Source organism: Peromyscus leucopus, chromosome 23 (genome assembly GCF_004664715.2).
Source record: "Peromyscus leucopus breed LL Stock chromosome 23, UCI_PerLeu_2.1, whole genome shotgun sequence".
Lineage (NCBI taxonomy): Eukaryota > Metazoa > Chordata > Mammalia > Rodentia > Cricetidae > Peromyscus > Peromyscus leucopus.
In genome coordinates, this window is record NC_051082.1 from 19,934,585 (window position 1) to 20,078,155 (window position 143,571).

General features: G+C 49.9%; 2 protein-coding genes across 5 annotated transcripts; one reads left to right on the plus strand and one right to left on the minus strand.

Moving 5' to 3' along the window:
* The first annotated feature begins 2,915 nt into the window (after positions 1-2,915).
* Piwil1 (piwi like RNA-mediated gene silencing 1) lies at positions 2,916-23,790 on the plus strand. 2 transcript variants are annotated; one of them, XM_037198267.1, is made up of 22 exons: positions 2,916-3,018; positions 4,224-4,301; positions 5,863-5,943; positions 6,287-6,401; positions 7,527-7,652; positions 8,117-8,331; positions 8,643-8,764; positions 9,876-9,956; positions 10,390-10,587; positions 10,854-10,965; positions 12,019-12,145; positions 12,245-12,362; positions 12,809-12,923; positions 14,061-14,248; positions 14,575-14,647; positions 17,321-17,521; positions 17,634-17,737; positions 18,729-18,799; positions 18,919-19,072; positions 20,320-20,445; positions 22,278-22,425; positions 22,547-23,790. In XM_037198267.1, exons 3-22 carry the CDS (start codon positions 5,866-5,868, stop codon positions 22,661-22,663), a joined length of 2,589 nt encoding a protein of 862 aa, XP_037054162.1. In that variant the 5' UTR covers positions 2,916-3,018; positions 4,224-4,301; positions 5,863-5,865; the 3' UTR covers positions 22,664-23,790. The 2 variants fall into 2 exon arrangements, with proteins under 2 accessions (XP_037054162.1, XP_028726058.1); XM_028870225.2 differs by having other exon boundaries at positions 2,919-3,157.
* Positions 23,791-29,445: 5,655 nt separating this feature from the next.
* On the minus strand, positions 29,446-119,762 carry Rimbp2 (RIMS binding protein 2). Of its 3 annotated transcripts, none has more exons than XM_028870200.2 (19): positions 119,531-119,762; positions 100,683-100,787; positions 93,945-93,995; positions 86,634-86,838; positions 84,013-84,149; positions 74,854-74,930; positions 73,125-73,234; positions 69,304-70,116; positions 62,156-62,307; positions 59,989-60,444; positions 58,472-58,618; positions 56,667-56,825; positions 52,014-52,131; positions 45,415-45,599; positions 44,622-44,790; positions 42,904-43,007; positions 41,417-41,488; positions 32,202-32,336; positions 29,446-30,118 (listed from the first exon to the last, which is right to left on the minus strand). In XM_028870200.2, the coding sequence occupies exons 2-19, from the start codon at positions 100,782-100,784 to the stop codon at positions 29,930-29,932; spliced, it is 3,381 nt and encodes a 1,126-aa protein (XP_028726033.1). In that variant the 5' UTR covers positions 100,785-100,787; positions 119,531-119,762; the 3' UTR covers positions 29,446-29,929. The 3 variants fall into 3 exon arrangements, with proteins under 3 accessions (XP_028726033.1, XP_028726037.1, XP_028726036.1); XM_028870204.2 differs by having other exon boundaries at positions 30,026-31,725; XM_028870203.2 differs by having other exon boundaries at positions 30,026-31,728.
* Between the last annotated feature and the right edge of the window lie 23,809 nt (positions 119,763-143,571).

Below are 143,571 nucleotides of genomic sequence, written 5' to 3' on the forward strand. Positions count from 1 at the left end.
GAGAATCTCAGACAGATCCTGAAACATGATATATATGCCTACTCCAACTTTGGAGCTTGGTCTATGCAGGACACCTGCAGGTGGCCTGCAGAATCCCAGCATCCCCCAGGACTTGGACATTGTGGTATCATGCCACCCTCCTACCCCCCAGCTAGCCAACTTTTTACACTTACAGGTTGAGCAGCAGCCTTCTGCTTGCCAGCTTCCAGAACAAGAATCCATTTTGTTATCATTACTGTTTTGGACCTGGAACTCACTATGTAGACCAAGGTTGGCCTTGAACTCACAGAGATCCACTTGCCTCTGCCTCCCAAGGGCTGGGATTAAAGGCGTGCGCCACCATACCAGGCTTGTTTCCTGTTTTGTTTTGTTTGCCAAGTTCTTGCTAGGTAGCCCCTGGCTTGCCTGGAACCGCCAATCCTCTTGCCTTAACTTCCCAAGTGCTGAGGTGCTACCATACACGCGAAGGAATAGTTGTACCTAATAACTGATGCGTTTAGGGCTCTGGTCAGCTGTTGACATAGAAAAAGATTTAAAATTACAGTGCTTTCCTAGTTCCTCTCTGGGTATTTTTAAAACTTGAGCTTTGTGGCATCAGACGCATGCGTCATTGGGAGAACTAAGGCATTGCCCGGCCGCTTGTGGTAACACTTGCCAGGTATTTAGAAGTGGCCGTTTGGTGCTCTGTGTACCAAGGTGTTCCACCCTCCACACGGGTGCTGGCATTACTTACTTCCTTCTGCTGCTGTCCATTCAGGACCAGATTGTTCCTGGAGGCGCTGGAAGTATCAGTTCCTTGCTTTATTGCACCATCTACTGGCACCCTTGTGGAACAGCTTGTCACCCGTGGAAAGTTGTCCGAGCTGTTATTTTCAAATTATGACTTCTAGTGTTAAAAAACGTGAAAGTGCTGGGCGCACTGGCACAGGTCTATCATCCCAGTATTTGGGGGGCAGAGGCTGGAGGATCATTGCAGGTTCGAGGCCAACCTGGCCTTCATAGTGAGGTCAAAGCCAACCAGAGCTACATAGGGAGACCCTATTTCAAAAAAAAAAAAAAAAAAAAAAAAAAAAAGGAAAGAAAGAAAGGAAGCCATTATGAAACTATTCTTTCTTCAAACTGCTCTTTGCTCCAAGTGTCTTGGCATCTCTTACTAACTTTCTAAGAGTGAGTGAGATTGCCTTCCCCCCCCCCTTTCCCTACACACACCAGGTTAGTTTTGCACCCCCCTGGTCCTCCAGCCTCAGCATCCAGAATGATGTTATAACTGGAATGCTCCCTCATACCCCGAATATGCCAATACTTTTAAAAAGTGCCGAGACTTTTAAAAACTCCTTTCTCCCTTACCACATTTACTGAATCTGGGATGTATGGAAATCTCTGGTTTTTAGAAGTTCCTCCAATGGCTCTTTGCACTCCGGCTAGTATGGGACACCCTGAATCTAGCCTGTCCCCTTCACTCAATAGGAGACTGCAGAACCATCACCCCGCCCCCGCCCCCCCCCCCCAGCTCCTGGCAAGTCTACGCTCTCAATAATAAATGTAAGATGGCAATCTGCTTTGTAAGTGGGACTTTTAAGTAAACCCGAGAGAAAGAACCCTGTATGTCTACAGGTTGAATATTCCTACTCTGAAAACCCCGAGTCTAAAGTGCTCCAAAAATTAAAAAACAAAAAACAAAAAAACTCAGGACACTGACCTGATGCTACTGGTTGGGAATCCCACAGTTGATCTCCCGAGATGGCCCAGAGTGCAGGGGCGCTAAAAACCTGGCACAAAATCACCTCCAGGCTGTGTCTAAAGTGAGCCTGAAACATGAGTGAATTTCATGGCTTGGCTTTGTTCCCACCTCCAAGATAACCAGCCTTGGTTTGTGTATGCAAGTATTTTGATACTAAAAATTTATCCAAAACCCCAAACAGATGCCAAGCACACTGGAGAAGAAACGTCCAAGCCCCTTCTTTATTTAGCTAATTCAACACAACATGTCAGGCGCCATCTTGATTCTCGGGTTGGCAGGTTCCTGCTGGAGCTAGCTTGCCATTGTGGGGAGGTCAGTCGTTATTGTATATTGCAAATCATGTTGCTTGAATGATTGTATATCCCAAATCATGTTGCTTGAATGACACTGCTATATTTTATTTATTTTTTATAATTTATTGATTTTATATGCATTGGCATTTTGCCTGCATGTCTGTGTGAGGGTGTCAGGTCCCCTAGAACTATAGACCGTTGTGAGCTGCCATGTGGGTATGGGAAATTGAACCCAGGTCCTTCTGGAAGAGCAGTCAGTGCTCTTAACCACTGACCCATCTCTCCAGCCCGGTATTTTATAATGCTCCCATTAGTTTTAACTGGAATGGGCGTTGACTCCCTGAGGTAACAGACTGGTAACGAGAGCACCTAGCCCAGGCTGGACCCAGAACAGCTGCTTATGGATCACGTGCAAATGCTTAGAACAGAGGGTCCCACCTGATCGTGCCAACTCAATTGCATCTGTAGGGGGGTGGGGCACAGGGTGACTCTTAACCTGTCCTGTGGTGATACTGCAATCAAGTGGCGAACCTGCCCCCTCTTAGCGGGCACGCACCAGCCACCTACTTCGAGAATTTGGAAGATTAAGCTGTCGACTTATCCTTTAGGCTTTAATTCAAATCTCACATTTCTAAGGGGGTGAGATGACTTGTGATTTTTTTTTTTTTTTAAGGCTCAGCTAAAGCTGGTAGTCCATCTCTTTGCAGGACGCTGGAAGGCCACCTGGGTCCAATCTCATCCATTGAGTGAGGGAGGATTCTCACCTGGAGCCAAGGACCAGAGTGGGGCGGGGCTTGGGTGGGATCTCGAGGCCCCGCCCCATGCAAAACCGCCACCTGTGTGGCAGCCAATCAGGGCGCAGCACGTGTCTGCCTCGCCCGTTAACCCAGAAGTCTCAGGCGGCAGCTCGCCGAGGCCTGTGCCGAGGGGCGGAAGGATCTGGCAGTTGGGGCTGTTGGCTGGTGCTGCGGCTGGGTGCATCAAGTGCATCAGCAGTGCGAGGTGGTGGCAGTCGGGAGCCCGCGAGAAGCCTGCGGGGTCAGGGGCTCAGGGGCTGGGGACCAAGGTGTGCTGAGCACGGGGGCAGGAGAGGACCGGACGCCGCTGGACCACGCCTCTCAGGGTCTGGAACTGAGCCGTATCCACCTGTGCCTTGGCCTCGACAGACCTGTGCCCAGGCCTGACCCCCCCTGGTTCCTGGGCTTGGTCCCCATGTTGCTCTGTGTCTGTGTCTCTGGTTCCTTCCTCTCTCTCTGCCTGGGTCTTGTCCTCTCCTCTCGCTGTTCTGGGTCTATTTCCCAGGCCTTATTTCCTGCTCTCCCACTGCCCAAGCCTGGCGCATATCCCTCCTCCTGCTTGTCTTTAGCTCTCCTTGTTCCTGGACCTCCTCCCACATGTCTCCCCGTGTCTGTATCTGAGCCTGGTCTCTACCTCTCCATGACCAAGCACATAATAGCATTTCTGCCTGTATCCCTACCTGCTGCGGTCTCCAACCCTCTCTATCACTGGTTTTCCCAGCTGCTTACCGGTCCTTACTCTAGTAGTTACGCTGCTGGTGTTAGCACATCCAGAGAGAGCTGGCTAGCTTACATGGTGGGCTCTGGTTCATAGGGTGCCTTTGAGACCAGGTTACGGGGTCTTTTCTTACCCACATATCCAAGTCCATGTGGGATCCAGACCTCTGGGGGTAAAAGAATCCACTCTAGGAAAGGTGTGATACCTCTTGGAGTTAGCACTATGGGGATAAGAGCCGGGGGGCCACGAAATAAGTGAGCAGATGGCTTAGCATCATAAAGCTAGCAGTTTGGGAACACAGTCCTCTAGGCAGGAATTTGAGGGCCCCAATATGGGAGGGGGCTGGCGGGGAAGTGGGGGGAGGTCTTTGGGATGGAAGGAAATTGGCGCCTTGAATTATTGCCATCCTCCGTGGGTCCTCTGGTGGTGGGGTCTGATGCCAGGCAGAACAGTGTGCAGCCACCTCTCTGTTTTCTCTTGCTGCAAACTTACCCACATACCACGAAGTTAGCATTTTTTGTTGTTGTTGTTGTTGTTTTGTTTTTTGCTAGCTGGAGCTGGTTTTGTCTCTAGCTAGTGTCAGAGTTGCATTGCTGGGTATAGCGAAGCTGTGTGTTTGAAGCTGTGTTTTTAGCCGATCTAACTTGGCTAGGCCTGTGGCTCTTTTCCTGCAGGAGTGACCACACCAGCATCCAGACTTGGGACACTTGGGGGACTGGAAGAAGGCCAAGCTGAAGACCCGAGTTGACTAGGTGAGCCCAGGGCAGAGTTCTTACGGGAACGACTTCTGCATGCTGCTCAGACAGCTGCAGAGTCAGCGGCCCTGACTCTGACAGGGGTCTGGGGCAGTGGAGGAGGAGACAGAAGTCTCCATAGAGCATGCATCACCAGCATGCAGTAGACACTGCCAGTCCGAGGCAGCTCTGAGAACATCCCCTGTGGGTGGCCGCTGTCGATCCCCTTGCTGGCGCACTTTGGGACCCTTTAACTGTCACATCAGGTAGTCATTGCCAGCATACCCAGCACTGGACCCAGTGCAAAGGAACAAACGGATGAGAGCCGGGGTGGAGTTTAATGTGCCAGGTAGGAGCAGCTGTGGGGAAGAGGATGAGGAGAGACAGTCGTTGGCCTGGCCCTTAAAGGATGAGGTCGATTTCTTCTGGTTCACAGAGTGGGAGGCACCCCAGCTGAGGCATCGTGACAGCCCCCAAGTCACGAGGTTGGCAGGAAGGGAGTTATTTTTGCTAGACTCTTCCTCCTCCTACCAAGAAAAAGGTATGGCCCAGGACTTGACACAGACATGTTGTAGGTACCTGTGCTTAGCATGATGCTTGACACTGGCTATAGCATGCTGCACCTGACAGATAACCATGTATGATGATGCGCTTTGAAAATGGCTGGCCCGTGTGGCGCTTGCTCACGGTTCAGGCCCTGGAGCCCAAATGACCCCACCTTCATCTTCTTCCCTGTGGTGGGCGATGGGCTGCTGCTTACAGCAGAATAATGGAGAGACATGGGAGCAGTTTAGAGAGAGACAGCTCCGTGGCTTCTCCTCACAGACCATGGCTAGGCATGCACGTGTGGGAACGGGAATCTGAGAGACACAGGAGGTGGGGTGGCTTGGGTTTGGGTATGTTCCTTTCAAGCTGCGGTTGGAACTGAGGAAGTGTTTGGAGGGCACCATGAGTCTGAGGAAGGGCTCTCTGAGGCCACCTGGAGATAGGCTACAAATGGCCCTTTTCATTGTTGTGTGACACATAGACCCACCTGGGAAGCAACCCATCCCAAAACTGTAATCCTCTACACACTGGCTCCCTAAGTCTTATCATAATCAAAATCTTTAAAAAATTATTTTTATTATTATGTAGGTATTATGTTTCATTATGATTTATATGTATGTGTAAGGTGCCTGCCTACCTGCACGCATGTATGTGTGCCATGTGTGTGCCTGGTGCCTGTGGAAGTCAGAAGAGGCCATCAGATCCCTTGGAACTGGTGGTTGTGAGCCATGCTGGTAACCAAGCCCGTATCCACCGCAAGAGCAGAGCCACCTCTGGCCCCCTTGAAAACAAAGTGTTTTATTACAGTACATTTATACTTAAGCCCTGCCATCTAGCACAGTGGACAGTCCCCAGTGAATATCAGGTTTCCCTAAGAAAGCTGTGTTGGGGTGCACGAGACAAGTCCTCAGTAGGAAAGATTCAAGCATACATAAATTGGGTCTTATTTTAGCGCCTTCAAATGCTGGTGACAGAGTGATTGAATACACATGGGCCCATTGAGTGCTAGCCACAGTTTTTTCCTCTCTGGCAGAAAATGACGGGCCGAGCCCGAGCCAGGGCCCGTGGCAGGGCCCGTGGTCAGGAGACGGTGCAGCATGTTGGGGCTGCTGCGGTGAGTACCCACCTTTTCCAGATCATCACTGGGACCTGTGGCAGGGAATTAAAAGATTTGTCTCAGTGGTAGAGCACTTGCCCAACATGCCGGAGGCTCTGGGGTCCATCCCAGAGTACCTCAACCCAGCAGGTGTAACCTGGGTGCTGGGAGGAGCTGAAACCTAGTGTGGTGTGAGGAGCTGAGTCGGCCTTTTGGTGGCTCTCACTTCAGATCCCTTCTTAACGATCACATGCTTAATGACTACGTTTCTGAATGCTGGGAACCAGTTTAGGACTAATTAGTTCTCTATGGTGCCCACCCTGTGGCATAAGGGAATTCAGTTGTATTTGTGCCTGAGCAGAGCCAGCAGCCTGGGTACGTCTCTCCGAGACCTCAGCAGTCACCCGCAGAGGGGGAACTGGTTGGCCGAGGACGACAGAGAGGGATGGTAGTTGGAGCCACAGCCAAGTCACAAGGTAAGCAGTCAGGATGGTGGGGAGGGGGAGGGGGAGGGGACGACACAGGACACAAAAGTGAAGGGCTGCCATGTGCAGGGTGCTGGGTGCTTCTGTGAGGGCCCGGCACACGCTGCAGAGTAATGGCATGTGTGCCACCCCATGCAGCCTGGAAATGAGAGAGTGCAGCTTACTAGGGCCATCTCAGCAACATGCAATTAAACCTCAAATGTGGCCTCAGTTTGCCTGCTCTGTGTTAATAAGACATTTTTAGAATCTTGTCTTGGCATCTGTAGTGATTTCCTTACAGCCTTACTATGGGTTTGACTTAGTGTGTCTTCACTTGTACAGGGCTGGGCAGAGAATCGGCACAGACAACTGCCAGCTCTCAGGCACTTTGCCAAAGTGTGCCCGGCTGCCTGGAGCATGGGAAGTCTTGTCTTGGAGGGACATTGCTCCCCACATACATCTTTTTCCTCCGAAGGAGGGGAGACTGGTTTCTGGGAAGTCCACCAGTAGGGTGCTGCCATAAGAGCCACGCCCATAACTCCGGCTAGAATGCCACCACCAGAACACAAAGCCAAGGTTGTTCTGAGGCCTGTGCTTGCTGTTGCGCTCAGGTGCCTGGCTGTATACACACCGCACATGGAATGCCTTGGTAACTTCAGACTCCTAGGACTGTTTTCAGAATAGGCAAAAACTGATGGGTTAGTACTGTTCATGTGCAGTGTGACCCAGTACAGAAGTGTGCATGCTCCTGCGGCTGATGGTAAGCAGGACTGAGAAGTCAGGAGGCTACTACCACACTCATGTCACGTCCTCACCCAGGTTGTAGAGTTAAGACCCTACCCCTGGCTCCCTGCAGCCGTAATCATAGCATGCTACAGAGGACACAAAGGCCATTGAGACTTAAACCATGAAAACCTTATTTCCCAATCAACAAATTCATGCATCGGGTCCTGGCATCATAGCCCTGGCACCGGATTCATGTAAGGAGTGGCCAGAGACAGGGTGGAGATAGCTCTGCAAAGGATGAGGTCACGAGATGCACAAGAGTAGGCTGCATCTGTCACCTCGAGCCACCGTGGGGATGTGGCCGTCCTCCGACCCACTCACTGTAATGAGTTGCTTTCCTCTCTCCTCAAGAACTGCAGATCTCAGCTGGCTTTCAGGAGCTGTCGTTGGCAGAGAGAGGAGGGCGTCGCCGGGACTTCCATGACCTTGGTGTGAACACCAGACAGAACCTTGACCACGTCAAAGAGTCGAAGACAGGTGGGCTCACAGAAGCACCTCTTCATGGGGGCGCTTTTCATGGCACGGGGCTGTCGTGCTTCTCTGGCTCAGGGAGGGGAGCGCTCTGCTCAGCAGCTGCAGCCTCTCAGCCCCCACCCCTATGTCTGTCTGTCTCTGTCGTCTCTCTCTCTCTCTCTGTCACACACACACACACACACACACACACACACACACACACACACACACAGCTGTGGCCACCCGGCTGGTACACGTCTTAGCGGTGTTTTCTGGCAGATTTCGTTAAACATTTCAGAAACCCCTTCTAAAGAGTTCAGTTGTTTCTGCAGTGGGTCTGTCCTCTCCCCTGGAGCAGTAGGACAATAGTCCCCAGGGCCAGCTGTCTTGAAGGCCAGTGCTGACCACTGGCCTCAGCTCTGCTGTGTCTGAAGGAACGCTCCCATAGCCATAACCATCCCGGGGCTGACTGTGTGGCGGCCCCTCAGGCTCCTCGGGCATCATCGTGAAGCTAAGCACCAACCACTTCCGGCTGACCTCGCGCCCGCAGTGGGCCCTGTACCAGTACCACATCGACTACAATCCCCTGATGGAGGCCCGCAGGCTGCGGTCAGCACTGCTCTTCCAGCACGAAGACCTTATTGGAAGGTGTCATGCTTTCGATGGGACAATACTGTTTTTACCCAAGAGACTACAGCACAAGGTATTTCAGATGTCTCCACTGGCGGGGGGGGGGGGGGGGGGCGGGGGGGGGAGCTGTCCACCCCAGGCTCAGAAAGGGTCTCCTGGTAGGGGGCATGGGGCGCCCAGAGGCCCTTTGTGACTCGCTCTGTCCTTGGAGTCTGACAGAAGCGCTGTGGAGAGTTATAGGAGGGCTCTCAGCTACTCGGCCAACTTCTTAGTCTCAGTTCACTTGTCTGTCTCAGGGGGGCTTGTCTCAGTGCAGGGGCGCCGGGAGCCTGGGAGTGCTTTTCTACACAGGTGAGAGCTGGGTTCTCACCTCTCTGGCTTTAGGTCACAGAAGTTTTCAGTCAGACTCGGAATGGGGAGCACGTGAGGATCACCATCACCCTGACCAATGAGCTGCCGCCTACCTCACCCACCTGCCTGCAGTTCTACAACATCATATTCAGGAGGTGCATGCCATGGCTGGCGGCGGGGTGCATGCTGCAGCAGCGGGGTGCATGCCCTGTGGCTTGTGTCTGGGAACGGGAGGTTGTTAGCAGTACATGGGCATTTTTAAATGTGGTTTTCTGACAGGGAATTCATTTCTCTGCCTCCAGGATTCTGCCCCATCCCCCAGAGGTGTTGCCAGTATGCCTTTGAAATACTGTTTGAGCTTTTAGAAAGCATCTTGACGGCTCCTTCCCCAGGGTGGGTGGGAGGCTGCTGGGGCAAGTGGCACCCATATGGGGAGCACATAGTGCACTTTCCAAATACGGACATGCTCTAGGCATTGGGGAGATGGCTATGCAGGCATGAGGACCTGGGTTCAAATCCCCAGCACCCACAAGAAGCCAGGCATGGGGTGCCTGGGGTGGGGCAAGCCAGGAGAGTCACTGGGCCCCCTGGCTACCAGTCTAGCTCCAGGTTCCCTGAAGACCCTATCTCAAGGGAGTGAGTGAGGTGTGAAGAGTGATGTCATAGAATACCTGATGCCCTCCTCACTCGTGCGTGGGCACACGCACACCTGCACACACCCCACACATATAACACATACACACACACGTTCATAACACACACACACACACACACACACACACACACACACACACGTTCATAACACACACACACACACACACACACACGTTCTACAGAAGACCCCCCTCCCTGTGAAGAACCATTTAAATGAGGCAGCCCTTGGGTTCATGACTTCCTCCACTCATAGAGGGCTGGCTTACCGTGAGGAGGGACATTTGGCCTGAGGGAATGCATTTGCCTGGTGCATTTTTCTTCAAAGGAAAACTACCTGGGGAGCATTAGGCAGCTGGTCACCCCCGCTTTTGCAGCTAGACACAGCCACAGACAGCATGCAAGTGGCTTGTCCGGGTCTATCACACCAAAAAGGAATCGATGCAATTCAAATGTGACTTAAAACATTTTCCCCAACTTTTAGACATTTTAAGAATGCAGTGTAGAAATGCCTGGCCTGGCTGTGGTGACAGCCTGCCAGCCCAGCTGACTATATGTGGTTTCAGGTTGTCCCTATGATTTACCATACTTACTGTCCCGACTTTCAATTTGTAGGCTCTTGAAAATCATGAATTTGCAACAAATTGGACGGAATTATTACAACCCAAGTGACCCAATTGATATTCCGAATCACAGGTTTGTATGCCGTGGAATGTCTGCCATCCCATGGGCTGCACAGACTCTGCAATAATCTATAAACCAGAAACTGTCTGTTGGCACTAAAGGGTTAAGGGAGCGTGTAGCCTGGCTTACACGGTACAGAGCCATACCTGCCTACTTACGTTAAAAATCAGTCCCATCCTAGCCAGCCTCACAGACCGTGTGAGCTGCTGTTGGTCTTCACTGCCAGCAGCTGAGGGTGCTGAGACATGGTAGCTCATGCTAGATGGCCCAGAGTGAGGATGGGTTTAATCAGGTCAGTGTATGCTTAGCAAACGCTGCTGAAGCTGTGGGAAAGACAGGACTCTGTCTAGAATCTTGTACTAGGAAGTGAACTGGCTCAGCGCTTTCGGCTTCAGACACAGGGCACGGAGCATGAGGCTTCCCCTGACCCACCTTGCGTTGGCAGGTTGGTGATCTGGCCTGGCTTCACTACTTCCATCCTTCAGTATGAGAACAACATCATGCTCTGTACAGACGTCAGCCACAAGGTCCTCCGAAGCGAGACCGTTCTGGACTTCATGTTCAATCTGTACCAGCAGACGGAGGAGCACAAGTTCCAGGAGCAAGTGTCGAAGGAGCTTATAGGCCTCATTGTCCTCACCAAGTACGGTTTCATCTCAAGAGCCCAGGGCTAGAGAGCAGTGGGGCCCGGGGAGTCCGGCAGGGGTGAACCAAAGTGAACCGGATGTGTCGGATGTGTGGTGTGGTGTGTGTTGCCTTTCCTGTGGCCTCCTGCTCTCCACCCTTGTCCATTCCCTTGTTTCCAGCCATTGTTCAGTCCCTCCCCTCCCCTCCCCTCCCCTCCCCTCGCCACACATCTCCAGGGGACTGGGAATATGAGTTGGAGCCTCATGTCCCAGATGCCCACAGGTACAACAATAAGACCTACAGGGTGGATGACATTGACTGGGACCAGAATCCCAAGAGCACTTTCAAGAAGGCCGACGGCTCAGAGGTCAGCTTCCTGGAGTACTACAGGAAGGTAGGTTGTCCGTGGGTGCTGTGCAGGAGCACACGAGCCCTGCTCGGTCTCGCCTGCGTCACTGAGAAATCCCGCACCTGTCAGAAGCGCCCTGGTCCAGCAGCTCTCTCCACAGAGAACGGTTGCATTCGACAGTGAGTGCATCGTGGGGAGGACAGGTACTGGCAGTGGTGGCAAGCAGCTGGCGTGGCCCCTTGCTCTGTGGCTTTGCCTGGTCCCTGCCGGCCAGCTCTGCTGTGGCTGGGTCTGGTCTCTTTGTCCAGTTCTCAGAGGTCTCAGTAAGGCAGCACTTGCCCCTGGCAGATGATCGAGGCGAAGGATCATCCTAGCACCTGTGGACCCCAGCCCTATTCACCTGGATCCTGAGGCCAGGACTCTAATGAGATGGGGAGAGGGATACCCCAAATTCCTGCCATAGTAGTCATACATGTTCAGTGATGTGCGAGGACCATGTCTGAGGGAACATTAACTTTTTTTAAACTCTGATTGTTGGTTCCTTAAGGTACAAACTAAAAAAAAGACATGGATCATATTCTTTCATGCCATGGCCAGCTGGTGACATCTTGCCCTAAGGTGGGCATTAAGAGTAGACTGGTACAACTTGGCTTACTGATATGATGTCATTCCTTTTATGCTCAGTGGAAATTTTTAAAATCCAAATTAAAAATAGAAACGTTGTATAATGAGCAGCTTCTGGCTCTATAGAGGACAGGAAAGAGCCGTCACACCCTGGGCTTGGGAGCACCATGACAGTCACCTGAGGAGTCTGTTCTGTGTTGCCCTGGTCAGGTCTCCAGAGCTAAGTCCTGAGGACTTGGCTACATAGAGCTCATCCACCTAGGAGAGCTGGGTCAGACCCGTCCTTCTCCTGGACCCTCAGTGGATGGTAAAAATGCTCCCAGGGTATACACATCATCACCCCTCAGGACAGGTTGGCACTGTCTAGCCTAGCTTGGTACTCGGCTTCCGTTGTTAATTAGGTATCTACTGCACCCACCATTGGGCCACACTCCCTGGTTGGTGTGTAGCATGCCTTCCTTTCCTCTTGAGCAGCAGTACAACCAGGAGATCACAGACTTGAAGCAGCCGGTGCTGGTGAGCCAGCCCAAACGGAGGAGAGGCCCCGGAGGCACACTGCCTGGCCCGGCCATGCTCATCCCGGAGCTCTGCTACCTCACAGGTACATAATGCTCCTTTCCCTTCCCTCATCCCTATCCAACCCCACTGGGGGCCATGCAGCCTTGCTGACTGGCTCTCACCGGGACTGCTCCGGTTGCAGGTCTGACTGATAAAATGCGCAATGATTTCAATGTGATGAAGGACCTGGCGGTGCACACGCGACTGACCCCTGAGCAGCGGCAGCGGGAGGTGGGCCGCCTCATCGAATACATCCACAAGTAGGCCAGCTCAGCACTCTGAGCTTCTGTTTCGGGGTTCCCTGTGGATCTGGGAGGGATCTTGGAAGCAGGAAGTGTGGCCTCCTGTGTTGGTGGGGCTGTGTCCTGAGTTCCTGATACCAGTTCTTCTCAGGGAGTTAAGAAGTGAAACTTCATATGCAGATGTGTCCTTTCCTAGCCCGTCAGGAAAAGGCAGTGGGACAGGGAAGAGCAAGCAGTTCTCAGACACATACTTCCCTGTTTGTGTAGACTCTGGGTCACTCGTTGGGGTGGTGCTCTGGGCACTGGGACTCAAGAGTTGGAGAAAAGCTTATCCGTGTGTTCTAGGCCCAGGGTGGCCTTGAAGTGTGCCGCAAGCCACAGTGGCACTCTGTCCACCCGAATGTGGGTCACCAGCCTGGCTGCTGCCGCCTCAGCAGTGCGGGGTATATGTGTTAAATTCACAGGGATGACAATGTGCAGAGGGAGCTTCGTGACTGGGGCCTGAGCTTCGACTCGAACTTGCTGTCCTTCTCAGGAAGAATCTTACAATCCGAGAAGATCCACCAGGGCGGGAAGACGGTAAGGCTGGCGGGAGGGAGTCTGGGCTGACTCTCGATGGGGCAGGACACAGCCCACCTTGCACCAGGCTGTTCTTTCCCCATCCCCTGATCCTGCTCTCTGCCAACTCTGGAAAAGCAGCAGAGCCACCTGACAGGGTCATTCTGCAAGAGGCAGTCTGTGACTCGAGCACATGTAGGAGCCCTTGGAGCAAGTAAAGGTCTGCTTACGACAGACTGAAGAGCTGGGCAGTGGTGGTGCACTGGGAGGCAGAGGCAGGTGAATCTCCGTGAGTTCAAGGCCCGCCTGGTCTACAGAGCTATTCCAGAGCAGCCATGGCTACACAAAGAAACCCTGTCTCGAGAAAAAGAGAGAAACTGAAGTAAGCAACATAACTTGGGTGTAGAAAGTCCTGCCGAGGAGCCTCACTAGATTGGCTCTACCTGGGCCATGTGTCTCTCAGGAGTCGTGCTAAATATTAGAGTGCTTTTATGTTTCCTCTTCAGGAAAAGGAAAAACAGGATTTCTCAAAACTAGTTTAAGAAATCAAATGCCGAAAATACCTACTCTTTTCAACTGTTTCGAGTAAGCCATGCCTTCCTGCCCTAGGCAGGACTGGAAGATACAGTCCAGCCTGGTGAAGCGACAGAAGACTCACAGGGACCTTAGAAGCTCTGGGGATTTGCTGTGGTGGTGACCACATGTGGCTCATCCCTGAAACTTGCTATCTGCACAGGACACCACTGTCAAGGGGCTTAGCTGTCTTCACTGCCACGAGAGGATTTCACTGTGTAGACCAGGCTGGCCTCTACCGCATGGAGATCTGCCTGCCTCTTCCCTCCTGAGTGTTGGGATTAAAAACATGAGCCACCACCCCCAGCCTTATTTTTTACACTTTTATCATGAGGAAAAAGGTACTTGAGTTTCAATAAGTCTTTAGGAGGAAGGATGGAGAGTTTGTCCTGGGCCCTCAGAAGGGTATGGTATAGGGAGAGTCCTCCAGAGGCATCTGGTGTCTTCTCTCCACTGGGGACTTTTGATCTGTCACTGTGATTCAAACTTAAGTGTGGTAGTCTATGATTCCAGATGCACGATGGGATTGGGCAAGACCAGCGGCTTCATCACCGCTGACAGTAGCATCTCTGCCCTTTATTCTAGTTTGATTACAACCCGCAGTATGCAGACTGGTCCAAAGAAACAAGAGGCGCGCCGCTGATCAGCGTGAAGCCGCTGGATAACTGGCTGCTGATCTATACCCGCAGGAATTATGAAGCAGCCAACTCACTGATACAGAACCTGTTCAAAGTGACTCCGGCCATGGGCATCCAGATGAAAAAGGCTATCATGTGAGTGTCTGCAGAGTGATTGGCACTTGTCAGGAGGGTGTGCATGCTCCAAAGTGATGTACCAGTGGGCTCGTGGCAGCTTTGAGAGCTTCCAGGGCTCTGTGTAACACAGAGGGACCGGATGGGAGAAGAGAGCAGGCAGGGATGCTCTAGGGATAAGCTCTCAAACCAGGATGGTGGTGCTGCTTGTTAGCCACGCCCTTCGCGGAGTGGTGCTCCTGTATCTGTGCTTTGTACCATTTGGGATTGGTGCAGGGGTGCAGGGATGCAGGGTGCAGGTTAAGGCCTGAGGGTTGCGTACCGCCCATCTTTATTGTCGATGCTAGGATCGAGGTGGACGACAGAACAGAAGCTTACCTGAGAGCCTTGCAGCAGAAGGTGACGTCAGACACTCAGATAGTGAGTAGCTGCTGGGTGCAGGCCGTGCTGGGGCCTGGGGGTGTCTCAGAGGACAGGGGACTAGGGTTTTGAAGCCTCCTTTTCAGGTGGTTTGACCTCAGTAAGGCTGCTGAGCTGGTGCCTGTGCGGGTGTGTGCCTTGCACAAGGTGAGGAGAAGCCAGGGAGAGGAAGGCCACATTCTGCCTTGAGGCTCTGGTTCTAGAAGCTATGGAGATCACAGGGCCAGGTCAGCAGCCAAACTGCAGCCCCCAGGGTGAGGTCCGTATGCACAGGCTGCTGAGCACAGAGCATGCTGCCATGGGCATCTCTCCTGAGCTGGATGCCTTGGCATTGGTGAGCGCCATCTTTCTGTCGTGTGAGGCTTGGCATCCAGGAGAGGAATAGAGAGGACAAGGTAAACTGGTGACAGCCAGTCCCGTGTGTGCTTGTGGGAGTCCTCACAATGACAGTGTGAGGCATGTCTCCTGAGAACGTGGAGGCTGAGGTAACCACTGAGGAGAGCATCACCCCATTCTCACACTCCCTACTACCTCTGACGCCGCCACAGTTTTAAGCTGGCTCTTGGAAGTGCAGACAGCCACCTGGGCCACTTATTCTGGCCATGCTGCCTGTGGCATCAGTGTGCTGGGGGCCCATGATCCCATCACCTGGTGCCCCTCTTCACACCAGGCACACGTCTAAGTTTGTGTGTGTCCTGTAAAGGCTTCTGACTCTGCTCGAAGGCCGGTCCACCTTGAGCTGTGATCATGCTGCTGTTCATCCTGCTGCTGCTCCATTAGGCCGCTACAAACAGTAGGAGAGGGCCACCGGGCACCGCAGCAGTGTGGGGTCAGGGCTCGGGGCAGCAACCAGCCTGGTGTAACCCTGTTACTGCCCTCTGCCCACGAAGCCACACAGGCTAAAGATGGGAGACTGTCTGCAAGGGAACCACACTGGGAAATTCATTCCTTCCACTCTCCCCCAATTCTCACATCCTCAGCCATGTGAGGAAGGGGGCCCTGCATACTTGGACTCAGAAATTAGCCAGTTAGTTGATATCTCTTCAAGTTTCCCATGAACATGCCCCCCATTTTGATGTATCCTGCTGATCTCTGCCTCCTCAAATCCTGAGGCCAGCACCACAGACCTCATTGGCCTGGGAGTTGAGAGCAATCGCTTGTAAAGTCATTGGCCTCCAAGAATGAAACAAAGCCCCCAAGAGCAGATTCTGTGAGTCCAGTGACTGTTTAGGCTTAAAGCTGTGATGATGATGATGACATGGAACAAGTGGTGTGGATGCCACAGACCCCCATTGTCTCTGTGTCTTAGTGGGGACCTGTGAGTTGCACAGGAGAATGACCTCCAGTGAAGGCGAGACAGTCCTCTGTGGCATGGTAAAGAGAAGTTCATGAGTGAGGATGTACCGTGCTGGCTTCCAGCTGGCTGCTGATGGGAGTCTGCCGAGTCATTCTAGTCAGACTTTGACCAGAGGCTCATCTTAGTGGGGAAAGATTGATTGTAGCTCATGGCTCAGAGTTTCTGCCCAGGATCCCTTGGCTCGGTGGTCTCTGGACTGTGGTACAGCAGAGCATCTCAGTAGGGAGGATGGAGAGTCTCATGGCTGCTCGTACCACAGTGGCCCAAGAGCAGAGAGGAAGGGGACCAGAGAGGCATCCTTTAGTGGTGGCCTGACCTACTTCCACCCAGCCTCAGCTCTTTATCACTTCCACCTTCTCCCATTGTCACCAAGGCATGGCTCAGTAGGCAGAGTAACTACCAACAAGGCCAGAGCCCTGATGACCAGTCATGTGCCCAGAGCCTACCTCTGAACACTGATGCATCAGAGTCCAAATCTTCAGCAAGCCAAAGCAAGCAGCCTTTAAATCCAGTTAGAAGCTCACGTCTGGCTCATGCAGAAGCAGTGATGAGCGTAGGAAATGTCCCCATACCCTCAGTGTGCTCCCTCTAGCTCAGGAGGCCACATAACCATGAGGAGCAGGAGCAGGTTGCCCGTGTGGCTGGAGACCTGAACAGTGGGCCTGCCGTGCCCCATCCACTATTCTTCTCTGCCTTCATGTCCTTCTCCGAGGCCACAGGCAGATAGCGAGCTGCCAATCTATCTAGAGTAACAGAGACAGCAGGTGGAGCCTAATTTGTTGGGGACCAGAGAGAATTGAAAAAGAGTCTGGGTGCACATTGGGGGCTGGAATTGTGAGTCACAAGCTAGATTTGGTTTTAGGAACACTGATCAGGGACTCCATCTTGTCCTCAGAGCTGCCACCTTCTTCCTGGGACAGTTCACATTCTGACCAGATTCCCAAGCTAGAGCTTTGAGGGAAGTTTAAAAGCCGTGGTTCTCGGGGAGCTGTGAGTGAAGGCTCGGAGGGCTGCGTGTCTGTCCACCTATGAGGCAAAGCTGTGCTTGCATTCCCCGTGTCAGCCTGACCCACTCATGCTGGTTGTGTGCCGTGCTCGGGTCTCAGGCTGCAAACGGCTTTGTTTTGCTGCCCAGGCTTGTTATGTTCCGCTCCTCTCGTGTAAGCGCCTGCCGCTGAGACTAGACAGGCAGTACTGAAACATTACTCCTGCCCCACTGACTGGTGACATGAGTCCCACAGGGATCAGGTCTGTCCCCTGGCTCTTGGCCTTCCACACCCTGGTTCTCTGTAATGAGGTGCTTGGCTTGTTTTCAGGTTGTCTGTCTGTTGTCAAGCAATCGGAAGGACAAATACGACGCCATCAAAAAGTACCTGTGCACAGACTGCCCAACCCCAAGTCAGTGTGTGGTAGCACGGACCCTGGGCAAGCAGCAAACCGTCATGGCCATTGCCACCAAGATCGCCTTGCAGATGAACTGCAAGATGGGTGGTGAACTCTGGCGGGTGGACATGCCCGTGAGTCTGCTTCCATCAGCGACAGGGTGGTAATGTGGGAATTTAGGGAAAGGAGCCTTGCTCATGGCTGCCAGAACCCTGCCACAGCTAAATGACACTGTTTTCACTAAAGCTGAAGCTGGCGATGATCGTGGGCATCGACTGTTACCATGACACCACAGCTGGGCGGAGGTCCATCGCAGGATTCGTTGCCAGCATCAATGAAGGGATGACCCGGTGAGCCAGGGAGCAGCAGTGACACCATGAAGCCTGGGGCGGGCCCTCGTGTCCCTGTCCTGCCACACTCAGAGCCACCGTTCTGTTCTCTTCTGTGTTCCTTATGGCTTGTTCAATGGCCGCCTCAGAAAGTGCCTTGGTTTGATAGCTGTTCCCGCCCCTGAACGGTGACTCACGCTTTCAGTACAACAGCCCGGTTCACTCAGTTCTCTGCTGTTCTGTTAGTTTTCAGTGTGTGTATGGAACGAGGGACTAGCCCACAGCAGCAGAGCACTTGCTATTTGTAGGTGTCAAAGGCTGTGGCCTTGGTCTTGGGGAGCAAAGGGGAAGCGTGGAAGACATGATCTGTCAGGAACAGAGTGGAGAGCACTTGCTCTGGTGGGCAGGAGCTCCCTGGTGACCCCTCTGGTCACTCAGTTGTCCCCCTACTGAAGAAATTACATTGCTGATAGAAATTGGGAAACTCATGGGTAACTTGAGAACAGTTTCTTGTTCTTCTGCTTAGCTGAGGCCTCCTGGGGGTGCGGGGAAGGTGGCAAGAACCTTCATAGGAAGCTCAGAACAGCTGAGCTTTGTAGCTGGAGATTTCTCCAGTCCTGTTTAGGCCTGTAGCCACTCAGACCCAAGTAAACACAGAGACTTATATTACTTATAAACTGTATGGCCGTGGCAGGCTTCTTGCTATCCAGTTCTTATATCTTAAATTAACCCATTTCTCTATTAATTTATAAGTTGCCACGTGGCTTGTGGCTTACCAGGACTTTAATCTTACTTCTCATGGTGGCGGTGGCAGCGTCTCCTGACTCAGCCTTCCACTTCCCAGACTTCTCCTCTCTGCTTATCCTGCCTGTACTCTACTTCCTGCCTGGCTACTGGCCAATCAGCGTTTTATTTATCAGTCAAACAGAGCAACACATTCCCAGCACAGAGAGACACCCCCGGCAGAGCCGGGCGGACCCAAGTCCTCACCTCCCTGCTTTTTTCTGAACAGCTGGTTCTCCCGCTGCGTCTTTCAGGACCGTGGACAGGAACTGGTGGACGGGCTCAAGGTGTGCTTGCAAGGTGTGTCTGTGTGCCCTTGGGATCTGACTAGGGCCCTCGGGCTGCTCCTGAAGGTGGCTGGGAACTGGCAGAAATGGGTCTTGTGTCTAGGAACTCAAAACCTGCCCCACTTTCTGCAGCTGCTCTGAGGGCTTGGAGTGGCTGCAATGAATACATGCCCAGCCGTGTCATTGTGTACCGAGACGGCGTAGGGGATGGACAGCTGAAGACCCTGGTCAATTATGAGGTCCCACAGTTTCTGGACTGTCTCAAGTCAGTCGGGAGAGGGTACAAGTAAGTACATGGGTCTGACATGGCTGCCCATGCTGAAATAAGTGCCACTCATGGCAAGGAGAAGGGTGCTGAGGCTTCATAGGAATTGGGCTGAATGTAGTGATGGGTGAGGGAGGCAGGGCTGAGCAGGCAGCCAGGGCAGCCTTCCTGTTTTATGAAACTGGGTCGAGTTAAGTTATAGCTCAGCTTTCTGCTCATCTCCTGTGGTTCCCTCAAGGTAGGGCCCTCCCTGTGGTCCTCAGCAGCCGCTGCCAACACACCATCCCACGCCTCCCCATCTGAGCCCAGTCTAGGCAAGCAGAGACATTTGAAAACAGAGCCCTGCGGCTCACAGCACATGGACCCGGGACCCAGCTATGTTCTGTGTTCTTACCCAGAGCTGCAGCAGCTGGCAGACCTTGCAAACAGCAAAGCTTCCCGGGCAGCTGGTGACATTTCTAGCAGGACTCTGCTTCTCCCAGAAGTCTTTGCCTGCTCATGGCCACCACGTTGTAAAAGAAGTCCACAGTATGGGCCCCAAGGGCCTCACTCCCAAGGCCTCAGGAGCTGCTGATCACTGAAGAATGAGCAGTTACTGAGTAACTTGTTCTTAGGACCCCACTCTGCCTGAGAATGGGGGTCAGACGTGTCTGAGCTTGGGAGAAACTGGTATTATCTGGATCAGGACTGCCAATCATGTGGATTGGCTTCCATGTGGATTGTGTATGCACAAAGGACTTTCCCAAGGAATTTAAGAGGAGCTTTTCAAGAGGTTGGAGGGTGAGGTGGTGAGTCTCCTGGAAGACTACTTACTGCCCTTAGGGTGAAGAACTGTCTACAGGCCACACGTTCTGGCTGGGCATCCCTTTAGTGTGAGCAATGCTGAGGGAGCTGTGGGGATGTGTATATGCCTTTGAGCCAGCTCTCTAGACAGATTTCAGAGTAGAAAACGTCCCTTGTAGGACTGACACCAAGTGCTTTGGAAGCCTGCCGAAGGCAGTGTTCCGATGTGACAGGTGTAGCAGATTTGGTCTATGCCCACACTTGAGGAGCTTGTCATGGGGCCCACAGGAGACCCATGGTTGTCCACCTTCAGGTCACTCCTGGTCTTTGGTCTGTCCTGGAGGAAGGTGCTGACCCTCCTCCAGCGGGCAGTGAGATGATGTATCAGGGGCTTGGGGGCTCTTCCCTGAGGGATGCATGAGCCCGTGACTTCTTAACTAGACAGGGCACCAACTCAGCATGGCTGTGTTCCTCTGTGTCCTTAGCCCGAGACTGACTGTGATTGTGGTGAAGAAGCGGGTCAATGCCAGGTTTTTTGCTCAGTCGGGGGGAAGACTCCAGAACCCTCTTCCGGGGACAGTCATCGATGTGGAAGTCACTAGGCCAGAGTGGTGAGTTCTGGGGCCTCGTGACTATATATGTTAGCTTGTTTGTTTTCCAGTTCCTAACACTGTGGGTTTTTTTTTTTTAGAAGTCCCAATTCTCCAGCTAAGCTGGTCTGATATGCTCCCTAGGGAGGGCCAGGATTCTAGGGTGGCATTTGTGACTCTAGGAACAACTTCAGCAGGCTGCAGCTATACTTTGACATATATAACCCATCCATAGATTGTTTCTACCAGATCTTTAGATCTGTGGTGCTTCGCGCAGTCCTCCAGGGGTCAAGGTGATGAGAGGGTCTGTGTGTCAGCAGATCTATCTGTAGCTTGTAGCTGACTCCAAAGTAAGAAAGCAAGAGGGAGCTAGGCGGTCACAGCACGCAGGTTCAACCGCATAGGTAGACAGAGACACATCCCTGGTGACCTCCTCACCAGCTGTCTTCTGGGGTTGAGTTGGGTGTCTGAGGAGGTAAGCTTTGTCCCTGGGGGCAGCAGTTCACCACCTAGTCCGAAGGCTGGAGTGTAGGGCTAGAGAGGGCTTCCAGAGTTGCAAGTGAGGACTGGGAACCTCCATAATGCCCCCACATTCCCTGACTTGAGTGGGTGAGCTGCCGCTAACAGCAGAGGATCATGGATCTGAAAACGTAAATTGAGTGCTTAACTGACCAGGGTTAGGCACATGCTCCAGACCCTGAAGTGTTTGTGGGCCCTGGTGCCTCAGAGACAGAAATGGCTACAAAATGTTTTGCTGCTGTCTTTCAGCTATGTGATTGAATAGGAAGTTTATTCTGAAATACTTCCTATTTTGTTTTGTTTTTGCTCAGAGGTTGCCTATGGAATTTGTTCTGGCAGAGAGTTCTGTCACTTAAGGATCAAAGGGGGTGGGGGGCAAACAGATGAGGCCAATACCCAGGAAGGGCCAGTCTTCGTCTGAGGCCTCTCTCACCCTTCACAGAACCTGGTACTGTCAGTGAGAGTTCGGGGCACTAGACAAGAAGAGGGTTGGTAGCCTGTGAGCTCAGGGACAACACCCCCGTGAACTGAAGGGTAGAAGGCGAGTGTTCTCACCAGATGCCATTCAAGCTCTGGAGCTGTGAGAGCCGCTCAGACCCTGGGAGCCAACAGCAGGGACCTTGGAAGGTGGCAGTCTGGATGTTACACACATAGATCTCCCTCTCTTGGTCAGAGCTCGTCTGATCCTGGGGCACCTCACTGAACGTCTCTGACTCATTCTTAGACTCCAGTGTAGAGCACTTCTGATTTCTGGGTTGCTAGTTAGGTTACATTGGATTGCAGGGTTAGTTTCCTTTGGCTGATAGGGTCCGATCACAGGACCTCCTGACTGGCATTCATTGGTGTGTGCCGGGGAACAAAGAACTCCGATGGATGTCCAGTTATTTCCTGGTGTGCCGTTTAGCCTTAGCTAGAGTTCTCTACTAGCCCTGTACAGTTGCCCTACCTCTGGCTCTCGTATGTTTGTTCTGAGTCCTTAGCGATGAAATTTGTTGCATTGCTGTTACAAAAATGGGGGCAGCCGGGAGGTAACCGGTTTTACCCAACTCTGTGCCACTGCTGTGTGCCCATGTGTTCGAGTCTCCTCCCTCCCTCCAGCATGCAGGGGACACGAGGCCCAGGGGTCCGGCCAGCACGTTCTGTGGCATTGGCATGGTGACGAGTATGGAGACGTATGTCCCATGCATGCCGCCACAGTAGCTCATGAAGAGCCTGCTCTGAACATCGCAGACAATCCTGGGGCTGGAGGGGAAACGAGCTTGTTTAGAACACAAGGTTTTTCCTCATAAAAAAGTGTGTGTGTTTGCCTTGCCTGGCTCTTCCTGCCTTTCCAGGTATGACTTTTTCATCGTGAGCCAGGCAGTGAGGAGTGGGAGCGTGTCCCCAACACACTACAATGTCATCTATGACAGCAGCGGCCTCAAGCCCGACCACATCCAGCGGCTGACCTACAAGCTCTGCCATGTGTACTACAATTGGCCTGTGAGTGTGCCACTGTTCGTGGCCCCATTCAGAACCACCCGCCCTGCTGAGGCTGCTGTGGTAGGGACCCTGGGCGTCTCACCCAGCTCAACCCAGTGACTGGCCCTCTTTCCCCCCACAGGGAGTCATCCGAGTTCCTGCCCCCTGCCAGTATGCCCATAAGTTGGCCTTCCTTGTGGGCCAGAGCATCCACAGAGAGCCAAACCTCTCCCTGTCCAATCGCCTCTACTACCTCTAACCAAAGTGAGGGCCCGCGTGCTGGCTTGCTTCCCGAACTCTGCCAATCCTTCCATTTCTACTTTTCACGTGATTGTCCTTCTATTGGGATGTTGGGGGGGGGGTGTCAGGGAGCCACAGTTTGGTTTTTCGTGTGGGTATGTAGCAGCTAGAGATTTCGCTAAGTTTTGACGTTTGCTTTGTTTCTCACCGTGGTTGTGACAGTTTGCTGGGCAGAGCCAGGGCAAGGCCCTGGCACCACAGATAGACTTTCCTAAAGCAGCCGTGTCGGCAGGTTCTCGGGGTGCTCCAGGGAGCGCGTCTGCTGTACACTGCTAACTTTGTTTTTTTGCATGTTTGAGTTTAAAGGAGGAAAAGGCATAAGGCAAGAATGCCCGCAGCGTCGTAGGCAGGTGCTGTGTGGGTCTCTGACACCCCAGGTTTGAAAGATAAAGGCTGGGGTGCATTTTGGTATTTCTTTTAGGCCGTAAGGATTGAAAAGAATTGTTGAAAAGCTTTACACTTTTCTCCATGGAAGTGTTTTAGGACTGACGAGGCTGATGGTAAAGTAGTGAATGTTGCTATTTGTTTTGTTTTGTGATTTTCTTATCGAGTAAAATTAGTGACCATCACTTAGTAAAGTGGGTAGTAAAAAGGGTAGTTTTGAGTTTTTGAAAGCCTGTGTTTTTTTTGTTTTTAAACAACTGGAGACCACTCAGGGATGAAATTCTGCCCCTGAAAGTAAGTGTGTCAGGTGTGGTGGCACATGCCTGTGATCTCAGCACTCGGGAGGTGAAGCCGGGATATAACCCCGAGTTCACGGTCAGCCTAGGCTACATAGTGAGACCTTGTCTTAACAAAAAGAAGAAAAGGAAAAGAGAGTGAGTTATGGGGGCCAGTGTCTGCATGAACCTTTGGGAGTATGAGCTGCCTCTGTCCCTAAGGTCTGGAGGGCTGTGGCTGGTGGGGCAGTGCGGGTACCCCATGAGGTGGGACCACATCCATTTGTCTGGCTCTTTTGCAAAGAGGAGGCTTGGAGTTCTGTATGTCATGAGAGCAGCCTGAAGTGGGGCTACGGTGTGATGAGTTCCACTCATTGGTGATGTGTGTGCCTCCGGCACGGCTCAATAAAGTTTCCGTCTCACTGGACTGTTGTGGGCTTCTCTGCGATGCCTCTCGGGTCTGGTCTTGTTGATGCACTGTAAATGAAAAGCGTTTCGATTCCCTGAGCTCTCAAAGCTCCTGAGCCACCATCTGGGCTCATGGCATGTGACCCTTAACCCACCCTGTGCCTGACGTCAGAGGGAGACACCCCGGCTGTCAGGCCCTGAGAAGGGAAGACAGCATTAGAGTTTCAGACTCAGATCTGGGTCCTGACAGGCCAGCACAGCTTCATTCTGGAAGGCTCCAGTGTCCTGAAAGCTACAACATACCTCTGATTGCCGTTTCCAGAAACTTCGTACCCACGGCTGTGGGTGCTCTGGTGGTTCTTAGAGAGGCCTGGCTCTCTTCCCTCTCTGGTGCCCCTACCCAGTGTCACCTGCTTGTTGTCCCTTGACTACTGGCCGTGACACAGGCTCTGGGCTCTGGGTTACACTAGGAATTCAGGACTTGGACAGGCACAGCTGATTTGTCCAGAGGTAACGGGGCAGGTGCTGTTTGGCCTTTGCCTTTGGTGTGGGTGGAGCCCTCACGCAAGGTGCAAGGTAGTCAGCCTTACCCCAACAGAACACCCCTTCAGTAGGGTGGCAGAGCCATCAGACGAGGGTCACCCTTCTCCAGGGCCCCCACCCAGAGTGGGTCTTCATGTTAACAGAAGACCCTGCCCCCCCTTACTACAGTTGTCAGGGTTAGAGGTTAGACCTTTACCAGCCCTGACAAGCTGTGCTGGCTCAGTCACATCCCCAAAAGGCCAATGAAACCGGCAAATTACAGTGAAAACCACAAAACTGGAGAATTACTCAGTGTGGCCACCCTGGAAAGGAAAGAGAGCCAGTGACCGAAAGCCATCCTCAGGATCTGGAAGTAAGGTTTGTGTCCAAGGAGAGGGCAAGAGGTTGGCAGAGCTAAGCGGGTGTGGTCAGGGTGTGTCGCCCCCTCCCTTGCCTGGGCTTCATTCTTCCTGCAAGGTGGTCAGAACTTCATGAAATATCTTTCCGGGACACAAGCTCCCCCCTGGCTGGCACCCGAGTCCTTTTCCTTCTCCTACCGTGAGCCTCCCTAGACAAATTCCCATTTCTGGGGTTCCATTGTTTTCTCTATAGTCAGTTTTTGTTTGTTTTTACTTTTAACCAGAGATGAGTCTTATATCTGAAATGCCAGCCTTGGGGAAGCTGAGGCTATGAAGATTGCCATGAGTCTGAGGCTAGCCCAGGCTATAGCCCAGACCTGTCCCCCAAACAAAAAACAAGTCCTTGACTTTTTGTATGGTCTTAAGTAGGGATTGCTGCATGTCTTGTCTTGGGCCAACACTCTGTTCATTCCCAAATGAACAGGCAACACCTGTTCATTCCCAAATGAACAGGCAACACTCTGTTCATTCCCAAATGAGCAGGCAACACTCTGTTCATTCCCAAAAGGCCACTAACAGACCAAAGAAGCCATTCCGTCTGGGTCGACTTGGGTGAGCCAGTGTTTATTGGGGTTACTTAGAGGTGCATGGGTGACTCAAAGGCAGCTGCGTCACCTGAAGCTCTCCCCAGCCTGGTGATGGCATCCCAGCCCCTGTCAACCATCTGCCTTCTCTGTACTAGATGGAGCAGCCTAGTACTAGATTCTGTACTAGAATCTCACGCAAGGTTCTGTTGACACATCCCAGCCAACCCACAGAAACAAGCACACAGGGATGCAGCTTCACACTGTTCCCGTCAGCACCCCCTTCCCCCCAGCGGGTCGGTTCCACTGACCCGTGATTCTGCCTTCGCTTCACACCAGTCTCCCGTGGCCAGACAGTACGCCCTGGTAGAGGGGCATCTAGCTTGAACTATTAGTGCTGCCTAGCCCTCTGATAGGAAAGGGTTCTTTATGACCGCATGTGTTTAGGGCTGATCACTTGGGGTTGGACGGTCGGGATTGGCTTGTCCCTGGAGAGGCCTGATCTCTCTGAGCTTTGTCTTCTGTGGGCTGACTGGAGTCATCTTACCTGGTGTGTACAGATGACCCCAACACTCTCCTTTCCCTGTTAGCTCTTGTGCCCTGCAGGGACAGGTACAGAGGGGAAATATGTCCCCACGGGCCCAGCCTAGCTCTCCTTATAGTGATCATTCCCTCAGACAACCCATCTCCCCACCCCCCCACCCCCCACCCCCCACCCCACCCCCCCCACCCCACCCCCTGCTCCAGGCTGTACCTGGAAGCGGTGGGTATGACAGAGTCCAACGCTGATAAAAACAGCTCTGGCCAGAGGTGGAGTGGCTGCTGCATATGTGGCCAGGACTAGTACCTTCTCTCTGAGGGAACTGTCACCAAGGGGAGCAGAGTGTCACCAGAGCCTGCCAGGCTCTTGAGGCAGATGGAACTTGTTACCCAGATCCAACATGAATTCGGCAATCAGTGGCAGGACTCCCTGGGAGGCCCAGACCTGAACACAAAGGCAGGAACACCCTGGGACTCTGCCCTTCTTGGTCCTCTCCATACTGCAAGAAACCAATTATTATGGTCCACTTCCAGGATCAGATACATTCAGAACTCATCAGAGCATCATAGATGAGCAGGAGGCACTGGACTCCTACCTTTCCTAGCAGGCAGCTGCTACCTGCTTGTTTGGGCCTCTGAGTTCATCCTAGGGTTGACAAGTCACAGGCAGAGCACACTATCTGAAAAGGGGGGACTCTCAAGCCCCAGGGTATAAGATAAGGCTTTGCATCCCCAACCAATGGGACACAGAACACAGGGAGAGGGTGATAGTAGATACACAGGGGATTTCACCTCTACAAAGAACTCAGCCAGTGAGGAACTCAGGGGTCAGGAAATACTAGTAGGAATATATAACCATCCCTTTGTGTCTAGGTGAAGCCCTACTTTGCAAGGTAGAAAAATGAACAGCATCATTGTGGCTACTGAGCCTCTGAGGGACACAGGAGGAGGTGTCTGAGCAAGGGAGGGCTGTGCCACCACCCTTCATTTGCATATTTCCTAGGTAGTCTGATGAGTCAACTGTGGTGTGTTGGTGAGTAGCCTGGCTGGAATCGGACATCAGCTACTGTGAATGGCCAAGGAAGGCTGAGGGAAGAGGCAGGAGGAAAGGCAGAGATGATGTTCCCCCAGAGCTGGCATGGATTGTGGCCCTCCAATGGGCCCTGCCCCTCAGGATAGGACCACCACTTCTCCCAGGACTGTGTCTGAGAAAGTGAACACTCTGACCATGTCATGGGAATCCATACATGTCCTATGTATCCATTCTTGATCACATCTCTTCTTTCCTAAGAGGGCATGCACACTTGTCAGAAACAGATTAGGTCCAGTCAGCAGCTTGGCCATGCAGGGGCCTCTGTCCCTGTCTAAGTGACTCTAAGCTCAAGCTGCTGTACTAATTTGTGTTCCTTCAACTCGTAATGTGGGATTGTCTGTTGTCTGAGTTTTATGAACTCATTGATCATTTTTGATGAAGCTGAAAGCTGTAGAAAAGGCATTTCTGTCTATGGCGTCTTCCAAAAGGATACTGGCTTTAGACTTTCAGCCCAGTGAGGTTGTGGTAGAAGCCCCTTCCTTCTTGGCAGGGAGGAGCCTTGATCACAAGAAACGTATCATCACTTTCAAGTGAGAGGTTGGGGGAGAAAGTTCATTCTAGTTCATTATCACCTTTGAGCTGTCTCTGTTTATGGGGGCGGGGATTGTAAGTGTTATCAAATGGTTGAATAAGTATGATGGTTCCTCCTCCTTGTGGACCTGAAGGGATTCAGACTCTCCATGGAAACACGTCTGGACGTCTGGTGATGGTGTTGAAGTTGTTTAACTGAGAAGAAAAAGCCACACACCTCCACCACCACTAAGCTGGGCAGAACCATCTCGTGGGCTGAGGATGAGGAAGAGCATTGTCTCTCTGCAGCCCAACTGGGTGTAGTGTGGTGTGGCCAGCTGCCTCCCGGCGGATGCACCCCCTACTGTGGCCAGAGGAAACCCCTTTAGAGCAGCAGGAAAAGTCACCGGGGCGGAGAGCACTGATCCTAGTGATCTTGGCTGGTTGTCCCCGCTTTTGACAAGTCTGTTTCAATGCAGGGTGTAAAGGTGTAATTCTACATGAATAACATGGCGGCAGTGGCTGTAATTACGTAATTGTGCGGTCAGATCTGAAGTGGTAGATTTGAACTGTTATTTTCACCTTACCATAAACAGCATGAGTTTCTCTCCTACTCTTAATTCCTGTCATTAAGGATCAAACCTGAACCTGTCTCATGTGCTCAAGGCTTGGCTGCCATTTGAGGGGCTCTTGGGAAGTGACTGGATATGGGGGGGGGGACGCACCCGGGGGTGTGTGTGACACTTTCATCAGTTAATCTATTGATGAAGTCCATAGCTGAACAGGCTCTTAGGAGCTGGTGCCTCGCTGGGGAAAGTGAATCCGAGGGAACATGGCTTTGTGGGGGAGTGTCTGTCCCCTGGTTCCCTGTGCTTTCTGGCCACACTGAGGAGAGCGGCCTTTCTCTACCCACCTTTCCATCTCCCGGCATCCCAGGAAAAATGTGTCCAACCTCTGCAGAGCTAGCTGGTGAGTCAGGCTGCATTTCACAGTGGTGAGTCAGAGAGCCGCTTTATTAACATTCCTAGAAAGGTTGAGGGGGGCGGGGTGCTGCTAAGAGGTTTGGCTGGAATCCAAAGTTCAACGGATTCTTGTGGTCTCTGCATGTCTCTAGCAGCACATAGACTAATTGCTGCCGTCTATGTTCCCATGAATATCACCCCAGGAGTGTCATAGAAATGACTCCCAGAACATGGTTCAAGGTCATATTTTTAATTAGTCCCAGGAAACCCAAACCCATTGAGTTCTTTATGGCCATGTAGCAGAAAGGAATTCGGTCCCCCTGCCAGGATAAGAGAATTTAAAAGAAAGATGCAGACTACATGACATTGTACAAAATAACAAAGTTTATTTCTAGAAAATAAGTCACCCTAACTGTACACATGCACACATCCACACAGCACTTCACACACTGAGGAACAGCCTTTTAATCAGTCTACCACATACAATTATTTTACAATTTACAATATAGTTTTTGAAGACACAATGGGGAAAGCGTTGTCGTTCATTTATAAACCTTCCAGAAATTACAAAAGAAAGGCAGTCTGAAAAGTGTGTATAAAGAGTAGAAACAGTTTACAGTGGACAGGAATTACAAAGTAGTGACCGACACACACCTCTGCCAGCATGTCGGGAGGTCTGCTGTTCAAGGCTAATGTTAAAGATGAGTGTGGGGCCGGGGCTGTGAGATTTCAATGTAGGCTCCTTCTGATCTGGCTAATGAAACATACGGTGGCTTTGCTGTGTGTGCTGTTGGTGGTGTATCGGGGCAAGGCGTTTGAATAAATACTGAAAGTAACAGAAATCTAAAAGCCGCAGGATGGGACACTGAACACAAAGGTCATTTTTTAGCAGCTCCCTGGCTGGCCAGAGGGACGTGCATGCTGCCGGTCTCCCTCTCCTTTGCTCTTGTGTGTGTGTGTGGGGGATAAGTAAACATCTCCTGTATGTTTGCTGGCTGGCTTTGAAAGACCAAGGCAGGCATCAGAAAATGTAGGGCCTGGGCCACTGTGATGTGAAGCCACTGTGTCAGGGAGGATGAAGCCCAGGAATGCACAACACATGAGAAGTATACACGGTGTTTTTATTCGACAGTACAAACCACTGTGCAGTTATAAGGCAAAACATCAAGGCGAATTAAACTAGGAATTTCAAGACCAGAGTGGAAATGACAGTAATGCATGATGAGGCAAGCATCTTGAGAAGTGGGGGGGAGGTCAGAAATCCTGTAAGGGCTGATGTCAAGTGTGTGCAGGCTGGAACTGCAGGTAGGGGGCGCTGCAGAGAGCCCTCCCTCCCTGCTGCTCAGCCAGCTGCCCCTCCCACCTCCCACCCCAGGCTTTGGATAGAACTTTGGGAGTGGAGGAGGAGGGGACCACAAAGCAGCCCTCCCTGATCTCTCCAATAGTATTATGTGGATGGTAGTGTAAGAACGCATCTCTCTACTGCTGAGCGGGACGGGGGTCAAGGTTGGGTTTTGGGAGTCATGAAAGCCCTAGTTTGGAATTAAAGCAAGTGACATGGATTTGGAACTGTCCGAAGGCTCCCAGGTCACTTCACCGCACCCAGCCTTTTCAGCAGTTTCTTGCCTCTGGAGAGCAGCCCTTTTTTCTTTTTCGAGGACATTTCCCTGCCTCTCCCAGGACTACCAGAACCCATAGATGACGTAGGTGACCCCGAATGGAGATGGGCTGTGGGGGATGGAGCTCTCCTTGCTGTCCCTGAACCCTCGGGAGGAACCTAGTAGGTACATTGCGACAGTTTGAGTGCGTCAGCGCCAACAACAATTCACTCGGTAACGCGTACTGCCCCATCTCCCGCCAGCCAGGGGAAAGGGTGGGTGGTTCGTTTCTTCTTTCAATTTTTAAAGTATGCCATGAGAAGCACACGCCCGCTCCCAAGGCCCCTCTGAGAGAGAGGCTGGCCTCGATGGGCTTTCGCTGTCTTTGTCTTGGGAGACGGGGTGGCCATCGCTTTGGCAAAGAGAGCCAGGCCATAATTTACTCTGAAAATTCAGACTAAAAGCAGGGGAAGGTATTGTCAATCAGATGGGTAGGCAAGGTGGCCGCGTACCCATCAATCATTGTAAAGCAAAAGGTCTCAATGGGAATTTGGATGGATCGTGAACTAGGTGGGTAGCTAAGACCCTGCCATGGTGGAGTGAGCCCTTGGGTCAGTTAGAATCCTACAGAAACTTTGGGGATGGCACACTGTTTGAAAGAAAAAAAAACTGGAATGAACCTTAATTGCAATCTAAGGAAGCTCAAAGGCCCTTCTTGGACACTCTTACCATTTCCAAATAGAGGAGTGTATGTTTTTTTCCCCAGCACATGGTAGGTTTTGAGAGACTTTCAGGTGGGAAAAAAAAAAAAAGCCAACCATCAGTGCTTCGAAGGGGTAGAATTTGATTCAGGGACTGAGAGTGCCAATTTTACTTCATTCTGCAGCTAGGCACACCGGAGCATGGCCAGTGATCGCCAGGCCTCTGGCTCTCTAAACTCCCCAGAGCAAAACCTGGCAAGTTGAGAGCCAGGCCCGCGGCGGGCATACCGTTACAAGGCAAGGGGGCCCCAAGCTTGCTTGGATTTAAAATCAAGGTCTACCTCTAATGGAGAACACCTAGGGCGCACCCCAAAGCACACCTGAAGATACCACGGGGGGCCAGCTAGTGCAATCGCGGGAGCTGCCGAGTCGGGAGACAGTGTTGCATTGGTATGCCCACACCTCTCTCTCACCTCCATGAGCTCGGAACAATTGTGCTTTGAGGAGAGGGAACACCTGCTCCTAAGGCCAAGGTGCTGCAGCTGGGTGTTCCGGCCAGCTTTGGCATGCCCAGAGCCAAGGCCACCCCTCAGGGCTTGATCTGGGATGAAAAGTTTGAAAGTCTTGGCTATTGGTATGATTCAAACGTGCTTACAGTAAACACGTGGATCATGTTGTGCTTTTACTGAGGGTGGCTAACAATGCAACAGGCAGCGTCCCCTGTGAGTACACGCTGGCGCACTCTGTGTAAACAAACAGCTTTAAGAAATATGTTCCCAAGGTTGGCCTTTCCCGTATTCTCAATGGACATATTTAAAAATGATTGTTCGAGATGATTCGTTTCACTATGCATCCAGTTGCCGGGCAACTGAGACCAGGTGAGACAGCCTATAATACTTTAGGTCCAATGGGTTTTTTGAGACATATTTCTTTTCTCTCTCTCTTTCTTTAAGCCCACATTGAAGTCTTAAGACTACCGCGCTGTCCGCTTAGGGTAGCTTAAGTCGGTATCTCTCTAAGGTGTCTTCGGTTGCTCACTTACGTGAAGGCTACATGCCTGATTAGGGTGTGAAATGAACACTCTTCTTCTATGTCCAAGCAGATGAGCGAAGAGATAAAAACATATACGTAAAATACAACAGATAAGAACTCGCAGTGATGGCGAAACGTGAAGATGAGACACTCAAGAGAATGCAGTCTCAGGCAGGCGTGCTAAGCTACAGAAGCCCTGCCATCTAGAACTCTAAAGGGGGCGCCAGTGGCATCCGGGTCCCCGAACCTCACTCTCTGTCAGCTGAACTGTGCACCTATTGTGGAGGCCAGGGAAAGCCTGGGAGTTGGGCAGATTGACCGAAAACAAAGGGTCCTCCTGTGGGACACCAACTTAAAGTTGGAGCTAAGCATTTGCGGGCACAATGCCCAAAGGAGGACAGAGGAAGAAAAAAAAAATCAGGGCAGATGCTGGTGGGGCCCAAGTCATGAAAGCAGCAATGCAAGATTGCGCCAGACCACAGAGAGGGGAAGAGGGAGGCAGGCAGGCAGGCTAAGGGGGCTGGCTTACCCTTTTGGCCTTGGAGCGCATGGGTGGCTCCTGGGAGTAGTGGGGCGGAGCATCAGAAAGGTGGACCTCCACATCATCAGGCACTTCTTCCAGGAAGTTGGAAGGCACCAGGCCCTTCTGCCCATTCAGCTCTCCCTGTAAACAAAGGGCAGGGGAAGGGTCAAGGGAACCTCTTCTGTTTCCAGAGCCTATTACCCCCACAATGACACCCTGCCTAGGAAAACAAAGCGGCAGGGCTTGAAGGAATGCTGGGTAAGCACTCCCCAAAGGGTCTGCATCACATGAATAAGCCCAGCCATGCACATTGCCAGGCAAGCACTCTTCTGAGTCACATCCCCAGCCCTCTTCTCACTAAGTTGCCCAGGCCAACTTTGAACTCACAACCCTCCCACTCAGCCTCCTGGGAAGTGGGAACTTCAGTCTTCTACGGGTCTTGTTCTGGCCTGTCAAGTGCAGCTCTTGTTTTAGGATTATGGAGTAGATCCTAAAGATTCAACTCTACTTGGAGCCGCTCCTTGGTTCTTAAGCCCAATGCCCTCTAGGGCGGGAGTGTGGCTCAGTGGTGAAGCACTTGCCTGGTGTCTGCATTCAACTGAGCCAGTCTGGGAAGTTCAAGGCTAGCCTTGGTGACTTGGCAAGATCCTATATCCAAATCAGAATGGCTGAGGGTGTTAAGACAGCGACAGCGGTGACCCCAGCCAATGCCACTGTTTGTAGAATTTGGGAGCCAAGGATCCAAAAAGGGCAAAGAAGGTCAGAGGTGCTCATGTCACCAACCCTGTGGTTTCCCTTCTTATCTATGAACTTGTCATTACTGTAAAAGTTGAACCAACAAGGCGGAGATGAGCGTTCACTCCCGCAAACCCCCTGCTTCAGGGTGGTAGAACCCCTTACAGCTGGGTTCACACACCGGCTCACACACCAGGTTAAGGTGGAGTTCCATGAGTGCAGTCCCCCAGCAGTCACAGCCCTCCATCCCCAGGGCTTCCAACACTAACCTGCCTGCAAGTACTCAAACCAAGTTCAAACTGGGCTGAAATGGCGCCTCCTGCCTGTAATCCCAGCCACTGGGGAAGCCGCAGCCAGAGGACTGCTTGAGACGAACCTGGGCAGAACAGCAGAGTCCTGGCTCCAAAACAAACAAACGAAAACAACCTGCCTGGTCCTGATGACACAGGGTTGTGTTTCTTCAGTGGTGGTCTAGGACACCAGTCAGCCTACCCCATCGAACAACGAACTTGCAGGCATTATGGTGTACAACCAAAGCATAGGGATGAACCCAAGGAAGAGATATGTGGTAAGAAATGGTCTTTCTGCTGAAGGTTATTAACCAGAATGTGTAAAGAACAGCGCCAAACAAAAGACATTTAAAATGGGCATTTCTTCAAAGGACTAGACAAACGGCAAAATAAAATAAAAACTGAGAAGATCCCACCACCACTAGTCACAGGGCAAACACAGATTTCACTTCAGGGTGGATCAGCAGGTAAGGTGCCTGTTATCACCTTGACAACCAGAGTTCAGTCCCTGGACCCACCAGGTGGAAGGCGAGAACCAACTCCATCACGTTGTTCCTGACCTCCACATGGCCCCTGCCTACCGCCCACCCCACCCCTTGCCAATACAAAAAGCAAAAAATAAATACATGCGTGAATCTTACACCATCAGGCTGAATATGGTAAAGGACTTCCCGGGAGCTCCCCAAACCAGAAAACAAATAACGGTGAAGATGTGGAGAGACTAGAACCTCGTGACACATTGGTGGGAATGCAGAGGTGCAGCTGCTGTGGAGCACAGTGCAGTGGGTCCTCCAGAAACCACAAAGCGACCGTGTGATCCACAGCTCCACCTCAGGGTGCGCACCTCAGAAACTGGAGAGCCAGGTCTCCCAGAGCCACATGCACAAACGTTAATGCCTACAAGGCCCGCAACAGTCAAAAGCCAAATGCAACTAACATGCTCACCGCTGGATGAGTGGATCAACAAGAGACATGCGCGTGCCACGGCAGAGTCAGACTTAAGAGGAAAACCCCATTCTGACACATCCGTGGCGTGGCAAATTGAACCTGTAAAAATTATCTTTCAAGGATTTCTGGGTAAGCTGCAAGGCTGGAAGTCTTAGCACCAAAACCCGACAATAGAAAAGAGCTAGTGCTCAGTGTTCTCTCTTGGAAGAGACAGGTCTGTGGAAGAGCTTGTTAAGCCAGGGAGATCCCTGCTGGGTAAGCAGAGCTCAGCTGGAAGCCCTCTTTACACCAGCCTGCCTGCCAATCAAGCTGTCCTGGAGAGAGCAGTACTAACTTGCAAGGGGAACACTGCTCCTTGAATACACCGCATCTGCAGAGACAGCAGAGGCCTCGGTGGGCCCCAGGGTCCAAGAGAACTACCATGAGAGGACTTAGACCCTCCCCTTCCTCAACCGGAACACTGAGTCTACAGAGATCAATGGCTTCCACTGGTCCCTCCCGCACACAGCCACAGAAGCCTGCTAGAGCCAGAGGGATTTGAGAAGTTCACCTTTCAACTCAGCATAACTGTGCCAGAAAGTCAAACTGTAAATGTTCTGTTATTTTCTATTACATAATTGCTAACCATGTACATGTACAGATGCATGGCTTTGCTTTTGTTTGTATCCTGCTCATATTTGAAGAGGTTTGTTTTACATCTCCCCCCACCCAAGTTTACTAGTTTCACTGTATCCCTCAGCCATACCTCGTATGCGCCTCTTCCTACATCTTTCTTTCCTTCTCCCCTTTATACGTCTTAGATTTAACCCTATCTAAAATCGGTGAATCCTAACAGTATGTCAGCTTCTCCCTCTTGCCGCTTTTCCCATCTCATTTATTTTTTTTTTCAAAATTCAACCTAATACTTAATCATTTTCTTTCCCACCACACGGCCCTCCCACTCCCAATCTCATTAAATGAAGCCATGAGTACTCCGTACTGTCCTTGCTTGTCTTCCAACAGTTGACGTCTCAAGGGCCCCTGTTAACTGGAGAGTAACAGCTGGGTGGTAGCAACATCCAGCAGCCGTGATGGTTCCTCCAGTTAGCATGCCACCCCCGGGATAATGCAGAGCTTCCCCAAGCATTCAAAGCTCCTGAACTAAGGAGTTAGTTTACGAACTACACAATCCACTGTACCAATCTTGCGTGTTAGAAATGCAGCAAGTGAAAGAAAATGGCAAATTATAAAGAACCAAGCAGCAAAAATAAGGTGCATAAATCCCATCACGGTGACTGACATAAGAAACATGAAAACCGAAGACGCAGAACCCCTCCAAAGATTACTAACCCTGCAGCAATGGCATCCAGCGAGGGTGAGTTAAATGAAATCCCAGACACAGAACTCAATACAACAATCATAAGGAAGTTCAAAACCCCAACAGTCGGAGGAAATGAGGACGACGGACAGTGTGAAAGGGGAGTCAACAACGAGAAGTGAAGAAAACCTAGTCTGAAGTACCAGAAATGAAAAAAAAAAAAATGTAGAAAAACCAAGAACAACTCTATGGAAAGTCTCAAGGACAGAACAGATCAAGGAGAGAAGAGATATCTGAGCCTGAAGACAAGGTGGAAGAAACGAAATGATCCAGCAAAGAATCATAAAAGGTTGGGCTGCGCCATCTATTCTAAGTGGGAATTCTCAGACATAAATGGCACTCTAAAGAGACCAAACCCTTGAATTATAGGCATAGGCAGAAGAGAATCTGGTTCTAATGGCACAGAAAACATATTCAAGACTAACAGTTCTCCAGAGTTAGGAAGAGAGACCCATCCAGGCCACATAGACAGACCGGAGAAGAACCTCCCCTCATCATGGTTTAATCAAAACACTAAATATACAGAACAAAAAATGGGGAACACCACGTTACAAATTACAGCAGGCCCATCTGAGTAACAGCAGAATTGGCAACTGATGCTTTCAAATCAGGATGATCTAGAAAATGCATTTGAGGTTCTGAAAGACAACTCTGGCCAACCGGGACTCCTATCCACAGCAGGGGGGTCTGTCAGAATTAGAGAGCTGAAACTTTTCCCAAAAGAAACTGAAGGAATTTGGGACCACTAAGCCAACCCTACAGTTAATATTTGAAGGAGTCCTTCTGACTGAAGGGAAAAACAAGTCCAGCACAAGACTTCAAGGAAGAACAAACCACACTGCAATAATACTAAGGAAAGAAAAGCCAAGCATTACAAAAATCAACAAAATGGCATAAACAAATACATAACTTTCAATAATACCTCTGGGGAATTGAGACCATTAGAGTTCAGTCAAAAGACGCAGACTAGTAGGTTGGATTAAAACAACAACACAAATGAAGCATCTGTTTGTTGCCACACACACACACACACACACACACACACACACACACACACACACACACACACAAAAGAACCTCACCACAAAAGGCCAACACTGCCTTAGGAAAGGGTGGTCCAAGCAAACAGCTGCTCTCACATCCAACAAAGTAGATGTGAAGCCAAACCAGTGAGATAGTGATGGTGACTTCACAGTCAAGGAGCAATTCCTCAAGAGCAATCACCATCCACACATGCCCGAACACAGGAGTTCAGTTTCAGAAACACGTGCTGTTAAGATGTCACAGAATAACCCCAGCACAATAACAGTGGGTGATGACAGGTCATTCTGACAGAAAACTATCTGGTTTAAATGACATCGTAGATCAAATGGACTTGATTGACACCTATAGAACATTCCATCCAACCACTGTAGAAGGCACATTGTTCTTAGAAGCCCATGGAACTTTCTTTCAAACAGACCGTATATTACACAATGCAAGTCTCAACACATACAGGAAAACTGAAATAATTCCTTGTATCCTCTCTGATCACAATGGAATAAGACTATACAGATCAACAGGAAGATAAACTCTAAGAGCATATACAAACTCACGAGGATTAAACAACACACAATTGAATGATGAATGAAGAATCAAAATGGAAATAAAAACATCCCTAGTATCAAACGAAAATGAAAACATAACATACCAGCTCCTCTGGGATACAATAGAGCCAGGTCTAGCATGGTGGTTTAGAGCTACATTTATGCCTACGTCAAGAAATCAAATTTTGAAGCCGGGCGTGGTGGCGCATGCCTTTAATCCCAGCACTCGGGAGGCAGAGTCAGGCAGATCTCTGTGAGTTCGAGGCCAGCCTGGGCTACCAAGTGAGCTCCAGGAAAGGCGCAAAGCTACACAGAGAAACTCTGTCTCAAAAAAAAAAAAGAAAAAAAAAAATCAAATTTTGAGTAAATATCTTAAAGCACCTGAAAACTCCAGAAAAGGAGTATGCCAAATCAGCAAATGAAATAATTAGATCAGAGCAGCAATTAATGAAACAGAAAAAGATACAAAGAATCAATGGCCAGAGGGTTGGTTCTTTGAAGAGAGAAGGAGGATTCACAAACCCTTAGCCAATAGAAAGCAAGGAAAGACCCAAATCAGAGATGAAAAGGGAGCCATTACAACAGACACCAGCGAGCTTCAGAAAACCATTGAGTATTACCTTAAAAACCATATATCCCAAAAAGCTGGAAAATAAGAAAGAAATAGGTAATTTTCTAGACACATCATGACCCACCAAAATAAACCAAGATGAGATTAACAATTTAGTTAGATCTGTAATAGTCAGCGAGACTGAAGCAGTGATTAAAATCTCCCAACATAAAAAGAGTCCAGGCCCAGGTGGATTCACTGGTGAATGTTACCAGACTGTCAAAGAAGAGTAAGGCCAATGTTCCTCAGACTACTGCATAAAATAGAAAAAGAACATTACAAGGTTTTTTAATGAATCTAGTATGACAGATACCAAAAGCAGAACAAATATGCAATGTAAAGAAAAATTACAGACCAATTTCCCTGATGAACACAAATGCGAAAATTCTCAATAAAATTTGCAAACCAAATCCAAGAGTCTTCTCCTATGCTAATGAGTAGATGAAGAAAGAAATCAGAAAAACAAGACCATTTAGTATATGTATGCATGTATATATACACACATATATACATACATGCACATATATATTCCATAGTTAATCAGTTAATAAAAAAGATCATTGACCTTGACCAAGTTGGGTTTGCTCCAGAGATGCAGGGACTGACTGTTCAATATGTAAATCAATAAACATTGTAAGTTACATTAAGTAGGTGCTGTCAAGGAGAGAAACCACATGGTCATCTCAGTAGATGCAGAAAAAGCTTTTGACAAAGTATGACATCCTACATCCTGAAGACACTCAGAATAAAAGACAAATGTCTCAACATAATGATGAAAACTGTACATAGCAAACCTACAGTCAGCATTATATTAAATGAGAAAAACTTCAATGGGTTGTCACTAAACCCAGGAACGAGGCAAGGGTGTCCATTTCTCCATTGCATATGGTGTTGAAAGTCAGAGCAAGAGAAACCAGGATATTCGAGAGGAAGATGTCCAAGTGTCTCTGTTTGCAGATGTGAGAGACCCCGGGACTCCAACAGCAAACTCCCTACAGTTGATAATCACCACCAGAAGAGTGGCAGAATGCAAAATAAAATACAAAAATGAGCAGCCTTCCCGTACAGTAATGAGGAGTGTACTAAGAAAGAAATCAGGAAAACCAGCTCATTCAGTATATATCCATATATGTGCATATATATTCCATAGTCAATGGGTTAATGATAAAAAGAATTTAGTAAACTAAATCAGGACTCTCTGTCAGGAAGATGGATGTTGACTGTGTAGACACGTCTGCTGCTGAAGCGGTAGCGAGTCACAGGCCAGCTGCCCCAGACATGTTATTCAGCACTGTTAGGACAGTAAAGACAGAAAGTGGTCAGCTACAACCATCAGAGACTAAACTGTCCTCATCTGGAGCACTCGAGAGAATCAGCTGACGACAACAGACAGGCACTCATGACCGTAGTTCACGGGGAATACGCACGTCCCCAAGGGGGAGTCTGTACAGCCACAGTCACTGCAGCCTGGAGGCGCAGGCCGGTGACCCAGCCACTCCGGAGGCCAGCCTGAACAGCCCGGGGAGACCGTGTCTCAAAATGAAAAAGTAAACGCATTTTTGGGGCTGTGGCTCAAGGGTAGAGACTAGCAATAAGACGCATACATTCTTAAGAATGATTTAAAGATGCATTAAAAATAAAAGGAGTGAACATTTCTGAATCTTTTGCTAGATGACAGGAAGTGTATTCACTGTCAGACAGACATGACAGTTTCCCCCGAGCCTAACCTAAATGTGACATAGACTTTCTCTAGACAGGGGAATAAGAGTTTGCTCTAGGGCAAGGCTAACTACAATATTATTCCCCTGAATATATTATATGTTATGAAAATACAGAGATCGAAAAGGCAGAGCCAGCCAGGCGGTGGTGGCGCACGCCTTTAATCCCAGCACTTGGGAGGCAGAGCCAGGCAGATCTCTGTGAGTTCATGGCCAGCCTGGTCTACAGAGCGAGTTCCAGGGAAGGCACCAAAGCTACACAGAGAAACTCTCTCGAAGAAAGAAAAAAAAAAAAAAAAAAAAGACAGAGCCAAGAATCCTCCATACAAGTGGAATTTAGCATATACGATATGGATGAGATTTTTAAAAGGGCAGCTTTCTTAAAAAAAAAAAAAAAAAAAAAAAAAAAAAAAAAGATTTACTTCTATTTCCATTTGTGTACACGTGTGTGTGTTTGTGTGAGTATATGCAACATGTGTGCAATACCAATGGACGGGGGTAGAAAAAAGAGATGGGGTTATAGGCAGTTGTGAGCCACCAGGCAAGCGTGCTTGGAACCAAACTTAGGTCCTCTGCAAGAGAAGCAAGTTCTTCAACCTCTGAGGCAGCTCTCCTGCCACAGACGGGTCCCTTAGAAACGATCTTTATAATGCTCTAACTCAGAAAAAAAGGAAACATAGTCCCGAGTTAGCATGTGAGAAATTAGCACAGAACTGAAGAAGTGAGTAACTGAGATGAGCCCTCGGCACACCCTCCATGAAGACAACCAGGCTGTGACCTCATACAAATTCATAGAACAAAACCGCTCTCCAAATAAAGAGCTAACGAGTAGACCCGTGACCTACGGAAAGACATTGTCACTCTGTGCACGGAGGTGTGTCTATCCCACCAAAACCCACAGGGGAGCGTGGAAAGCTCACCCAAAGCTACATGGCAGTGTGCCTATCCCACCAAAACCCGCCGTGAAATCTTAGCAGCTGGGAGGAGCAGAGCCCTAAAACCCTGCCTGCCTGAGGCTGCCGAGGGGGATCTCTGGGATCATGCACCATGCACCTTGGAGAAGTAGGATTCCCAAGTATGTTCAGGAGGCCATAGAGGGGTGATGTGATGGAGCAACCACAGAGGGAGGCCACAGAGGGTGGCCACGGCGGAGGGGGGGCGGGAGCATTCAGAGGACATCCAGTTACAGAAGCAGGAAGTTAACCCCACCCTGTGTGTGGCCTCTCTTATTCATCAGCTAGTGACAGAACAGGAGGGAGGTGCCTGGGCTGACACAGACAATGAGCAGGTGTCTGGCTGTGTGTGAAGGGGGTGCTGTGAAGCCAGGGCTGGTCTACCTGAGGGTTTGGCTATGGGTGACGGGAGGTGTGGGGAGGTGGGTGAAGCTGGGGCTGGCCCGCCTGTTTGTTTTGTTTATCCATCCTATTCGCCATGAAAGAAAACCCCACCACCCAGGCCGTAAATAACCTAGAAAATCAAATTGTTCCGTAAATGTTTGGACGGTGGCAATTTTGTGTTTGCTTTGTCTATGGTTTGTAGACACAGAAAATACTATAATTAGTAGGAAGCAACGAGAGACCACAGCGCTAGCTCCCTTCCCTTCCTCCCCCCTCCTTTTCTTCTTTTACCCCTTATTCCTCCCCCCCCTCCTTCCGCCTTTTCTCTTACTGCTCCCTCCGCCTCTTCTCTGTTTTTGAAACAGGATCTAGCTCTATAGCCCAGCCTTGCCTTGAACTTACAATCCTCCTGCCTCAGCTCCCCAAGTCCCAGGATCGCAGCCATTTGTCGCTTTGGCCCCCCAGATTTCTATATTATATACAAAAGAGAACTCGGCTCAGGGAGGCGGCAAGCCGGGCAAATGCTTCAGAACAGGACATCAACGGATCACCGCTTATGTGTTAATGTAAGCGCAAACCAGGGGTTTCTTGATGTTCCCACCAGGGCCAAACAGCATTTCTTGATGTTCCAAAAACTTACATAATAAAATCCATCTTCATCGATTTCACCAAAAACAGTAATAATGTCTCCTGTGCAAAACGGAAGTTCAGCCTGCAAAGACGTAAGACAGAGTTAAGAGAACGTCGCAACACAGGAGGTGTTTTACTGCAAGGTCCTGGATTCCTCATACTCTTTGAGAATGAACCTGTCTTTCAGCTAAGTCAGGATGTAGGGTGCAGAGCTGAGGGACAGCGTGGGGGGGTGTCTCCTCAAAGCTGGGGGGACATCTGTTCTAAGTAAGCCTAAGAGAAACACAGTAGAGTAAAGGTCACTGCTCCCTGCTGGTAATGCACTGGGAATCTAGTCACATGGTAACTCTACACACCTGCAAGACTTGGGACCATTCCCTGGAGAGTGAGGACCATTGGGAAACACCCTCTCAGCACCAAGAAAATCACCCAACTCCACCATCAATGCAACACCCATCTGTTAAGTGTTAGGTCCCAGTCTGGGGAGAGCAGAGCTTGGTGAACACGAGCCCCTGTGTCCAGAAGTCAAACTGTCTTAGATCCTTAGAGCCCAGCAGAAGGGAGACATAGAAAGCTAGCCGGGGATAACTACATGTGCGGCTGTGTCCCTAATAAGAGTGAAGTGATCCGGTTCCTCAGCCAGCGGCTGATAAGCAAAGCTGTGGGCAGGAATCCGGATCAATCTGGTTTGGGGGGCGGGTGACTCTGGAGCCTTATTTCTGAGGTTTCTTCCTTATTTCTGATCATGTTCTGCCTTTGTGCCATGGGGTGCCCAGCTGCCCCAGGCACCCAGACCACCGGCCCTCTCATCTTTCATATGCATGGGAGGGGTCATCAGCCACAGTAACGTTTGTTTCTCTGCTAAAAGGGACTCCATATTGCCATGCCCTACAGGTGTGGGTCGTGGGTCGCTCTTCCAAAAGAGCTGGGAGACTCAGGCCATAGGGACAGGGATTTGCCACTAAAACTGTCCTCGTGACATCAAACACTTGAGCATACCCAGTGACTGCCACGCTGCAGTGGCGTACCTCTGCATGAGACAGTTTATAAACTAGACACCCTAATAGAGGAATAGGAACTTAGAACACAAGGGAGCAAGCATACTATACTCTGAGTGAGGCTGAGCATGAGCACTATGCTAGGTCAGGGGGACTCCCAGCTGGATGGAATGGGGCGGGACAATTTGTGGGTGTGGCTAAGAACGGCCATTTGCTCACTTCTCATTGATTTCTACAGTTCCCACGGGCATCCTTGGACCTTGGCTGACCACAGTTTAACTGAAAACATGGACCCGTGTTTCCGGTGGCCGGCTGTGAGCCCGAGAATGTGACTGCCATCTCTGATGAGGCTTGTCACTGGGCCTCCCTCTCTACCATGCTGAGAAGAGTGAGACCTACAGGCGCGTGGCCTCAGTATGGTGCCCAGGAGCAGCTTAGCCAGGAAGGCACTGGTAGCCGTTCCAGATCACTACAGCATGAAAGGACTCCGGGCTGGTACCTCGACGTCCACGTTGGGGGAGCTTTCCCTCGGGTCATAGTCGTAGAGTGCCACCATTCTTCGCGTGGGCACAGAGTGACCCCGGCCACTTCTTCTGCTTCTCTCTGCAAAACCGGAAGATCTAGTCACGAAGATCGCCAAATCAGTGGCGACTCCCCTCAGTGCCCCAAAGGGTATGCGTAACCTGCTAATGTCCCTCACTTGAGAAAAGTGTCTCAGCCTCTAGTGCTTAATGTTTTTTTCTAGACTGTTCACCTTCACAGTGACGTTCTCCCTTGCGTCTACCATGCCACGGGGGCTCTATGAGGCAGGGGACCTCCTCCCCAGACGAGTCCAAGTGGTCGGAGGCACCAGGTGACTACGGCTTGGGAAAGCCTAGTAGGCACCATGAGGTTCTGACCATTGCTCTGGGAAAAAAGCCACAGCTATCCCTTGAATTGAAACCTTCCTTCCTGGAGGGAAGATGGAAGCTCTTAAAACTCACAAAGCTAAGGAAACATACAAGGCTCAGAACACTCGGAAGTTTACAGGACTCACAAGGCCCCTGCCCAAGCTTCTAAAGCTGTGAAAAAGTGATAGAGAAGAAGACTCTTGGTGGAGCCACCTGCTAGGTGTGCAGGAGCTTCAGGGGTGCAGTTCTGGTGAGACATCACATATGTTGGGTGTGTGTGTGTGTGTGTGTGTGTGTGTGTGTGTGTGTGTCTTCGAGTCACCCAGAGTAGCATGGCCAGGTGGCAGCATGAATCACCAAAGACAAGGTGAGCACAGTTACCATAATGGACAGCACAGGCAAAAAAACAATGCCCACAATAGCCTGACTTTGGGGACAGGCTAATTAATCACGGTGTTTCTTGGAACGAAGTAGATAAGCCCGCCCAGTTTCTGTTTGGTCTGTATAAGCAGAGAAACTCAAATGAAAGAAAAGCTATATTGGGTCACACTAACAAAGCATCACAGCCCATCCACCGGTCTCCAGACTTGAGCTAATGACTGATCCAAAGCCCCTTAAAGGGAAGTGGGGTCCCATGAGGAACAGCCACGTTATGACCCTGACCAACTCTACAGTCAGCCCTCCTCCCAGCCTTCTCCAGAGAGACCTCTGGCCTTTTTTTAACGTAACTGTACACCGGGGAGAGGGAACCTCAGCTGAGGACTTGCCTCCGTCAGACTGGCCTGTGAGTAAGTCTGTGGGGGCATCTGTTTCGATTGATGATTAAAGTAGGGGTGGCGAACAGCCCCCTGCGGGCGGTGACACCCCTGGGTAGTAAGTTGTAAAGAAACCTGGCTGAGCCATCCAGTACGTGGCGGTCCGCTCTGCTCTGTGCCTCAGGTCCCGCCATAACTTCCCTCAATGCTGCACTGCGGACTGTAAGGTGAAATAAACCCTTTCCTCCCCAAAGCAAAGACTTTTAGCTGAACTTCTCCCATCAGACACACACACACACACACACACACACACACACACACACACACACACACACTAGGATGTGTGAATACTCCTAAAGCGTGCAGGGGCATTGCAGCACTGGCTTGCAGAGTGAGTTTTGCCCGTCAAGAAAGATCAGGAAATCCTCCCGAGAACTGGGCACTCAGAGGTGCTGTGTGGCCTGTGTTTCTGGGGGCTGCAACTCCCCGTCTCCCCCACCCCCACCCCACCCCCACGCCATGGACTGTTGCAAAAAGTGTAAGCACAGCAGAGCCTGAGGGACTGCACTCACCTATTTTCTCCACGGGTGTGTTCAGAGGGAGGAAGCCTTGTCTCAGCAGCTGGTCCATCATCTCTTCGTCATCCGCGTGGATCTCGGAGACCATGTTACAGGGAATGAGGCCAAGCCGGGCACAGGTCTCCCCACGGTAGAAGCCATCTGCGTCTTTGTCTCCATATACCTGGAGTCATGGCGGGGGGTGGGGGGGGCGGGGAGGAGTTGGGGGGATTGGTGTATGTATGGGGGTGTCAGGGTGGTGGTGGTGAGGGGGGTGGGGAAGTAAGTAAAGCATTTTGATAGGCTGGCTCAGCCATACATCAACTCCACCAATAGCCGAGTCACCTAAAGTCAAAACTGCTCAGAACACGCTTTTCAGAGCCCACCCTTCACCTACATCAGTCACAGGTCCACTGGCCCCGTGACCACGGCTCCTGTCTTCTCTCCCCTCCCCTTTGCTGGTCAGACACGGAAACCTGTGCTTTTCAAATTCAGGGTCTGTAAGCATAGGCTCTGATTGCACGCGTAGTACCCGGGACACACTCAGGCATGCAGGTATGTGTGCATAGGTATGTGCACAATCCCCTCAGGCGGACAGGTGAAGGCAGCGGCCCTTTCCCTAGGTGGAGTAGAGGCCTGTCCTATATTCAAGGCTTTCACAGCCCTGAGCTGTCTCCTCCAACAGCCCTTGAGGCTAAAGGGCTACTACTTCCCCTGCTTGTACAAGCACCGCCCCATCCCCCACCCCCCCACCCCCGCCAGGCTCTGCCCTCCACCCCCCCCCCCATGACATCGCAGCCATCCCTACCTTGATGATCTGTCCTTCTTTGAAGGGAAGCTCCTCTTCCGCAGCGTCAGGGTTCGGGGACATGGTGAGTGGGTCATAGTCAAACAGTGCCACAAAGATGCGGGCCGGGAGCTCCTCAGCACCAGGGTCAGTTTCTGACTCATCGTAGAAGTCCGGAGAAAGGCGGTCTCGCCCAGTGTATTCATCTAGAGCATGCAGGGGACAGAGCACAGGGGTCATGCGGCACCCTGTGGAACAGCTCAGGGGTGCATCTGTGGAAAGGACAGCCCTGGGTGCTCATCTTTGTCTGTTTGGGCTCACCATGGGGCCAGAGATCCCCCAGAGGTGGACTATTGAAATAGGTGATGGCTTCAGAACAGGGCCTCACTCCAAACTAAGCCACACTGTGAGCGGAAGCCGTGGTAGCAAGAAGCCTTGAGTCAGTGGCTCTGTCATAGGTGTTTGGTCCCCTCTGAGTGTGGATGTGATCCTCGGGAGATGCTAACTATACGTTTATTTACCGCTCACTCGCATCTCAGAGTTCAGTATGGCTAACAGGGATATTCTCCCAGCTCTGAATGTTTAACCAGAAGCAGAAACAACCTCCATGGAAGGGAACTAAAGCTTTTTCACTATCTAATGGTGATTTGTTTTTAATCCTAATGTGTGTGTGAGTGTGAGTATGTGTGTGTGTGTGTGTGTGTGTGTGTGTGACTTGATATCATGAGGTGTATGGTTGTCTAGCTATACCCACGCGATGCTCATTGTAGACTCCCCTCATGCAGACCCACCCCCTTAAAATGATGGCAAATAGCACCTTTTGCAATCCCCACTCAGACACTTTTTAAAGAGGATTTATTTTTAATTATGTATAGGTATGTGCATGTGAGTGCAGGTGCCTCAGAGGCTGGAGGAGCTGGGTCCTCCAGGAGCTGGAGCTACAGGTAGTTGTGAGTCTCCTGATGTGGTTTCTGGGGTCAGACGTCCACTGGAAGAGTAATACATGCTCTTAACTACTGAGCCACCTCTCTAGCCATCCCCCCAACCCTCACCCACCTTGGACACTTTAATTGGCTCCAGGACATTTCCAGTACAGTGTCAATGCTTGGCTGTTCCGTAGTTTAGGGAGTTGTGATAAAGAAAGAAAAGTCTGTGTATGCTTGGGACAGGTGAAAGTGTTCTTCAGATACTTTCTCTGTATAGCTGGTCAAATCTGAGAATGCAGAACCTGAAATCCAGAGGCCAATTGTGCACACTTGCACACACATGTACATGGGCGTGCATTTCATAGAGAGGGAGACAATAGAACAGTGGTTCTCAACCTTCCTAATGCTGTGACCCTTTAATACAGTTCCTCATGTTGTGGTGATCTCCAACCATGATATTATTTCATTGCTACTTCATAACTGTAATTTTGTTACTGTTATGAATCATAATGTAAATATCTGATATGCGACCCCGTGAAAGGGTCATTCGACACCCCCACAGGGAACTGAAGCTGAGAACTGCTGCAATCGTCTGAGGCCAGGTAACGTCCCGATCCTGTGAGTTGGCCAGAAACTGGAATTGTCAGGAGGAAGAGCGGCTTGGGAGATCAACCTGACCCGACTACTCTCTCTAGCCTGTGACTTGGGGGATGACATAGGTGGACAGAGAGCACCAAAGAGGTGGCTTCTTTACCCACCAAATAATGATGATTTAAAGATGCACACCTGCACTAGGAAGGGGTCCTCACACTTGGTCATCACCCCATGGTTCCACAGTGGCCATTTCCCAGACCCCAAATATACGTAATGTTTACCTGTCCTGTGTCAGAAAGTCTAAGGGGAAAAGAAGTAAAATATTCCAGGTTTTAAATGAGGTGAAATAGAGAAACCCCACACCATACTGTCTCTCTGAAACCATTTGTACCTTAGGGTACAAACCATTTGTACTGCCGCCTTCTTGTCCTGGCCTCTGTCCCTTTCTTGTTCATGTATTGTAAGCATGCCTCGAGGGCTGGGGAGTTGGCTCAGAGGTTAAGAACACTGGCTGCTTTTGCAGAAGACCTGGCTTCCCAACAGCCTGTTAACTCCAGTTCCAGGGGATCTGGCGCCCTCTTCTGGCCTCCATAGGCACCGCATGTACACCGAGCACAGACGTACATGCAGATGAACACTAATACACATAAAGACAAATCTTAATAAAAACATGATGTGTATGTATGTATGTATCTATAAATAATATTCAGTTAACTCTAAAAACATAAACTACAATAAAACAAAGTTCCCTTTAATTTGTGCTTGGACAAAATCCTCTACAGCCTGCCCTGTTAATTTCTTCATTGTGGTTTTGGCAGGCAGGCGTGAGAACTCCCACACTCACTCTCACAGGATGATGTGTGGAACCAGGGGCAGCTGTGAGGCCCCACTTGGGACCCAGCTGGGGTATGCAAGGGGAGCTTAGCTCCCATCATGCCGCCTGGTTGGAGAAGTTTCACCTATAGAAACAGCACAGGGATGGGAACTTCCGGATGTGGCCTAAACCAGCATTTGATGTGTGTCTGTTCTTTGTGCTTCCCTGGGTTGTGTTATGTGGTACTTCTGTGGCTAGCAAGCCTCTGTGTCCATGAGTTGAGTGTGATCCTAAGGATGGAGGCCTATGGCCAGTTTCCCCTGGACCACACCATTACATCCTCTGGGATACACAGGAGAGCCTTCGCTCAGGAACAGCTTATCCACATCATGTGTCATACATCTCACCTAAATGTCTGATACTATCTACAGTGTGCAACGTTTTCTTGGCAGGGATGAACTCTCTCTTTTGACAGACTAGACTTTGTCCAGCTAGTGTTCAATTTTCAACATGTCCTGTGGATGCAGGATATGCTGTTTCCCCCCAAACCACCAGGAGAATGGGAAACAATGAGAGAGAGTCCACGGTGATTAGTAAGACTGACTCTGTTACACTCAGACGGGTGACACCATTCATTTTCAAAAAGGTGACACCCTCCCCACCGGCCCAAGCCTTGCATTCAATGGGTCAGGTCAGTAAGATTAACCTAAAGCCCAAAAATTCCTGAGGAAAAAAAAATTAAGCACAATTAAATGTCTTTGGAAACAGAGAGTGAACTAAGGAACCTGGTGTCATTAGACAGGGGGCTTAGGAACCTAACTCATGCAGAACATGGCTTACTTAAAATTAGTTTTAGAAATTAGTTTTAGAAATCCGATTATTAATAGCCACCATATTTTACTCCACTGTCTATTAAAAATAGACCCAGGAAAATATGATATAAAGACTTCATTACCCCTAGGAAAGAAAAATAGATGCTTTTGGAATAGAGTAGGTTTCTAAAATACTAATTGCTAATGTTTTTTAAATTTTTATCTTTTATTTTATGCTGTGGGATGTTCTGTATGGCAAATATGTTAATAAATAAAACACTGATTGGCCAGTAGCCAGACAGGAAGTATAGGCGGGACTAACAGAGAGGAGAATTAAGGGAACAGGAAGGGAAGGAGGAGACTGCCTGGAGCCGCCGCCAGGACAAGGAAGATGTAAGGTACCAGTAAGCCACGAGCCACGTGGCAAAGTATAGATTCATAGAAATGGGCTAAATATAAGAGTAAGAGCTAGACTTTGATAGGCCTGAGCTAACGGCCAAGCAGTTTAAATAACATAAGCGTCTGTATGTGTATTTTATAAGTGGGTTAAGGGACTGCTGGAGCTTGGCGGGACCCGGAGAGAAAACTCCAGCTACAATTGTATATGCATGCATGTGCACCATGTATATGTGGAGACCTGAAGAGGGCGACAGACCATCTGGAACTGGAGTTACAGGTGGTGGTGAGCCACCATGTGGGTGCCGGAAAATGAACCCAGGTCTTCTGTAAGAACAACAACTGTTCTGAACCACTGAGCCCTCTCTCCAGACCCTAATTGCTGGTATTTTAACAAGAAAAGAGAATTAAGGGCCAGATGAACATGTCCTCTGACCCCTGACCCCTGACCCTTGACTGTTAGTCACTGACTCCTTAGCCTGTGTTCTTCTTGGTGAGTGACAGACCTATCCCATGGATGGTTTCTTCTGAGGTCTTCAACAGGCACTTAGGGCTGTGGTTCCACACATGCGTACACCATGCAAAGTGCTGGGTTTAAATTATGTTTTTTTCACATGGGTTCTTGGGTAGCTACAAGAACTAAGAAGAGGCAAGGCATGGCTCATGCTCTTTCAAGTGTTAGGGTGAAGGATGTGATCTTTGTTCCACAGCGTTACTCTCTTTGGGGCCAGCCACGTGCCTGCAGCCTCCTGTGTTCATCACCTTAAGAATCCAGAAAAATGGGTCAGGCGGTGGTGATGCACACCTTTAATCCTAGCACTCCGGAGGCAGAGCCAGGCAGACCTCTGTGAGTTCGAGGCCAGCCTGGTCTACAGAGAGAGTTCCAGGACAGGCACCAAAACTACACAGAGAAACTCTGTCTCCAAAAAAAAAAAAAAAAAAAAAAAAAAAAAAAAAAAAAAAAAAAAAAAAAAAAAAAAAAAGAAAGAAAGAATCCAGATAAACCTTGCAGAAGGTTCAATGACAAGGGTCCCAGCCAAGACAGTAAAGGCTGTCCCTGGTTGTTAATGACAAGGGTACCTGACAGGACAGTGCAGCCTGTCCCCAGTGACAAGGATGCCTGACATGTCTGTGAGCATGGAATATCCCTGTCTTTCCTTTTTTCCATCTCTGACTTGCTAGGTGATTAGAATAGAAATCCTACCCTAACTCCTTACATGACACATATCTCAGTGACCATAGAAATGTCCATTCCTGCTTATGATGTCTCTGCTTGGAGTGGTGGGGTGGTGATGGGAGTCACAAAGGCCTATCTATTTGGCCATGTGATATCTCCAGCAGAGCTATGCCCTTTATCTGTCAAACAATAACACTGAGATTGGACGGCCAACTTGGCTAGCAGGGGATGAGCTGAGCCTTGGGTGAGCCAGCCCTGGCTCTCAAGCCTCAGGACAGAAGTCCTACCGACTGGGACAGCCCAGACTCATTTCTGTTCACTTTGTCAAGGTCGGTTGGCCAGGCACTAGGACCAGAGCGCAGAGCCCTGCGCTGATCTGCTATCTTGGGGTCCGCGGTTTCTGGGTCTGGCCACACACCTCTTGCTATCTTCTGGATCACTGAAAACAGGTTTTGGGGGTGGTGGTTGGGAAGGGTTTAGGGAGGTGGTGGTGTGTGGGATCTTTTGGCAGTGTGGGTGTGGGGATGGAATCTGAGGCCTCACACTCCACCAGCTGCAAATACAACCAGCCGAGGATATCCAGCATCCTACGACATCTTTAAGGGTAAAACAGATGCCTCATGAAGATTGTAGGGCTGCAAAAGCAAACGCTTCCCTGCCACTGCTGAAGGATGAAACCCAGAAAGGATTCCTACGGCTGTGTGGCTTCCTCTTGGGGTTGGGGGAAGAACCGTGTTCCAACACTTCTTGCTCACTGTAATTTGAATCCTTTCCAACTTGGGCCACCTAAGCAGATTTTCTTCCTCTCTGACATGGCGAACCCGGTATTGTCCCTAACCATTTCTGCTTAGTGTCTCTGCTGTGGTGTGTGTGCATGCATGCGTGCAAGCCTGTGTGTGTGTGTGTGTGTGTGTGTGTGTGTGTGTGTGTGTGTATGTGTGTGTATGTGTGTGTGTGTGTGTGTGTGTGTGTGTGTGTGTGTGTTATATTCACAAAAGCCTGGTTTATTTGGCTCCTCCCCTTCCCTGGTGCCTCATGAACACCACTTCTTAGAACTCCTGTCCGCATGATTCCATGCCAGGGGCAGCTGTTGCCCCTGACCTGCAGCCACCCTTAGCATGAGTTGGTGACAATCACCAAATGACAGCTTTGGGCACCACTGGCCGAATCCCGAATCGTTTGTGAGAGAGGGAAGCCCAGCTGTCCTGCAGTGGGTGGAGGTAATGGAACTGGGATGGATGGGGCACTTATCTTGGGGACACTTCCAGCTTCCAAGTGTTCCCAAGACCTGCACCAATGTGGCCTATGCACGCAGATGACTCAACTTAGCTGGAGCTCGTGTGGAATATTTGGGGTATATAATCAACTCTCTCTCTCTCTCTCTCTCTCTCTCTCTCTCTCTCTCTCTCTCTCCCTCCCTCCCTCCCTTCAGAAAATCCCTAAAGCACATCTCTTGGGTATGTCTGAGTGTGGACCCAGACAGGATTTAGCAGGAAGGAAGAACTGTGTCCTCCATGTGGGAATCTGGGAGGCACCATCCCAGGGGCTGGGGTTGATGGAGTAGGAGCAGGAAGGCTAAAGCCAGGAAATGCAGTATTTTGTCCTCTGTCTCTCTCCTCCTCCTCCTCTCCCCACTCTCTCTGGGTCTCCAAAACACACACACACACACACACACACACACACACACACACACACACACACAATGGTGGCTATCACGAGGTAAGCCACTCTCCTCCGGCACTGTCCCTGCCATGATGGATCGAACCCTGACATGTGAGTCCCGTTGTCCTTTATCTCTTCAGACATTTGTCACAGGGACCAAAGTCCTCATTCATGACCCCTGCATTGTTTTTAATTTAGGTGGTGGACAGAAAGTGAATGATACCAATCAGGCCACTAACCAATGGATGGAGCCATCGTCGGCCGGTGCCTCTGAGGACCTCCGCCACCGTGAGGATACCTTCGGCTCACGTGATCCATCCGGTCTCCTCGCCCCATCAAAGCAGAGTTTCCTAAAATCTAGACCCAAAAGAAAACCGTGGTTAGGTCTGGCTGGCCTTGGAAAGGAAAGGAGGAATTAAAGCCAAATCAATCCGGATTGGAAGCAAAAGCACTAAAGGCAACTAAACGTAGCTTTTAACTGAAAGGTTAGCTGAGTGACCCTGGAGAGAAGCCAACTGTGCCCAGGACCCTGCCTTTTACATCAGGGTCCCTTCTGGACACACCGCAGTGGGGCTGGTAGTAAAAATGAGTCATAGGAGGAAACTTTTGGTAGATGCTATTGCTCCTGAAGGTAAATCTTCTGAAGCAAACTGACTATGATGTGCAGTTTAGGCGCCATTGCAGAGAAGTCTTCTGGTTTTGTTATCCCACCCCCAAATGTCACACTAGCGGAGATCCACTGCCATAGTTCCCAAAGTCCATCACAGACAGAAGGGGTGTGGTGGGTTCCGGACACTCAGAGGGCAGTGTCTGCACGCTATCAGCTTTGATCGTGGTTAACCTGGGCCTGAACAAGACCTCCTGTCTAGAGATGTCTACCTCTCATTTGGACTAGCAGTCAGAACTGACTGAAAGGAAGCAGATCACAAGGAACCAGGCTGGTGGAGGCCATTCCCAGGACACAGGAGCCAAGGTGTCTGAGCCGATAGCCATGGGGTGAGACTGGGCGGGCACCATGGGGTGCAGGCGCCGGGTGTGGACACATCACAGAGTGCACAGCTCAGAAGGAGGCTTGCCGCCGTGCTGGTGGCCCACCTGTGTGCCCAAGGACAGTCGAGCACAGCGGGGGGCAGACGTTGTAGAAAGGATACAATTATAGAGATGTATGAAGCTTTGGATGAACCCTTGCTGTGTGGTAGACACAGAGGGGAAAAAAAGACTGGGGGGTGAGTAAGACCTTGGAAACAATTTATAAAAAAATGAGTTTCTTCCCTGGTTATTCTCCATATTTTTAGACAGTTATAGATGAAAGCCAAAAGGAAAAAGAAAAACTTAAAAAGCCAAAACAACAAGGACAAAAAAAAAAAGCCTTTGATCATACCAGCGTCCTCCTTGAATGCCTAAGCATCATTTTGTGTGTGTGTGTAGAGAGGGTGGGGGGAGGGATGTGTGTTTCCCGAGTTCTAGATATTCAGCAGTTCAGCTAACCCTTAATTAAAACTTAGATTCAGTTGTCCTTTAAGTAAAGCAGCCGTAACCATCGCTGATTCTGTGGGGGCGATTGTTAACTCCAAAGCAAGAAAACCTTCAGGATGGTCAAGCAACTGGGAAGCAAATGGGGACTGAAGAAATCAAAAAAAAAATGCAGGGAGAACCAAAGAGAAGAGCGGCCCAGAGAGTCCCCGGATGCACTCCGCAACCCGAACCAAAGGCAAAACCAACAAAAGAATGAGCTCGGATTGGTTTGGCAAGCGCGCGCGCAGGGGAGGGTGGATACTTGACACACCAAAGGGCCGTCTGCCACTCGGGGAGGAGGCTGTGCGAGCCGCTCAGCTGCCCTACTGTCGGGCATGGCTGGGCTTTTCCTCCAGACACCCCGAAAATCTTCGTGGTCGCTGGCCTCGTCCCAGCCATCCCTCCTGGGCACGGGCCTCTCCGGGCTGAGCTGGGGGTCATCGCTCCTGATGACGTCACTGGGGTCCACCTGCTCCCCAAAGTCCTCTTCGATGCTGCTCTGTCGGGTCAGCGTCCGCCTCCGGGCCAGTAGGGGCCTCGGGCATCTCCTACAGGGACAGTGACCAGGGCCTGGACTGCATTTGGTGGAGGTGCTCCTGAAACTAAATCGAGACTCTTCCTCCTCACTGCCACAGTCCAAACCACTGTCCGGGCTCCTGGTGGCCGAGCGGCTGAACCGACAACCTCTGTCTTCCAGAAAGAGATCCTCCATATGGATGCCCGGGCCCCTGGGCTCTGCAGGGAGCCAGGATCCCTGCAGGACTGGATGTCCCCAACAGGACCGCGCTGGCCCCCGCTGCATGGCCAGCAAGGCCCTGGCTCTGGAGGACCCCATGCCCTGCCTGAGCAGCGGCTCGCCAAGCTCCGTGTCCTCCTCAGCTACCTCGGGGATACTGAACAGTCTCTTACTGCGGTGGGGCTGATGGGGGAACTCGGGCTGCTCCAGGAAAGCGCTTTCCAAGCTCCTAGCCTTATGGCATTCCTTGGGGACAGCATGTGTGAGAGAGCGGTGTATGACCAGACATGAGGCGGTGGAGGAAGAAGAGAAAACACACACAGAATTAGTCTCGGCAGGGAGGCAGGGGGGGCAGCATGAGGCAGCCTTTGCTCACGGGGGGGGGGGGGGGGGGGGGGGGGGGGGGCCTGCGCCGTGCCTGCTGGGGGCTCTGGGATGGAGCAAAGGGGCCACGTGGTGGGTGCCGAGCAGGAGGGGAGGGGCAGCACACAGAAGAGCCAGCCGGACGGACGGACGGACGGATGGACGTCAGGAGCAGACGCCATGCGGGTAAGCCAGAGGGACAAAGGGTGGCCCGGACGGGAGGGCACAATGCTCCCAGGCCCTTGGCTGCTCCTATGCTGATGAGTTACCCAGAGTAGTGGGGGAATTTGTCCGCCACTGTGGCTGATTCCCTGAAGCCTGGGGACAGCTGCCGCTGAATGCCCAGCGTAGCTGGAGGTGACCCCACCGTGTCCCTGTCCAGTCCTGTGGACTGCTTCCTTCCAAGCATTGGCACCCCAGCCATCCACTTTTCCCTTAGCTAAAGCAGTAGCCAGATTCCTTTAGAGTACACCTGTGTTCTGATGAATGTTGCCTAACAGACCCAGTGTCTACTTGGTACCTACAAGGGACCAAGATCCTCTGCCTCTGCACCTGAGATTTATTTATTTATTTATTTATCACATCTGGTCCATCTGGTCTCAGCACCTGGCCCAGAGCTGACCACTCTTGAGGTGACTACGCCAACCCTCCTGCGTTCCGGCTTTAGCCAACGTCTCCACGTGCACCGTTCCCTGCCAGCTCCAGCCATCAGCCTCTGTCTCTTTCCGAGAAGCCGTCTCTTGGTGCCACCCACTGCCTGCTCTATACTCTCCTTTGGGGAAGATCTGCCTGATTCGAGGAAAGCTGCTGTCATCCCCTGCTGAGATCTGGGGGGTACATCTTATGATGGGTGCTCGTGATGGCCTTGCCAGCTGCCCTCGCCAGTCTGTGGACACCTCGGACCACGTGGGAAGGTTGTTTCCTCCTAGTACCGTCTACTGTATGCATCTGACACTGCCCACGAGTGGGTGGGCACCGGATCTACTAACTCATGGATCTTTCTCCTTTATCGCGCCACATTCAAGGCTGTTTGGCTCAGGTGTGGTGAGCACTAGGAAAGTGAAGGACGATAGCTGAAAAAGAGGGTAATACAGGGTAGGCAGGTGAGCTGGGCCAGCTGGAGATGAAGAGTCATGTGCCCTGGTCCCTCCAGGAAAACCTGGCTTGGCGTAGCCAGTCACTGTAATATGGGACTATGGGTCTACTGTGGCCACAGCTCCCAAATGCCCCTGGCAGTTTATTAGGAGAATCTTGAAACCCACACTCATAAGAAGCCCGGTGGGTGAGCGGCATACACCTGTGGCTACCCTGATCCCACTTCCTCTAGGACACTGCTGGGCTGTTTGTAAGAGGGTGGGACCTACATGGGCTACCCCTCCTGCTTTGCAACACCCTCGCTGGCCCTTCCTTTGTTAAGCAGTTCCTGAGAGGCAGCTTCTAAATATCTTCCCCTGTCCAGAGAAGTGTCTGGAAAGGTGGAAGGCACAGGTGTATGCCTTTCCCTGACCCACCCGTGAACCCTTCCAAGGTGACTCTTGCTCTGGAACATGGCCTGGGGCAGGTAGGAGTCTCCGGTTCAGAAGAGGTCTGTGTGGGACCCACTGGGGGAGGGGCACAGGGAACGGAGTGAGCTACACCATGCAGGACCACATGGAGGTCCCCAAAGCCCCTGCAAGGACTTTTATGGGGAAAACATCCATATGATCCCCATAGAGGCTCTGAACAGACCTCAGTAATATACATTATCGTCTGCCCACCACAGTGCAAGATGATGCCCGCCTGCAGAAATAAGCCTTGCAGGCTTCACCCTATCCCCAACCACCTTCTCATGAAGTAGCCACCCTTTCATTGCAGACCTCCAGTGGTAGATGGTATGGACTCTCTCCTGGTATGGGGCTCCGGTGATGGACCCAGGAGTGTGCTGTCCTAGGCCTCTTCTGGCCTCCGCTGCATGGTTCTAGCCCACCATGGATTCCTCCTCTTACACAGGAATGTGTGGCCCAGCTCCGAACTGCTGGTTCAGTCCTAACCCAGAAGCTGCACCTTCTATATGAGCATGTAAGGCTGAGGCTAGTTTTGTTGCTTATAATTCTATTCCCACTGCAGTGCGGCTGTGTCCAGGGGTTCCAAGTGGATCCCCCCAAGTACCCAGCCCTCTTGACAAGGCAGACAGGAGCAGCATGTAACTCCTGAATGCCCTCGTGAAACAATCCCAGCAAAGGGCCGGAAGGGAGCATCCCCCAGATTCGGGGCACCCGGTCATGAGCTCAGGGCTCACCTTGAGGGCGTTGTGAGAGGTACCACTGGGCCGGCGCCGGCCCCCATCCTCCAGCTGCATCTCTGAGTACAGCTCCTCCTCATCCTCCTCCATGATGTCCGACAGGTCTGACCCCCGGCTGCTCTCTGTGTGGTAATCATCTCCATGGCAACAGTGCGGCTGTGGTCAAAGAGGAACATAGATGGGACTTCTTTTTTCGATGCATTTATTTTTATTTTTATGTGTAGTGGGTGCTTTTGCCTGCATGTATGTCTGGATGCTACATGTGTGCCTTCTGACCTGTGGAGGTCAGAAAAAGGCATTGGCTCCCCTGGAACTGGAGTTACGGACAATTGTGAGCCACCATGTAGGTGCTGGGAATCCAACCTGGGTCCTCTGAAAGAGCTATCCTTAACCACTGAGCTATCTCTCCAGCTCCTGATAGGACATCTTGCACATGCCACAGGCTCCCAGGCTACCCCTCCCTGAGTCCTGGACTCGTCGTATTTGCCAACTTGTAGAACCCATGTAACCAGCCCATGTGGGCACAGCGTATGCAAACAAAGCCAGATAGATACAATTTTGCCTAAGCAGCAGAGGGGGAACAGCACGGGTCACCCCACTCTGACAGACACGAGGATCCTGGACTCTGGATGAGACAGAGCAAGCAGTGTTGATATATCACATCATATGATGCCCAACTTCCAACCTGTCATGTCTGCACATCACCAGCTGAACAAAGGCTCAAGCCCAGCATCGCCAGTTCAGATGGCTGAGGTCTAAGGCACTCCTGTGTACATGTCTCTACAGTGTCACACAAGAGGACATGGCAGGGCAAGTGGTCACATGGGGTACACCGAGGCTTTTAAAAGAACCGTCATAAAACAAGCAAATGTGCATATGTATGTACAGGCACACACAGATACATGCTCATGTGCATATATATGTCCACATATAAGAACACACATAGGGCCGGTGGTGGTAGTGCACGCCTTTAATCCCAGCACTTAGGAGGCAGAGCCAGGTGGATCTCTGTGAGTTTGAGGCCAGCCTGAGCTACAGAGTGAGTTCTAGGACAGGCACCAAAACTACACATAGGAACATGCTTACATGCACACTCATCACAATACACATACTCATACAGAGACACATAGATGCATAGAAACACATGCTGACATCCATATACATGTCCATTCACACATGCACACACATCTCTATACACAAGTGCACATAAACATGTACACAATGATCATAGGAATTCAGTCACATGTACTCACATATGAGCACATGTGCCCAGATACCATATATGAGCACATGAATAAACATACTTAGGCACATTCATATCAGACAAGTAGACACACATACATAGACATGCATAAAACACATGCACACACACGTGCACCCACATAGACACAAAGGAACACATTTTCACATGTCCGCACATGGAGAACACATACATGTACATATTCATGTACACAGGTACACACAGAGGCATGCACACACACAGGAACACATACATATACATATTCATGTACACAGGTACACACAGAGGCATGCACATACACAAACAGGAACACATACACACACCATACACACTTATATACAGGCACACACATACACACACGCACATATCAAATAGACACAAGGGCATACACAAATTCATGTGCGTACATAAACACTCTGGCGTGTGGGCACACACATGCATATATGAACACATGGCACACACCCAAGGCAGGTTAGGGCAATGTCTTCATAACTCCAAACTCCTATGCATCCAGCTAAAGCTCCTGGCAGCCGAGGGCTGATGCAGGGGTACACGCGCTCACCTGCTTGCCCAGCTCCGACCCTTTCAGGAAGTCATCCACAGAGGTGCCCCTCCTCTTGACCTCAGGGGAGGCGTAGCCATCCTCCTCGTCTGAGTTGGTATATTGCCCAGCACTGCTCCGCTCCAGAAAGAGGCTCCTTTTCTCTAACTTGGGAAGAGAAAAGGACCAAGATGAGCAGGCATGTAGGGAAGGGCTGGAGAGGACCCCAGAAGCACACACTGTTGTTATTCCCAGCTTCAAGTACTGAGAAGGGCAAGGAGATTCCCAGGGGTACCCTGGAGAGGCCTCTCACACACGGAGCCCTGCAACCTCCCCCAGGGCAGATGCATGAAATATGCTGGGCCGTGACCCCTTAAGACCGTGACTCTAGGCTGCTGCTGGAAGGTGGCTCCCTTGAGGTCCAGGTTCCCTTGAGGTCCAGGCTCCCAGGACCAGCTCTTCCCCTCACCTCTCCCTCTCTATGAGGTCTGAATCACCCTGAGCTTCACTGGAGGGAACCACGGACCTCAGTGGGAAACTTCTTCCTCCATTGCTTGCCTCACCTGGCTTTAATTTGCTCAGTGATCATGACATTGAAGCAGGAACCCAGGTAGGGTCTCTGGCCCAGCCTAACCTAACAGCCACTGGGCTCTCCAGAATCCACTCTGAAGCTGTGCCGGGATCCTCTGCCCCCAAAGCATCTCTCAACCATAAGCATCCCTCAGTGATCCCAACACAGGCCTGGCTCCAGCCTCTCTGAGCCTCAGCGCACCCTTCAAGCAGAGGCCTCAAGTTCATGAGTATGTGTTGTAAGTATCAGTGGCCACTGTTGAACAAACCAGATGTCATGGACAATCTGATGTTCTAGTTTCCTAAAAGGTTCTGGGGCCCTAGGGTCAGGGGTGCTCTCTCGTGGAGCCACACGGGGCTGAACATATGGTAGAAACATCCTCCCAGGCACCTGCAACTCCAGTGCTGACCCTTGGCCACGTATCCTCACTCTCCTGACCTGGACCCCAGGAGGAGGGTGCCCCCAGCCTTGGCAGACATTCCCAGGGGTCACTATCCTGGTGAGACCCACAGAGCTACCTGACACGAAGAGGGTCCTGCCAGTGCGTCCCTCTGCCTCCTTGGTGGAGAAACTCGAGCTTGCCCCAAACATCTGGGCATCTGGTAGGTGGACATGTGGGAGAGATGGGAAGGTCCTAGGCCAGTTCAGTCCTGGGTCTTACTTCCCAGCCTGGTGGGGAGGGGTACCCCAATAGGCAACTTTAGTAGTGCATATCTCATTGCTCACTTTGAGAGTGTGTCCTAACCTGACTTAATCTCCATAGTAACAAAAACCCCTATCCCCAACATATATACTCAGACTGGGATGTTGTAATGAAAGAACAGGTCTTGTCCAGTTCAGAATAACAGTCCTAGGCTGGGGTCTGGAGTACTCTCTGGTAGATCTGCCTCTATTGGCCAGGCACAGGGACAGGTCATACCCCATCCCAAGAGTACAGGGACCAACCTGCTAGGAAGACACAACGTACCCTGCTACTTTCGGCCACCCTCTGTGCAGCCTCCCGGGCCATGGCCTTGGCGACGGTGGTGGACACGGGGGCTCCCTGTGGCTGAGGGAGGATCCGGCTGGGCGAGGGTGACCTTCTGCCGGGGCCAGAGCTGTGCATGTCAGGTGGTTCCAACATGTGGCCATGTGCAGGGCCGGGTGGCCGACTCTGCTCCCAGGACTCGTCCACTTTGACGTGGGGACCCAGGTGTTGGTCTTTGGTATCCAGGTCACTTGCTAATGGCTTTGGTGGGGGAGCAGTCCTCGGGTGGGGGGCTGGAGGCACCAGGAGGTCGGGGGGGATGGCAGCGAGGGCAGAATCCATGGACTCTCCCTGTGCAGACAGGGTGCGCACACTCACGGCCTTGGCCTCCAGGCTTCGCAGCCGGACCAGCTCCACCGCCGTGCCGTCTGCTGTGGGAGCGATGACCTCAGCCACCTGCACACAGAGAAAGACAAGTCATAGGCTGTCAGCACGTGGTGACCCAGCAGTGGCCTCTGCTGGAGCCAGATGCCTGGCAGGAAAAGCCTTCTGTCTTGAGCCCAGCATCTGGCTCAAGTCACTCACAGAGCTAGCCAAGCCAGAGTCTCCAGGAGCCCAGGACTCAGGTAGCTGTGAGAGCAACAAAGCATGGCCTTCTTCCTCCATCTCTAGATCAGATTCAGGGTTCCACAGGAATCTGAAGGTGAGCTGGCTTCGGGCCACAGCTGGAGGGAGGGGAGGAGGGGGTAGAGCAAGTAGGCTTCCTGGATGTGCGTGAAACCTGCCCTTAGAGACCATGGAGCCTGCGCTGGGAAAGCCCGCAGCCTGCGAGAGGTGAATCATGGGAGAAATGGCTGGGGACCTCACACCCAAGTCCAGCAGCCCAATCTGTCACCAGAGGGAAGAATGGGGTGGCAGCAGTTGTGGTGGCTTGAATAGGAATGACCCCACATAGGCTCATTTTTTGAATGCTTGGTCACCAGGGAGTGTCACTATTAGAAGGTGTGGCCCTATTAGAGGAAGTGTGTCACTAAGGGTGGGTTTTTGGGGTTTCAGATGCTCAAGTCTCTCTCTCTCTCTCTCTCTCTCTCCACCCCCCCCCCCCCCCCGCTTCTTGTTGATCCTGGTGTAGAACTCTCAGCTACCTCTCCAGCGCCATGTCTGCCTATGTGCCGCCATGCTTCCCAACATGATGGCGGGATAGTGGACCAAACCTCTGAACTGTAAGCCAGCCCCAGTGAGATGTTTTCCTTTATAAGAGTTGCTGTGGTCCTGGTGTCCCTTCACGGTGATAAAGAACCCTGACTAAGACAACAGTGAACAGCTAAACAGAAGCTTTCTAAAGGCTTCCTCGGGGTAGGATCTCTGCTTCATGTGCAGAAACGGCAGCAGGCTAAGATGGTGGATTTTCCACTCGGGGACACCAGAGAGACAGATATTTCTCAGAGTCCAGGTCTGGTCACCTGCAAATGGAAGATTGCCTAGGTGGGTCTTAACTTTCTAACAGGTAGTCTGTTAAAACTGGCAAGCCAGTCACTGCCTGGGAGCCCGATGCTGGTGAATTCAGAGGTGATGTGTCAATGCTGGGTGGAACAGGGCAGGGGTGAGGGAGGCAGAAAGGACACTGGTGTAGTGGGTAGCTGTTCCAGCTTTGACCTGGAAGTACTACCCCCATTGAGGCTTCCGGTAACTGTCACACCTACCTATGGCCTGCCCCTGAAGCAGGGTCGAGACAGGAGTCCTTAAGACCCGAGATCCGGATGTGCCTGCTCTCTTGGTTCCTGGTAATTTTGGATGTTGGATGTAGACCGAGCAGAGTTCTCTGGAGAACACTGCTGGACTGCACCTCACCTCTCCCGGACCCTGTAACCTATCCCTTGTCCTTGTTGTAAGTAAAACCCCCCAATAAACCTCCCTTTTAACTAAATGGAGTTGCCTCAATGATTCCACCAATACACTGGACCCAGCTAGGAACCAAAACAGAATGGAACCTCCTCACTCTGACTTGTGGCAGACAACCCTAGCATGAAGACCTAGCTGGGATCTCATGAAGGTGATGGAGACTTGGAGCTGGAAGATCCTCAAATCCTCCCCTGGGCATCTGTCCCTTCCTTCCTCCCTAAGCCTACCCCTGCAGGGTACAGCCTCACACCCCATGCTCACTCACCCTCTGCCCTTTGGCATACACGCCGTATCCTGTGACGTTGGCTCCGTTGGACAGCCCAGTGGGAGTCAGCGCAGGGGGCCTCCAGGAGACCTGAACCATGGCGGCTGTGGCCCCAGCTTGGACGATGACATCTTGTGGTGGGGCCGGGGGGCCTGGAAGGAGAGAAGGGACAGATGCAGTCAGAGCATGGTCCTTGGGCCGTTCTTCACTTGCTCTGTCACACCTGGGAATGAAGCCGTCCGTATGGTTGACAAGAAAGAGCAGAGAGGAAAGCAGGGGAGAGAAAGCTAAGAGGAAGCTGTAGATAGTGAAGGCAAGCATCCCGTTAGATGCCTAGGCACGCTGTGCTGCTCCCCAGACCTGGTGTTCATTATTCACCTGCATCCAGGAAGGGGCCCCCACTTTGTCTCTGAGACGCCTGCTCTTATGCTCCATTTAAATGGAGCTCCCTCTGCCAAGGGACTTGGAAGCCAAGCAGCCTTAGATGGCTCCAGAGGAAAGATACCTCTGACACACCTCTCTTACTCCTTGTCCTCCAGGCTGTTAACCAATCTCTCTTCATCCTCATCATCAAACTCTAGAGACAGCAACCTTTGACCTCATGCCACCCATCAGACCACTCTATGAAACTGGGGAAACTCACATCAGAAGAGCACAGTCTGACCCAGATATTGCAAGGGTCTAGACTGGTGACACCACATGAGCCATGCTCATTGGGTCTTAAGGGAAAAAAATGTGTCTACAGCCACTAACTCAGGTAATAGGTAAGTACTGGCCAAGTCTCCAAGCCATTCCAGTGGCTGTAAGGTATAGTCCATCTTCCCTCAGAACACCAGGGATATAACATATTTTACTCCAGACTTGGGGTAGAATTTCCCACCTCTTCTTGACTGAGAGTCCAGATGGCTCTATTTTGGAAGGAATGTACTTAGGAGCTCAAGAGGAAAGCCATACCTGTCACTGACCTGGCCAAGGCATCCCAGAAGAGGGTACCACTCATTGGGGAATGTCCACATGCCGGCCATCCTATGCACTTTGTATGCTTTGTATTACTTGGCCCTCGCCAGCGTCCTGGGACTTCTCCACATCATTTCATAATGATGTTATAAATGACGTCTCCAACATCATTTTGTAAATGAAGAAACTAAGGCTCAGAAGAGTCATTCTGCTGCCCAGTGTTAGAAGCTGGATCCTTCACTCCAGCATGTACCTGTGGCCTGCTGGCATAGGTCTGTATTGTTCTATTGTTACAAAGGTCTCAGATACTCAGCCTGGATCAGAGTCCATTTTTCCCTGGTGGTTCAGTATGACCTTTGTCTAAGGAAGATGTGTTCAGAATGAGCTTGAAAGGCCAAAGCCCTCCTCTGAGAAGCACTCTGAAGATGATGGTAGGAGGGACAGCTGACTCTCCACAGAGACAATGACAGGTCACCCGAAGGTGGAAGGGCATCCTCAGAGAAACAAACCATCCAGAACTCGATTCCATCAGAAAATATATTTGAACAAGGGAGCAAATAGTGAGCTATCTTAGATAAACAAAAGCCATAAAGAATCCTAAAGGAAACTCACCGGGGTTAAAAGGAGGTGAGAACAGGTGGAAACTCGGGCGGCAGAGAGGGAGACTGAAGTATAATGCCAGTGGCAGTTACATTAGGAAATAAAAAAAGGACATTTTCTAAAATCCTTCAAAGAAAGCATCATTTGGATGAAGAGAAAAAGCAATGTATTGGGGGACCGTGAAGTGTCACGAGCTGTCTGAGCGAAGAAATTGGTTCTGGAAGTGGGGTTGCCCCCCACGATCTCGGACCCCAGCATGTTTGGCTGAAGAACTCCTTAAAATCCCCCTGTGGATCAGGCTGGCCCTGGCTCTGTAACAGGAAGGAGAGAGAAAAACTGAAAATAGCCAAGGGATCATGGGTACTGTGCCTTGTGAACAGGTGGAAGATGAGCCATTTCCAGGACCATTTACTGTTTATCCTACAGCATAAAAATGTCTGAGGGGAGAGAGAGAGAGAGAGAGAGAGAGAGAGAGAGAGAGAGAGAGAGAGAGAGAGAGAGAGAGAGAGGCCAGGGGTGGGGCTCAAACACAGAGAGAAAACTCAACCTGGAACTCTAGCTAGCTGCCTCAGTTTCCCCAGTTGATTTCTGCTGGACGCTTGCAAGCCCTTGGTTTGAAGAACTTAACCTTTGTTCTTCCCTCAGTCCGGCTTCTCCAGGTTTCTTGGCTGGATATTCTAAGTGTCCAGTCTGATGGTGTATTTCTACCTGTCTGGGTTTCTCTCTATCTGCCGGCTATCTACTTAACAAACTCATTCAAAATCGAACGTGCAGCTCTGGTGATTATTCTGCAGACTGTATAGAATAGGAATTTAAACGCAGCATGTGTGAAAGGTAGAGCATACGGAAACAAAAATCAAAAGAGGACTAAAGGAATTATGCTGTAATTTAAGGCAATTTATAGTATGTTGTATATATGTATATAAAAATTAATCTCTAAAAAGTAATATCGTGTGTTATTCCCTCCCTCTAAAAGTCAATTGTAGAAAGAGAATAAAATATAAAAAATAGTCAACCTGTGTCTGGAAACACTGTGGTATGTGGGGGGGGGTGGCTGGGGTAGATTTGATCAGAACATATTGTGCATATTTATGAAGGACCAAATACTAAACATGTTTTAAAAAATAGTTAACTCAAAAGAAAGCAGGAAGAGGTTAGCAGCGATGTAAAGAGCAGACAGGACAGGTGCAGAAGAGCAGAAATGTGGACTTAAGTCTTATCAATGATGAAAAATAAAACAGAGAGACATTCTGGTTAAAAAGCAGAGTTTATCAGGCAATGGTAACTCAAAGATCCTATGGCATGTTACTCATAAGAGATAGGCTTAAAATATAAGGACTCAGAGAATTTGAAAGTAGATGTTGGAAAAGAGGATGTGTAGATTCTAGCTTAAGAAAGCTAATAACCACATGAACATCAGACAAAATAGACCTAAAGACAGTCAGAGACAGGAGGGGTTATTGAGAAAATGTCACTGGGGCGAGCTCACACTTTCAAATATGTATGCAACTAATAAATAAACCCCAAAATACCTAAAGCAAAAACCAAAGTGAAAAACAATTATTGTCTATAACTGATAGGTCAAACAAAACCCAGTGAGAACATGAAGCACTGAAAAAGGCCTTTTATGTGACCATGATCAGTGTTCTCCAGAAGCCCAGTGCACATATTGCTTTGAAATATACCAGGAATATTGACCAGGGCAGACAGTATCTATATAGCAGATTTCATTGCCACAGGACTCATACAAGAAACTGTGCCCAATCCTGAAACAATTAAATTGGAAACCAGTAATAGTAGCGTGCTTTCTCTTTTAACCATCAAATATTTGGAAACTAACTAGCCTATTCATAACTAGAGTTATGAAGATTCTACCTGGGTAACAGGTATGTTTCACTTAACAACAGCGAAAGAGAACATGTTGAGAGCTGTGGGTACATAACCAACAGGTTTGTGTGTCTAAATATTTATATTAGAAAACAACAGTTTCCAGTTATTTATCTCAATCTCATCTCAAAGACATGAGCCAAAACAGAAGAGCAAGGTAAAGCCCACAATCAACAGAAGGACCGTGTGATAGAAGGCCATGAAAAACAGAACTCAGCCAAGCCAAAAGCTTCAGCTTGGAATCCAGCGATAAAGTAACAAACACCTTGCAATTCCCATCACAAAAGTGAGACAGCATACATTTCCAACAGGAATTCAAGAGGAGACATGACTGTGGATCCAAAGGTTGAAGGACAATCTAGCTGAGCATGGTGTCGCCCACCTTTAATCCCAGCCCTGGAGAAGCAGAGGTGGGGGATCTCCTAAGAATTCCAGGCCAGCTGGTGCTATTGAGTGAGACTCTGGAGGGAAATTCCTTGAATGCCCACACTTAGCCCACCAGGCCTCAACTCTACACAAAGAACTACAGGTAACTCAGGAACACTGAGAGCGGGAGAAATAGTCTCCCCAGAGACGAGCACACCAATTGGTTATCCAATGCCAAATGGTTGGCCCTGAAAACATACATACAAGTAACATTATACAGACTGGGCAGGTCATATTTAGGATGTGTGTGTGTATGCACATATATATGCATATACATGTCTCTCTGTGTGTATAACATGTAACATGTAATAGCAATTAATGGAGAATAGAGACTACGGATTTGAAAAAGAGCAGGGAGGGATATGTGGGATGGTTTGAAGGCAGGAAAGGGAGGGGAGGGATGATGTAATTATATCATAAACTTAAAGAAAAAGATATGCTTAACCCCAACTGACATATGAGAAGATGCAAAAGCTAAATAATCCTGCATCTTTTAACTCCCTTAAACCTGAAACTTGCAACAGTTCTTTGAAGAAAACAATGGGTCTGTGTGGCTTCCACTGCATCTATCTAATGTTAGCGGGAGGTAATGGTGATGCCATAAAAAAAACTGCATAGGCACTTGCAGGTGACTCATGGTCACCACATGACCCCAGCAGAGGCCTGGTACCCAAACCAAAGGACATTACAAGAAAACTATACATGAATATCCTTTGTGAACATGGATGGGAAAATCCCCAATGAGGTTGGAGAGATGGCTCAGTGGTTAAGAGCACCTGCTGCTCTTCCAGAGGACCTGGGTCCAGTCCCCAGTATCGCATCAGGTGGTTCTCAATCACCTGAACTACCGGCTTCCTCAGATCTGATGCCCTCTTCTAGCATCCTTGGATAATTGCACACACATGGCTCACACACCTGTGGTGATATTTTATTCGTGCTCTAACAAATAAAGCCTGCCTGGGGATCGGAGGACAAAGCCAGCCACTATATTAAACATAGAGGTCAGGCAGTGGTAGCACACACCTATAATCCTGGCATTCGGGAGGCAGAGATCCATCTGGATCTCTGTGAGTTCAAGGCCACACTGGGAACAGAGCCATGTGTGGTGGCATACGCCTTTAATCCCAGCACTACTTAACCATAGAGGTCTGGAGGTCTGTACAGATAGACAGGAAGTGATAGAACTGGGCAGAAAGAAGAAGTGATGTATCTGTGTGGAATAAGGAAGTAAGATGGCAGGGCACAGAAAGGTATATAGGTGTGAGTGTACAGGAAGTAGCTCTGTCTTGGGCTGAGGATTTCCTAGTGGTAAGAACTTGTGGCTTGTTCTGTCTCTCTGATCTTACAGCTTTTGCCCCAATATTTGGCTCCAGGTTTTTTATTTATTAATAAAAGCTTTTAAGATTTGTGTTACACATACCCATACAAACACACATGTGTATACATGCACCCCACACACACATACTCATAATTGAAAATAAAACAAACCATTTAAAAACAGGGTTCACCCACCCATAAACACCAAGTGGAACCCTAGACGTGTGAAGTTATTTAATATTCAAAAGTAGCATAATCACCACATTAACTGAATAAAGAATAATCATGACTTGATAGATGGAGAGATTATCAAGATTAAAAATTTAATTCAATCTTGCTAAAACTCTGGGCACACTGGGAAGAGAAAGGAAGTATCTAACCCTGATGAAGAGCAGTGTTCTAGTTTCCTTTCTGTGGTTGTGATAAAACATTGACAATAAAAACAACTTGGGTTAGGAAAGGGTTTATTTGACTTATATTTCTAGGTCACATCTCATCACTGACGGAATTCATGGCAGGAACTCAAGCAGGAAGTTGATGCAGAAGCCATGGGGGAACATTGATGACTGGCTGGCTCTTTGGCTCACACTCGTCTAGTTCTCCTACACAGGCTATGGCTACCTGCCTAGGGAATGGTGCCTCCTACAGTGGGTGAGGCCCTCTTACATCAATTAACAACCAAGACAATCTCCCACAGACACGCCCATAGACCAGCCTGGTCTAAGCAATTCCTCAAGGCTCTCTTCCCACATGATTCTAGGCTGTGTCAAGTTGACAGTTAAAGGTGGCTAGAACACATAGTTACAGAGTTCCTGCAACCAATGGCCAACAATAAACAATTCTGCAGTTTTCATTCATCACAGCCAGAAGCCAGCAACAAGGCAATCAATGGTGATTGGCAGGCACCATGAACCAGTGGCAAGGCTTTTTTAGACCCGAACTCTGTTGCAAGTAAAGGACTCATAGCTGCATGGGAAGATAACTGGAACATTCTCCTCTCTTACCAAGCATTCCCTTTAATTGGTACTCATTTCACCCTTAATTCCAGAACATCCCTCCTAGGCAGGTCGCAAAAACGGTTCCAGGGTAACAGGGCCAATGGGCACTTCTTGACATCATCCCTTAACCAGGGACCTGTACATGGGTGCGACCAAGTTTTTATGACATATTTTGGTTTCTTTCTGGTCTTCCTTCTGAAGACAGTCACAACTAGTTGACAAGACACCATCTAGTCTTTTATTCTTCTCTTGGACATACGAACACCCTCAAGTGCATCTATGCACATGTGTGCCATGCACTTGTGTGGGCTGCCTTTGCCTCAGAAACCTACTAGGATGCACACAGCAGCCACCAATATCACAAACACTCCAGGAACCTGAGGCAGCAGCTCACTAACACAAGAGCGCATGGTCTTGTCTGGAGACCTCCAGAAGCCCGATATGCCCTGTCCCTAAGAGTATTGGAGACGGTGAAAGGCACACTCTCTCCCAGTTACAGCCAAGAAGGCAGAGGAGAGAGACAGGTTTGTCCTGTGGCCACTTCAACAGACTGCTTCATCTTTTGTACGGTCCATCAGCAAGGATTTATTTATAACCAAAACCAAGAAAGAAGGGACCGGATCAGAAGCATGGGCTCTTCAACTCATGATTCCCCTTGTGTTTGTTGCAGGAGGTATGAGGTGTAGGGTGTGGCTTTCCAGTCCCAGAGGTGGCCTCATTCCCCTCCTGTCTTTTACAGGACAGCTCCTGACAGATCAAGTGCCAAGGGCCCGTCCCCAAATGCTATCCAAGAGTCAACTCTAAACCCATGAACAGGCATCCATGCTCTGAATTTCCCAAGGGACTTGGGGGTCTTCAAGGATAACACAGACTCCTATGGTTGCCTCCTCTTACCTTTCCCTACCCATGCAGGGTGAGCCCTAGCATCCTTTCCTTATAGACTCCCATGAGAACATAGCTTACCTGCAGGCAGCGTGGAGAACTCCACACAGGCCTCCTTCTTCTCCCTCTGCTCCAGCGGTAGCTGCCAGGGCATCTGGTGGGGCTGGGCCAAGACCTTCACCTTGTAAGCCATATTAGGCCTGAGGTTGAAGAACTGGTACTTGTACCTGGCTGCCTTCACGATGTCCAGTTCCTCCTCATTGAGGAAGATGACATGGCTGTAGTTACTGTTGGTGGGCAGCCAGGAGAGCTGGGCAGAGATCTGTGTGATGTTGTCCACACGCAGCTGGGATGGGGCCACTACTACATCCTTGCCCACCAGCAGCGTGCACTGCAGTTCATCCGAGTTGCCCCGGCTCGTGATGCACTGCACGGAGATGCGGTAGGTGCAGGCGGCTGTGTTAAGTTTCTCGATTAGCGCCTTGGTTCTCCTCCCCAGGGGGAGGCTCATGCGTGTCTCCTTGTCGACCAGCACGTTGTAACTGCTCACGGTGCCCCAGCCAGGGGGCACAGCGGGGGGCTCCCAGCCCACGATGACACTTTTGGCAAGCTGTTTGATAAGGGTGATTTTCCTAGGGTAAGGCACAATGTCTTCTCCGATGTCGTCGATGTTCATGTCCAGAGTCCCCTCACCATTGTCAGTGATGCCTGAGTCCACATGAGTTGGGGAGGGAAGGTGAAGGATGCTGTCACGATCCAGGCTGATGCCAGAATGGTTGAGAAAGTTCTGGTCCTGCTCACTCCCCAGAGTACCAGCCAACCGGGACTCATTGTCCTGGATAAAATCCACAAAGTTGGAGGGCACTAAGCCCCTCTGCCCATCCAGCAGCTCCCCTGTTGGATACAAGAACAGAGGTTACTCACCATTCCCATGACCTGAGGTCCCATAGCACTGGCACATAGCAAGACATCTTAGGAGTTCACATACCAGTTCCCTCCATACCCTCTGTCTGCAATAACCCCATCCATCACCAAGTTTGATTTCCTCGATCAGCCCTATGAGAATCTGAATGTGCACACCAAATACACACTGATAACAATGGGGATTAAAAGCTCATGTTGACTGGATGCCCAGCACTGGAAACCCCCAGAACACAGTTGGTGCTCAATAAATGTCAAGATAAACAAAACTGTCAAGTCCATGGCTTTTGGAGATCAACAAATGTCTATCGTTTGTTGATCATATAATCATGTAGGGATTTAAAGATGGCTCCTTACTGGGTAAATCACCAGACCACTTACGTTCCTAACATCCACCTGATGGGAAATGAAAACACTGGATTGGTTGTCTAAGTGTCAGAGACAAGCAGAGTTGTCATTGAGTTGTGTGGTATAAGAAAATGCTATACAGGTTGCTTTTATTGCAGTGGGTGGCCTTTATTATTCTGGGAGGCAGATGAATTCTCTCTCTCTCTCTCTCTCTCTCTCTCTCTCTCTCTCTGTGTGTGTGTGTGTGTGTGTGTGTGTGTGTGTGTGTGTGTGCATACGAACATGCATGCTCTTGGATTAATGGGGCTCAAATGGATACTAGCAGCAGAACTTGCCAAAAGAGACCATGCATGTAGAGGTGCTGGGGACTACACACACACACACACACACACACACACACACACACACACATGACTCTTAGTCACAGCACATCTCCCAAGTGAAGCCAGGTGACCCCAGGAGGCTGGGACACCATGACCATTGGATTTTTTTCTTACCTGGATCCCCCTGCCTTGGAGGATCTGTGACATGGCATACAGAGGGCAAATTAGGATTTGTGTTCTGTTCCAAACCTCTACTTAGGGTATGGGTCCTGAGGCAGTCAATCCTTTGCACGGAATACAGTCTGGCACATGGAAGTGATGATGGCAATGGTGTTGGTAACAATAATGATGGAGGTGATGGTGGTGGTGGTAATAATGATAGTATGGTAGTGATGATGAGATGGTAATGTTGTTGATGATGATAATGGTGGTGTTGGTAATGATGATAATAATGATAGTGGTGGTAATGATAATGTAATCATCATGATGATGATGATGGTGGTGATTACAATGATGGTGATTGATAATGGTGATGATGGTGCTTATGATAGTGGTGATGGTGATGCTGATGGAAACCATGATGATGGTGGTACTGGAGATGGAGGTGATAAGGGTAATGATGGTGGTGATGGTAGGGTTGAGGATGACAGTATCTAACATTTCCTGAGCAATGGCTATGTACAAGGCTACGCTCCAAGCACTTCCTAGCACCCAATCCATCTTCCCAGACAGAGAAAAGTGAGAGTCATTGCGATCACCATCCCGCAATGGGAGAGCCTGGGGCACAGAGGAGAGAAGCAAGACCCACTGTCACACAGACCATAAAAGCCTGAGTTGGGAACCCCTTTGAGTGAGGCCCTTGGAGCCGTTAGGTGGGTACAGTGCAGGATGGGAAAGTTTCAGGGACGTCAACCAGGTCATCTGGCAGTGGAGCCGGGCACTCTGTTGGCCCTAAGGTGAGATCTGCTGGAGGTGTACATTCAGGGAAAGGGCTGCCCACTCACGTGGCCTCAGCTTATGATGTCACAGGAGCGGTGCAAACTCCCATAAGCAGACATCCAGAAAGTGAGCCCCAGAGCTCCATAAGCAGACATCCAGAAAGTGAGCCCCAGAGCTCCCATACACTCTGAGAAGCAACCCAAGCTCATGCAAGAGAAAACTAGCTCGACGAATGTCCCTCCTGCTCAGGAGACTAGGACAAGACCAGGCTTCCCCACAGTGCAGAAGGACCAGGGGATGGATAGCTCCCAGCTAGAATCAGAAAACAGGGTCTGGAGAGATGGCTCAGTGCTTAAGAGCATGGGCTGCTTGTCCAGGGGACCAGGGTTCAATTCCTAACACCCACACCATGACTCACAACCATCAGTAACTCTAGTTTTAGGGGATCTGATGCCCTCTTCAGGCCTCCACAGGTACTGCACACATGTGGTGCACAGACATATGTGCAGGCAAAATACCCATACGCATAAAATTAAAATAAAATAAAACGAGAAAGCTGATTGTGGGCAGTAGCACTGTTGTCAGGCTAAAAGACAACAAAACCGAGGCCTTCTGGGTCGACAGAGCCCCGTTCCTTTCTGTAAATTCTAGGGGTACATAGAATGGCAAGGTGATGTCAAGATCTAAGGCTGGACCCCTGAGCTAACAAGAGTCTTGAGGCCCCTGATAACAGGAAAGTCACACTCAGTGAGGTCACATGATGGCTCCACCATAGAGGACACAGATGGGCCCTTTGGGGACACAGTGGCCTTTAGTGTCCACCCGTCTCATCCTCAGACTATGGAAAAGATCTTTAAAAAAAAAATAAGTTCATCTGTATAGAGCATGCACTGAGTCTACAGTCTGATTGCCATAGGCAGGTATATTCGTTGTGTGTGTTAGAAGCCATCTAGGAAGAAGTCCCAGTGCACAGGAGGAGGCACCCAGGCTATGTGCAAACACCTCATGATTCTAAAAGGGACTCAAGCATCCTTGATATTGAGTGGGGACCTGTTCCCCATGGATAATGAGAGGTCACTGTAAGCATCCATCAGCATGTCAGCATGCAGCTGCCCAGGAACTCCGCCAAGATGAACACTCAAGGCTCCCAAGTGCCAGGCCATCTATTACCATTAACACTTGGAAAGCCGGCTCCACTGTCCTGGCAATCATCACAGAGGGAGACTGGGACCTCCGGGGATAGAGAGGGACAGAATAGAGAGCTAGCAGCCAGGGACATGTGGGAACCTGGCATATCTCCCAGGGCCCAGGGCAGGCTGGTCTTCTGCCTGGAACGAGCCAGTGCCCACCAACCGCAGTGCATCCACAGACCTTCATAGAACCCATCCTCATCCATGTCCCCATAGACGTAGAGGTACTTTCCCGCCGTGAGAGGCAGCTCAGCTTCCGGGTTCTCATTGGGCCCATCAAAGGGGTTGTAACTGCGGGAAGAAACAGTCTGCATGTTAGTGGCCCTGGCCATAGTCTGCCAACATGTGGCCCCTCACACCTGTTTCATCTCAAATGGCGCCACAACTCACGTTAGTGAGATCCTGTGTCTCCTTTCAAGCCGCCTCTGGCTAGCTCACACCAATGGTTAAAGGTAATTCTGAAGCCACTGAGAGCACTTTGAGTCCGAGGACATTTTGTCTAGACATCTCGTTCCCATGTATCTCTTTCACCAGAACTGTACATTTCCAAATTAATGAGTTACCATGAACAAAATGAATGTTGTTGCTTTTATTTTTGTGGGGTTTTTTTTGTTGTTGTTTGTTTTTGTTTTTGTTTTTATTTTTTGTTTTTTCGAGACAGGGTTTCTCTGTGTAGCTTTGCGTCTTACCTATAACTCACTCTGTAGCCCAGGTTGGCCTCGAACTCACAGAGATCCCCCTGGCTCTGCCTCCCGAGTGCTGGGATTAAAGGCCTACGCCACCACCACCCAGCTGCTTTTATTTTTTATGATTTATTTCTTTTGTGTGTCTATGTGCACGTGTGTGTGCAGTGTCTGTGGAAGCCAGAAGAGGGCACTGGATCCCTTTGAGCTGGAGTTACAGGCAATTGTGAGCTGCCTGATGTGGGTGCTTGGAATTGAACCTGCATCCTCTGGAAGGGTATCGAGTGCTCTTTACAGCTGAGCCATCTCTCCAGCCCAATTATGTTGCCTCTAAATAGGTTTTAACTAACTGAGGTAGAACAGCATTATACACACTACTTGCCTTTTTTTTTTTTCACCTTACAATATTTATACCTCATAAAGTCTGCCATTGCCTTTTTAGTTTAAGTATAGTATTCCACTGTTGAGGTCTCCAAACTTTATGGAACGGCTTTTCTAATGTCAGATGTAGACACTGCTTCTAACTCCTGACTAATAAATGTATTCAGCGTCCCATCAAGTGTCCTTATGGCATATCTTCCCACACTTTCACAAAGAAAAAAAATTCTAGAAACTGTATTTGTTTGATCAACGGCATGCTCCACTGAGTTCTTCTAAGATACGATGCCTGAGATTTCAGCAAGATAATGGAAGGTGGCGATTGGGAGGCGTCGGTGGAGGCTCTGGGTGTGGTCTCCCCTGTGATATTGTTTGCCACCTGTCGTGGGTTGAATGGTGTCCCCCCATAAAGATCTGTCACAAGTCTCAGCTTCACCCCTTCTGTGAATGTGGCCTCATTTGCCATGAGGTCCCTGTACATGGCACCCAGGTGAGGGGATATCACGTTGGCCAGGGTGGACATTAATGTATGAGACATGGGAACACATGTAGAAGAGAAGCCACAGGAAGTTGGGGATAGAGACTAGAGAGACATGGCAACAAGTCAAGGACAGTGGGGCCACTGGAACCTGAGAAGCACCCAAGACCCTCGCCCAGGCTATGGGGCACCTTAATTCAGCTGCTGACCTCTGGAGCTGTGAGGGAGCAAGCCCCTGGGTGCTCAGCTTGAGACACCGAATCACAGCAGCTCTGGGGAGCCAAGCGTGGTCTCATCCTGGGCACTCGCTGCCTCTCACCTGCCTCTCCTGCCCCAGCATTCAGGGTGGGGGTGGGGTGTTACATCCCTACCTGTATCGGGCGACACACAGGTGCACTTTCCCCGAGCTGCTTTGCTTGGAGTTGTTAGAGTTCCGGTCATTGTCCATCTGTGAGGGCAGTGATTGTGGTTTACAGTTAGTGAGACTAAAAGGCTGCATGTCCTCACCGCCCCCCCCCCCACACACACAGTGACACGACACCTTCCGTGGTGACATTCAGGAAATCTGCCTGCAGCCTCACTGGGGCTCATTGGGAAAGTAGCCCAGTGTATGAAACTTGCATGAAATGGGAACCACCTCCACAGACCTTTGCTGGAATCCTAGCCTGAACATCAGCAGACTTGGGTGAACCCCCCAGACTGTAGCCTAAGATACTTGAGTGTCATGCCAAGTAGCTTGTAGAAGACAGGTTGTGGGGGGCCCGCCCCACTTCCTCCCCAGGTTACTCTTGAGCAGAGAGAAGTGAGAAATATTTAGATAGAAATATAGAGGAGAGAGACAGATAGAAACCTAGGATAACTTCAGGAGAGCCTGGGTCAAAACCCACCAGCCCCTTTTGTCTCGTCTAAAGAGCTTTTACAGGAATGCTAAGGGATGGAGCAAAAGACCTCCCCCCAGCACAGCCAAGTGCAGACCCTTCCAAACACCTGGCAACCACACATGTGGTCAGTCCATCCCCATGTGCAGCCCTGCTGGGTAAAGCAAGCACCGATCTCACCAGGAAACCTTTGTGGGCTCCCACAAGAGGTGACCACACCCTCTGCTTCCAGAGGGCTCTTGCTATGGAGGACCCCATTTGCCATCTCCAATGGCATTCAGTAAACCAAGGAGACCCACAAGAAAGAAAAACACAGGAATCCTCTCATTTCCTCCCTCCACCCTACAGTCTCGGTGTCTGCAGAACTTAAGGACACTGCCACCAGAGTCCCTACTGCAATAATCCCAGGGACAGGTAGCCTTTTCTCAGAGGTCATATGCCCCTGCGATAAGGACACTATTACTCTGTCTCAGATAACAGGGAGACTGAGTAATAGTGTCCTAGGGAAGGCACGTTCCCCTCCCATCCTTTCTCTGTGTAGAAGGCAGAGTGGGAGAGGTAGACGGGCCCAGTGGCGGCCTGCTGAGGTAAACGGACCCGGCGGCAGCGGCCGACAGGGACATTCAGGCCCGGCGGCAGCCGGCAGAGACATTCAGGCCCAGCGACAGCCCACAGAGGTAGACAGGCCCGGCGGCAGAGACAAGCAGACGCAGGTAGGCCTGCGGCGGCCCGTGGAGGTAGACGGGCCAAGCAGCAGCCCGCTGAGGTAAACGGGCCCGGCGGCAGCGGCCGACAGAGACATTCAGGCCCGGCGGCAGCCGGCAGAGACATTCAGGCCCAGCGGCAGCCCACAGAGGTAGACAGGCCCGGCGGCAGAGACAAGCAGACGCAGGTAGGCCTGCGGCGGGGGCCCGTGGAGGTAGACGGGCCCAGCAGTGGCAGCCGACAGGGATAATCAGACCCGGCGGCAGCCGGCAGAGACATTCAGGCCCAGCGGCAGCCCACAGAGGTAGACGGGCCCAGCGGCAGCCTGCTGAGGCAAACGGACCCGGCGGCAGCAGCCGACAGGGACATTCAGGCCCGGCGGCAGCCGGCAGAGGCATTCAGGCCCAGCGGCGGCCCACAGAGGTACACAGGCCCGGCGGCAGAGACAAGCAGACGCAGGTAGGCCTGCGGCGGCCCGTGGAGGTAGACGGGCCCAGCAGCAGCCCTCTGAGGTAAACGGGCCCGGCGGCAGCGGCCGACAGGGATATTCAGGCCCGGCGGCAGCCGGCAGAGACATTCAGGCCCAGCGGCAGCCCACAGAGGTAGACAGGCCCGGCGGCAGAGACAAGCAGACGCAGGTAGGCCTGCGGCGGGGGCCCGTGGAGGTAGACGGGCCCAGCGGTGGCAGCCGACAGGGATACTCAGACCCGGCGACAGCCGGCAGAGACATTCAGGCCCAGCGGCAGCCCACAGAGGTAGACGGGCCCAGCGGCGGCCTGCTGAGGTAAACGGACCCGGCGGCAGCGGCCGACAGGGACATTCAGGCCCGGCGGCGGCCCACAGGGGTAGACAGGCCCAGCGGCAGAGACAAGCAGACGCAGGTAGGCCTGTGGCGGCGGCCTGTGGAGGTAGACGGGCCCAGCAGCGGCCCGCTGAGGTAAACGGGCCCGGCGGCAGCGGCCGACAGGGACATTCAGTCCCGGCGGCAGCGGCCGACAGGGACATCCAGTCCCGGCGGCAGCGGCCGACAGTGACATCCAGTCCCGGCGGCAGCCTGCAGAGACATTCAGGCCCGGTGGCGGCCTCCAGAGGCAGACAGGCCCAGCAGCAGCTGACAGGGACATACAGGCCCGGTGGCGGACTGCAGAGGTAAACAGGCCCAGGGACGGAGACAAGCAGACGCAGCTTGGAACAGGGACGCCCCTAACCCCAACATCTGGGGAAGAAGCTATCTCGGTGGGTCAGAACCAGAACGAATCTGAACACTCCGTCTGAGAACAACCCAGGGCCCAGCTGCTGATCCTGTGAAACCCAACAATTTGGAGGTGTTGGTGAGACTACCCTGCTCAGCTGAAACCCATCTGGGAGAGGATTCAGATGCCTACAGTTTAAAGTCTGAGGAATCAAGATCAGCTGAGGAGTTGACAAATGAACAAAACGTGACCTGGGAACACAGAAGAAGGCGCTACCCAGACACCAAACCAGATCACCAGAATCATAAGTATATAATTCACCGATCGAAATCAGCTGCCCCTGAAGAAATAGCCCAATAGCACCAATTTAACCAAGAACCACTACTAAACCAAGACTAAAAATTAGAACAAGAGAGGCACTCTCAGACACAGACACCACCTGCACCTCACAGAGGAAGAGATGAGTAGACGCCAGTGCAAAAATACAAGCAACAACATAAAGACCTATATGGCAACATCAGAACCTAGTGATTCTACACCTGCAAGACCTAAACATACCATGACAGAAGAAACAGAAGAAATCAACCCTAAAAATGACATTAAGAAGATGATAGAGGCCCTTAAAGAAGAAATAAAACATTCCCTCAATGAGGAAATAAAAACTTTCCTTAAAGAGGAATTGAAAAACTACCTTAAAGAGGAAATAAAAACTTTCCTTAAAGAGGAAATAAAAAACTCCCTTAAAGAGGAAATAAAAAACTCCCTTAAAGAGGAAATAAAAAACTCCCTTAAAGAGGAAATAAAAACTTCCCTTAAAGAGGAAATGAAAAACTCCATTAAAGAGGAAATAAAAAACTCCCTTAAAGAAATGGAAGAAAAAACGAACAAAAAATGGGAAGAAATCAAATCAAGCCAAGAAAAAGCAATTAAACAGATGAAAGAAACATTCCAAGATCTGAAAAATGAATTTGAGACAATAAAGAAAACACATGCTGAGGGAATGCTGGAAATAGAAACCCTGACAAAACGAACAGGAACTACAGAAACAAGCATAACCAACCGATTGCAAGAAATGGAACAGAGAATCTCTGACGCTGAAGACATGATAGAGAAAATAGATTCGTCAGTCAAAGAAAACAATAAAGACAAAAAAGTCCTAACACAAAACGTCCAGGAAATTTGGGACACCATGAAAAGACCAAACCTAAGAATAATAGGGATAGAAGAAGGAGAAGAATACCAACTCAAAGGCACAGAAAATATATTCAACAAAATCATAGAAGAAAACTTTCCTAACCTAAAGAAAGAAATACCTATGAAGATACAAGAAGCTTACAGAACACCGAATAGGCTGGATCCAAAAAAAAAGTCCCCTCGCCACATAATAATCAAAACACTAAACACACAGAATAAAGAAAAAATATTAAGAGCTGCAAAGGAAAAGGACCAAGTAACATATAAAGGCAAACCCATCAGAATAACACCAGACTACTCAATAGAGACTATGAAAGCTAGAAGATCATGGACAAACCTCATGCAGACACTAAGAGACCACGGATGCCAACCCAGACTATTATACCCAGCAAAACTCTCAATCACCATAGGCGGAGTAAACAAAATATTCCAGGATAAAACCAGATTTAATCAATACCTGTCCACAAACCCAGCCCTACAGAAAGCACTAGAAGGGAAAATTCAACCCAAAGAAGCTAAACACATCCATGAAAAATCAAGCAATAGATAATCCTACACCAACATACACCACAGAAGGACAACACAACACAACCAAAAAAATAACAGGAATTAACAATCACTGGTCATTAATATCCATCAATATCAATGGTCTCAACTCACCTATAAAAAGACACAGGCTAACAGAATGGATAAGAAAACAGGACCCATCCATATGCTGCATACAAGAAACACACCTTAACTCCAAAGACAGACACTACCTCCGAGTAAAGGGCTGGGAAAAGGTTTTCCAAGCAAATGGACCTAAGAAACAAGCTGGTGTAGCTATCCTAATATCTAATAAAATAGACTTCAAACTAAAATCAATCAAAAGAGACCAGGATGGACATTACATATTCATCACGGGAAAAATCCACCAAGATGAAGTCTCGATTCTAAACATTTATGCTCCAAATACAAAAGCACCCACATTCATAAAAGAAACACTACTAAAGTTTAAAACGCACATCAAACCCCACACATTAGTAGTGGGAGATTTTAACACACCACTCTCACCAAAAGATAGATCTACCAGACTGAAACTTAACAAAGAAATAAAGGACCTAACAGATGTTATGACTCAAATGGACCTAATAGATATCTACAGAATATTCCATCCTAACACAAAAGAATATACCTTCTTCTCAGCACCCCATGGAACCTTCTCAAAAATTGACCACATGCTTGGACACAAAACAAATCTCAACAGATACAAAAAAATTGAAATAACCTCCTGTATCTTATCAGACCACCATGCCTTAAAATTAGAACTCAATAACAACAAAAATTATAGAAAACCCACAAACTCATGGAAACTGAATAATGCCCACCTGAAACATCAATGGGTCAAGGAAGAAATAAAGACAGAAATTAAAGAGTTCCTAGAATTCAATGAAAATGAAAGTACAACATACCCAAACTTATGGGACACTATGAAAGCAGTGCTAAGAGGAAAATTCATAGCTCTAAATGCACACATAAAGAAGATGGAGCAATCCCATACCAAGGAATTAACAGCACAACTGAAAGCTCTAGAACAAAAAGAAACAAACTCACCCAGGAGAAATAGACGCCAGGAAATAATCAAATTGAGGGCTGAAATCAACGAAATAGAAAACAAGAGAACAATACAAAAAATCAATGAAACAAAGAGTTGGTTCTTTGAAAAAATCAACAAGATAGACAAACCACTAGCCAAATTAACCAAAAGGCAAAGAGACAGCACCCAAATTCACAAAATCAGAAATGAAAAGGGAGACATAACAACAGACAATGAGGAAATCCAGAGAATCATCAGATCATACTTCAAAAACCTGTACTCCACAAAAATGGAAAACCAGGAAGAAATGGACAATTTTCTGGATAAATACCAAATACCAAAATTAAATCAAGACCAGATAAACCATTTAAATAGACCAATAACCCCTAAAGAAATAGAAACAGTCATCAAAAGTCTCCCAACTAAAAAAAGCCCAGGACCAGATGGTTTCAGTGCAGAATTCTACCAGACTTTCAAAGTAGAACTAATACCAATCCTCTTCAAAGTGTTCCACACAATAGAAACAGAAGGAACACTACCAAACTCTTTTTATGAGGCTACAATTACCCTGATACCCAAACCACACAAAGATGCAACAAAGAAAGAGAACTACAGACCAATCTCCCTCATGAACATTGATGCAAAAATACTCAACAAAATATTGGCAAACCGAATCCAAGAATACATCAAAACAATCATCCATCACGACCAAGTAGGATTCATCCCAGGGATGCAAGGATGGTTCAACATACGGAAATCAGTCAATGTAATACACCATATAAACAAACTGAAAGAAAAAAACCACATGATCATCTCCCTAGATGCTGAAAAAGCCTTTGACAAAATCCAACACCCCTTCATGATAAAGGTCTTAGAAAGAATAGGAATACAAGGAACATTTCTAAACATAATAAAAGCAATTTATAGCAAGCCAACAGCAAACATCAAATTAAATGGAGAGAAACTCAAAGCGATACCACTAAATTCAGGAACAAGACAAGGCTGTCCACTCTCCCCATATTTATTCAATATAGTACTAGAAGTTCTAGCTAGAGCAATAAGACAACAAAAGGAGATCAAAGGGATACAAATTGGCAAGGAAGAAGTCAAACTTTCACTATTTGCAGATGATATGATAGTATACATAAGTGACCCCAAAAACTCTACCAGGGAACTTCTACAGCTGATAAACTCCTTCAGTAAAGTGGCAGGATACAAGATCAACTCAAAAAAATCAGTAGCCCTCCTATACACAAATGATAAAAGGGCTGAGAAAGAAGTCAGAGAAACATCACCCTTTACAATAGCCACAAATAATATAAAATACCTTGGGATAACACTAACTAAACAAGTGAAAGACCTTTTTGATAAGAACTTTAAATCTCTAAAGAAAGAAATTGAAGAAGATATCAGAAAATGGAAGGATCTCCCATGCTCATGGGTAGGTAGGATTAACATAGTAAAAATGGCAATCTTACCAAAAGCAATCTACAGATTCAATGCAATCCCCATCAAAATCCCAACACAATTCTTCACAGACTTGGAAAGAAAAATACTCAACTTTATATGGAAAAACAAAAGACCCAGGATAGCTAAAAGAATCCTATATGATAAAGCAACCCTTGGAGGCATCACCATCCCGGACCTCAAACTCTACTATAGAGCCATAGTAATAAAAACAGCTTGGTACTGGTATAAAAACAGACATACGGACCAATGGAATCGAATTGAAGACCCTGACATTAATCCATGCACATATGAACACCTGGTTTTTGACAAAGGAGCCAAAACTATACAATGGAACAAAGAAAGTATCTTCAACAAATGGTGCTGGCATAACTGGATGTCAATATGTAAAAGATTACAAATAGATCCATATCTGTCACCATGCACAAAACTCAAGTCCAAGTGGATCAAAGACCTAAACATAAATCCAGTTACACTAAACTTAATAGAAAAGAAAATAGGAAGCACTCTTGAACGCATTGGCACTGGAGACCATTTCCTAAATAAAACACCGACAGCACAGACCCTGAGCACAACCATTAATAAATGGGACCTCTCAAAACTGAGAAGCTTTTGCAGGGCAAAAGACACAGTCAATAAGACAAAAAGACAGCCAACAGATTGGGAAAAGATCTTCACCAATCCCACATCTGACAGAGGATTGATCTCCACAATATATAAAGAACTCAAGAAACTAGACATCAAAGCACTGAACAGTCCAATTAAAAAATGGGCTAAAGAGCTAAACAGAGAATTCACAAAACAAGAACTACAAATGGCTGAAAGACATTTAAAGAAATGCTCAACATCCTTAATCATCAGAGAAATGCAAATCAAAACGACTCTGAGATACCACCTTACACCTGTTAGAATGGCTAAGATCAAAAACACCAATGACAACCAATGTTGGAGAGGATGTGGAGCAAAGGGAACACTCCTCCACTGTTGGTGGGAATGTAAACTTGTACAACCACTGTGGAAATCAGTATGGCGGTTTCTCAGAAAATTAGGAATCGAACTACCTCAAGACCCAGCCATACCACTCTTGGGCATATACCCAAAGAATGCTGATACATACCATAAAGATACATGCTCATCTATGTTCATAGCAGCACTATTTGTAATAGCCAGAACCTGGAAACAGCCTAGATGCCCATCAACGGAAGAATGGATGAAAAAAATGTGGTACATATACACAATGGAGTACTACTCAGCAGAGAAAAACAATGAAAGCATGAAATTTGCAGGCAAATGGATGGAACTAGAAAAAATCATCCTGAGTGAGGTAACCCAAACCCAGAAAGACAGTTATGGTATGTACTCACTCATTGGTGGATTCTAGATATAAAATGAACAATCAGACCACAACCCATAGAACCATAAAGGCTATATATATATATAGCATGGAGGTCCCTAGGACGACTGTGGCTTATAATAAATTTCAGTTTTACTCAATTATTGAAAAAAAATAGCCAAATGAATAGAAACACATGAACTATGAACCAAAGGCTGAGGGGCTCCCAGCTGGATCAGGCCCTCTGAATAGGTGAGACAGTTGATTGGCTTGATCAGTTTGGGAGGCATCTAGGCAGTGGGACCAAGTCCTGTGCTCATTGCATGAATTGGCTGTTTGAAACCAGGAACTTATGCAGGGACACTTGGCTTAGTCTGGGCGGAAGGGACTGGACCTCCCTGGACTGAGTCTACCAAGTTGATCACAGTCCTCGGGGGAGGACTTGTCCTGGAGGAGGTGGGAATGGAGGGTGGGCTGGGGGTAAGGGGAGGGCGTGGGAGGGGGGAGAATAGGGGAACCCATGGCTGATATGTAGAATTGAATGGTATTGTAAAATAAAAAATATATATCACAAATAAAAAAATAAAAAAATTAAAAAAAAAAAAAAAAGAAGGCAGAGTGGTCCTTCATGACGCCAATCACATCACGCCACTCCTTCCTGGGAGCCCTCCAGCATCACCCTGTGTGACTTCCACAGAGGTTAGTGCTATTCAAGGGTCCATAAGCCACACCTATTCCCATCTCCATCACCTCCCGGCTCAGCCAACCAAATCCCTGACTTTTCAGCCGTACGGTGACACCAATGACCAACCCTCCCGGCGTCACAGCCCCTCCCTGTCCATTCACAAGTCCACACAGCCTGTTCCGCTGTCTCCAGAACCCTCACCAGGACTTAGCTGTCCAGATACTGATGGGGTGCTGTGTCCTCCCACTACCTGTATCCCCCATAATATCCAGGGTCTCCTCTGCCTGTAAACAGTAGATCCCTACCTCCTGACACATGGTGATTCACTAAGGATGGGTGTAGAAAAATTAATGGAAATGAAGGAGGACCTGGGTGAGTAGGGAGGAAGGAGGAGGGCATGGGAGGATGTCTATGCCCCACCCCTCCATGGAAGGAAGGATGGAGGGGCGGGGCACAGACATCCTCCCAGATACTCTGGAGCTGGCTAGGTGGGACTCACCTCGGACTCAAATCTGCATCTTGGGCTGCTGGATCGTAACAGGAAGGAGGGCTTCACACACGGAGGCTCCAGCTTGTCCCCAGACAATGGGATATAGTCACCAATCACAGAGTAGTGTCCGGTGGGGCCCTCGTGACCTGGCAAGGACACAGGAGTGGATAGGGGAAGGAGATAGGCCATCAGATCAGCATGCTAGCTATTTGCCTTCCCTGCACTTTCCTCTCTCTGCTGTCCATGTGGGGTCCACTAATGTCCTCGTCACCTCAGGCTGGCTCACTGCAGCCTTGGACTGGATCATCATGGGTAGCTGTCTTGAAGGCTTGGCAGTGACATGTAAGGGACAGCATAGCTGTGCTGAGGGCTCAGTGATGACATGTCACATGAGACATAAGAAGGTTTAATCGGAGAGGGTTAGAGCATCCTGAGCACGAAGTCTTTCCCATCTGTTGGCTTGAAATTGAAAGACTGTGAGGCCTGGGGACCCCACAGCCTTTCTGACACTGGGAATAAGAAAGAACACAAAAGAACAGAGTGTGCCCATAGAACTGGGCACTATACTATGGAGAGGTAGAGTCTGGACCTTCTGTGACGTCATCAAAGGTACCTGAGTGAAGCTATACCTGAAGCTACACTCTAGCTCTTCCCCTCTTGGATGATAATTACCTTCCTTCTCATACAGGTTTACGTTGAAGTCTATTGTCACTTTAACAACAACAATAACAACAAAGTTCCAACTTGTCCAATTAACAAGTTTCTAGCTAGAAATTACTTGATAGGAGTCTTCTCAGTACCAAAGCAGGTCCCTGAACCCTATCCTCACAGTGTGTTACTAAGGCCAGGCCTGGAGCACACTGGCCCAGGATGGCTTGATCTGAACTCTGAAGCCATACTCCTGAAAATCCAAACATGAAGTATGGTGTGACATTCCCTGGTACCCTCTGCCGCCTTGCCAGCATGTCTCTTGCCTGGGGCATTCAGCCTCTTCCTGAACTGTCCATCAAGAGGTTGCCTTCCTGAGGGTCAGGAGACCTCCATGACCAAGTCGGGAATAAAAGTGACCGAAATTAATGCAATTAGTGACCCAGCAAATGCCTTAAAGAAAGAGGAAAATCCCTCCACTCCCACCAGCATGGAGTACCTTATTCAAAATAAAATAATCTAGGCACTGGAAGATGCGGACCACAGTGGCCCAGTTACATGTTGACTCTGATGATGCCAGAATCCTAGAAGCAGAGAGGAGAATGTGGTGGCTAGCTGGGCAAGGGAGTGGGAAGTTGCTGAAGCATTAGTAGCAAAGTCCTGGGCTTCAAAGTGAATAGGATTAGGTCCAGGTATTCAATACTGCATCTACAGTGCATCATGCTAGATTGTTCCCAAGCACAGTCAGGAAGCATATGCTCTGGGTCCCGTGGCACATAAGAACACTTCTAAGGGACTATCTAGGTTGGTAAACCAACAAGTTTAAATAGAGCTAATTAGACAGGCAGGGGGTATTCACAAGCAGATACGCCACAGAAGAAAATGTATTTCCCAGCAATACATAACTGCCTACATAACCCTTACAGGGAGGGGGCCTCATAACCCCCTCCCACAGCAGGCCTCAGGAGCTCATTCATGACAAGAAGTTAATGGACCCAATCTTGTACAGCTCTCCTATAGATAGTCACAGTGATGAAAGTTCAAGAGGTCACCAGCCACTTCATGCCTGAGAAGAGCAGTGACTGGTGCCAAACGCTTGCATTCCTTCCGAGTCAGAACTGGACACATGCCATGTAGAGGTACCTGTGTAACCAGCTCCCCTCTAAGAAACCTTCAGCTCTACCTCAGGTGGCCTCCTAGGATTTTGTGATGCTGAAGGGGTGATCTGTGTGACTCCCTTGCAGCTAGGATGTAAAACAGGAAGTCACAAGTTCTCCTGGGAGAACAGAAGCTGTCTTGTGCCTTCAAGGCTTGATTGGAAATTGTCTTAACACCATTACAAAAGGAAGCCTAGCAGTCAGCTCCCTAATTGTTCCCCTAATTAAAATAAATCGACAACGTGGGGGTTTGTTTTTGTTTTTAAGACAACGTCTTGCACTATAGCCAAGGCTGTTCAGGAAGTAGCTGTAATTCTCTGGCATCAGCTTCTCAAATGCTGGATTACAGGTATGAGCCTGTAATCTGGAGGGAGGGGCTGGGGGGTCGTTTAGTTGACCGTGCTTGCCAAACCAGCATGAGGAATGCTGTCCCATCCCCAGCAGTCATGCAAAAAACCTACACATGGCAGCGCGTCCCATAATCACAGCGCTGGGGCCGTGGAGACAAGCAGATCCCTGGAGCTCACTTGCCAGTCCTCCTGGACTAATCTGCAAACCCCAGGCCAAGGAGAGACCCTGTCTCACAAAAGCAAGGTGGACAGTTCCTGGGGAACACCACCAAAGACTGACCTCTGCCCTCCACACGCATGCACTCCTACATGCACGTGCACCTGTACCCACGCAAACATGCTTCCCCCCCAACACCAGAGTATCCATGAATGAATAAGGACACAGCTGCCTGGGCTGTCCTCAGTCCTGCTCTGGTCGGTCTTCATACTCTCAACTGGCACCCTCCCCCAACAGCTGCCAACGTCTGCCACTTACCTTTGCGTATCGAGGCGGCTAGTCCATTCATGTACTGCGGGAAAGGCTTGCCAGGGGCCAAGGGGACATCCAACAAGGCCACTGAGCTGCTGCCCAGCAAGTCAATGCTCCCAGTGTGCTGCCGGAACTTCTCCAGGTCCCGGGACAAAAGGTTAAACTGCTCACTCTGCACGCGACATTTCTCTTCCAGCTCTCGGACCTTGGACTGCACAGCAGAGGCAGGACAGTGATCAGAGAGGGGTATTCAGTGGTGCAGATGTGCACGGGGGGCGTGTGTGTCTCTTAAGAATGTGTGTGTGTGTGTGTGTGTGTGTGTGTGTGTGTGTGTGTGTGTGTGCCTGTGTATGGCAGGGGCTGCTTCCACCTCCACAGAACAGCAGTGTCTGGTAGCCCAGCCTCACAGGCAGCCTGGCTGCTGGCCACCATGGGAAACAACAGGTGCCAACAAATCTTGCCATCGCTCAGCTCCCAGCCAAGCGCGGATTGTTCCAGGCTCTGCATGCAGCCTGGGCACTTGGTGGTTGGCACGCCTGCCTTGATATTTGGAGCGTGAGGCTGAAACAGCACTGACTAGGGAACAGCCCAGCTGCCAACCCATCATGCAATGCCATCTCAACGGGTGCCCATCCCACCACAGGCCTGCAGGACCCTCCCCCCCCCCCAAAGAACATGGCTGGCAGCAACACACGGGAAATTCTACTTGGTATCGGGTCACAAACACCACTGTCAATGACCAACACCACCGTGACACCTAGGGCAAGACAAGAACCTCACAGGGAAACACATGGAAGAAAAGGGCAGCCAGCAAGCTTCCTCCTTGGGCAGGACAGATGTGGTAGGCTGCTCCTGAGTGCTGTGGGGCTCTTGACCACAATGTCAGCGTCAGTAGGCAAGGGTTTAATCTGTGCGCTTCCTGCTGCTCCCCCAAGAACTTGACCCTGACCTAAGTACCTAGTTGGTGCTCAATCAAGTCTTGTCTTATTACAGGCATGTGGAAATGTAGGAAAAAATGGCTGTGAGTCAGTCTGTCACCTGGCTGGATCAGGGCTCAGGGGTGGAGAGTCCTCCTCCACCTTCTATTCCTCCACCACCTCCCCCGTCTTCTCTGCCTCCTCCTCTGTCTCTTCCTCTCTCCCATCCTCTTCTTCATCTCTTTTTATTCTTTCTCCTACCCCCGTATCCTCTCCCTCCTCTTCCAGAACTTCCTATTCCTTCCTTCCTTTTTTTTTTTTTTTTTTTTTTTTTTTTGGTTTTTTGAAACAGGGTTTCTCTGTGTAGCTTTGGTACCTTTCCTAGATCTTGCTCTGTAGACCAGCCTGGCCTTGAACTCACGAAGATCTGCCTGACTCTGCCTCCCGAGTGCTGGGATTAAAGGCATGCGTCACCACCACCACCACCACCACCACCACTACCCCCGGCCTTTCTATTCCTTCTTTACCTCCTCTTCTTCCTCTCCCTCCTTCTCCCCACCCTCCTCCACCTCTTCTTCCACTAATTCTTCATACTGTACTTCCTTCTCTTTCCCCCCTTCTTTCTCCTCCCCCTCCCTTCTTCTCTCACCCTCCCTCCTCTTCCCCCTCCTCTCCCTCTTCCCCATGCCATAAGCATTAAGTATCTCCGCTCTTTCATCCAGAACAGCGTGCTATTTATGTCTGAGATCACGGGTTTCTAAAAATAACCGCAATGGATCCCAAGCCTATAATTAATTTCTTCAATTCATTAAAAAAAATCAGCAGGGTTCCTCTTTTTTAAAAGCTGAATGAGGTTGGCTGAGACAGCCGTCACCTCAAAGGAAGGCAAGGGACCAAACCTCTGGGCTCTGCAGCACAGGTGGAGAACATAGGAAGATTTATGAGCGAGGACAGGTGTGACCTCTCCACCACAAAGAACAAAATCTACGTGTGGGGTGGTAACATCAGGATCCTGGGGCCCTAGCAGCCCCACTCATCCTTAAGGCATCCAAGTATCCTACATGACCAGTAGGGTCACCAGAGGGACCAGCATCAAATGTCCTGATGAAGGGAAAGCTATCAGATCACCCGAGTTATCAAACCAGGCCATGAGTACCTACAGAGGCCAGTGAGATTCCTGGGTGGGAGGAAGAGCAGGAAACAGAATTTGAATAATCCTGTATTCTGAAAAGCATCTCCTGTGCATCATGCACAACAATCAGACCTAACTAAGGAGAGGCAGGAGGTCTCCCCATCCACAGCACAAAAGGTCAACGATATACATTACGGAACAGGTCAGTGCTTGTCAGTGGTGCGGGGGAGGGTGTGACTATTCAAAGACCATATGAGTCTGTGTCCTCAGGTGGCAGAAGACTCCATAATCTGGTTGTAGCTATGCAAGTCCAAAATTATTACTGAATAAAAAGGTTGACATAGTGTTGTATAGATATGACAGGAACTGTGACCTCACACGTGAACAACTGATTCACTAAACAAAAGTGAGGGGTGGCCAGTGAGCACTAACTGGGGTCCTGCATCCAAGGAGCATGACCAGCTCAGACCATCTCCAGGTTTATGTCCTACCTGGCCCCTAGAGGCCACCAGTAGCCAGCCTTGAGGGCCCAGAGTCAAGTGGACTAGTTTGTATGCCAGGGTTATAGCCATACTTACTTTTTCCTACATGTAAGGAATGGGTAAAGATGGCATTGGTTAGTGAAATTGAAAGTATATGGATGTGGGGCTGGAGAGATGGCTCAGTGGTTAAGAGCACTGGCTGCTCTTCCAGAGGATCCAGGTTCGATTCCCAGCACCTACATGGAAACTCATAACTGTTACTTGAGTTCCAGTCAGTTCAACGCCCTCTTCTGGACTCTGGGGTCATGGCATGCACATGGTGCACATATATACAGGTAAAATACCCATACACACATAAAATAAAATAAATAAAATAATCAAAGTGTTTAAACATGGAGTTGGCTCACATATCTAAGCACTATCCCATAGGTGAATAAATAAACAGGATAATGAAAGCTTACTGTCCTCGAGTCGGTGGCCCAGGCTGGGATTTTTAATATTTTTATGTCTAGACAACGCTCTGAGGACCCAGTTGCCTGGGGATATATTGGGCTTGTAGCTTTCTCTCCAGTAAGCATACAGGGAGCTGATGGTAGTAGGGATGTGCATGTTCAAGAGGCCCGGGTCGTCTTAGTGGAACCAACTGAGGCTTGGGCATGTGTCAGTAACGGTTTGCTTTGTAAAGTATGTCCACAAGGGGCGCCGCAGTGGACCTAGCTTTGAGGGTGGCTCCCAGTGAACTGAAAGGGAGAGGCAGGGCATGATCCTCAAGGTTACTACAGAGAATGAGTGCTGGGCCGGGCCACCCCCTGACCAACACTGTCTTTCTTCCCAGTCCCTTGGCTGGTCATCAGAGAAGACAGCTTGAAAAGGTGGGGTGCCAAGTCAGACCTCCGCAGCTTCCCACAGCAAAAAAGAAGAGCCCACGGAAGCCTCGGATGCCTAGGTGCTTCTGCTGGTCCTTCCTCAGGAGCCTCTGTGCACACAGCCCCCAGCCTTCCCCGGCTGCAGCTGCTGTCCATACGGGGCCAGGCCGCTCACTGGTTAGGCTCTGATAGCTTGCAATCACCCACTTCCAGGAGGCTTCCAGGAAGAGCAATGTCCTGTTCTGCTCCTGCTCCTGCTCGGATTCTGTGGTGTTTATATCGGTTTATCTGGAGCATTGTGGAGTCTCTGTTGCACGATGGGAACCTCACCTATATGTGTTCACTCAGCCCCATGGGCACACCCACCCACTCTTCTCTGCCGGCCCAGCCCAAGCCTCTCAGAGAACAACCACCTGCAGGCGGGGGATGGAGAGGTCTGCGCTGTGACCACAACCACGGCTGTGGCAGATGGCAAAGCGTTCTATAATTGGAATAAGTGCAGCAGCTTACAAAATGCAGGCGGAGCATTTAAAAGCCAGAGGCAGATATCCGAAGACGTGACTGCCGGCTTCCCTGCCACCTCCACAGGAGTTTCTCTGACTTTCATTCTCCGTGGTGTGGGGCTGCATGCTGGGCTTGTGTCCAAGCTAAGGTAGCTTTGAAGGTAAAGGACACTTCTCCAGTTAGAGACAATGGGGACGTGCCGAGATCACCTGCAGAAATATCCACAAGCCCATGGAGTCCCATGCATCCATCATGGTTGCCATGGGAACAGATCTCCATGGAAATAGCCCCATCCTCAAGGCCCAGACCCCTTGCCCCGCATCCCGACATCGCTCACAAGCATGGTGGTCTCCACCATACATCTCCCTGGCTGAGACTTTTCTCAGTGGCAGAGAGGTGATGTCCCCGGCACGCTCTTCCTTCTCTCAGGAACAAATGAGCACGTAGGCTAAGGGCCAACATTCCCTAAAGCTCCCTTGCAACTCAGCTAGACAGCTGTCCCCAACTCACCTGCTGTGGGGAGAGGGATGTGGCTGTGTGCTGGGGACTCTACCTTTTGCCCTTGGGGTCCTCACCTGAGAGTGGACTAAAGGATGCTCACTGTGTTTCTGATCAACTACTCCTGAAACTGACTCTCTTGGGCGTCTTGGGCAGCAGCCTCCCCCGCCCCACATACTGACCATGCACCCACTGGGAACTGCAAATATCTACAGAGCTGATGGGTAGACAGAGGGCTTTTCTGCAACACACGTCTCCATTCGGCCTCCTCTCGTGGCTGTACTGCTGCTACCGTGGGGATTCAGACTACTTTTCTTAGCAGTGTTTCTGCCTAAAGGTGACGTCTAGGAATATTCCACAGACCCCAGATACCCACCCGTAGAAGGGGTCCTGGCAACTAGTGTGTGGGATTTTGCCTCCCTGTCTCTCTGCAGTGCTAGGGTGGGGGGCCGGGCTGGATTGCAGGGGTCAGGAATTCTCAGTTATAATGATGTGCAGTGGTCAAGACTTCAGGTGTCCCTCTTTCGCATCAGCCAACCTGAGGCCACCTCTGACACGTGGCTCAGCCCCATCCACATGGGACCCTGCAGGGCTGCATAAGACAGAGCTTCATCTGGGCCTTTTCTGGGCCTGGGAATCAAGTCCCCAGAGATGCTGTGATGGTCTAAGGATCCCTCTTGAGAACCCCTCATTTCTCAGTGTGTGTGGTTTTTTGTTTGTTTGTTTGTTTGTTTGTTTGTTTTGGTTTTTCGAGACAGGGTTTCTCTGTGTAGTTTTGGTGCCTGTCCTGGATCTCACTCTGCAGACCAGGCTGGCCTCGAACTCACAGAGATCCTCCTGGCTCTGCCCCCCGAGTGCTTGGATTAAAGGCGTGCACCACCACCGCCCGGCATCTCAGTGTTTCTTAGTATTATTCGTCCTTGGTCTGAGCCAGGGACCACACTGGGGAAAGTCGGGAAGCAAGAGCAGAGTACCCTGTTCCCTGTGGAAGGAGCTTGCTGTCGGCTCTGGAAGGACGGGACAGGAGGGCGAGCATACAGGGGTCACACAGTGGATTCTGATGACCCATAATGGGATTCTAGGCATGCTGCCAGGCCCTCCCATGCATGCAACAGTCCCAAGGAACATCAGTCCCTGCCTCTTGCCCATGGTCATCTGAATTCACAGCGCTGGCAAGCAATAGGAAGCCGTGTACACAGGGCCAGCTCAGCACTCCAAGAAAGTGTTTGTGTATCCCTCTGCCCACTCCTCAGCTGCCACCAGGCTGAGGGGCCCTGGTCTGCACGCATACCCGGCACCTGTGCAGAGTCAGACCCTTAGGGTGCTTTGGAGACAGGAGGAGGAGGAGGAGCAGACCCAGGCTCAGAGCTGCCCACATAGGGAAAACACCACAGGGGACATGCACGGGTAGGAAAGCCACACTGAATACCTGCATGCACTCCAGAGTGTTCTGGGGGGGAGAGCCAGACAAGACAATTACAGAAAGATGGCGTGAATGCAGCGCACGGTGCCCAGTACAGCCCACGGCCCAACGGCCTTCCCCAGCTTCTGAACGAAGGCATTGTCACGCCGTGGATATTAACACAGCTCAAAGCCAGGCTGCAGCGATAACTCAGGGGGAGATGGAAAGGACACAGGCAGCCAAGTCTGCAAGCTTCGGGGCAACTGAAGAAAGGGGCTAGCCGGGGGAGGTCCGACTAAACTGTGGATGGAGAGGAGCATGTCCATCTGTAAGCGGCCTGGTCCATTTTCCCAGGATGTGTGTTTTCCTGTCATGCAACACACGCAACGTCCCTCCTGATACTAACTAATGGGAACGTTCCAAAGGTCAGTGTTAATACGTGGGAGAGTGGCCACACAGCCTGCCCTGTGGGAGGAATAGATTCCGGAGGGTGACGCACGAGGTGCACACACTCTGTGTGCTTCAGGTAGACAGGGCTACTCCCGCCGTGGCAAGGGGAGGGACACCCTACAATTACCTGGAAAGTTCCCCTCTCCTGGCAGCAGGCAGGCAGCCTGGCGAGCCACACAGTCAGTCCAATTCACCACTCTCCCGCTCACACCGTTAGTGAGTGGTCATTAACTGGTCACTATGCACGAGCAATGATTGGCAAAGGCTGCTAATTAGGGACACCAAGAGCTCCATTTCCTTCTACCTGTCCACTGTTCTCTAAGAAGGCTGCCACAGGGCCAAAGCCACAGACCAGGAGTGGTCACTCGCAGTGTGCCACCCCAGATGATGGGACCTGGTGGCTGTTCTGCTTCCACGTCCCCAGGACCCCTGAGCAAGGTCTGCACGTGGCTGTGATGACAAGGATCCCAGAAGTGGCTGGTGTGGCACTAACCACTCCCCAACCTGTGGGTCACGACCTGCACAAGCTCACATATCAGTTATTCTGCATTTACATTACAGTTCATACCAGTAGCAAAATTACAGTTATGAAGTAACAATGAAATAATTGTATGGTTGGGGGTCACCATGACATGAGGCACTGTATTAAAGGGTCGCCATGGTAGGAAGGTTGAGAACCACTGTCATAGACCTTCCCTTCTCTGATCCTGCAAATGTCTCTGTGGCAGGAACACAAAGCGTCAGCAATGCCATCCCTCAGAGGATGGAGCCCCCAGGAATGACCCAACACTGATCGTAGAAGAAACCCTTCCTCATTTCCCATTGAAGGCAGCTAGCCAAAAGGCACAGCCCACTGAGACACACAGCTCGGGTCCAGGCTGTGTGATTGAGGAAAAGTGGATTCACCTCTCTGTGTTCTTTTCTCAGTGGCAAGGATAAGCTTGTGAGGATAATGTGAGTGAGGGGGTGCTGTGGCCACATCTAGTTTCTGACATGCGGCGGGTACCATTTATTTTCTGGCACCCCGATACCCCGCCCCCAGCCTCACCCACCCACCTGTGCTCACCTCTAACAGATGCACTGCACCTTCATGCTCCTTCTTAGCTTCAACCTGAGCCTGTTCATGATGGAGAAAGAAAAGAGTATTTAGGAAAGAGAGGAAGGATTCGGCTCAGAACCCACGTGACCAGAGTGGGCCCGTGGGTCCTGATTTCCTAGTATGAGGGCGGATCCTGCAAGTCTTCCCCTGAGCTGCACCAGGTGGTGAGGATCCGGCTGGTTCTGATGATCTTTGGGGAGTCAGGCAGAGAAAGGGTGGACTCTTAAGAATGGCAGCTGGAAGGAGAACTGGCCCCGCCCTTTGCTCATCCCTGCAAGGGGGGAACTAGCCAGGGCAAGGCTGGAGAGCTCACCCTGGTGGTGAGGATGGGGGAGAGCTGGGGGGCTGACCAACCCTGCAATTACCCAGACCCAGATCCAGGGTTGGCACACCCCAACATCCACCCCATCTATGGAATGATCTCCATATCATCTGCTAGAGCACATGAAGGGGCATGTCCTGTAAATCCAAAGCTGCAGGGTCTCCACGACAGGATATCCCAGTGAGGAGTCCCAGTGAGGGCCCAGCATTGATAGTGTAGCAGAAGCCAGAGACCTCCAACCAGACCAATGACTCTTTGCAATGAACACGTGCAAGTTAAGATATATGGATAAAAGGGTTTATTGCGTGACTCACTGTATCACACACTACAGCTTCCACGATGGGATTGAGTTTTCCTTCTTTTTTTTTTTTTTTTTCCTCTTAAGTTTTATTTTGTTTGGGGGAGCCAGGTTGCAAGGGCAGAGGGTGGATGTGAAGGAATGGTTAAACGAATGTGGTGGAGATGCATGATGTGAAAGGCACAAAGAATAAATAAAAAGAAAGCTAAAAAAAAAAGAACAGCAGGCTGGAATGATGGAGCATATGAGGCACGAGAGTCTATAATGGACCCAGCACCCAGGAGGCGAAGCGTGTAAGAACAGCGAGACAATGGAGATCTCCATGCTAAGTGAGGGTACAGATCTCTTTTCATCGCCACTGCCTGGGACTGGCACTAGCCTGCTAAGCTCGAGGTCTCCTTGAGGTCAGTCCAAGCCTGGGAATACACCAGAGTTGACATGTTCTCCCAGTGCAAGCGCTCGGAAGCTGGAATAAACACAGGAACCAGTTCGTGGCCCTGTAGCTAAGAAGGAACCATGTGGATTTGAACCGGACCAATGGGATCTCCATGCTAAGCCTGAAGAGTACTGTCTTCTTGTCCATCCTCCTGCCTGGGAAACATGGCACTAGCCTGCTTAAGCTCCAGGTCCTCCTTAGGTCTCCCTGGCCTGAATGGACGCACCGTGGTGCATGGTGTCTCAGCCACCTTGCCAGGGGGGACCAGCGTCGGGGGGCCTGGCCCCCTTTCCCATAGTTAAAGTGACACCACACAAAAGAAAACATGTCACAGTTGTACTGAAGACATTTCGCATGAGAGCCCCTGTCTGGCAAAGAACAGTTTACAGAGAAAATTTAAATGCAATCTCATTGTTTCCTGTCTCCATCCCTTCTGAGATTCCAACATAGTGACAGTCCACGCCATATTTGGCTTCATGGCCTCATCACCTGAGAATGCCTGAATTTTTACTTCTGAAGGAAGAGACTAAATATAATCCCAGACTCTCTCTCTAATTAGTTTATTTGATGACCACAGGGTCTAATTCCAGCCAGGAGCCTCTGCTGGGGGAAACTGGGAGAAGGGTCCTTTCCTTTGGGACTTGAGATGAGAAGTTGGAGCAACTGCAGCCATCTTACCATCATGAGGAGGAAAGGCTAGAGTGGCCATAGGCCTCCACATTAAAACCAAAAGTGAAGCTGGCCCAGAGGAAGGCAGAGAGAAATGAACTATGATGGCATTTAGGATTCAGCTGTGCCTGAAGCAGCTAAGTTCAGGCCCTGGGCCTGGCTACACCCAAAGTCATACTGTAGTAACACAGGCAGACAAACTTCCTAGGATAAACGCCATCACCCACCGGTAAAAATATAATGCTCTCCACCAAAAATGGATAAACTGAGGCTCAGGGGGTCTGAGGTTGTAGCATGGGATGCAGTAAAGAGACGGCTCAGGCCCCTGCCTCGCCAGGCTGTGTGTCCGACTAAGCTGAACCCATCAGTGGCTCCAAGCGTTCCCTAGCTTCATTTATTGTTTCATTTTGAGGCGAGGTTCTGTGTAGCCCAAGCTGGCCTCGAACTCACCATGTAGCCAAAGATAAACTTGTGATCCTCCTCTTCCTTCCACCACCTCCCATGTGCTGGACGACAGGTAGATGCTATCACAGCAAATGTCTGCCATACCAAGGGCTGACCCCAGGGCCTCACACGTGCCAGGCAAGTGCTGTACCAGCTGAGCGACATCCCCCCCGCCATGCCCCATTCCTCAGCCTGTGAATTGGTTTGTCTCTGGGCCCGCCAGTCTCCTGCCTCATCACCTGCTCTAATTAAGAAGCCACGCGTCCATCTGGACTCACCCTGGGGTTTCCATTTCCGGAGAGTATCAGCCTGGACTTCGCACTGTCGCGGGTGAGAAGTGAGCATTACCTCATCGCCTTCGCTGTGAGATTGTGTGTGGGCCGGGCCGAGGCGAGAACTCGGCCCCATGGCACGGACTCAAAGGAGAATATGCCCAAGATTTCCGTAAAGCTCATTCACCACGCGCGCATGCGCGCGCGCCTCGTTCTCACAGATCCCCAATGAGGGTGTAAGAGCCAGGCGAGCCGCTAGAACCTGGCCCCGCTAATCACACGGTTATTGAATTCGACTCACGCATTGACACTTGAAATTGTTTCTTTCCAAACAAAACAGCAACAGTGACAGAAGAAATAACAAAATGGGGCAGGAGGTGGGGGAGAGCGGCGGGGGGGGGGGGGGGAGGAGAACAGCCGGGGAACAGAGAGATTTTATAAATATCTCTGTCGTCGTCGAGTCAAAGACAGTTTTCAACTGTCAGGATTCAATCAACAGAGCACTCAGGCAGGCCGGGGGGAGGCTGGGCCAACTTGGCAGCAGTGATTCCGTCTCTGCCCCTGGATGCTGATCAGGAGTTCATTTTCATAGGCCACTTCCAAGCTGGGCCATTTGGGCGATTGGAATAGATGGTTAAATTTAACACTCTATGTTGGCAGCTCCCGAGTCTCGGAAAAAAAAAAAAAAATCTCAGCAGTAACTCAAGCGAGGCTCCTTTTGGGGCCAGTGCCAACATAGGGGGAAGTGTGACCTTCCTGGAGACAGGATGCTTGCAGATGGAGAAGCATGGAGGGAGAGTTATGGCTCCCGTGGATGCCTATGGTGCTCCCCAGAACAGAAGGGACCTATCACCTGCAGGGTCAGTTGTCTGAGAGAGAGGGACAGTCCACAGCTGCAATGGTAGATTCAAGACAGACATGCACACAGGAGGGATACGGGACACAGGCACAGGACACTTGGCCCGGGAGCCATCCTGTGCCGGGGAGACTGGCGTTGGGATGGAGCTGAGCAGACTCATTCTTATTGCCGTTATTTAAATTAGTTTAAATGAGCCTCTTGTAACTATTGGAGCTGCAGGGCCTCAGACAGGAGCCCCGAGTTGACATTCATCAGGGCTGAGATGTTGACAAGCACATGTCCACATCCCGGGGGCCTGTCTAGGAAAAATGGACACGTGGTACCAAAGCTCCGGGCACTTCTCAGCGGCAAGGGCACTTGCCTAGCGTGTACAAGGTCCTGGCTTTCCCTCTCCAGAAGCACAGACAAGAGCAGGGTCTACGCTGTCCTGAGTCTATGTGTGGTGTTGGTCTGTGCATACCCAACTCTCCACGTATAAACAAAGCCTAGACTTCCACTGGAAGTTTAGAAATCAACAAAGAATACGCCGTGCAGCACACACTGGCTGCCTCTTCTGTGCCTCCCACTCCAGAAAAAGACCCAGGATGGAAAGCTGCCGCTCCGAAGCACAAGGCCTCGTATGGCCAAATCTTTGTGTATACAATTGATGGTTGTAGGACAAGGACACAGATGGCCTGAGACGTGGCAGTCTAGGATCACAGGATGGCTCTGAAGAGGTCATCATGGGATCAGGCTTTCATCACAGACCCTCTAGCCCATGTGCAACCTCAAACTCCTTGGTAGTAGCTATACACCCCAGGTCTCAGGATCACAAGTCACTCAGCAGACACTACCAGGGTGGGTAGAGACATGTTCAATGGCAAGAATTCACCATCACTGTCTCACAGAGGCACTGTGATGAGGGATGTATAGGGGACAGCATCTTACCCGCCTTCTCTGTGCCAACCTGGCTCCCCGGCTCTGGAAGTCACCCAAGTGATCACTGAGTACCTGCTACAAGATGACTTGTCCTGGAACCCTGTTGTTCCCAAACCAACAAACAGACACATCTGGATACCGTCCAGGGTGGACCTGGGTCCCACGCCGGTGCCCAGAGTGTAGTTTGGTTGGGAGCAAACTCACACAATGGGACAGCTGTGCAATATTCATGGCCCGGGGGCCCTGAGAGGTGTCAATTCCCTTCAAGGTGTTAGTCATCATGGGGCCTGATGCGTTCTGTACCTCCATCCTGAGATGGCAGAGTCTGGGGCTCCCCGGATGCCATATCTCACTTTTTGAACCGGCTCAGTGTCTGACAAAGAGCCAGCGCTTTAAGGAAGGCAGCAGTCAGCATGGGCCGTGCTCAGATCATGCCATCCAGAGAAGACCATGAACTTGGGGAAGAGCTCACCGTCTCGTTCCACCCCATCTTCTACCACCCTCCCTAGCGCTTCTTTATTTGAGCCGTCGTTTCTAAGAAATCATAGAAATTGGCATCCGATTTTATCTAGTTTCTCTTCCTCTGTCCTCACAGAGGAAGAAGCATCCGTATGTCCAAAATAAAGACCGTGATGCGGGGACAAAAGGATCAAGGGAAATTGGATGACAGACAAAAGCAGAGATGCGCAAGCAGGTAGGGCTGGCTCCTTTTCCAATCAGAGAGATAATCCGGTCAATATGACCCTCAGGCTCCCAGGGAGCCATCTGTAAAGGAGCCATATCCTGTCACCCTTATTAGACATTATTTGTGTTTCTGCAGACTCTTTATCTGTCTCAGATGGACCCGGCTTGGGGATGTAGCTTCCAAGTCGTAATGAATAGATGAGGGCAGCATCCTGCTCCTCCCAGCCCTGGGGAGGAAGATAAGAATAATATCCTGACAAAATATTGTTTCTCGGTACGCTGGCCAACTTGTTATGACAGGCAGGATGGCTGTGACAGTCCCCATGAGCAGTAGCTTAATGAAAGCTAGACCTAATAGAAGGTCTCGGTTATTGACTAGAAAATGGGGCTTCAAAATTCAGCTACCTGTTGCCTCTGCCTGATAAGCTCTGGTTGGGAAAAAGCAGACAGATTTTTATCACCACCCAGTTGGGTGGAGCAACTGAGCGTCCCTGTAAGATCAAAGACCCATGGCGATCATGGGACAGGCATGGGACCACACAGAAGGTACTGGAGTCACCCGCTACCCATCCTGGCCAGCGCTGAGCCAGGGCTCAAACACTCACAGCCCGTGCCCACAGCCCAGCCTCTAGTCTCCAAGGGGCTCAGGTGCGGGTGCTGTCATACCTCTGACACTCAGTGGGTAAGCTCTGCCCGCAGGGGCCAACTGCCCTGCTTAAGAGAGTGAGTGAGAAGGAAGGAGGAGATATGGGCTTGAGGCAAGAGAAGAGAGAGGTGACAGCCAGTCAGTCTCTGGTCTCCATATTCTGATTCTCCTGCGTCCCTTCCTCCCGGCCCCTGTTCTTGCAACAGGGGTCTTCCTACCTGGGAAAGAGACAGGGCAGCAAAGCAAGCTTGGGTGGAGGTGGGGTTGGCTTGCTCAGCCCCACCCATCAGAGTGTGGTGGAAGGCATACCCTGAATCATCTGGTCCTGCTTCCTTCCTTCGTGATGTCTCTCCTCTTTTCCCTTGGCTTCTCTCACCTCTCTGTCTCTGTCTCTGTCTCTCTGTCTGTCTCTGTCTGTATCTGTCTCTGTCTCTCTGTCTGTGTCTCTCTCTGTCTCTGTCTCTGTCTCTCTCTGTCTCTGTCTCTCTCTGTCTCTGTCTCTCTCTCTCTCTGTCATAATGGGATCTTGACATAAATATACCTAGATTTACCACTTAATAACACATGTAATAATACCACTTAATACCAACAGCAGCTATGAACTCAAACTCTTCCGTTCAGTGATGTCATAACAGGCCATGACAGGAACGTGTCAAGACTTACACAGACATAGCCTAGGTCCCCATCCCTCCACCACACGCTGCAGCGTTGGCCTGGCCTTTGCCTTTCCCTGGGACAGGATTTCATCCCAGGCCAGGGTGAAGTCAGTGAGCAACCCGCCTCCCCAAAGCTGAAGCCAGACACGCCCCTGGGCAGGAACTGACTGCATGCTTTTCCTGCCACAACCCAGCATCTGATGGGACAGTTTTGCATGGGTTGCGTGTTACGAGATAGAGCCTAGAGTCAGTCTAAGGGGAACCAGGGCACAGAGTGGAATAAAGGCCACAAAAAGGGCTCTGCAGTCCCCAAGACTCAGCCTGGTGCACAGTTATAAAAACCTCCCCAGGCCCAGCAGCAGGCATGCACACACATACACATACTTTACCCTCCCAGCACATACACACACCCCACCCTCCCAGCCAAGCACACAGACATGGACACACACACACACACACACACACACACACACACACACACACACACACTCCTGGGCTCACCTGCTGCAGAAGCTGGATCTCCTGCTGCTTGGCATTGAGGATAGCCAGGGCTTGCTCATGCTCCAACTCCAGCTGCTGCCGCCGTTCAGCAGCCTCTCGCATATGCTGTGGGGACAGGGAGGCCCCCTGAGCACCTGCTGCCCACCACCATGCAAGGACAGCAGGCTTTCTCTGCCCCCAACCCCCACCCCCCAGGAGCGGCACGACACACCCGCCTCCTCTCCCAGGCTTTTTCACTGGGAGGCAGAGAGATTGGGAAACCCTGGTCCCCAGGCACCCTCCCCTGCTTTGGCTGTCTATATTCCCAGCACAGGAGAGCTGGCAGAGCTGCGGCTCACAGGCGGAGGGAACCTCCTCTTCCCCCAGTGTGGCGTGGGAAGGCGTTCGCTCCTCTTCCTCTGCCTTAGCTCAGGTATTTTGCAAACACCAGACAAGGCTCCTATCCGCTCCTGCCCAGCCTGCACTGACTGATTCCAGGCTCTTACCTGCATCAAAATCACATGACCCTCCACTAACATTGAAGGAGAATGCTATAGCTCTCCTTTTTGCCCGTGGGGAAACTGAGGCATGGTCTCACCATAGGATCAACGCCAGAGTCCACACCTTCCATGGAACCTCAGAGTCCCAAGCTTTTACCCTCACCGCTAGCTCTGCCCTGCAGCATGTCTCCCAGAGATGGTCCCAAGGCACGAGGTAGCGTCTCATTTGCCTGGAGACCACCCAGCCATCTTCATCAGAAAGACAAGTTCAAGCCCTCAGAGCTCAGGTGCTAATGATCACCTTTGATCTCTGACCACCAGCAGCCCACTCCAGAATCCCAGTCATGAGGATCAACAAGAATGTCAGAGGCTGCAGAACCCAGACACTGTCACTTTGACCAACCACCAGCCTGGCCACACCAGCACGTGTGTGAAGAAGAAGCTCACATGTGAGCCTCATATGTGAGATGCTTCCCAGCACAGAGGTCGCCGAGAACAAAACATTGACATTTAATTTTTACTTCCTTCTTTATTTTTTTTATATTATGAAACATCTATGGCCACCTTTCCCAAAGTTTGAATCTTGCGTGTGTGTGTGTGTGTGTGTGTGTGTGTGTGTGTGTGTGTGTGTGGTATATGTATGCATATACACATGTGTATGCAGGGGCCCTTGCATGTACTCTCTCAGAGGGCAGAGGATGGCGATGGATGCCTCCCTGTGTAACTCTCCACCTTCTTTTTTGAGACAGGATCGCTCCTCAACTTGGAACTCGCTGATTGGCTAAGCTATCTGGCCAGGAAGTCCTCAGGATCCTTCTGTATCTGCTCCCCACCTCCACCCCCACCCCCAGTGCTGGGATGACAGGCCATGCCTGGCTTTTTAGGGGTGCTCAGGACCTGAACTCAAGTCCTCACTTGTACTGAAGGCACGCTATCCACTGAGCTAATCCCTTAAAGTCTGAACCCTTTGCCTGTAAGTCTCAGTTCCTTCCAAGGCAGGAAGGTTTCAACACACACTACCTGGGTACCAGAGACAGAAGCAAGATCAACCGTTCCCTTAAAAATGGGCATGTGGTGGCTTTCCATCTGCAATCGACCCTGCAGACCTGTTACCCTCCTTCTAGGCATCCTCTGAGGGTCATTAATATACTTACGTTCATGATGAAGGGGAACCCTGGCACACGGGACAGAGACTCAGTGTGGCTACCTGCCTCATTTGCTTCAACTAGTTGATTTATTTGCTTGTTTGTTTGTTTGTTTGTTTGTTTTTGTTTTTCAAGACAGGGTTTCTCTGTGTAGCTTTGCACCTTTCCTGGAACTCACTCTGTAGCCCAGGCTGGCCTTGAACTCACAGAGATCCGCCTGGCTCTGCCTCCCGAGTGCTGGGATTAAAGGCATGCGCCGCCGCCGCCGCCGCCGCCGCCGCCACCACCACCACCTGGCTCTATAGTTTATTTTTAATCTGGCAATTTTATTGAGTCTTGGGGAGTTTGTTGTTGTTTTGTTTTACTATCTTTATTTAGTTGGTTTTAGATTGATTGACTGGTTGACTGATTGACTGATTGATTGATTGATTGATTGATGACAGAATTGATAGGTAACCAGGCTGACCATGAAATTGTGATCCTCCTGCCTCAGTTCCCAGAGTGCTCATATAATACACATGTGGCATCATGACAGTTGGGTGCCAGGCTGGCCTGGAACTCACTATGTAGCTGAGGATGACTTTAAATTTCTGATTCTGTTCCACCTCCCCAGTGCTAAGATGCAGGTGTGAACCATCACTCTTGGTCTGTCCGTCACTTAGAGTTGAATCCAGGGCCCATGCATGACAGCATATGTACCCTACCAAATAAGCTACACACACCTCCCATCCCCTGATGTCAGAGTTGTAAAGTTACCTCATGAAATGAGAGACATGTCTCTGGGGGAAGGTAAGTGACACTGTTTCCTGAGCATCCCCACCTCACGGCACCAAAAGGTCCACTCTCCTCAGAAACATTGTGGAGCCTGTTTGCCATAGTGGTGATAGAATCATAGCCTACTGCACTCTAGACATATGCTGTACCTCTGAGCTGCACCCTCAGCCCCTCACTGGGGGATTCTAGGCAAGAGCTCTACCACTGAGCCACACCCCCAGCCCTTCACTGGGGGATTCTGGGTGTTGTAGTTTGCTTCTCTGTTGCTTTTATAAAACACATAGCAAAACCAACGTGGGAAGGGAAGGGTTTGTTTGATTGACAGGTTACAGTCCATTAGAACTCAAGGCAGGAACTGAAGCAGAAACCATGAGGAACGCTGCTTTCTGGGCTTGCTCAACCTGCTTTTTTCACACAACCCAGGACCACCTTTCCCAGGAGGGGCACTGTCCATAGCGGACTGGGCCCTCCCACATCAGGAATCAATCAAGAAAATGTCCCACAGACCTGCCCATCTGACAACCTGATGGAAGTAATCCCTTGGTTGATGCTTTGAACTCCAGTTTGTGTCAAGTTAACAAAATCTAACTAATCTATTAAGCAAATTCTCTAGTGCTGAGCGACATCCCTAGCTCCTTCACTGGGGAATTCTAGGCAGGTGTTTTATCACTGAGACAAGCCTCCTGCCCCTCACTGGGGTTTCTAAGCAAGTTGTCTACCACTAAGCCACACCCCAGCCCCTCACTGGTGGATTCTAGGCACACACTCTCCCACTGAGCCAAGACTTCAGCCTGGGCCGAGCCTCTGTTTTCAATGGACACAGGATTTCAGCTGGTTGCTTGTTGGCCTGGAAAAGTCAAGTCTTCCCTGGGTGCAGTGTTCAGGCACCATGACCTCTGCATCCCCTTTACTGTCTCCATAAGTCACTCCCAGGGAACTCCAGAGCTGTAATTACCCTGCACCTCCGCAGACAAAAGTGATGGTTTCTCCGTTGCTATGGAAATGCTCGCAGGAACTCAGGATGCTGGGAAAACAGAACTTCCCAAGATATGAAAAAAAAAAAAAAAAAACCTAAGACAGTTACTCTAACCTGTTCACACCGGGGCTGGGCTGGGTCATTCCATCTGACTGGAGACACGGCAGACAGAGGACCACCAGGCAGCCACTAAACGTACCCTGGGGATTTTCCCAGAACCTCAGGGACACCAAAACCGTAGCTTCTCAGACCCCTCGCACAGCAAGGCACAGGGTTGACATACACTTCCTCCACATCCTTCCCACCATCACTGGATGGCACAGACAGAACACCCAATGCTGTGTAAATAGTCACATTTGTAAATAGTCACATTGTGTCAAGGGAACAACACCACTCCGGGACAGGTGCACGCTTTTTTTTTTTTTTTTTTTTGGTTTTTCGAGACAGGGTTTCTCTGCGTAGCTTTGCGCCTTTCCTGGGGCTCACTTGGTAGTCCAGGCTGGCCTCGAACTCACAGAGATCCGCCTGGCTCTGCCTCCTGAGTGCTGAGATTAAAGGCGTGCACCACCACGCTTTTAAGACACCTCCATCCATGCCGGCGGAATCCTCGGACAGCAGAGCCACAGGCATTGTGCCATCTGGACCCTTGCCACCTGCTCCAGTGTGGCGTCCTTCAAGGTCTGACTTCCTGAGCAGGAGATGGGCGGTGTGGGTGTTTTCATGGAGTCTTCCCGTCTGTTAGTCTTGATATGTTTGGTTGGTTCTGCTTGGCTGTGGCTGCCAGTTTGGCCCTGGAGATTTCTAACCATAACCATTGTGAACTTCATCCTGTCCCCCACATCCCCAACACCTTCAGTATGATCTTACTGATGAGCAGCACAAAGCACAATGCATTCTTAGGACACAAGGTCTGGCAGATCCCCCATCCCATACCAGCAGAGAGCCCCTGGACACAACCATCAGAATTCTCTGGGTTCCTAGGGAGCGCTGGGACCCCTTATATCAGTCGCCAGCTCCTAACAGAACACTTAAGGGTGGGAGGGTTTAGTCTGGATCCTGGTTTCAAAGACATCAGACCATCATGAAGGAGGAGGCAAGGTAGCAGCGGGAGCAGAAGCGAGGAGGCACCATAACCTTCAGAGGTCCACGGTGGCACAGCTCCATAATCTCCCAAAATGGCGCCACCAACTGGGGACCGATGGCTCAAACACATGATCCTGTGAGAGACATTTCACATCCAACCCACAGCGCCCCCAAACACTGACCAGTGAGGTGACCGGGGCTCTGCCACTAGCCCTACAAGGGACCACGGCAGCCTTGGTAAGTTGGTGATGGGAAGTGAGGCCCAGGCTGGACCAAACACATGCCAGAGTTTTACAGAGTTGATGCTGAGTCCAGTGCCACTGTGGTGGTTGCTACTCTACAACAGACTCAGAGAGGCCAAGCTTGTTGCCTACCACCACACAGCCAAAACACGGCAGAGCCTAGACACCATCCGAGAATGTCAAAGCACAAAAGCCTTTGTGCACATCCCTGACCGCCACCATGGCCATCGCCAAACTCCAAGAGGGGCAGGTGGGTCTCCTCCCATCCCACGGACCCTGTGCGGCAGCCGCCTTGCAGCTGTTTAATTGCACAATTATCCCAGCTAATTTCTGCGCTTCTGTTTATTTTGGAAGTGGGTGCTGCTAAATGCAGCCCGGGCACTCTTTATTTAGTGCGGGAAAGGAAGTGATTAGTGAGAGGAGGAGACCACACTCCTCACGAGGACTCAGGAGACATATTAGCCAAACTCGGACACAGCTCCAGATGTGGGGCTTTGCAGGCTGTGGGTCCTCAGAGGTCGCAGGGGAACCGGACACATGGGCTTCCTGCTGGGAGGCACAGAGCTGATGCAGGCTCTAGTACCAGGTGGAGGCAAGTCACTTTTGCCTCCCCCATGATGGCAGAGAGGTAGAAGGGCCCTGGGGACATGGTTCTGGCAGTAAAGTGCTTGCCTCAAAAGCATGAGGACTTAAGTTCAAACCCCAGAAGCCTCATTAAAGAGCCAAGTACGGAGGTGTTTGCATATTATGTCGGCACTAGAGAGGTAGAGACAAGACGGTGCTTAGGGCTTGCTGGTCAGCCTAGACTAATCAGAGAGTTCCTGGTCAGTTAGAGACCCTGTTTCAAGCAAAAGGGGGCCAATGCCTGTGTTACTCAGGGCTCTCTAGAGGAACAGAACTTCCAGAAGGAACCTATGCATATGTAGAAAGGGGCTTTGTTAGAATGGCTTACAGGCTGTGGTCCAGCTAATCCAACAAGGGCTGTCTACCAAAGGAAGGTCCAACAACCCAATAGTTGTTCAGTCCATGAGGCTGGGTGTCTCAGCTGGTCTTCAGTATACCCCAGAATTCCAAAAGAAGTAGGCTAGAATGCCAGTGAAGGGATGGATTTGCCAGAGAGAGCAAGAGCAAGCAGGCAGAGAGATAGTGTGGTAGCTTGAGGAGGAATGGCCCCCACAGACTCACGTGTTTGAATGCTTGTTCCACAGGGAGTGGCACTATTAGGAGGTGTGGCCTTGTTGGGAGGTGTGGCCTTGTTGGGAGGTGTGGCCTCATTGGAGGAAGTGTGTCACTGTGGGGGTGGGCTTTGAGGTCTCAGAAGCTCAAGCCTGCCTAGTGGTTCACAATTCGCTTCTGCTGCCTACAGATCAAGATGTAGAACTCTCAGCTCCTTCTCCAGCACCACATTTGCCTGCACACCGCCATGTTTCCTGCCATGACGATAATGAACTAAACCTCTGAAACTGTAAACCAGCCCCAGTGAAATGTTTTCCTTTTTAAGAACTGCCATGGTCATGGTGTCTCTTCACAGCAATAGAAATCCTAACTAAGACAGCTAGTTTCTTTCTCCCCTGTCCTTGATACAGGCGGCCAGCAGGAAGTGTGGCTCAGGTTGAAGGTGGATCTTCCCACCTCAAAAGATCCAGATTGAAAATGGGTCTTCCCACTTCAAATGGTTTCATTAAGAAAAATTCCCTCACCGGTGTACCCAGCCACTTGAGTTTTAGTTAATTCAACATGTAGTCAAGTTGACAACCAAGAAGAGCCATCACAGTGCCTGGAAAATGACACCCAAGGTTGTCCTCTGGCCTCCACATGTACACACACACACACACACACACACACACACACACACACACACACGAGATTCCCCCAAAGGACAATAGACTGAGGCTTTTTAAGCAGCCGAGGGAAGAGACTGGCTGGTAGATGTCCTTGCTTCATTGTCCCCATCTCCAGCCAACCCATGTCCCCTCAGTACTGCCATACACCTGCCTCCTTGGTCCCAGGACCTCCAGAAAGGATGGATTCCACTCACATACCCACAGAGAACGTCCACCCCCCCCCCTCAGCTCTGTGCCTGGAATTCCCCTGCCAACATGACAAACAGAGGTGTCAGCATTCTGTGTCCTTCTCTGTCTCCTCAGAAAGAATCGCTCAGCAGCTCTGATGAGTTCTGGGCCAGCCCTCCTAGACACGGTCCCTGGACATCTATCTGTGGGGTTCCTGCTGCTCCTGTGGGTCTATAACCATGGGAATGGCCACTGCTCTGCTTCTGCCCTTCCTAGATGAGTTGACCTGCTTCCCTGTCCTTATTGCCACTTGTATGCTTGCCTTCCAGAAGAATCTTCTCCATTTATTGTCAGAGGTTACTTCTGAGCCCCTAGGAGCCCGACAAAGCCCAGATTCAGCTTGTGCCAGAGACAAGCCCTGATGTCTTAATCGGTGACAATCAAGCCACTAGATTCTGTAGCTGAGGAGATGGGAGCCATTCTCCATCCCCCTCCGTCATCATTCAATATCCAAGACATTAAAAGACCTCTTCACCATCCAGCCTTCCCCTACACTTGCTGGTGTCTGCATCTGCTGCCAGGTGAGTCCCAGCCCCTCCCGCCCAGGTCATGATCAGATATCTCTTCAACTCAGGCCTGCCCACTCCCCTTCAGTAGTCCCTGAGAGACGGTTCCCAGTCAAGCCATATTCATCCCCTCACTGTCAAGGCGCAGCAACCACCACCCAACTTGGGAAAAGTTTAGGCCGGACCACAGCTGGCAGGCAACTCGGGGCCCAGCCTCCCTGCCGGCCTGAGCTCCTCACTGCTCCTCCCCCCCACCCACAACACCATACTTAACCACTGCAACCTCTACTTCTGCACCAGCCCCATCCCACTGCCAGGTCTCAGCCCACACCATGTCTAATGCGACACAAAGTATTCTGGTGTGTCTGCATGGCTGGCCATCTAGTTGTGTTCCTCTGATATCGCTTCTCCTCTGACCTGTCCCACCACACAACAACTGGATTGGAAAGCCTGGCTTGTGACTGGGCCACTCTGCCAGCCCACGGCCCTGTTCTCTCCTCTCCACGTGAACAGCTTTTGCCATCCTTCTACACGGGCTATGAAGGGACCAGGGGAGTTGAAGGATCCTTGTGTCCACAATCAATCTAGATGCTTCCACTTGTACGTGTGTGTGCACTAACACACTTAACTGGGGGCCACAGGAGGGGAACTCATGACAGGCTTGACTGTGAGGGATGGGTGAAGACAGAGGACTCAAGACCCAAACTGGTGTGACCAAGGGCACACTAGCTCTCCCGGAGGATTCCTACCACACCCTCACGCCTCACACTTCTCTGGGAGAATGGCTTCCCAGCTCAGTGAGTGTCACGTGACAGAGGGTGACAGAAAGTTGAGTCAAATATAGGAGTGAGGGGGGCTAGAAGACAGCCCAGTGGGTGGAGTCCCCGCCACACCAGCGGGCAGAACTGAGTTCAGATCCCCAGCACCCACAGAAAGAGCTGGTGGTGTGGCGCTGCAGCACTGGAGAGGCAAGAGACAAGAGGATCCCCCCAAGCTCGCTGGACAGGCAGCCTAATGAAATCAGTGAGTGTTGGCTTCAGCTAAAGAGAGGTAAGGTGAAGAAGAGACGGGAGGATGGTCCAGCAGGCTGAGGCGCTCTCTCGTACACAGGCAGGCCGGGTGACCTGAGTTCAATTCTTGGTTCCCACAAGGGGGCAGTGTGGTGGTATTGTGTTCCCCAAAATATCGTGTACCTTAATAAACTTATCTGGGGTCAGAGAACAGAAAAGCCACTGGTTAGGCAGTGGTAGCACACGCCTTTAATCCTAGCATTCCAGAGACAGAAGTCCCTCTGGATCTCTGTGAGTTCAAGGCCACATTGGAAACAGCCAAGCAGATGACACACGCCTTTAATCCCAGAAAGCCAGCCTTTAATCCCAGGGAGTGATGGTAGAAAGCAGAAAGATATATAAGGCGTGAGGACCAGAAACTAGCAGCATTTGGCTGGTTAAGCTTTCAGGCTTTGAAGCAGCACAATTCAGCTGGGATTCATTCGGGATGAGGACTCAGAGTCTTCCAGTCTGAGGAAACAGGACCAGCTGAGGAACTGGTGAGGTGAGATAGCTATGGCTTGTTCTGTCTCTCTGATCTACCAGCATTGACCCCAATAACTGGCCTCGGGTTTGATTTTATTAATAAGAACCTTTAAGATTCCTGCTACAGGGCAGCAAGAAACTGACTCCCAAAACTTGTCCTCTGATCTCCATGAATGTACTGTGGCATATATGTGGCTACACACACACACACACACACACACACACACACACATACAGAGACAGAGACAGACTATGATTGGTTCGAAGTTGAAATTCATGGAGCCAGGTGAACAGTATAAGCAAAGAGAATTGAGACAGAAGGCGGCCGGGCTGAGAACCTAGTGTATCTTCGGGCCAGCCCTAGCACAGAGGAATAGATGAGATGTGGACAGAGAAGGAGGAGTCTGCTTTCCAAACTGCCTGAGGCAGGCATGACCCGTGCTGTAGGACACCACCTCACCCAGGTTGTACTTGTCTCTGAGATAGGCAGCTAATCACAGGCTGCAGACAGACGAACCCTGGAAGAGGTGAACCTAGGTTCCCTCCCATCCTCTCTCACATGCCATCAAACAGGTGGGGTATGGTTAGACTCTGAACTGAGAACTCTCTAGGGCTCGGCCTGCTGACCTGTACAGGAATAGAGAGGAACATATACCATATCTGGCTGGCCCGATCTTCACTGTCACTACTGGATTTAGGATCTCCTAGGAGATGTTCTCTGGGCGTGGCTTTGAGGGTATTTCCAGAAATAACTAATTGACCAAAAAAGGCTTTATCCTGAACATGGGCAGTGCCATCCCCTGGTCTTGGACCTTGCATTGAATAAAAATGGAAAAATCCAAAAATTAAGCATATGAGGACACAGAAGCTTCCAGTCTGAGGAAACAAGATCAGCTAAGAAGTTGGCCAGGTGAGGTTAGCTGTGGCCTGTTCTGTCTCTCTGACCATCCAGCATTTCACCCCAATAACTGGCCCCAGGTTTGTTTTTATTAATAAGAACTTTTAAGATTCCTGCTACATGCCGGGCGGTGGTGGCGCACGCCTTTAATCCCAGCACTCGGGAGGCAGAGCCAGGTGGATCTCTGTGAGTTCAAGGCTAGCCTGGGCTACCAAGTGAGTTCCAGGAAAGGCGCAAAGCTACACAGAGAAACCCTGTCTCGGAAAACCAAAAAAAAAAAAAAAAAAAAAAAAGATTCCTGCTACAGGTAGAGGCACGAGGCTCAGAAGTTCAAGGCCATCCTCAACTACATGTAAGTTTGAGACCAGTCTGGGCTATATGAGACCTTGTCTTCAAAAAAGAAAAAGAAAGAAAAAAAGTAAAGGAGAAGTCAAACTGAGCACCAGTATTTACTACTATCTGTTTCCCTCTCTACTGAGATGTGAGGAGGTGAGAAATTTTAGCTGCAAGCTCCTGTCTCCATAGAGTCGCCTACCGCCATGACTTCCCACCAAAATGGACTGTAGTCCCTCAGACCATGAGCCAAAATGAACCCTTCCTCTCTTAAGTTGCTTCCACCAAATTTTTTTTTTTTTTCTAATCACAGCAACATGAACAATTGCTAATACAGGAAGCTCATGGCCAGAGCAGGATTTTAACCCATTCTAGTCCCCTGGACTTACCTTCTTTTGTATTCCTCTAGGTCCTCACTCTTTGTGAGTCTCCAGTGGGTCTCATCACAGTGTGAAATGTCCCTACAGTACCACAAACTCATCCCCACCCTCCTTCCTGGTAGCTTAGGCCACCGAGCACCTCTTCTTCCTCTGTCATGCAGGCTAGAGCATGCAGAGTCGCCAAACAGGTAGCCATGGAATCTCACCAAGGGGTGGTTCTCACTGTCTCACACATGGCATCCATGGTGGTTTAAACGAGGTGTCCCACATAGTCTCGGGCATTGGAGTACTTGGTCCCCAGTTGGTGGCACTGTTTTGGAAGGCTTGGGGGTGGCCTGGTTGGAAGAGTTCTGTCACCAGAGGTGGGCTTTGAGAATTTAAAAGAGTCTCACCATGTTGAGTTTGGTTTCTCTGCTGCATGCATGGGTTCAAGATGTGAGAGCTCAGCTTCTGTTCCTGCGGCCATCATTGCCTCTCAAACACTTTAGAACTGTAAACCCAAGTAAACACTTCCTTCTTTCTGTAAGTTGCCTTGGTCATGATGTTTTACGACATCAATAGAAAAGTAACTAATAGAGTGTCCACATGGTGACAATGCTGGCTGTCCCTGAGCACACAAGATGAAGGCCCCCTTGAAGGGCCCCCCGGTTCCCCCAAAGCAGTATCTACCCAGTGCCATGCCTGGCTCCCGGGGCCTTGTGCTACACAGAGAGAAAACCCCACCACCCAAAAGCAACACCATTTACACACCATAGGTGGAGGGAAATCACCATTTTCCAGCCTGCCTGTGGCAGGATTTATTTTTAAAGCAATGGTATTTATAGCTGCATGTCAACATTAGCCGTGGTGCTTAAGTTGCCTACAAATGTCAAGGGCGGCCTCCTGAGGAAGCGTGGCTGCCATAGGGAGCAGACACAGAGCTAACTGAGCTATCCCTTCCTCTCCCCCTCGGGGAATCAAGGGTCCTGTGCTGTGACTGCCCTGCTTGAGCTGAGGCATGAAGCAAACATTGGCTTCCCTTGGCAGGTCTTCAATATGACGGCTTGGAAAGCCACGTCAGGGCCTCTGTTATAATAGTGGTAATGGAATGGGAGACATTTTGTTGTGTACAAGTGCGTGCATACATAGGTTCTGAGTCCGCACCTTCAGCCATGGGAGGGAACACATCAGGCTATTTGTGCTCAGTGTGCATGGCTTCCTGTCCCATCCCTACATCAGATTTACTCGCCACAATGAGAGAGTCATGAAAGTCCCAGAAATTAAAATCTATTCTCACCGAAAGGAGCTTAGTATCTCAAACTGGGGGGAAGGAAATAGGTAGCAATCCTTAAGAGTCTCCCTGTGGGCTGCTGGGATGGTTCATCAGATAAAGGCGCATGCCACCAAGACTTATGACCTGGGTTCAATTTCTGAAACCCACGTGGTAGGAGAGAATCAACCCCCACCGAATTGCCCTCTGACCACCACATGCTCCCCGTGGCACACGAGTTCATACACACACAAACACACATCGTACAAGAAAGTAAATAAATAAGGTGTAAAAATTAAAATCTCTGTGGCCAGTATTTCTCTATTCCATCTATCCCCACAAGGGACCCTGAAAACCAAGGATAATGAAAACATCACTCAAGTATGGAAAAGCTCAATATAATTCACATCCCACATCAGTGGTTCCCAACCCCCAGGGCCAGGGGTAGAGGCCAGGAATTGGGAAGGGGGGAAGCAAAGTGAACCAGACTGCCTTCAAATGCCGCTAGTAGCACACATTAGCCAGATGTGTGTGCCAACACAAGGGACACATTTCTCTGGGCCTTGATTTTTCTTGTTTGCTTCACCAATCAATCAGGAGCCATCAGGGAAGCAGTATCTAGTGTCTTCAGCTAAATTAAGTGATCAGGGTTAAGACAAATGGTGTGGCAGTGTTTGAAAACAGAAAAGTGTATGAAAAAAAAAGCAGTGCGTGAATGTGGCCATTGGAATAATTAGCCACAGACTGATGTCAAACAATAAAACATAAGACAGGTCTCATTCACTTACTGAACATCTGGTTCGCACCATCACACTTGGAAGGCAGCGTGAGCTGTAAGGTCATAGAATTCAGACAACCGTGACCACCAGACAACTGACAGATGAGTCACATTGACAGACACAAATGCCCAGCCCAGCCTGCCATCAGCTTCCCAGCATCAGGCTGGATGGGTCAATTCCTCCTTATGCTCCATTCGGCAGTGAGTGAAGACATCTCCCGGTGGTTGGTGAGGATGTCAGTATGCGCCTATAGTCCTCTGCAGACCTAAGGACCTCATGGTCACCAGAACTGTTTCTAACACAAAGTGATTGCCGAGTCTGTCCCTAGGATGCCTGTCACCGGGCATGGTCCGTAAGCCCAGCAAAAACTCATGCCGAAGCCCCATAACATTCTAACACTGTCCCAACTCTTAATGCCGCCTCCAGCCATGAGGAGCTCCTGTGGCCTCCACCTTGAGCTCAGATTCTGATCATGACCTCCTCTCCTCCTGATGGGCACTGCCACCATTTTCTGACTAGATTGCCCATCATTCCTGATCCCTGCTTTGTTGTGGAATATTACTTTAACAGGGCAAAGATGTGTTACATGTATTTATGCTGCAGAATATTATTGTAACGGTGTAAAGCTGTGTTACATTTGTTTATGCTGCATTTGTTTAACTATGTAGGATGTGTTGCTGTTGCACCTTGCCTGTCTAAGGCACCTGATTGGTCTGATAAAAAGCTGAGCAGCCAATAGCTAGGCAGGAGAGGGGTAGGCGGGGCTGGCAGGCAGAGAGAATAAGTAGGAGGAGAAATCTAGACTCAAGAGAGAAGAGGAAGAGAGGTGAGAACGAGGGAGAAAAAGGAGATGCCCAAGGCCAGTCAGGCAGCCACCAGCCTGCAGACACAGAGTAGGACAGACAGACAGAAAGGTTAAAAGCCTGAGGCAAAAGGTAGGTAAAGAGAAACAGGTTAATTTAAGTTAAAAGAGCTAGCCAGAAATGAGCCCAGCTGGTTGGTAGCCCAAAAGAAAAGGCCTGGGGGCGGGGGCTGGAGAGATGGCTCAGCAGTCAAGAGCACTGACTGCTCTTCCAAAGGACCCAGGTTCAATTCCCAGCACCCACATGGTAGCTCACAACTGTCTGTATCTCCAGTTCCTGGAAACTCAACACCCAAGGCAAAACACCAAAGTACATGAAATAAAAATAAATAAATTTGAAAGAAAGAAAGAAAGAAAGAAAGAAAGAAAGAAAGAAAGAAAGAAAGAAAGAAAGAAAGAAAAAGCCTGGTATACTACTTTCCTTGCCAACTGACATCAGATGGAGCTTGGGTCCACTCACTCAGCCCTCAGGAGTGGCTGTGATAAACAACGTTGAAGGTGCCCAGATCTCACTGCACCTGTGCACCTGGTGACGGGATGTCCTCTCCATCCTTTGGGACCTTGCCAGCCTAGAACCTGTTTTGGCCTCCAGAATGTGGTGTCAGAGCCAGCCTTGGGGCTGATTCGAGCTTGTCCTTGTGGGGACTCGACTGTTTCTACTCTGCTTCGTCTCCCATGCCTTTGGCCAGACCTCACACATAACTGGAGGACAGAGGGCCAAGAGCTAGATAGAAGTTAAGTAGTCATCAGTGCAAAGCAGGCTGGCCCAGCTGCCTCCAGACATGAGCAGTAGCCTTGGCTGGACACTGAGGTCCTCCAGCCAAGCCCAGTCATGCTGAGAAGCAGTTTCACCCACCTGGACTGGAGAGCAACAAATGGATGGCTAAAAAATGAATTGTTTTAAGCCACCAAGCCTGGGGACAGTCCACACATGGTGCCACTGTAATAGTAAGAAGCAGACTTGGCATCCCAAGACTCTGAGGACAAAAAAAATCTAAACTTCTCGGGCTCCCCACACTTCTACACGAGGGTGCTATCCTGTTGATATTGACAAGGACCCCTCCCCTTGTCTCACTTGGAAACATCTTCCTCTGCGTACGAAGGTTCCAGGCACACTTCTAAGATGATCCCATCACCCTACCCATGGGCTTTTCTTCGGAGCACCCTCACCCATCACTGAGGGAGACTATGTGTCCCATGCACTTGGTCAGCCTGCTGCTGCAGTACAAGGTGACGGTCACTACCCGGTGGCATCTGTGAGTGGCCACATAGTACCCTCACAGACCATGGTACCACTGAGAAATCTTGCTTTGTGGAGCTATCCCTTGACCAGGACGCTAGGGACCCAGCATTCCCCAAAAGATAGGGTAGGTGAGCACACAGTCTCCTTAAACAAGCTGCTGTCCCCAAAGGAAACTGGACAGCCTCTCATGGTGTTTTAAGCGGCATGGACTTTGGGGGACAGGCGCATCATAGGCTTCCTTCTCCAATCTCCACCATTAAGATGCTTCTCAGATTCTCCCTGTGTGGGGGCAACCTGGCCTGACCCGCTCCCCCCAAGTTTTCCTGCTCATAGTTCGAAAGGGAGTTTCAAAAGCTGCATGCTGCCTTTGGCTGTCCTTCCCTTACATGACCCCCTGGGGAGGTTTGTTTGTTTGTTTGTTTGTTTTTTGGTTTTGTGTTTTGGCTTTTTGTTTTGGATTTTCAAGACAGGGTTTTTCTGTAGCTTTGGAGCCTGTCCTGGAACTCACTCTTTGGACCAGGCTGGCATCGAACTCACAGATCCACCTGCCTCTGCCTCCTGAGTGCTGGGACTAAAGGCGTGCACCACCACTGCCAGGCTCTGATAAGTTTTTATTATCAATTTAATCATGGTAAGATCTAAGCAGGAGTCTCAACTGAGAGAGGGCCCAGCTCAGGTCCTATGTGAAGAGAATTGTCTTAACTGTTGATTGACATGGAGAGATCCAGCATACGGTGGGCAATGCCGCCCCTAGGCAGGTAGTCCTGGTTTGAATAAGGAAGCTAGCTGAGTACAATCCAAAAGAGCAACCCCATAAGCGGCATTCCTCCATGGCTCCTGTCTCAAGTTCCTACCCAGATTTCCCCAAAAGACACCGTGACCTGGAAGTATAAAATAAAATAAATCCTTTTCCCTCAAGTGGCTTTTGGCCATGGTGTTTTCACAGCAACAGAAAGCAAAGTGGAACCCCCCCTCCCCAAAGGAAGGGACAGTGTTGCCAAACAGCCCCCCGAGGTGCTCAGCATCTCACCCATCACTTCAAGTAAGGAAAATCCATTCCTGGCTCCAGGCTTTGTCGTCCTTAATAAACTACAGCTCCTTTCTCCCAAAGGGTGGGACTTGGGGAATGGTTCCCATCTCTGTTCACATCCAGCCTCCCAGGATACTTGGAGCCAAGTTAGACTCTGGGAGAAGCCATGTCTTCCTTGGTCAGTCGGTCGTTCTCTACCATCTTCTTATTTATTTATTTATTTATTTATTTATTTATTTATTTATTTATTTATATTATTGTTGTTGCTGTTACTACTATTGTTATTTACGTGTGTGTGCAGGTCTGTGGCGTATGGGTCAGGGTGCACGCTTTTGTGATACGTGAAGGGACAATCTTTTGAGAATCCTCTCCTTCCACCATGTGGGTTACGAGAATCAAGCTCGTGTTTTCAGGCTTAGCAGCAACGCCCCCCCCCCACACCTACTGAGCCGCCTCTCAGGCCCTGTAGCTTCATTTGTTTGAGACAGGCTCTCTTACTTAACCTAGAGCTCACTGATTCCTTTAGACCCCTGGTCAGCAAGCTCCAGGGGCGCCCCCATCCCCCCATCTACTCTCCTCCTTACCCTCCAGCTCAGGGGTTCCAGGTGTGCTCTGCCACACTGGGTTGTGTTGTGGATGCTGGGGATCCAACCTCAGCTCCCTGAGTTTGCGCAGCAAGCATTCCACTGACTGAGCCAGCTCCCCAGCTCCCAATTAGTCTATTTTTGAGATGTAATTCTTTTTATTTCATGGAGGTGTGTTTCGTTTGCATGTATGTACATGCACTCTGTGCCTGCTTGGTACCCAGAGAGGCCCAGAAGAGGGTGCCAGACGTCCCCGGAACTAGAAGTGGGTAAAGTTATAAGCCACCACATGGGTGCTGGGAACCAAACCTGGGTCCGCTGCAAAAGCAGCAACTGGTCTCAACTGCTCAGCCACCTCTATGGCCCCGGCCAGGTATTATTTTAAAAGCATGGGAATCAAGAGGGATTCTGGGTAAAGAGCAGGCCACCTGACTGGCCTGACCCACAAGAGGGACTCCGATCCATTTGTGTGTTACTCTCACTGGAGTCTTACAAAAACAGTGTCCGCTGCCCCCCACCACCCAGTCCTCCACCCCAACTCCCTGTTCTGCTCAGGTCGGCTTCCTGAAGATTCTGCTTGGAAGGAAGCAAGAACCAGATGTATAAACAGTAGAGGATGTGGTATGGGGACCCTGGTGCCCATTGTCCCTCTAACCAGTACCTCAGCTTCTTGGCTGGCCCAGCTGGTGTCTGGGGACAGGCCCATGTCAGTACTGCCAGCATTTGGTGTGGGATAATTCTCTGCTTTGGGTCCTGACCTGCATGGCAGGAGGTTTGGCCTACCTTGGCATACCACTAGTTGCTCCCTTTCCTATACCAATCAACGTGCCTCTGGCATCACCAGGTGACTCCTGGGTTTCTTCTGAGAATGACCAATCTAAACTGTCCCTCCTGGTCACTTCCATGAGTGAACTCCAGATAGCCAGGATACAAGGCTCACCCTCCATTAACTCTACCAGATACTTCCTTTGTTACAAAGAGAGATGAGCCAGGGGGTGGGCAGCCTGTGTCCTGAGGCTGTCCGGTGGGTGGAGGTGGTGGCTTAATGATGTGGTTCTCTCTCTCTCTCTCTCTCTCTCTCTCTCTCTCTCTCTCTCTCTCTCTCTCTTCAGAGCCTCTTGAACCAGAAGCCCACAGAGGAGCCAGTTATCCAGGGTAGCTTGGGAATGTCTCCATCAAAGTGCCGTGTGGGCACAGGCTTCTTGTGAGTCTCCAAATGAATTGGCACTGGTCTCAAAGTGCTGCTTGATCTGAAGTGTGGCTGTGAGGGCCACACCAGAAAAAAAAAGCAAAGGATCAAAGGCCAGGAGGGCTGGAGATGATCCACCCTATGTTTCTGACTGAGTTCGGGTTTCTGTTGCTGCAATGAAACACCATGACCCAAAAGCAAGCTGGAGAGGAAAGGGATTATTCAGCTTACACTTCCATATTGTTGTTCATCCTCAAAGGAAGTCAGGACAGGAACTCAAACAGGGCAGGATCCCAGAGGCAGGAGCTGATGCAGAGGCCATGGAGGGGTGCTGCTTACTGGCTTGCTCCTCACGGCTTGCTCAGCCTGCTTTCATATAGACCCAGGATCACCAGCCTAGGGGTGGCCCCACCCACAATGGTCTGGGCCCTCCCCCATCAGGCACTACTTAAGAAAATGCTCTTTTACTAAAAAATGAGCTTCTGACTTGGGTTGCTCATTTTTTAGTAAAAGGGGGACCTGTAGGGTCCTAGTCCCCATTTTGGGTAACTGTTGCCTTACTTGCTGACCTTGACCTTGATATCCTCCCTATGCTAATTCCCTGTCGGGTTCCACCCTCCTGAATATTTAAAGAAAGATCCTTGTCTGGTGTATCCTGCATAATGGGCATTAACAGCTTAGATGCAAGATTGTAAAACATCAGTAGCAAATTTCTGCCCTCCAGGGTTCTCCCATTGTGCTGCAAGCCTGTATTTAAGACCTCCTCCCTCTTTCAATAAATGGCATGGGGGGGGGGAATTTATACTGTATCAAGCTAGTAATAGAAAAATAAATAATAAATAAAAATGAAAAAAAAAAAAAGAAAATGCCCTACAGCTAGCTGAGTCTTATGGAGGCAATTTCCCAATTGAGGTTCCCTTTCAGATGACGCTAGCTTGTGGCAAGTTGACACAAAACTAGCCATCACAGTATCCTTTTAACATCTCATGATCAGAAGTTAATATATTTTGAACATCACAAAAGCAACAAAAAAGCTAAAGAATTCACTCATGTCATGCTGGGACAATAGCGAAGCCATCCTTCTGTTACTTACAGAGTGGGCTTTGTCCACATCAGGCATTTGTGGGCAGCACCCTGTTGGCGCTGATCCACCTCAATAGAAGGGAATGCTGCTGTTCTAACCATAGCAACAGCAGTTACAGACCCTCCTTTAGAAACCTCTGTGAACAATAGGAAACTCGTGGAGATCAGAAACCTGCGAAGATGCCTCCGGTCTTAGCTAAGGCGTTCCCATTTTCACCTCATGGTGCTGAGCTGTGTTTAGCAACCTCAGAAATGGAAGGCATAGTCAGGTTGGCTTCCAGAAACATGGTCCCCCACTGTTGCATTTACAGGTTTTTCTGAGCCTCTTAGGAGAGCAGTCGCCACCCCCAGTCCCACCCCATCTTTGGCTGCTCAAGGGTCGCCACAGCACGTGAGGCCGTCCTACCTTCAGGACCTGTTCCAAGTTCTCCAGTTTGGCTTGGAGCTGGCGTTTCTCCTTCACAGTGAATCAAGCTCTCCTCTCAGGTCACCACGGAGAGCCAGGCATGTTCAGCCTTCACCTGTGAGCAGAAGGACAGGAGGCATGAAGGCCGTTAGGATCTACCCAGAATGGGAGGGGGGACCACAGTGGTGCCCTCCCAGCACCTCTGCAATCTCTTCTGGAGTGGTAGAGAGTCTTGAGTCTTTCTGGACAGACTGCCTGGGGATGTTCATACAAGTCAGGGCCACTGGGCACCCAGTGGTGACATTCCTTCCTGCCCCTTCCCACCTCCACCACACCCACAGTGATTGGTTCCAACTTGGAATGAGACCCAGTCCTGGTATACGGGCAATACTCTATCCCCTAGATATATTAATTGACTGGGGAAGTCCTGTGACCCTTGTGTAAAAACCTGGTAAAAAGGAGGCCCTCTTCTCAGTGGACCTGGGAAATTGGGAAGAAGGGCTAGAACTCTTGTGAAATTTGCCACCATAAAAGAAGAACAGGTCTTGGATGAAGTCAATGAAAGGACACAGGGCCAAGACACACAGAGGGAAAATGCTTGAGCACCTAGATCCAGCTATACCCAAAGCTCTTTATCCTTCTATCCAAGTTACTTGGGTCAACTAAATCATTTTCTGTCCCTTATACCATGAGAATACTAATAGATAAGAAAGTGTTACCCAAATGTCCTCAAGGACTAATTCTTCTGTCTAAAACCTGGCCAGTATTGACATTGCATGATGTCAATCCAATGTCAACACACACACACACACACACACACACACACTTTTCTCTGGCTATTGTTGTTTTTCTAAAGCAGGTCAGGGCATGTCACTGACAAGAGAAATCCCTGCACTGAGCTCCTATAGATTTTTTAGGAGGAAACACCATATTCCAACCCAAAGGCAGACTTCTGGCTCCTTTCCCTCCTCCCCGAATGTTGGAACAGACTGTCACAAAGCCGTGTTTTCCACCTCCAAAAATCCTCATTGTCTTAGAGACTTCATAAGCTACAAGGCTTATACTAGACTAGACAATTTCCCTGACTCCAAGAGAAAGCGGGCAGGATGTGGCACTCCTGGTGGTTACAGGGGCTGCTACCGGGGGTGGGGGGTGGGGTGTCACGGGGATGTCTGGTAGGCAGGAGCTCATGCAAATCATCTTGTCGCCACCTGAGGCCTCTGGCAACAAACTCGGAAGAAGATGTCACAATCTACTTCAGTCAACTGGTCCTCACGCTTGAACCTCAACCCCAGGGCACAGGTTTGCTGGAAGCTGCCACGTTTCATGTTCCCACTTGTCAAGAGAGTAAAGGGATGCGTGGGGGGGGGGGTCCCCCGGGATGGAGGGGATTTTGAGCACTCAGAAGTTGGTCAGTATGGCTTTATGAAATGTTTGCAAGCCCAGTCTCTCCTGCTAGAAACTTCCTGGGGTTTCCATCAAAATCAAAGTCAGATCCAGACTCCCCAGAAGTAGGAGCTTCTACACGGTCTACCTCTCTTTTGCTGGTCTGGCCTGGGCTATCACATGCTGAGGAATCAGGCCCGTTCCCACCCCTGACCTTTCTCCCTTCGGGACTCCATGACCTGCCATGATATACCTTACCCATCCTGCACCACTCCCATTCCGGTCCAGCCCTGTGATTGAGCAGAGCCCCATCTGGCAGGCTGCCCTACCCACAGACGGTAATGAAAGCCTCGCCCTACCACCTGCCTCCACCCACTCCCAATTTGCCACACTCCTTTCTTCCAGGCCTTTGCAATGTGGGTGATGATCCCGCACAGAAGCTGGCTCCTGCTGAATGTCACTGGAGCTGTCCCCAGAAAGCACCCTGTGTTGCTTCAGCTTGTCGTCAGAGAGCATCCTCTGTCAGGCCTTGTGGGGTCAGTTATCCCAGATCTTAGACTGATGGAGACACAGGTGGGACCCTACCTAGCCTCACCCCTGTTGCTCTTTGTCTGAAGGCTGTGTACCCCAACCCCCACCCCATAGCTATTGACCCTCTGTCCTGCAAGTACCCAGTCTTTATAAGGACCCCGACTCGGTCTCCTCCATTGCTTTATCAAGGGCTTGGGACTCTGCTTCACCCTACAGCTAGGACTCGGAAATCCACGTGGCACAGTCCCCAGTGGCCCTGGAACCCAGTGACAATGACTGTTTTGAGCACAAAACTATGTAAGAAAGGCTCTGGCTGGTCCTCTTCCAGCCAGAGACAGTGCTCGGAGTGGGGAAGACCACCCTGGAGCCATGTCCCGGAAGCCACTGCCCACGCAGGGCAGAGCAGGATGGGATTCGCATCCAGGCTCCTCACTAGTTGGTAGCCCCACCCAGGACATGCCTCTCAAGTATCCAGGAACACACTGCATTAGTCAGAGGCCTGACTCCTATTTCTGCTGGGTGAAGAGGGGGAGGGGCACTGGACCTGACAGGTGGGACTCTGTCCAGTGGCCCTGGCTTTCATGGGAAAGGACACAGACCTGTCGTCTCTACATGCAAGCACTCTGAAACCTGCTGCTACCTCAGGGCCCAGTGAGCAGAAGAGGTCCGACTGCCCTGGTGGCCCAGGGTACACCAGGAACCTTAGCACTTTGGCTCACAGGTCCCAGCAGAGCCCAGCCCATGGGGTGGGGGTGGGGGAGGGAGGTGAGAAGGGAAGGAAGAACAGATGTGTGTCTGTCCAAAGGTGTGAGGCTTACAGCCCACATTTCTATGACCATAAAGCACCCCCATGTTGCCGTCAGAGATGTGCTCGGCCTAGAATGTTCTCCTGGGAACTGAGCTAAGCTGCTTCCTGCAAAAGAGAAGCCCTCAAAGCCACAAGGCACCCAGAGAGACCTCCCCAGGACAGACAGTACAGAATCCAGATGGCCAAAGGATAAGGCCACACCGCTCTCCTTTGTCCCAAACATAAAGAGGCTTTGAGGTCTCTGCACGTATGCAAGTATCTATGGAACAAAACAGGAAATAAAAACTTAGCCTATCAAATTCTAAATGTCTGTGTGTCATCCTCACAAACTTCCATAATGTTCTCGATTAAACTACTGCCTCCATTTTTCATACTGGCATTCGATAGTTGGATGTGGATTCTGCCAACAGGGTCACCGGATTTACAGATTGCAGCTCAAAAAGTCCTTGGGCTACAGATTAACTGATACAACACCGTGTTTGGGGACTTGGCACCCCCAGGCTTGCATGCTACCCCATCAGGCAGACAAAGCTCACTCAGCAACGCTGGCCGCCGGGTATCTGCTCGAACATTTCCAGTTCACAGCTGATTCTAGAGGGAGCCACAAGGTGCCTGGCAGGGAGAGATGCAGAACACTTAGCCACAGCTACCCGAAGCAAACCTCAGCCTGCCATGGGACAGCTGTCCCTGCCTGGGGGCAGCTCACAGCTCTGCCTAGCTCAGCCAATGAAGAAATTAGAATTAGTTTGTGAGAGCAGTAAACAGGTGACTTTGCAAGCCTCGAGGCACTGGGGACATTTTCTGCACTGTGTCCCAGATTTCCGGGCTCAATGCTCCTTCCTCCACCAGGCTGACTGCCAGAGGGACTTTGGCGCCGTGTTTAATAGTCTGGACCACATCTGGAACTCAGAATCTATCAGCTCTGCTTAAGCTCAGGAAGAGTGGGGGCCACACATCTCCTCTCATCCATAATTAATATTGCTCTCTTCCTAGGGGCTACTAAAAAGCAGATTGCAACTCCAGGCAAGAACCTAAGAAGGGAAAGAGCGGACCCCTGAAGTCTTCCCGGGAGCCAGGTTTGTATTGACAAGCCCCTGCCCACTGTGAATCAGATGTAACATTCACTGTTGTCCTGGGACTTCCCAGCTACTTGAGGACACAAGATGCTCAGCCCACGGGCAATCTGGTGAGCTGATGTCTCATGGAAGGCTCTAAGCCGGCAAGCTAGCTCACCCAGAACTGGGAAGAGAACAGAGCCCGGCCAGGCTGGCAAGGGGGCGGGACAGATCTGGGAACATCTCTGCCAGCCTGCTGTTCCTGTCTGGGGCCCTGTGAGTCACCAGGCTCCTCTGACATCCCTGCAAAGCAGCTTAGGGAAGGCACTCTCCCTCGGCACCTAGAAGCCTACTCAAAGATTTATCTTTTCTTATAATTTTAATTATATGTATGTGTGCCTGTCTGTGTGTGAGAATATACACATGAGTACAGGTACCCCTGGATACCAGAGGCATCAGATGTCCCTTGGAGGCTGGGGTGAGAGGTGCTTATGAGCTGTGAGCTGCCTGATATGGGTGCTGGGAACTGAACTCAGGTCCTCTGCAAGAGCACTAAGTGCTTTTAACCTCTGAGCCATCTTTCCAGGCCCCTAACAGGTTTTTTTAAAAAGGGAATTCTGGGAAGAGGCCCATAAGTCTCTGGCCTTAAGGAAAACACAAAGCTGAACTAAATCCTATTTTTCAGAAATAGGGATGCCCAGAGGCTGGGCCAAGAGGTTGCCTTGGAGCCCTTACTGTGACTGCTTCTGGGGGAGTGCTGGCTTGGCCAGAAACCCACCCGGTCCCACCAAGGCTGGAGGTGGGGGGGGGCTGAAAGGGAGGAATAAAGCTAGCCCATGGACCAGCTCCCCACCAGCCCTATCATTCTATATCCAGTGCTTAAAACAAATGTCCCCATCAACTGCTGTGACTCCTGGGCTGAGAAGGTCACAGAGCCTTCTCCTGTGTGCACCCTTGGTGTGCCTGTGCCTGGGTTGCTTTGAAGAAGAGCTGCTTTGAAGTAGAGAAGCTGATGGGAGCAAGGGAAAGGGCACTAACTGGAAAGCACATTCATTTTTAAAATGTGATTAAAATATCCACGACGCCACCTCAACTATTTTCAAGTCCAGTGATACTAAGATACTAAGCTGGCTTCTCCCACCCTCCACGACTGCCACCCATGTCTAGACCTCTGTCTCCTTAAACAATAGCTCCCAACCTCTACTCCCTTGGACCTAGGGAGTATTTTCTGTCTCACAATTGACTACTCCAGGGACCTCATTTAAGTAAAATCAAAACCAGACCTATAATTGTAGCTATTCAAGAAGAATAGAAACCCAGTCTTGAAAATAAACGGAGAAGATGAGGAGGAAAGCAGAGACGCACCGGGAGCGACACGACAGACGCAGAACGACCACCACACCCCACCACACGGAGAGATCTCGCCGAAACCCCAAGCCACAACATCAGAAGCACAGACGCACACCACCAACACAACCACACAACACCCCCACCCCAACACCAACACCACCAACGATTGAAACCACAAACCCGCCAACCACAGCACCCACCACCCCCAATAAAACACCAACAAACCAAAAACACGACGACACTACAACCACACCGACCCACACTACTCAATGCCGACCGACATACACACCCACAACCCCACAGTCACACCCACACAACGCCAACCACACGCCCACAACACACCTAAAAGAGTCAACCGAAACACAACAACAAACCCGAAGACAACACCACGCACATACACAACCAAACCCCCCAAACCCCAAGGCCCAAACAAACAACCCTGCCACCTCCCACACACCAACCACAAACAACCCCCCACACCCGACCTACCCCCACCAATCACCCCCACACCAAGCTAACAACCAAAACCGACTACAACACCAATAAGAAAACCCATCAACACGCAAACAAACCCCCCACCCCACTAAAACAACCCCCCCACAACAACCGACAAGCCACCACAAACACAAGACACAAACACAAATCAAAAACCACTCATTACAGCCAACACGCACAATCCTACCAAAAACAAGCAACCCAAACACCACTCCAAAACAACACCCAACCACATCCCTACGATGCACACACCCCCAAAAGACCCAACCCCAGACCAAAAAAACCCCCACCACCACCGGCCACAGAGAAACATTGACAAACTAGTCCAGCAGCCACGTCACGCACGAACCTTTAGAAGCAAACAGCAATGCGAATCACGATGACGCTCCTCGACGCCGACCATTGTCGGCGACGATGGAGGAGACACTGGCGCATAAGATACTACCAGAAGCAGCCGAACAACCCCGAGGCCAACATAACAATCAACGCCACAGACGCGCACGAGAAGCAGGACGCACCCCACCACACTCAGACGACCCCCCACCCACCCCTCCTACCACCACCAAAGAGACAGACATAAAACGCCGACTACCGCCTACACAAACGCCCTCAACGACGCCCACACCCGACACGACCCACACACAAACCCCCATCACAACCACCAAACCCCTATAGACACAGCCAAACCACCACCACCAAGGCCCACAACCCAACCACCCCGGACACCAGAACCCACAAAAAGACGACCGAACACGAGACCACGGCGAGATACGCGACGACAACGAGACGCAGCGTACCAACGACAGTGGAGTACGGGAGGGAGGAAGATCAGAGAAAGAAGGAAGAGACAGGAAGGAAAGGAAGGAAGGTAACGAGAGGAGCAGAGAGAACAGAAGACGAAACGAGAAAGAATAGAGAAAAGAAAACGAAACCAAGAAGAACAAGACAAGAACAGAAAGGAACAAAAGACAAAGAAAAGAAAAAAAGCAAAAAAAAAGAGGGGAGCTATCGATAGTAACAAAAGCCTGCACCTGACTCAAACCCTGTCTCCAAGCACGAAAAAATACCAAAAGACGGGCCTCAAGGCTGGTATGGCTCAAGTTCAGCTCAGCCACCAGCTTGCCCACGAGCACTGCGACCAAAGCGATCCTATTAGGCTCCATGCCCACCCCCACCGCCAACAACTCCAAATAAAGCAAACACACCAATCACAAACTATCTCAAATTGTTTCAGCTATCATCGCTTTCCTGTGCGCTTGGCCCTCCCCGGCACATGTCCTCCCGCCAGGTACCCACCCATGCTGCTAGATCACAACTATTGGAATGGAACCTTTCCATTATGCACATGCAACACAGACACAGCAGGCAAAGCTCAGCGCTGGCCCCACAACCCACCCCAACTAAACCACCAACCCCATCTGTCGGAGCAAAAAGTAGGAACACGGTCTGCACAAGCAGCATACACCACCCTGCCAAGATACTGCTGTCCACACACGGCCCCATCCCGCTTGTTACCCCTGTCGATCAACCAGAGCTCCTTATGACACCCCGCAAGCCCGCCGGGGCGGGCGCAGGCGGGAGGGCGGCCAAGACAACTTCACTCAGCACCCACACAACACAAAAAATCCAACAACCAAAATGCTACAGACGACTGATCATTCCCCTCTTACTTTACACCCACAGGACGCCAGGGAGCTGACATGGCATCCGTCAGAGCAGCAGCATCAGTTTCCTAGGCCCTCTCTATAGCGACAAGTCAAGGACTCGGCCCCCGATCATACTCACTCATGAGTTCTTCTGTGACCACCCATCTCTCCCTATCATTCAGAGGCATACACTGGGTCTACAAACACCTAGGCCATGTAACAGCTATACCACAGCCACACCAACAACCAGGTCCCTGAGACCCCTGCTTTTGATTTCCATATTGACTCACACACCTTGTGATCATGATTAACCCGGTCCACTTGACCAGAAACCTCGCAGAATCCCCTGGCAGAATGGAGCCTACCGACGACCATACCACTAACTTTGACGCAGTGCGCAGACAGAGAGTGCAATCTGATCTCTAGCTAAACTAGAATCTAGGAAAAACATCTCCCAATTACACAGCTAGCGGACTATTCGCCTGACGCGCAGATCCCCCTGGCTCTCATGTTATGACTAGACGACAAGCAAACTTGGATCTCGGTGCCGTCTCGTTGTGACTCTCTCCTTCCCTAGCTGTGGATGGCGCCCTTGCAGCAAGCTCGCCCTCACGTACTCCTGCCAGTGTTGTCCTTACCACTGCAAATGAGCACTCCCTTGGCTAACCATCCAAAACACTAAACGGCTCTACTCCCTCCTAGAGCTTTGCTTTGAACAGGAGTATGTCTACCACCAGCCAGCAATATAACGGAAACTACCCCCTATAGAACTCCACACTCTGGGATCTGAACTCGGCTCATATATATCCTGGCTAACATTCTGGGCAAAGAGACATAGCCAAGCCCACTTTACCCCTCAAGACCTGCCCAACAAGTCCACCCAACACCCACACCACTCTCGACAACATTGTACAGGCACGATCCCTACCCTCATGACCATTCACCATTTTAATCCTTGACACACCAGAATACACAAACAATCTCATCATTTACAGATTTCTATATTTCAAACCTTACGTGTGTACTTAGACGCGGCACATAGGGGCATTTAACATGTGCACGATGTCAAGTCCATCAAGAACCAGAAGGGGGGCCGACAGGATCAATTTGGACGCATGACGAGTAATACAATCAGGCTGATATAGACCAGACTCAATAACGAGTCAGTGTGGGAACTAGCAACCTCATAATCCATTCTACTCTCCGTTCACACCCTCGCTTAATTCAATCATGATATCTTCCCTATCGTGGGCCTCCAACATACTTTTACCTTCCTGTACTTGACGCGGCGACTCCTTCATTCTACATACATCTACACCCCGCGATACGTTGTCCATGTCCTGTAATCCCATACCAATACACCACTCTCTCTCAGAATGCATAGCATCAAGTCAGGCTCAGCGCTCTCACGCGATGCCAAACCCGGTTAGTTTGCGCCTCTAATCCCTTGATCATAATCAACGTCTATTAACGGAAGCCAGCTGACATCAGGTAAATCCACATACTCGATAACGGTCGCGGCATCTGGCGGTAGTGTTCATGAGTCATGTGCGCTTCTGTGGCACTCGAGACCAACTATCCCCGGGCTTGCCCATAGCCTGTGACAAAGACCCAGCTTCTCCTAATACCTGAGAGAGGAAGCAAAGAACCCTCCAGAGAAGTATTCCTATGATATAAGTGACCCTGACATAGTGGCGAAGGATTCAAACTTCGACTCGTGCTCTACGTTTTCCCCTTTCTTTTGTCTATCTCCATCGACAAGCATCTCAGGAGGCCAAAGCACTGAGGGGTAGCAGTTTGATGGATTCTACGCTGAGCCATAACTCATTCTGATCTGGTCCAGTAGATGTGTGAGATCAATCGATACCACTCAAAAAAGGAAGAACTGCGAAGAGAATATACAAATCCTCTACACCTAGCAGCCAACTCACAGCTAGTCTAATCTAATACTCCGAAGTGTGTATACTTCTTCGGGGCACACTCGGAACAATGCTGACGCGAGGTGTACTCACCCATCGACACACGATTAGCTGGGTGCAACGCGCCTCAGACCATAGAGGACAGCACAGAGCAGATTCTAGAGACGCGAGCAGTCGACCAGTGCTGTATCGCCACTACTTGAGAAGGAAACTGACAGACTAAAAGACATAAAAGCAAGTACGATAACATGTCCCATGGAAGGAGGAGGAGAGGGCGGCATTAGAGCCTATCAGGCTAGTGCTGCGGTGGCCACAAGTCGTTTCAAGGAGGCTCGTGTTAGTTTTCTCTACTTATGTTGGGATAGACTGTATTCGCGCGTGTTATGCTTGCGGCACTGGTTTGCTTTATAGCAGGGCACGTGCTGGGGCCTGGCTTTGGTGGTGAAGGAGGAGAAGGGGTAGGGCCATTCTGAGCCAGAAAACGGTAAAATTTGAGAGTTGAGACACGAGATGTGAGGTCCAAAGTTGCGAAGGAGGAGAAAGTTGGATGGGCTGCGAGGTCTTGAGCTGAAAGCGATGTCGGACTTCAACCCTTACAAATCTCTGAGAGCTCTGTCTAAAATAATTTGCCATGTTGAGGTTCCCGGCAGATACTCAAGAGTCACCACACTAAGTGACACAGAACTTTACACTGGTTCGATCGCTCTCCTATCGCGGAAGAACACCAGAGGTGAGGGAGTGCATGAAGGAAGCCCAGAACTCATCTCCATCCTACTCACCGGGGCGTGTCCACAGAAGAGACGAGAGGTGCAGTGAGTCATTCAGTCCCTGAGGAGTATCAGGGGCTTCACCGACCGGATTAAATTAAGAAAGGCAGATATCTTCTTGCTATCTGCCGGCAGGCTAAGAGCATAAAACATCGCGCTAGTGTCTCGCCTGGCGTGTGAATCGCTCCGCGGTGCGGCCGAGCATAATGTGGTGTAAAGTGTCATAGGATGCAGTCTATGCGCCTAGTATGTACGTTAACGCTATTGACAGAGCGGCCCTCAGCGCCTCTCTACCATCTCTCTAAGTCCATAGGCGTCTATTGACTGACTGTTGATTGGGAGGCGTTTCTCGACTCTCAAGATTGTCTGGTTGAAGATTGTTTAGTTATATGTGTTTGGGTGATTCGGGCAGGGCTGGAATTAAGGCCCTACGGCGCCATTTTGTCCTCGTGGGTTGGCTTGAGCACCTTCTCTACCATCCTAATTCACATGCCATCCTCTCCCCCATGTGAAAAACTCCTCCCAAAAGCTCCTGAAGATACTCCCACGAAAGTGAGATAGGGCTCCATCGAACAGTAGGGCGGATGACACTTACTAAATATAGCACGGTAACTGCGCTCATGCTAGCCTGGCGCTCCTCGAGGGAAGGCGCCTTCTCACGGGTGGCGCTCTTCCTGATGCTAGACTTTGCCGCTCTCTCAGCATTCAGTCTTTCTAGTTCATTTCTGTTCCTAGGAGGATAAGAGAGACTCAAAGGCATGGTCGAGATCACACGCCCACGCGCTTTCTACCAGATGCGCAGCCATAGCAGTTAGAGTTTCTTGGTGGTTTTTTTGAGAGCCATAAAGCTGATCCCATCGAGGTTGTGAGTTGTGTTGAGACTTCTGTGATACCTCAGCTCTGAAGGTTGCTCAGCTGGAGATCATCTTCATTCTTTCTAAAGCCAATGCCATCTCATACTCCCAGTTTTTCCAGATACCATGGCTAATCGGTGATATTACTAAACTTCGATTGTCTACTCTTTATTGAGCGCAACGTCCATTGTAGTATTTCTGACATGGAGTCCCCTCGCCCTATTTCCGGAACTAAGCTTGCCCTCCAGTTTATCCGTGACTATAGCTGTAAGGGTAAGGGGGTCCAAACTATGCATTTCCCTAATCTAAATATTCCATTATTCTCACTGTGCTAGTAAGGAATGGGCTACATTCTCTGAGGTATTAGTGGTGGTGGGGTCACGTGAATAATTGGTAAGGTTGTGGACTGAAAAGCCTTGCGTAAAATAAGTTATACGTAGCCCTTACTTCAATCGGTGACTGTTGGACGACCATGAACGTACCTATATTACAGAGTCTACCTCTACTTTCTATCCCTAACTATTTCCAGTTCGTAGTTATGACGCTTTCTCAGTCCCTCAAGGTCTCTGGTTACCTCGCGCAGGCAAGCCTCTCTTAGTGACTCTCTCTGACCACTGCCGACTAGATATGCGCTTCTCCTGTGTACAGATCAGGTAGTCGTCAGGTACAGAAGGTATCATATAGATAGATAAGTGAGTGCTAGTATATATCTGAGAAATGACACACGACTCCATGGACACGAGCCTGCGTTCCTTGGGCTCGATGCCGTGTGGATATACAGGTACGCTATCCTCGGCCTCCGCTCGCGCAATGATAGGTGGACTGCTGAAATCGCCGTCCGTGATGCTTGTGGCAGTGCGCACTGGATAGGGCCTCTAAAAACAACGCAAACCGAAGGCAGCCGCAAGAGTCTAATCAGTGGGTCTCTGATATGAATCTTAAGACATATTCGTACCACTCCAGAATGGCGGAGATGAGGAGCCAAAGGGAGAGAGGGTAGCCGCTCTGCAGCACTCTTAAAGACCTCACAGTGTGGCCCAGTGACGGTACTCGGCCTGCAAGCTGCTTAAGGGTTCGCATAAGGCTCTGGGTTTGCTTTCTCAAGTGGGAGCCAGCGAGCACACACGCGCAGCAAGTTCGCTGTCTATCCAGTGTCGTCATGTTTTGTAAAAGACCTGACTCACAATGTACGCCACTCGTTCCATTATTAGCCAAATGTAATGACGCAGCTAAGCCTCGTCCTCTCAAGCAAGGGATGAAGACAGGACAGTACTAGAGGCGCACGGGCTGTTATGCGTCACATGGAAGATCCTTCAGCATCACTCTGGTTATAACATGATGCCCTGTGAATGGTTTACACGCCACATCTACATATAATGAACACAATCCCCACTCTATAAGAAATGCCCAATCGAAGGATCACCATGTGTGGTGATGAGACATATCGTAGTACCTCAGTATAAACCAACTGAGTAATGATCTAGGTATGATTGCGTGAATATGGCAGAAGGCTGCCCGCCACCTGTAGGACATGTGTGTGTTTGCACCCGCCTAGTCCGTGCCAACACGGACGATTCAAAACCATTCATAACCAAGTGGTACAGCCAGAACTATCTGAGAGGTGCAGGGAAGTCCGGTGTAAGCGATGTGGTGTGTCTGCCAGTGCACGTGTACACAGGGACGTTGAAAGGCTCCTGCGGAGAAAGCATAAGAGGTAGGTGCCGCGGGGCGCGACTGGAGATCCTCGACCGTGCGACTTAGGTAGGTTACGTGGACCTAAAGTGCGCTTAGTCAACTAGTAGCGTGCATCTGCTCTCCTCTATGTCACGAGCTGGGACTCCCTGATGGGTGATGGTGGCGAGGCTAAGCGCCTGACTCCTGTGATCGCCGTTGAGGCTCCAGTATGAAGCATTAACTGACCTCCCTCTCAAACCGCCGCGACACACCTGCCCAGCAGTAGTCTAAGAGTGCAGATCTGGACTACAGCCCCGGACGACCTGCGTTGAACCTCACTATATCTTGATCAGCGACTATGTTGAGGAGTGATCCGGGGAACAGGGTCCCTCCCTCTCAGTCTCATCTGGCCTGGAATAGCACTGCAGAAACAAGCAATCCGGCTTACACAGACTTCCCTGCTGCCTCAGATAGTTAAACCTGTACACGTGTGTTTACACGTATGCGTACAGGCAGGTGGAAGCCAGAGGATGACGGCAGCTGTCACACATCAGACATCATCAGCTTGGTTTTCTGAGGTACCGTCTCTCACTAAATTTGGGGGTTGTTAATGGTCTGGGCTGACCAGCAAGTCTAAAGGAGCCTCCCATCTCTACCTCTTCAGAGTATGAAGCTGGCTTTTTTTTTTTTTTAATGCAGGTTCTGGGAATCGAACTTGGATCCTCACACTTGCATGGCGAGTACCCTACTCACTGAGCCGTCTCCCTAGCCCTCAGATAGTTAACTCTTAAACAATGCATGTAGTTGCAGCCTTTGATCTTTCAGTTTCAAAGCCCAGCAAAGGGACAGAGTTCAGGATCACCAGACTGAAGATAGCACATCCACGTGAGACAAGGGGGTATGTGAAGTCCCAGAGTCAAGCACCATCTACTTGAACCCTGCAGATGGGCACACAGCTATGAGGAACAGCTGCAGGCAAGAGACCAGAAGGTCCCAGAACCAGACTTGAGCTCTCCTGGGAATGTAATCCTGAAATCTTGGGCCAAAGCAGAAAGTCTAGTAAACGAGGCTTTATCAAACCTTCAATATTCACTGACACACTAACTAGGAAAACCCTGAATTGATGTCCCGATATGTCAGGTAGAGTGATGGACAAAAAAGGAAATTCCAATGAGGATGCAGTAGTAAGGTGAGACCTATTCCAGAGTTTGAATCTCAGCTACCCTCAAGGGACAGATCAATACTACACATGGACAGTTGGCCCAAATGCAAGAACACTCTAGGCTGATGGTGAATGGGGGTGTGCCCACTTCAGTCACCTGCAGCACAGATCCAAGTGTAGAAGCCACACAAGAAGAAGGGTGCTGGCGTCACCTTTAGCAGCTGTCACCTTGGCTTTCTCTCTCGATTACTCTTGTTTTGATATATGGTCTAGTGGCTCAAATAAAAACAGGCAGAGTGGACTTATTCCCAAAATAGATGCACCTACAGGTTGGATAGGGATTGAAAGTGGAGCGCTTTGTTAGAGAAGTCAGGCAGAGGTAGAACCCAAATGCTGGCGAGCGAGCAAGCGAAGGCACAGAGATCTGCTGGGCAGGAGTTCCCTTTATACAGGGGGGAGGCTGGAGATGCAGGGTACTGAAGCAGCTCTGTTCATCTGAGCCTGGTGAGGCCGTATGCACTTTCTGTGGGGTGAACTGTATTCTCTCCTGGAACCTCAACATGGCAATATTTTAGACAGAGCTCTTAGGAGATTTGTAAGGTTGAATGATGCTATACGATTAACCCTCTTCTTCCTCTTTCTTCTATTCCTCCCATACACACTGCCATATAAAGGCAAAGCCTCCTGCAAGCATAAAGGGTACTAGCATAGTAGAGAACTAACCGGCTCCTTGACCTTGGAGTTCAGCCTCTGAGTGTCTGTTATTTAACGCACCCAGCCTAGGGCTCCCAGACTGGTCTATCACCTTGCCACAGCACTGAAGAGGTAAGCCGGGTTTTCCTAGTTCCCAAAGCACATGTCAAGAGCCTGGCAAGGAAAGAACCAGCCCTTTGGGTGTCTCCCATCCTGCAGCAATGCTCAGCATATCCACTTTTCAGTGGAAAGAAGGGAAAACTAGAGCAAGAGAGGAAATTGAGTTGTCTGGAGAACTTGAGGGTTCTGCTTCCTCTACGCTGTGGCCTCAGTGGGTACCCGACACACATGTGTTCTAGACATAGCCCCCGTCCCCGGCTTCTTGAGACAGGAAGACAAGATAGGGCGTGTAAAACATGGACAATGGCAGAAATGCAGGTAGTCAGGGGAGACCTAGGGGAATCTGTCCTTCCTGAGATACATCTGGAGTGAGAGACAAAAGAGATAGTCCCTCAGAGGAAGGACACGAAATAGGAACTTGTGGGAGGTACCATGGTGCCTCTATCTCGGGGACTTCGCACCACATGCGCCATGGGAAACGCAAATGCCAGGCTCGCAGCAGCACTTTACAGACCCAAGAGACACTTCTTGTAGTCACCTGCTGCTGGAGACAGAACAAGGGGGGCTTCTGAAGACACCAGAGGTGGGGAGACTGTGTTCCCAGCCTCTAGGGACACCCGGAGAGCCAGGTGCACAGACGGGCTCCCATTCGACTCTGTAACAGTCGCAGTGTCTGAGCAGGGCTACTTTCACCCTCTGCTTCCTAAAACCTCCCCAGTCCTCCAAACCTTTGCCATGTCAGCACCGCAGAGTGGTGACTCTCTTGCCTTGTGCAGAAACCAAGGCACGGGGCAGGGGAGGGGGAGAGAGTGGGGGGCCGCAGTCCTTAACAGCCTGAGCAAGAAGCCTCTACATAGTAGGCAAATGGTCAGAGTTTGAGCCTTTGAGCCAGGCAGTATGGATCTCCAACTCCAACCCCCACACCCTACATACCTGTTCTTGCCATACCACAGGCTCCTGGGTGGCAAGCCCAGAACTGTCTCTAACCAGAAGGTTCGAGAAAGCTATACAGTTACTCCCAAGCTAGGGACTTGCAGGCACAGCTTGGGAACGAGGGCTAAGAAGATCTTCATGAAATCAAAAAATGAACACGCATACACATTCTATATCACCTTAACAAACGCCACATAGAGACGATGCCTGCATCCTACTTCACTGACTCAAGCAACAGCCACATTGGTTGTCCAGGGTTAACAGCCAAGCCAAGTCTAAACAGTGATTTTTTGTCAAAAATGACTTTACAAGAGTTTAAACACTGAAGACCCAGCAAGAGCCTGAAAGAGGTCAACCACAGCAATGTCAACTTTCAAACGCAACATTTTTGTGGGAAGGTGTGTGTAAGTGTGCATGTCCATGTGTCTGTGTGTTTGTGTGTGTGTGTGTGTGTGTGTGTGTGTGTGTGTGTGGTGTGAATGTGTATGCAAGTGGGGTGGAGAGTGCAGAGATTGATACTGTCTTTTTTTTTTTTTTTTTTTTTGAGGCAGAGTCTCTCGTTGAACCTAAAACTCATTGACTTGGCTCAGCTGGCTGACCAGAGAGTCCCTGGGATCCTCCTGTCTCAGCATCCCCAGTGCTGGGATTACAGAGTCACTCTGCTGAGTCCAGCTTTTTTATGTAGGTTCCCAGGAATCAAATCTGGTTCCTTGCTCTTGCACAGTAAGCCCAGCCCTGACTGTAACTTCTTTATCTCCAAAGGGAAACTCGGTTTAAGGATTATAATGGCGTATCAAAGGAGACTGGGTTTGCATCCTGAACTTGGTTAGTTTTGTGTGTTTGTTTATGAGTCATTCACTTTGGTTTCGTCATCTGAGCAAAGCTGCAGAAGTTTTAAAGTCACTCTGGCATCTGGACATGTGTAATGATTTACAAATTACAAAGATCAACCACACTGGGTTTGAATATAGACTGTGCCATTACAGCATGAAGTCCAGTCTAATACTACCATACAGGAATGGTACCATCCATGATAAAGTAAGCCAACACTGGGTGGTGCCTGTCATCTCATTCTCTCTAGGAAGAATTTGCAAGTGGTGCCAGCCTGGTGACATTGGCAGGGAGGATGGAATTACTGAGGGGGGAGAAGGAGTCTTGAAGATGATCTATCTTCGGGGGTAGAGAGAGATGCACCATGCAAAAGAGTGGGCCATGGAGAAACCAGTATAATTCCCAACCGCATCCTTAACGCCTGTCCTTACATACACAGATAAGTGCAGCTCTCAACCCGCATCATGAAACCTCTTTTTGAAGCAGATGGGAGACCACCACAGAAAGCCACAGCTGGTCCAAATGCAGACAACTCATCAGCTAACCCTGAGGTGCTCATGCTCAGTTGCTGTGTCTCTAACACAACCCGCCCACCTAAAGCTCAGGCAGGGAACAAACAGGAAGACAGGGCAAAAAGATGATAAGAGTCAGAGGACAAGGACAAGATGAGACTGTCTTCGACATGCGACAAGGAAGCTATGCTCAAGACATCTCAATAGCATGGTCGCCTTAACAGGATCTGCACAATGACAACACGGGTTGACTTGTCAGTGTGGGTGGGAGAAATCTCCAGAGGCCCCACCCTTAGATGAAGAGCAACAGGCAGTCAATGGCTGCTGAGAGAGAGAGAGAGAGAGAGAGAGAGAGAGAGAGAGAGAGAGAGAGAGACCATCAGTCTTCCCCAGGGACAAGCCCCCTGATAAATTATCCAGTCCCCAAGTAGTGAGCCCTAAACACATGGACATATGAGCAACACTAAGTGGACTCAGCAGGCTGTATTTATATAATATACGTAGGTAACAATAATAATTAAAGAAGAGGTCATGAATTTGAGAGGGAGTAGGGAGCATGGGAGGAGTATGGGGGTGGAAAACATGGTGTCAATACAGTATGATACAGGAAATTCTCAAAAACCAAACCAAACAGAAGGGAATGGTTTGCGCTGTCCAGGATCCTGACGTCTCCAGCACATCTGCCTGGTGGCGTTGACACCAGCTAATTTGCCCCCTGCCACATAATCTGGATAATCACACCTCAGAGAGCCTGGCCTGGAGGTCTAGTCCCCACCATTCCAAGTTTGATCACAAGAAAATCGTTTAACCCTTCAATTCTTGGTGACTTTCATGAGATCGTTTGAATATGAAATACCATTATGCAAGTGAGGGAAGCTGCAGCCTAAACAATAGTTTGCCTTCTCAGAATGATGTGGAGGAAAGGCAGTTTTAAACCTCAATTTCCTTCTACTCTGAGAAAATCCTCAATAGCATGCTGCTTGGTGAAGGAAGTCGAGCCCCGAAAGTCATGCATTGTTTAATTTCATTCATATTAAAAATTCACAACAGGTATATGTTTCCATAGAGATGGAAAGTATGTGTTTATGACTACTGATAGATGCCTGGGAAAGTTGGCCAAGGATTCCTCTGAGACTCATGGTGCTTCACCCCTCTGAGACCCTCCTCCTGCCTGAGAGACCTTCCGGGTCATTTTTTATTCTTTATGACCTCAGCATGACCTGTGGACTTAAGAGATGTATCCCTGCAGGAGATGCAACCCCACAGGTTGAATTGAACACAAAAACACATAGACTGTCCCTAACTCCTAAAAAGGATTGAAGGGCACTAAATAAAATAGTAATAAAATAGTCATGAAATGTGACTGATCAGAATAGTGGGCTGAGAGAAGAGAGAGAGAAATATATAGGAAATTGTACAGCTGGAATTCCATGCCTAGGACATTGGTTGACTGCTCCATGGGATGGATCACTAGCCACTAATGTGGGAAGGAAGGAAGGAACATCAATTATATCTCTGTTACTGTAAAAGAGGAGCCTCCACGAGTCTCTCCACAGATAACAAGGCCATGAAAACATTAAGCAACTTTTTTAAAAGGTGCTGCTTCTTCCAGAGAGGATTCATTAATGGTTTAGAAATGATGACACTCTCCATTAAGACTCCACCAGGCTCTCCCCTCCCCCACCCCACCTCCTTCCAGCCCTGAGCCTCCAGCATTGCCTTGGAAATTCCCCAAGATGGCCACTTCAGGCACACCAGGAGATGAGGATGCTGGCCTGGCAAACTGTCCCTGAGGAGGTGATGTGGTATGTGATACACATAAGGAGTAGCCATCCTCATTACCAGAGAAAACTTCATTAGCACTCAGAGGGACCCATTCCCTTCCCAAAAACTAGCCCCTAAGACTGATGGCTGACTGGCTTTCCTTATGCCAATCCAACCCCCAATCAATCAATCAATTAATCAATCATTGCTTAAAAATGATGTTATAGACAGGAGTGGCAGTCCACCCATGTAATATCAGCACTTGGGAGGCTGAAGCAGGATGATTACCATGAATATGATGTCATCCTGAGCTATATAATAACTACCAGGTCTGCTAGGGCTACCTAGTAAGACCTTAGGAGATTGATGTGACTACCTTATGTTAGGTGACAGATTGTGGTACAGGCCAATAGGAAATCAGTGCCACCATGTTCCTGATATAGCTTCCTCCACCCAGGCCATTCACAGAGCATCTGTCACATCATAAGGAAAGCCCTTTCCTACTAAATCTACAAGTTCCAGGATTCAAAGTGATGCCTCCCAATGCTTGAGTTGAGAGGAGGTGACCTTGCCAGTCTGGACAAGATACAGAGGAGCCATCAAGCTTAGGAACAAGCCTGGATCAGTTTTGAAACTGTCCCTTTGTGAGCAGGACTCGGGTGGAGAAAAGGGTAATACTAAGCACAGGAGCTCTGCTCTGGCTAGCTGGAAGCGTTGTAAACAAACACGAAGTTTTTTCTTCCTGCAGGGTCATTGGGCTCGCTCTGACAGCTGACATAAGCATGCCCCTAGAACCCTGGTGAGAAACAGCTCCCTGGGTGCACCCCACAGGCTAGGGAGTGAAAGCATCCAGCATGGCGGTAGATGACTGCATATGGTCCACATACTTTATGTGTTTTTAAGGTTTAGAGATCATGACCAACATTTAAAAATAAGAAATCTAATAGGAAAATAGAAATAGATATTTTCTGGCAAAAAAAAAAAAAAAAAAAAAAAAAACAGCTGAAAATCTGCCAGTGCTATCTGTGTTTCCAGACAATTAGCTGTAAACATCCATGTGTTTGTCATTGGACCTAACTGTCTATTACAGGCTTCTTTCAGAGACTGTAGTTCAGAGAGGTAAGAAGATATAAGGAAGATCACACAGCAAATGTATTTCAAAGGCCAACTCAATGGATACACTATCTCCACTCAATGGATATACTGTCTCCACTCAATGGATACACTGTCTTGTTCTAGTTTGTTGCTATAACAGAAACACCTGGTGCTGGGTACTTCATGGGGAAAAAAGGTTTATTAGGATATAGCTTGAGAGGCTGAACATCTCAGATCAGGCAGGACCCATATCCAGGCTCTAGTCAGTTCCCAAGGCTGTACCATCCATCACAGATGGTGTTCAGTGACAAGAGGCTCTGCAAACTTCTCCCAAGTAGTGTCTAACATTAGTGCTCTGCCTTCTCTCTGGCATAGGGCTATGCTTTTTTAGAGGCTTGTTCTCCTCATTTCCTGCAAGGTCCTGTGAGCCTGACTGCAGCCATATTCAGGCCCAAGACACCAACTTCCTTCTGTTTCAATGTGGCTTTGCTCAAAAGAAAAGCTCTCAACACTCACCAGACCTTCAAAAGCCCTCTGGTCTATGGCTTCTCCACAAGAGAAGTTGGAGTGGTTTCCTTTGAAGCATCCACAGACCATGAGGCTAGAGCAGCAACTATCTGGGGGATTCAAACTGTATCACACCTTCGAGGACCACACTGTGCCTCACACCCACCTCTGGGCTGCTGAGTACATCGACAGGCTAACAGATGCTTAGATGCTTACAAGGTGCCTAACTTGGGATGCTTCATGCAAACTGAAGATTCTCTTATGGGTGAAGAAGTATCCCAATGTCCTGTCAGTGACTCTGACCAGTGACTATATCAACCTGCTCAGAATCCCCAAATACAATATTGGAGCATCCCAGGGAACCCCAAGACAAACCCTGCTCTTATAGGTTGTATCCTAGTTGGGGAGACCTACAAAGGACCACAAATTGCTAGATGGATTAGGTTTTAGGAAAAGACAAATCAAAGTGTGTGTGTGTGTGAGAGAGAGAGAGAGAGAGAGAGAGAGAGAGAGAGAGAGAGAGAGAGAGAGAGAGAGGGAACAGGACTGTCTGGGGACATGACATGAGCAAGCAAAACGAGTCCATGGCTTTATCAAGAGCAGGGGCCCCAAGGAGATGAAAGCAGGGGTTCTGGGAGAATCGGAAGCAGGTAGGGCTTTGACGGGTGATCAGGAACACAACATAGGGGCTGCCAGGATGCCACTAGCCACAGCTGAGACCTAGGATGAAGCATCAGGCAAAATGCATGGTTTCATGGGGAGCCACAGCATCATGTAGCTAGAGACAGTTCCATGTGTATACATAATAAATAAGTAAATAAATAAATACATAAAGAAAGGAATCATGATACTTGCAGGGAAACAGATAAAATTGAGAGGGATTCAGATTCAAGGGAAATAAGCCAAATTCCAAATGATAAGGGGTGCGCATGCATGTGAGCTGAGCAAAGCAGAAAAAAAGACCATAGAAAGAAAGAAAAATCTTAAGGGCAATCTTTTTGGTTTGGTTTGGTTTATTTTTTCAAGACAGGATTGCTGGCTGTCCTGGAACTCACTTTGTAGACTCTGAGATCTACCTACCTGCCTCTGCCTCCTGAGTGCTGGGATTAAAGGCATATGTCACCCCCTTCCATGAAAGGTAAAAGAGACAACTCAGTGGTTAAGAGCATGTACTGCTCTCCCAGAGACCAGGGTTCAGTTCTCAGCACCTACACAGGGCAGATCACAACTGTCTTACTTCAACTGTAACCTCAAGGAATCTGATGCCCTCTACTGGCCTCTATGCCCAACTGCACTCACACACACACACATACACACACACACACACACACACACACTAGGAACCAATGGGAGTCCTCTGCAAGAGCAGTATGTGCTCTTAACCACTGAGCCTTCACTTCAGCATTCATTAAATAAAACAAATCTTTTAAAAAGAAAGAGAAAAAAGAGGGAGTTAATGGAATCTATATGACACAAAAGTGTGGGGGGGGGACTGTTTGGCAGGAGAAAAGGAACCAGCAAGGGCAGAGCAGAAGGGGTGGCAAAGGGGACAAATAAAAATATGATGGCATTTATGTATGAAAAATGTCATGACGAAATCCACAACTTTGCATGCTAACTTAAGAAGTTAAATAAAAAATAAATTTTAAAAACTTAGCCATATGTTCAGTGAAGCCCAGACAATGTGGTCTATCTGTCCCTCAGGGTTCTCCCGACTGTCTCCCACCCCTGGGGCTGTTCTTCAGTCTTCTGCTCTGTGGGAGGTGCAAGGCTATTTGGAGTTCCAGCAGACCGGCTCCACCTCCTCTCTCTCAGGAGCTCCATATTTTCCCACACCTTTGCCAACACATGGCCTTGTTATTTCCAAAAATATTTACATTGTATACCTATAAAGCCTTATCCTTTTAATTTAATTAATTTCTAGTATTTGTAAGTTTGAAATTTTTCAGACATTTATCAGCCATATGCCCATATATTTATTCATTTCTGCTTTGGGGGAACTGTCTTGGGTTATGAGAAAATACACCTTCAAAAGTTTACATTACTCGTTTTCAGAAAGGAAATGCAGCTTCTATTCCAGATCAGAGAACAAGCAACCTTGCAACCACCATGTTGCTGAGAAATTAAATTCGGATGCAAAGACACCAACAGTAGGTGATGAGACCATAAGCGTGCAGAGAAAAAGGCCCATCCCACGCTGACCAAGGAGAAATTTATATTCTTTTAAATAAAGATCTCCTCATTTCCAAGGTCTTGGGACCCCCACGGGGAGAGCATAGTAGAGTCAAATAAATTTTACCAAAATGTGAAAATTGAGATAAGCAAGTCACACTTTCATCCTCAAGAGTTCCTGTCACTAGGGCCTCTTGCAAGAAGTGGTGATGGCTCAGTGGTTAGAGTGCATACTGCTCTGGCCGATGACCTGAGTTTGATTCCTACCACCCACACTGGGTGGCTCACAACCACTTGTAAGACCAGCTTTAGCGCCCTCTTCTGGCCTCCATGCATACCTGCACCCAACATGCACATGCCCACACACAGACAGACACCCATACACATAATTTAAAATAAAATAAATCCTTAATAAAAGAAGGTGGCATGCCACCCTTATTGCCCATGTGACCACAAGGCAAATAGTCTCATGGTCCTTGGCTTCTAGAAACTGTTATTGCTCAGCAGTCAGTGTATTTTTCTAGGATGTTTCTCATCCTGCCAAGGTTGTCATTGACTGAAGGTGACCTGGATTTTGCTTTGCTATCAACCCACCTGCTGATCTACCATTCATCTTGAAGTCCTTAGCAGACACCAGGAAAACCTGCCATACTGGTTCTAGCCACCTAGGCAGCTTGGCTTAATCCCTTGCCTTCCCTTCCCGATTCCTTCCTCTTCCATCCCAATTTTCTTCACTTCCTGCCTACCTCACACCAGCCCCTCAAAATCCCTGAGGAGAGGACATACCACGTGTTCTATCTGGGACTTTGCGCTCCATGATGCTATCACCCTGGGATGTCCAGTTGCATGGTCCATGCCAGGGTCACAGTAGTGTCCTCGCTGATTCCTTGGATTGCCCTGGTACAGAATCCTCACAGATTATGAGCTATGAAGACCCCAGCCCCAGAAAGCCTGCCTTGGAACTCCTCTCTCCCTCACCCTCCCCTCTCTTTCCCCTAGCCACTTAGCATGCTGCTCACTCCTGAGAGTCTGAGACCAAAGCAGGTAGTGTTCCAGTCTGAAGATTTCAATTCTGATATAAACAGAGTCCTTTGTTCTGGCAGGAACTGAGAGGGCTGGAGAGGGGGGGGGTGAGGCTGCGCTGCCTGCTGGGTGCTTGAGCTCAGCATGGACAGGTGGAGAGCTGGCAGGGAGACATGGTCTGACCCAGAGAGTCCTTGGATCCCTGAACCATGGTACCCAGCAGGACCTGGCCTTAGCAGCATGTCACATCTAGCTCCTGGATGCGTTATTTGTCTTGAGAACACATTTTGGAGAAGCGTGCTCACCAGGACAAGGGTCAAGCATTTTTCCATCCCTTGAATAAATGTTGATTTATGCTGTAGTTGTAGTTGAACCTGTCTTTGGACCAAATTGCATCTAACAGCTGTACTTTCTAACAGTTTCATTTGGAGTGTGTGTGTGTGTGTGTGTGTGTGTGTGTGTGTGTGTGTGTACATGGAGGCCTGAGAACCTCAGGTGTTCATGTGTCATTCCTCAAATCTGTCCACCTCTTTTGAGGCAGGGTTTCTCACTGGCCTAGAGCTTACCAAGCTGGGTTGGCTGACCAGTGAACCTCAGAGAATCCTCTGTACAAATCCCCAGCACTGGCATCCCAGGAGCAGGCTACAAGCTTGGTGTTTAATATGGGTGCTGGAAATTGAACTCAGACCTTCACACTTGCAAAACAACAACACCCAGCCTCCCAAGGATATCCACAGAACATGG

Excerpts from the sequence above, each read along its gene's own strand:
- Piwil1 (XM_037198267.1), top strand. The coding sequence starts at position 5,866 with ATGACGGGCCGAGCCCGAGCCAGGGCCCGTGGCAGGGCCCGTGGTCAG. Across the intron at positions 10,966-12,018 it reads TCCTGGAGTACTACAGGAAG|CAGTACAACCAGGAGATCAC; the intron begins GTAGGTTGTCCG and ends CCTCTTGAGCAG. Across the intron at positions 17,738-18,728 it reads ATCAATGAAGGGATGACCCG|CTGGTTCTCCCGCTGCGTCT; the intron begins GTGAGCCAGGGA and ends TTTTCTGAACAG.
- Rimbp2 (XM_028870200.2), bottom strand. The coding sequence starts at position 100,784 with ATGCGAGAGGCTGCTGAACGGCGGCAGCAGCTGGAGTTGGAGCATGAG. Across the intron at positions 84,150-86,633 it reads AGCCGCCTCGATACGCAAAG|GTCACGAGGGCCCCACCGGA; the intron begins GTAAGTGGCAGA and ends TGTCCTTGCCAG. Across the intron at positions 41,489-42,903 it reads CCCCCAACGTGGACGTCGAG|GCTGAACTTCCGTTTTGCAC; the intron begins GTACCAGCCCGG and ends ACGTCTTTGCAG.